Raw genomic sequence first — 144,179 nt, 5'->3', positions numbered from 1 at the left:
GCTGGAGCGAGAGACACACATGTTAAAGGAGTCGTTCCATTTTTTACTATCTCAATTTTTTATTTAAATGGCATCATATAGATGTATCCAGACACAATTTCACTTGGTTTTGAAAAACTTACCGCACTAGCAAGACTTCGTCATTGCTCATTATGCAGTATACGGGCCACGGATAATAATTAACAAAGGCTCCAAAACCCCCTAAATATGTCCTTTTAGAAACTGCAAAGCTCTCAGTATAGTGACGCAGGTCTTTAGATGTTTTACATATTAAATTGTATAATTCCTAACTTTATCCACAACATTATATAACATTTTGTTGTACTCGAGCGATACATTTTTGTGTGCGAGCATGCACATTCTTTCTCTTATCACAACAATGGGAACAAGAATGCAAAATGGTCCAACAAAATGTAATTGTTCATTTCTCTACCATAAGCTGCCTCCAACGTAATTTTAGAGAATTTGGCAGTACGTCTAACCGGCCTCACAACCGCAGACCACGTGTAACCACGCCAGCCCAGGACTTCCACATCCGGCTTCTTCACCTGTGGGATCGTCTGAGACAGCCACCCAGACAGCTGATGAAACTGAGGAGTATTTCTGTCTTCAATAAAGCCCTTTTGTGGGGGAAAACTAATTCTGATTGGCTGGGCCTGGGCCTGGGCCTGGCTCCCATGGCCCACCCATGGCTGCACCCCTGCCCAGTCATGTGAAATCCATAGATTAGGGCCTAATACATTTATTTAAACTGACTGATTTGCTTATATGAATTCATAAATTGTTGCATGTTGCATTTATATTTTTGTTCGGTACATTTGAGCTACAAAATTACATTTAAGGTAAAATATATCTTTTGGGAATTTTCATAATATTTATTTCCATGCTAAGAAAATTCCGTTATCCGGAGCAAAGGATCCCAATTTCATTTTTTTTTTTACAGAAATGGATACCCAGCTAGCACATTTGGTTCCTTGGAAGTTGTTGGAATGTACCATTTTTGGTTTCCCATTGGTTCTGGGAAAAAAGCCATACGTTTTCTGACAGGTAAAACATATATTTTTTAAACCATCTGAAAACGGAAGTGACATTTTTACCTGTTCTGGAAATGTAGATTTTTAGGTTGCATGGAGGTTCTGAGAACATTTTACTATTGTTCCCTGAAAGTTTTCCTGTGAGGTTTTATTAACAGAATTATCGGTTATTTGGAGGCTTTTGAATAACTTCCAGGTTAACAATGAGCAATCAGGAGGCCGGTGTCCCTCCAGAGCGGTCGCCCATCGCCTCATTCATTTATTCATTGGATGCAATGTCCATTTGAAAAACAGTTTGTGATTTCTAATAAGTATGGGATGAGTTGGACTGCAGGGTGAAGGAAAAGCAGCCAACATGTGCTCAGCATATATGGGAACTCCTTCAGACTGTTGGAAAAGCATTCCAGGTGAATCTGGTTGAGAGAATGCCAAGGGTAAAATATATTGTGATTTGTTTAGCACTTCTTTTGATTACTACATGATTCCATATGTGTTATTTCATAGTGTTGATGTCTTCACTATTATTCTACAATGTAGAAAATAGTCAAATAAAGAAAAACTCTGGAATGAGTATGTGTGTCCAAACTTTTGACTGGTACTGCACCTCTAAGGTGCAGGGTTGAGTAGCCAGGTGGTAGCCGGCTAGTGATGGTTGTTTAACAGTCTGATAGCCTTGAGATAGAAGCTGTTTTTCAGTCTCTCTGTCCCAGCTTTGATGTACCTGTACTGACCTCGCCTTCTGGATGATTATGGGGTGAACAGGCTGTGGCTCGGGGGGTTGATGACCTTGATGATCTTTTTGGCCTTCCTGTGACATCGGATGCTGTAGGTGTCCTAGAGGGCAGGCAGTGTGCTCACGGTGATGCGTTGGCCAGGCCGTACAACCCTCTGGAGAGCCCTGCGGTTTGGGGCGGTGCAGTTGCTGTACTTGCATCCCTACAAGACCATGGTGCTTACCTACGAAACAGCAAGAGGAACTGCCCCTCCATACCTTCAGTCTATTCTCAAATCCTACACCCCAACCGAGAACTCCATTCTGCCACCTCAGGTCTCTTGGCCCTCCCACCCCTACAGAAGGGCAGTTCCCACTCAGCACAGTCCAAGCTCTTCTCTGTCCTGGCACCCAAATGGTGGAACCAGCTTCCCCCTGAAGCTAGGACAGCAGAGTTTCTGCCATCTTCTGAAAACATCTGAAACCCTACCTCTTCAAACAGTATCTTAAATAATCCAGTGTGATGTGATGAAAAAAATTAAAGCTGAAATAAATTATTCTCTCTACTATTATTCTGACATTTCACATTCTTAAAAAAAATTGTTGATCCTAACTGACCTAAGACAGGGAATTTTTTGAGGATTAAATCTCAGGAATTATTAAAAACTGAGTTGAAATGTATTTGGCTAAGGTGTATGTAAACTTCCGACTTCAACTGTATATGGAAACTGTTTAGTGCCAAAAATAAGGGGTTAAATACATGTAAAAAAAAATTAAAAAAAGCAAATGTTTCCTGATCTTTCTTATATCTCTCAGATATAGGACAAACATTCTAACCTCTCAACCTCTCTCAACAGTAACAGGGAAGGTTAGCATTTATGGGTGGGTATGATATTTTTGCCTCTGTAACTTTCTCACTCATAATTATTCATGATTCATTCAGGAGTATCTGTAATCATGGTAGGATCCACATTTAATGTAGAAGTATTCAGAAACACATTTTATTCTTATTTACAATTAAAGTGACTCAAATGACACTACATTATTTACCCTTCATTTCTTTTGGGCACAAAATAATCTGAAACACCACCAAAAACAAACAGCAATGCATCCAACAAATTTGTAGAGTCACAAGCTTGATATGAATGAGACCAAATGCTTAACTTTTTACTACTTTAATACACATAAGTTAATACTTTTGGTCCCCTAAAATGGGGGGACTATGTACAAAAAGTGCTGTAAAATTCAAAGTGCTGGAGTACAGATCCAAAACAACAACAAATGTGTCACTGTCACAATACATTTGGAGCTCACTGTATATGTCAAAGAAGGAAACACAAAGACAACATGTGGAGAACATTGTATAGCTAGCTGGCTGCTGAACTCTCTGGCATTCTTCCTCTCTCTCCTTAGGGATGGATCGACATTTATAGAATGGTTACCTGGAGGAAAATGGGGGAGGGTAATGCTTTTTCAATTTCAGTCAAGGGGAGGGTTTAGTATTTAAAATCTAGTCCAGGGGAGGATCATGTCATTTGTAATTGATGAAATGTCAATGTTTCTCAGTGTTTTAGAATTAGTTGCTTATTAGGCTATATATCAATGTGTGATTGATATATAAATATATGATACTCAATGTGTGATTGATATATGATACTCCTCTGGGCAGACAATATCAAGTGTGCCTATAGGCTATTTTGCGTGGTCTCAATCAAATAATCCATAGCCTATAGGCTATGAAGTGCATGCTGGGAGAAGAGAAGTAAAGTTACATTTCTAAGATTTTTTTTTAGCTAAGCAAGTCAACAAATTCTTATTTACAACACTAGGCCAATTGTGCGCTGCCCTATGGGATTCCCAATCATGGCTGGTTGTGATACAGCCTGGATTTGAACCAGGGTGTCTGTAGTGACACCTCAAGCACTGAGATGTAGTGCCTTAGACCACCGCGCCTCTCGGGAACCAGAAGGTTGCTGCTGGGATGGTATGAATAAAACTAGGCTGCACTACACACCGCATTGAATATTCCAACCCTGAGCCCCGGAATGCTCTGCTATTGCTGATCAAAAAGTGTTTAGTGTATTGCTTAACCAATGGCTGTGCTGGTTAGGGCTCTGCTCTTGCGGATCAAAAACCTGTGTAGGGCTATGGTGGTAGTTCAGGAGTATAGTTAAAGGTTTCTTTGCACACAGACTAGCCTATAGCCTATGATCTATTCAGTTTGAGAAGGAGAGTCGAAGATGAGAAGGAGGACCGGCAGTCAACTTTGATAGCTTAATACTACTATAATTTATTTTATTAAAAAAATTAGTTCTTGCCCATGATGTATTTATCAGAGTTATTAACCTCACAATAAGCCAGTTTCAAGTAACTTACTGTCACGATTCCCACCGTCGGTGGCGCCCCCTCCTGCTCGGGTGGCGCTCGGCGGTCGTCGTCACCGGCCTATTAGCTGCCACTGATTCCCTTTTTTGTTTTCCCCCATTTTGTGATTGTGTGCACCTGTTCTTAGTGGGGGTGATTAGCGGGGCTATTAGTATTAGCTGGTCCGCCTTCTCATTGTGCGGGATTGTCATTCCTGTTTGTGCTTGTGTTTACGCTTGTGCGTTTGATTTTGCGCCACATGTGATTTCCCCTGTGTTTTTGCACCTTATTTTGTGTGCGCGTTATTCGCTGTTTGGGGTGGCTTGTGTGTGCTCGCCTATTTGACCCATTAAAAAGCCACTACCCTGTGCTCGCTGCTTCCTGCATTTGATTCCTCACTCACGACGCCCGAGCCTTACAGAATCCCGCACCACAATACTATGGAGTCAGCAGGAGCAGCGGCCAACCCCCTTCCCTCGATGGAGGAACGCGTGCTCCACCACACTACTGTCCTCCACCGAATCGGATCCGCGATGGATCAGATGATGGAGAGGATGGACCGATGGGAGAGGAGTGGTCTCCTCTCTCCACCTCTGGCTCCTCCGAAGCAGCCACCTCCGCCTCCCACTGCGTCTGGCTCTGGCGCGCTTCGTCTGGCGCTCCCGAGGGAGTATGATGGAGCGGCGGCTGGGTGCCAGGGATTTCTGCTCCAGCTCGAGCTGTACCTGGCCACCGTCAGACCTGCTCCCTCGGGAGAGGAGAGTGTGAGTGCCCTCGTTTCCTGCCTGACGGGCCGAGCTCTGGAGTGGGCAAATGCTGTCTGGAATGGTCCAGACTCGGCGAGGGATCACTACCCAGAGTTCGCTTTTGGGCCGTGTTCGACCACCCTCCGGAAGTAAGAGCGGCGGGTGAGCGGCTGTTCCACCTCAGGCAGGAGACGAAGAGCGCGCAGGACTTCGCGCTGGAGTTCAGGACCTTGGCTGCTGGGGCGGGGTGGAACGACAGGGCCCTTAGACCATTACCGGTGTAGTCTCCGGGCGGACGTCCGCAGGGAGCTAGCCTGTCGAGACACCGCTCTGTCCCTTGATGAGCTCATCGATATGTCCATCCGTCTGGACAATCTGCTGGCTGCCCGCGGGCGTTCGGAAAGGGTCCTGTCCGTTCCACCTCTGTGCACCCCCGCCCCTACTCCTATGGAGGTGGGGGGCGCTGTGCCAAGGGGCACCGGAGGAGGTGGCTCCTCCTGCACCAGCTGTGGTCGGAGAGGACACACGGCCGACCGGTGCTGGAGGAGCCAGTCTGGGAGTCGAGAGGGCAGGCAGAACACTTCTCGGTCACCCCAGGTGAGTCAGCACAAAATTCACCCAGAACCCCCTGTTGGTCACGTGTTCTTACCTATTTTGTTTTCAGATTTTTTTCCCTCTTCCCAGCATAGGGCGCTAGTCGATTCAGGCACAGCTGGGAACTTTATGGATCGCGGACTTGCCATTAAGCTGGGCATTCCGCGAGTGCCGATAGATTCCCACTTCCCCGTGCACTCCCTAGATAGCCGACCATTAGGGTCAGGGCTAGTCAGGGAGTCTACGGTTCCTCTGGACATGGTAACGCAGGGGAATCATAAGGAACGGATTCGTTTTTTCCTTATTGATTCGCCTGCATTTCCGGTGGTGCTGGGGGTCCCCTGGCTGGCTGATCACAATCCCCGGATTTCGTGGAAACAGGGGATTCTCCAGGGGTGGTCAGAGGAGTGTTCAGGGAAGTGTCTAGGAGTTTCCATAGGTGCCACGTCAGTGGAGAGTCCAGACCAGGTGTCCACCGTGCGCATTCTCCCTGAATACGCCGATTTGGCGATCGCTTTCTGTAAAAAGAGGGCGAACAAATTACCACCTCATTGACAGGGGGATTGTGCGATAGATCTTCAGGTTAACGCTGCGCTTCCCAAGAGTCACGTGTACCCCTTGTCACAGGAGGAGACGGTGGCTATGGAGACATATGTCACGGAATCTCTGGGACAGAGGTACATTCAGCCCTCCATCTCACCCGCCTCCTCGAGTTTCTTTTTTGTGAAGAAAAAGGAGGGAGGTCTGCGTCCGTGCATTGATTACAGAGGTCTAAATGCTATCACGGTGAAGGAAGTGCAGCGGTTCTTAGGTTTGCCAATTACTACCGGAGGTTTGTCCGGGGTTTTGGCCAGGTAGCGGCTCCCATTACCTCACTGCTGAAGGGGGGGCCGGTGCGTTTGCGGTGGTCGACGGAGGTGGACGGAGCCTTCAAGAAGTTGAAGGCGCTGTTCACCGAAGCACCCGTGTTGGTGCACCCGGACCCCTCTCTAGCATTCATAGTGGAGGTGGACGCATCCGAGGCTGGGGTGGGTGCCGTGCTATCACAGCGCTCGGGTACACCATTGAAACTCCGCCGATGCACTTTCTTTTCGAAGAAGCTCAGTTCGGCGGAGCGTAACTATGATGTGGGGGACAGGGAGTTGCTAGCGGTGGTAAAAGCCTTGAGGGTGTGGTGACACTTGCTTGAGGGGGCTAAGCACCCCTTTCTCATCTGGACCGACCATCGAAATCTGGAGTACATCCGGGCAGCTAGGAGACTGAATCCGCGTCAGGCAAGGTGGGTCATGTTCTTCGCCCCCGGTTTAGGTTTACGATCTCCTATAGACCAGGCTCCCTGAACACGAGGGCCGACGCGCTGTCCGGTCTTTATGACACGGAGGACCGGCCCATCGATCCAACTCCCATCATTCCAGCATCTAGGCTGGTGGCACCGGTGGTATGGGAGGTGGACGCGGACATCGAGCGGGCATTAGTATTGGAACCTGCGCCTGCACAGTGTCCCGTGGGTCGCATGTACGTGCCGCTCGGTGTTCGTGATCTATTGATTCGGTGGGCGCACATTCTACCCACTTCGGGTCATCCTGGTGTGGCGAGGACAGTGCGGAGTCTCAGGGGGAAGTACTGGTGGCCCACCTTGGCTAAGGACGTGAGGTTCTATGGTTCTAGGTTCTAATCTTGCGTCAAGCGCGGAGCTCGACCCAAGATTACGAAGAGAGGTACTGGCAGAAAGAGCACTACGGAGCGGGCGTGCTGAGGAGCAAGTGGATGAACGAGCAATGGGTTATGGTGTGATGCGCAATATATAGCGCATACGCATTCATAGCCCGGTGCGCTCGGTGCCAGCTCCTCACCGGTGTAGGGCGAGGATGGTCATTCAGCCAGAAAGGAGTAGGCCTGCTCAGCATGCCCGGTCTCCAGTTCGCCTCCATAGCCCGGTACGTCCTGTTCCTGCTCCCTGCACTCGTCCTGAAGTGCGTGTTACCAGTCTGGCGCCACCTAATCCAGTTCCACGCATCAGACCTCCAGTGTGCATGCCCAGTCCGGAGGGTCCTGTGCCTGCTCCCTGCACAAGTCCTGAGGTGTGTGTTACCAGTCTGGCGCCACCTAAGCCAGTTCCACGCATCAGACCTCCAGTGCGCATGCCCAGTTCAGAGTGTCCTGTTCCTGCTCCCTGCATTCGTCCTGAGGTGCGTGTTACCAGTCTGGCGCCACCTAAGCCAGTTCCACACATCCGACCTCCAGTGCGCATGCCCAGTCCGGAGTGTCCTGTTCCTGCTCCCTGCATTTGTCCTGAGGTGGGGGTTACCAGTCTGGCACCACCCATGCCAGTACCACGCATCAGGATTCCAGTTCACATTCCCAGTCCAGAGCTTCCAGAGACAGTTCCCCGTCCAGAGCTTCCAGCGACAATTCCCCGTCCAGAGCTTCCGGCGACAGGTCCCCGTTCAGAGCCTCCGGCGACAGTTCCCTGTCCAGAGCCTCCGGCGACAGTTCCCCGTCCAGAGCCTCAGGCGACAGTTCCCCGTCCAGAGCTTCCGGCGACAGTTCACCGTCCAGAGCTTCTGGCGACAGTTCCCCGTCCAGAGTTTCCGGCGACAGTTCCCTGTCCAGAGCTTCCGGCGATGTTTTTCAGTCCGGAACCTACTGAGACGGCCTACAGTCTGGAACCTACTGAGACGGCCTACAGTCCGGAACCTACTGAGACGGCCTACAGTCCGGAACCTACTGAGACGGCCTACAGTCCGGAACCTACTGAGACGGCCTACAGTCCGGAACCTACTGAGACGGCCTACAGTCCGGAACCTACAGAGACGGATCTCAGCCCGGAGCCTCCAGCGACGCTCCTCAGTCCGGAGCCTCCAGCGATGCTCCTCAGTCTGGAGCATCCAGCAACGCCTCCCAGTCCGGAGCCTCCAGCGACGCTCCTCAGACCGGAGCCTCCAGCGACGCCCCCTAGTCCGGAGCCTCCAGCGACTCTCCTCAGTCCGGAGCCTCCAGCGACGCTCCTCAGTCCGGAGCCTCCAGCGACGCTCCTCAGTCCGGAGCCTCCAGCGACGCTCCTCAGTCCGGAGCCTCCAGCGACGCTCCTCAGTCCGGAGCCTCCAGCGACGCTCCTCAGTCTGGAGCCTCCAGCGACGCTCCTCAGTCCGGAGCCTCCAGCGACGCTCCTCTGTCCAGAGCCTCCAGCGACGCCCCCTAGTCCGGAGCCTCCAGTGACGCCCCCTAGTCCGGAGCCTCCGGCGATACCTCCCAGTCCGGAGCCTCCGGCGACGCCCCCTAGTCCGGAGCCTCCGGCGACGCTCCTCAGTCCGGGGCCTCCGGCGGAGCCTCCCAGTCCGGAGCCTCCGGCGGCGGCCTGCAGCCCGGAGCCTCCGGCGGCGGCCCTGCAGCCCGGAGCCTCCGGCGGCGGCCTGCAGCCCGGAGCCTGCGGCGGCGGCCTGCAGCCCGGAGCCTTCGGCGGCGGCCAGCAGCACATATCCTGCGGCGGTCTGCAGCACAGAGCTTCCGGTAATGATCTACAGTCCGATTCTTCTAATAATGATCCACAGGTCGGTGTTACAGAAGCGGAGGGATCTGCTGGCGGAACGGGGGTTACGCCCGGAGCCGGAGCCACTTCCGTTGCTGTAGGATCGGAGAGATAGGAAGGTTCTGGGTTTAGCACCAGAGCCGCCATAGACTTTTGTCACCCTCCCTACCCTCCCCTTGTGTTTTTGTGGTTGTTTTGCTGGGGTTTTTTGTGCAGTCGGGGTCTGCACCTTGGGGGGGGGTACTGTCACATCCTGACGCTTGTAAGAGGTCATTTTCTGTATTTGTTATTGTAGTTTGGTGAGGACGTGGCAGAGTGTATTTGTTTTATGTGGTTCGGGGTGGTGGTTTGTTTAGTAGGGTATTTGATTTATGTATTCCGGGGGTTTTTGGGCACTGTTCTATGTTAGTGTATTGCTATGTTCTGTCTAGTCTTTTGTATTTCTATGTTTTGTTAATTGGGGTTGGACTCTCAATTGGAGGCAGGTGTTTTCTAGTTGCCTCTGATTGAGAGTCCTATATATAGGTGTGTGTTTGTTGAGTACTTGGTGGGAGATTATGCTGTGTATAGCTTTGTGCCTTACAAGCCTGTGATTAGTCATTGTGTTTTCTTTGTGTACGTGTTTGTTTTGGTTCTCCTTCTTGTCCGTTTATAATAAAGAAGATGAGTGCACATTTCCCCGCTGCATTTTGGTCTAAATCCGACGACAACCGTTACAGAATCTCCCACCAACCAAGGACCAAGCAGCGGGGTAAGGAGCAACGGGATAATAATGTGGACTATCGGGAAAAGTGGACGTGGGAGGAGATAATGGCCAGAGAGGGTCCATAGAGAGAGAAGAGCGAACACCGGGAACGCTACAGGGGAAATACGACTGGCGTTTAAGCCGGAGAGGACCCCCAATAAAACATTTTGGGGGTGCACACGGGTAGTTTGGCTGGGCCAGGCAGTAGACCTAAGCCAGCTCCCCGTGCTTTTTATGGGAAGCATTTGGTTTGGAGAGCGTCGACGTATGCGGAAGTGTGCACGATCTCGCCCATACGCATGCACAGTCCGGTGCGAGTGATCCCAGCCCCTCGCAAGTGCCGTGCTAGAGTGGGCATCCAGCCTGGTAGGAGGATGCCTGCGCAGCGCATCTGGTCACCGGTGCGCCTCCTAGGTCCAGGCTACCCTACGCCCGCTCTACGCACGGCAACCATCAGGCCCCTGCACAGCCCAGTTCGCCCTGTACCAGCACTCCCCTCGTACAGGGCTACTAGTTCCAGCCAGGACGGGTTGTGCAGGAGGTGCGATCGAGACTGCCAGTGCACCTCCACGGCCCGATACCTCCAGTACCAGCACCACGCATCAGGCTTCCAGTGCGTCAGCCCAGTCCAACTCAGCCCGTTCCTGCTCCCCGCACTAGCCCTGAGGTGCGTGTCCCCAAACTGGCACTTCCAGTACCAGCACCATGCATCAGGCTTCCAGTGCGTAATCCCAGTCCAACTCAGCCCGTTCCTGCTCCCCGCCCTAGCCCTGAAGTGCGTGTCCCCAAACTGGCACATCCAGTACCAGTACCACGCATCAGGCTTCCAGTGCGTCAGTCCAGTCTCGAGCTTCCGGCAACAGTGTCCAGTCCAGAGTATCCGGCAACAGTGTCCAGTCCAGAGTATCCGGCGACAGTGCTTCGTCCAGAGTGTCCGGAAACAGTGCCCCGTCCAGAGTGTCCGACGACAGTGCCCCGTCCAGAATATTCAGCAACAGTGCCCCGTCCAGAGTATCCGACAACAGTACCCCGTCCAGAGTATCCGGTACGAGTGTCTAGCCCGGAACCGAGTGAGATGCCCTACAGTTCGGAACCAAGGGAGACGGCCCACTGTTCAGAGCCGAGTGAGACGGCCCACAGTTCGGAGAGGAGTGAATGGGTCTACAGTCCGGAACCGAACAAGACGGCCTACAGTCCGGAACCGAGTGAGTCTGCCTGCAGTCCGGAACCGAGTGAGTCTGCCTGCAGTCCGGAACCGAGTGAGTCTGCCTACTGTCCGGAACCGAGTGAGTCTGCCTGCGGTCCGGAACCGAGTGAGTCTGCCTGCGGTCCGGAATCGAGTGAGTCTGCCTGCAGTCCGGAACCGAGTGAGTCTGCCTGCAGTCCGGAGCCGAGTGAGTCTGCCTATAATCCGAACTGTGTGAGTCTGCCTACAGCTCGGAACCGAATGGGTCTGCCTACAGTCCGGAACCGAGTGAGTCTGACTACGGTCCGGAACCAAGCCAGTCTGCCTACAGTCATGATCTTCCAGAGTTGGTCCACAGTCCGGAGCCCCCAGAGACGCTCTACAGCCCTGAACATTGTGCAGGGGTGGACTGGTCAGGGGGTGGCTGTAGACCAGAACCTGAGCCACCTCCAGTATAGGTTGGTTGGGGAGGGGGGGTGTAGCACAGGTGCCGTCGTTGACGGCAGCCACCCTCCCTTCCCTCCCTTTAGTTTAGGGGATTTATGTTTGTTTTGGCGTAATTTTTTTTTGTGTGAGGTGCATCCGGGGTCTGCACCTTTGGGGGGGGGTGGTACTGTCACGTCCTGACCAATAATAGGGGTTATTTGTTATTGTAGTTTGGTCAGGACGTGGCAGAGGGTATTTGTTTTATGTGGTTCGGGGTGGTGGTTTGTTTAGTAGGGTATTTGATTTATGTATTCCGGTGGTTTTTGGGCACTGTTCTATGTTAGTGTATTGCTATGTTCTGTCTAGTCTTTTGTATTTCTATGTTTTGTTAATTGGGGTTGGACTCTCAATTGGAGGCAGGTGTTTTCTAGTTGCCTCTGATTGAGAGTCCTATATATAGGTGTGTGTTTGTTGAGTACTTGGTGGGAGATTATGCTGTGTATAGCTTTGTGCCTTACCAGCCTGTGATTAGTCGTTGTGTTTTCTTTGTGTACGTGTTTGTTTTGGTTCTCCTTCTTGTACGTTTATAATAAAGAAGATGAGTGCACATTTCCCCGCTGCATTTTGGTCTAAATCCGACAACAACCGTTACAGTGGCACTACAACCATGCTGCGCGTTGGTCCGATCATTTCTACAATCGTGACACAGGCTATGCGTGGAAACCAGGAGATGCTAAATATGTTTGTGTTAATTAACGGTCAATGACCGTGAGACCGGCAGTTATTTGCTTGACAATCACTGGCTGACAAAATGTCATGACCGCCACAGCCCTAGGTAAACCATTCCATTCCTCTGCACCAGTGTTAAGGAAAGAGCTTTTTCCAGCCAGGCTCCTATTGCGCAGCGGTCTGATATTGGCAACACTGGCTCTGGTGTGATGGCTATGAGTCTCTAATGAAATTAAAATAACCAGACAGGTAACTGGAGGCAAGGTCATGTATAACTTTAAAAACCATCAACAGTTTGATCTGCACTACCCGTGATCAACTGGAAGCCAGTTCAGTGATTTGGACAAATGTGCATCCTGGGGCTGAGCTTGAGTATAATTCTCATTAGTTTGTTTTGGGCCGTTTGAAGTTTGTACTTCAAATTTTTGGTTTTACCCCTGAACCATGAGATGCAAGCATAGTCATTGCAGCACTGCATCAAAATGTTTCCAGGGTCCTCATAGTCTCTGTATCCATGAACTTGGTTACCATTGCCAGGAACTTTGTCCTGGAGTGAACCTTCCCAATGACATTCAGAGCCATGAGCTGACCTGCCATGTGTTGGTCCAGTTCACATCCCAAGTATGTAACAGAGTGTTTTTCCTTCACTGCCACACTACTACACTTGACTGAAGTTGTAAGAGTTTCTCACTTTGTGTTTGGAACCAAACAGGATAGATTCTGTCTTGCCTAAATGCAGAGACAGTTTGTTATCGGTTAACCACTTACTGACTTTAGTCAGTTCACTGCTTAGGGTCTTTTTCATTTATATGTTTTTATTTAACTAGGAAAGTCAGTTAAGAACAAATTCTTATTTGCAATGACGGCATACCCCGGCCAAACCCTCCCCTAGCTGAGCCAATTGTGGGCCGCCCTATGGGACTCCCGATCACGGCTGGTTGTGATACAGCCCTGGATCGAACCCAGGTCTGTAATGACGCCTCTAGCACTGCAATGCAGTGCCTTAGACCACTGCATCACTCAGGATCCCTTTTCAATGGTCTCCTTATTCTTATATGATACCAAGAGGGCAGAATTATTCACATACTGGAACAGAGGGCATGAATAGGCAGAATCCATGTAATTTATGTAGAGAAAAAAAAGCAAAGACACCAAAATGCTCCCCTGGGGAGTTTCCCACCCAAATCCACCCTTTGGACCCTATCAGTTAGGTATGACGTCACCCATAATAAGGAGTTGGTGCAAAAACCAATTGCTTTCAGTTAGTAGGCCTACAATAAAATATATATTGTTCACAGTATCAAATTATTTTTGTAGGTCAAGCATGACCATACCACAGAAGTTGCCCTTGTCAATTTCTTGCTTGATAAATCTGTCAAGTATAGTTAGCAAGTTTCAGTAGAATAGGATTGTCTAAAACCAGACTGAATGTACTTTAAGATCATGATATATGATAATATCAATATATCAATTATCATAAATAAAAACTTATTTTAATAAAACAAATTACATCATCAAGACTACATTTTTTGCACATATTTAGACCCATTTACAAACTGGTCTATTTAAATCCTCTCAGGCTATCCCAACCAAAACCTAGGCTGCACAGAGGGAAACTAACATAACAGAAAAAGTAGAATTGGTGCTGGATGCAACAGTGTAATGTGTGTAACTATATCGATCATAATTTAAATATTATACACCTGAATGACACTTACCGGTTTTGATTGAATATGGTCCGTCATTTTTGTTCAAAGTGAAGTTTGTCATAACAAGCACTTGTTTACATAGATTTCACTATTTAAATGCATGCAATTGTCACTGATACACGTAAATAAACTCAAACTAAAAGAAAACTATCTCGAAGAGGAAAACGGAACTTCTAAACTGTACCCTCCGGTACCCCGTAGGAATATGGTAAAGTCTAAAAGGGATCCTTGGGACGTCCCAAACATTCCAGTTAGCACTATCGGAAAATAGCAGGCTACGATTCGCCAAGTCAGAAGAAGCCTTTGTGCTTTGCAAATCAGTCTGGATTAGCGTCACGACGGCAACATTAGCGTCCCTGCAGCAACATTAAAACTTCTGTTTTTCCGATTTTTGCCTTCAAAATAAAAGTCTGCGACAAAACGATATTATACGAAAATGCTGTTACAAAATTATAACTACATCGGGGGAAATCTAAACTAAAGATAATTACTACTTTATGTAAGATAAATAATATTTGAAGTGGAGTACATTGAGAAATGGTTGGATCTGAAGTAAATGAAAGTAAAGAGGAATAATATTCGACAGACTCTACTGATCTAGCACTAGAGTCTAACCCAGCAACACATTCTACTCCACCCATTCCATTCACTGCGATGCAACACACTATAGGCCTATAAATTACATATTGGCTTACATATTGGCTTTGAGAGAAAAAAATATAAAAGTAACAAGTAAAAGTGGGGCAGGAATTACTCAGTAGGATCTGTAGAAGTAAGTGGTAAGTAAGCCTGGTTTAGTGGTAAGCCTGAACCCTCCAATATTTGCCTCATCTGTCAAAACACACTTCAGTATATCCTCACTTATTTCGATGTCATGCTCTCCAGTTACATGCTGCTCATCTGATTCAGTTTTTATCTGATAAACCTCTACCACAACTTTCTTTCTCTAAGTGGTTGTTGGGTCATTCCACGAAATGAGTTCCTTTTGATATTTTAAGTAGAAATTGTGCACCAATATTGAATTCTAAAGTCTTGTTAAATTAAATGAAGTGCCGTTTAATATAGTCCAGATGGAGAATTCAATAAATCTGATTTTGAATACGAAAAAAGGCATGCTAAAGTGCCAATATTCAGCATTTTGACATGTCCTTCCGCCAACCCTGTGTCACTTCTAGGAAGATTTTAACCCACTTAATCCCCAAAATGTCTAAGTTTCACCATCATTGTAAAACCCTAGTTATTTTGTTGCTTGACAAAGTAATTCCTGAAGATAATTATTTATTTCATGTGATTAATGATTCATTTACGTCTGACCCTCATTTTAAGGTCAAGCCTGTTGTGAACTGAACTCTCGTATTAATATGGTGAAACTATTCCTTTTTTAAATATTTATTTCAATACAAACATTGAAGATCTACTAGTCAAATCACAGAGTAAAATCAGGTGATCTGGTTATACTCTTTTTGCCCATTTTCTGGTGTTTTGTGGTGGAAAACTGAGCGGGTCGAGCATAACATGTCAACTCTGTTACCCGTAGATAGACAGGATAGACATTTTTCAACAATAAAGATGTTTTAGTGAAGCTTGCTTTCAATAACCACTTCCTGTTGCACACAACAAGCTTCCATTCCCCCTGTCTCAATGGGATTTATGGGTGATTTAAGAACAAATCGTCAACCCTGTTACTTTATTTGGCACTTGGAACAAATTATTATTTACAATGACGACCTATCCAATACATCAATAAGTACCATAAACAACAACTACACAATACATATCTATATATACATCAATTACACAATACTTGAAAAGCAAACACAAAACACAAAGAGCAAAACACAATCTTAAGAAACAAATACATACTTCAGTAAAAAGGCCCTCTAACATGCAATTAAAGTAAAGTGTTTGGAGTAAATCTGCTATTAATTTTTTTGCGCAAGCCCTGGAGGCACCAAATCCACCAGCTTTAAAGACTTTTGGAGCTCATTCCACATGAAAAGCACAAAAAAATGTAAAGCTGATTTACTGGTAACACTTTACATTAAGTTGCTCCTATTACTGTGTAACTAGCACAGTAATAACTGTGTTAACATAATAGTTACGTAGGTTTTACTATGTAATTCAGTGGACCATCCCCCTCAGTGAAATGTCATGAAAAAAATTTTGGTGAAACACTTCAAACGTTATCCTTTTTAGATAAAACTATACTAAATATATTCATATGTCACCAAATAATTGATTAAAACACACTGTTTGTAATGAAGGTCTATAGTAACTTCACTCTCTGGGGTAGCACCATTGTGTACCCGGAGGACAGCTAGCTTCTGTCCTCCTCTGGGTACATTGACTTCAATACAAAACCTAGGAGGCTCGTAGGCCTCACCCCCTTCCATAGACCTACACGGTAATTATGACCACTTCCGGAGGACGACCTCCAACCAATCAAAGCTTTTTCAGTATGAACTGACATGTTGTCCACCCAATCATAGCATTAGGATCGGAGAATATACCTAGTGTGTTGTATTGGGGTTGTCCGCAGAGCATTGTGGGGGGGTTCTATGTTGAAGAACCCCTTTTATTCTCTGGGGTACACGGAAAAGGTGCGAATTAAAACCGAGGGTCGACCTCTACCTAAGATCAGTTTCATGAAGAAGGATGAAAAGGTGAGGGTGTTAAATACCAATTTGTTTCAAAAGTTTAGCTGGTTAAGAGGGAGCCTTTAATATTGCTGTCCTTGCCTGCTTTTTGGAAGTGACCTGAAGAACATTGATCGTTCAGCTAAACGGCAAAACAAAAGCAGGGAGCATATAAATGCCCACATCAGATTCAAGCTTCTGAGAAAAAGCCACATCAATCATGTCGAAGGTCTGCGAATTCAAACTGCGCAACACAACGAGAAAGTAAGAAGAAACAGAGATGTTCTCAAGCGACTAATCAACACCACTGCGTTTTGGGGCATGCAATAATTGGCTTTTAGAAGACACAACAAGAGGGAAAGTTCCTCTAACAAGTGGAACTACAAGGAGCTTGCGGAGGTAATTGCACGTTACGATGCTTTACTAGCTCAACATATGGAACTTTTTTCTCTCTTTTCTGGGATGTCAAAATCAATTCAGAATGATTTGATAGCTTCCATCGCATCATCCATTAAAAGTTAGATTAAAGTGAGAGGTAGATGCAGTGCATTTTTTCACACGCGCTCAAGTAGGATTTCCACTTTCCTCCGTTATTTATTTAGCAAAGATGATAACGAGTAATCAGTCCAGACAGACACAAGCAAAAACTCATTACAAACAGTACCAGTCAAAAGTTTGGACACACCTACTCATTCAAAGGTTTTTCTTTATTTTGACAATTTTCTACATTGTAGAATAATAGTGAAGACATAAAAACTATGAAATAACACATATGGGATCATGTAGTAACCAAAAAAGTGTTAAACAAATCAAAACATATGTTAGATTTTAGATTCTTCAAAGTAGCCAACCAGTTTCATGTGGAAGTCCCCTGGAATGCATTTCAATCAACAGATGTGCCTTGATAAAAGTTCATTTGTGGAATTTCTTTCCTTCTTAATGCGTTTGAGTCAATCAGCAGTGTTGACAAGGTAAGGATGGTATACAGAAGTTAGCCCTATTTGGTAAAAGAACAAGTCCATATTATGGTAAGAACAGCTCAAATAAGCAAAGAGAAACGACAGTCAATCATTACTTTCAAGACATGAAGGTCAGTCAATCCGGAAAATATCAATAACTTTTGAATGTTTCAATCGCAAAAAACATCAAGCGCTATGATGAAATAAATGCTTCACAGAATTCAAGTAAGAGACATATCTCAACCACTATTCAGAGGGGACTATGTGAATCAAACCTATGTGAATCAAGTTGAATTTCTGCAAAGAAACCACTACTAAAGGACACCAATAATAAGAAGAGGCTTTCTTGGGCCAAGAAACACGAGCAATGGACATTAGACCAGTGGAAATCTGTCCTTTTCAACCGCCGTGTCTTTGTGAGACGCAGAGTAGATGAAAGGATGATCTCCGCATGTGTGGATCCCACTGTGAAGCATGGAGGTGTAATGGTGTGGGGGCACTTTGCTGGTGACACTTGTCAGTGATTTATTTAGAAGTCAAGGCACACTCAACAAGCATGCTACCACAGCATTCTGCAGTGATACCCATCCCATCTGGTTTGCGCTTAGTGGGACTATCATTTGTTTTTCAACAGGACAATGACCAAACACACCTCCAGGCTGTGTAAGGGCTATTTGATCAATAAGGCAAGTGATGGAGTGCTGCATCAAATGACATGGTCTCCACAATCAACCAACCTCAACCCAATTGAGATGGTTTGGGATGAGTTGGACCGCAGAGTGAAGGAAAAGCAGCCAACAAGTGCTCAGCATATGTGGGAACTCCTTCAAGTTTTCCTGGTTAGGTTAACAGATAAGGAAAAATTGCCCCACCGCTCTGGGACCTATGATGGCACCAGTCTGCTTGCAGTTCTCAGTTATCGTCAGGTATGTGGATGATCAGGGCTTTATTCAGGAACGTTTCTTGGGCTACTTTGATGTGTCAAGTCGGTGAGATGCGTAGTCTGTGTTTAACTTCATGGACAAACTTGTTGTTCAAACCTATGATGGCGCAGCTGTAATGGAAGGTATCTGCTATTTGTATTTCCAGCTAAGTCCCATCCTGTTCCCTGATTTAAGAAGTGATGACCACTCCACTCCACTACCATTGTCAACTCTCTCCTGACATGAACTGAAGCCTTGTCTCATGTGCCCGCTCATCCACTGGCACATTGAAAGTATCCTCTCCAAGCACTGTGAGTTCCCCTAACAATTATCTCTCATTACTGTATGTAGAGTCAATCACATAAACAAACACAATCACATTATTACATATCAATGATTTTACTCCTTGCTTGGACTCACTAATTCTTAGCTCTTTTGTCTAACTGTGTAGTGTGTTGTGTTATTGTTTTTTGTCTTCCCAGTCAAATCCTGTCCTGCACTGAAGTCGAACAAGTTGAAGTTCAAATCCTACTCCTCGGCCCGAGCATCCAGTGTGCGCTCCGAGAGCAAAACGCTCTGAATTTACAAACGGACAATGACAACGCTCTGAATTTACGAGCGGACTCTGGCACTCCAGGTTGAATTTAAGATCACACCCGAAGTCGTAAAATGTCTAACTAGTAATTTGCTATGCTAACTAGCTAGCAAGAGGTTGCATAGCAACAGCATCAACTTCCGGTAGACCAGCGAAGATCTAGTACGCTCAACTGAAAGGATACTGTTCCGTTTACAGTATACCAAAATTAGCTAATAGTATGTAGTATATACTCATTAGGTATGTAGTATACAGTATGTTAGTATGGGTATTCGAACACAGCTCCAGTGATCAACTCCTGCAGCATGTTTTGTAGTTGTCATGGTAACAGTTTACTAGTTCCGTCAACAAAATCGCCGGAGAGACTCCTTTTCAAGGTCCGTGTGAAACAGTTGGGAAACTTGATGGGATGCAGGACAAATAGAACTATCTGGCTGGGAAGAAGCTTGTTTTGTATCCAAGTATGTTGGCCAGTCAGACTAGAAATAAACCACAATGTCGCGAGTTTACGGGACCAACACCTCATTCAGTGGCTGTGTTAAGTTCAATACAAACTCTGTGGCTAGTTAACGTTAGTATCCTACCTAGTAAGAAACCTACCGCAAGCTAACGTTAGCTAGTTAATACGCATAGCTACATGTTGTACATAGCTAAACAAACGTATTGTTTTGTAAAATTAGAGAGTAAGCATATCTAGCAATTATTTTTGAAATGGTTTTTCCTGACCCCAGTTGACCTAGGTAGGAAAACTGACCCCTAGTTGTACTGTAGCCAGATAGATTCCCGTGTGACGGTTCTGTACAATGTTTTAGTTAAAGCAAATAACTACAGTGGGTCCTGGAGTTTTCCTTGGCCAGGTCACTTGGTCAGGAGAAACTGCTGCCTCCCATAAACTCTGATCAGCTCTGATCAGGCCCTACACCCAAACAAGGGCACTGCGTTCATCCACCTCTGGCCTGCTGGCCCCCTACCTCTGAGGAAGCACAGTTCCCGCTCAGCCCAGTCAAAACTGTTCGCTGCTCTGGCACCCCAATGGTGGAACAAGCTCCCTCACGACGCCAGGACAGCGGAGTCAATCACCACCTTCCGGAGACACCTGAAACCCCACCTCTTTAAGGAATACCTAGGATAGGATAAAGTAATCCTTCTAACCCCCCCCCTTAAAAGATTTAGATGCACTATTGTAAAGTGGTTGTTCCACTGGATATCATAAGGTGAATGCACGAATTTGTAAGTCGCTCTGGATAAGAGCGTCTGCTAAATGACTTAAATGTAAATGTAAATGTAAGTCAAGCCTCTGAATACCTCAACTCACGCCTCATGCCCTCATTTAATCACTGCTGTGATCCCTTCCCAAAACGGAGTAAGTATCCCTCTCATTCCCATTCCCCGTAATGTTGTACTATAAATGTCGATTAAATGCTTTAGGTTAAAATAATTACTCTTCGACGATTTTCTGAAACACACTTTGATGTCTTTGTGCGTTCCGCGCCAATACCGTGGGTCTCCCATCCTCCTGAATTTTTTAAGTCACTGATGTAATTACATGGTAAGAGTTGTTGCGGAATCAGTTATTACACAATTGGAACAAGGAATGTGTAATTACACATTCACTTTCTGAAGGTTATTCCACACATGTAACTACTGATGTTATTACACATTCTCTTGTTCCACTATGTAACTAATGTTTTGTACTTACACTGTCATGGAAATTCTACACATTGGACACTCAAAGTCAATGTAGTAATTTTAGATAAAAAAAAATATTTTATCCCCTTTTCCACCCCAATTTCGTGATATCCATTTGCGATCTTGTGTCATCGTTGCAACTCCCCAACGGGCTCGGGAGAGTCCAAGGTCGAGTCATGCGTCTTCCAAAACATGACCCGCCTAACCTCGCTCCTTAACACTCGCTTGCTTAACCCGGAAGCACGAATGTGTCGGAGGAAACACCGCTCAACTGACGACCGAAGTCAGCCTGCAGGCGCCCGGCCCGCCACAAGGAGTTGCTAGAGCGCGATGAGCCAAGCAAAGCCTACCCTGCTAAAACCTCCCCTAACCCCGACGACGGTGGACCAATTGTGCGCCGCCCTATGAGACTCCCGGTCATGGCGGTTTATGACACAGCCTGGGATCAAACCCTGGTCTGTAGTGACACCTCAAGCAACTGTGATGCAGTGCTGCTGTGCCACTCGGGAAGCAACTCAAAGTCAATCTTAAATTAATTATTGTTTATTAACAGTTAACTGGAGAGGTTCCAACCAACTTGATGCACCATAGTACACGTCTGTCAGGAGCTCTTCCGGGGCCGTCCCATTAGATCCCTTATATACTGCTTACAGACATGTTACATAGGCATAGATCATAGGGTTGTTTCCAGCATGTGTCTGGCACCGTCTCTTATCATAACTTATAGAACATATGCAGGTGGTAGCCCTTCAGGTGGTAGCTCTAAACGTATTTTCCCAGTCGGAGCTCATTTATTCCGACTTCCCAGTTGTCTTGAACTCACTGAAGTCAAGCTTTCGCAGTTCCGAGTTAACAGTTGTTTTGCGCACGGCACATATCAGGCTTCATTGACAGCATGGCCAATGTTGAATGTTTATCATTTTAAACTTGGAAAAGAGCCACTTAATCCCAGATTTGGGACCACACAGCCACTCCACTGAATAGCAGGCTAGTGATTAGCCACTGTCACTGATTCCTTCCAAACCGCTCATTGTTGAATTTGCGATTTCCAACTTGTTGTGTAATTTTTATGTCCGATGAGCACCGATATGTTTTATCAATAATTTCTCTTCATTATTTCTATTCATATGACAAGGATTAGAAAGGATTTGTCAGTAGATTGTCGACTTGATTCATGATGATGACTGCTAGCTAAGATTTTGAAAGTATGTCCAATCAAAGCTACTGTACATATAACGTGATTTGACGTCATTTTATCTGTGGCAATGACCTTGAGCATTCTTGGATGGGCACTTCTAATGTAACTCTATGGCAGCACCCAAGGGGCATCAATTTTCTAGCTCTATCCTTAGACTTGGCGGTGACATAGTGCCACCATGAGTGATGGAACACTGAGCCAATCACGGTGCTATGGTCTGTATTTTCTGCTGGCTTGCCCCACCACCACAGAAAGCACTGAGCTAGGCTGAAACACATGCATTTTGGAGCTGCCTTACTCAAGAAAAAAAAAGAGACCATGTTTGTATGCAGCTTTATTAACTCAATTATATATTTTTTTTTACATTGTTTGCAAACTGATATGTGACATGCATTAATGCCAAAATAACATGCAAAACAGGCAAGCCTGTTTTTCTTTGCTAAAAATGTGGGTCTCTAAACCCCATCTACTCTGAATAACGGGTCACCACTGATCAAGTGTAATTTAAGAACAATGTAGTTACATATGATATACTTGTAATTATCATGAACCTACCCAGGAGCAAGCAACTTAATGTAAAGTTAAACCCAGTATGGTATAACCTTTAAAATTACTATGTAGTTACAATGTAAATCCTTTGCAGACTATAGGCTTTCCCAGAGACATAGGGAGACAGGAGAACATTAGGTTTAACTCTTTTAGTTACATTGTACATACTTTTCAGTTTAAGTTTTCTTTAATGGATTTGACAAAGATATATATTCACACCTTTCAAATTAAATTCTCAATTTCAGACTCAAAGCAATAACTATTTGAATTAGTCAAACATACTAACACATGGTGGTGGTAAACATAGCTAACTAGCATTTCCCCATCATTCACTAATGTCGTTAGCTAGCTAGCTAGCCAGCTAAGCACTGGCACAATGCCAACATGTTTCCAACTCGGTCAATAAACGTTACAAAATCATCATAAAACAAATTAAACTTTTAGTTAACAATGTTATTTCATAATTTTGAGACTTACTTTGCACTTTTGCATATTACAAACCTTTATAAACATGAACAATTAACAGACAGAAATAGGAAGAGGCAAAGTGAGGACAGAGAAGAAGAGGCAAAGTGAGAGGGATAATTGGGCCCAAAACCTGTCTCCTCCAGCCGGTGGAGTTTAAATTATTTTTTTTATTTTTTATTACTTTTTTTTTGTCCAAGCGAGGAGTTCTTGTATGGAGGTCAATAAGTGAGTGTTGAATTTGGTTAAACATTTAAACATTTAATAGCTTATTTGCTACGTGTGGCTTACTTATCAGATATACGTTTGGTAATGCTTAGGTTTTTACGAGTGTACTGATAGTAGGACATGTGACATTTGTATTTATTATGGATCCCCATTGCTACTCTTTCTGGGGTCCAGCAAAATTAGGGCAGTTTAAACAATTAAAAAAAACATTACAATACATTCACAGATTTCAAAACACACCGTGTGCCCTCAGACCCCTACTCCACCACTACCACATATCTACAGTACAAAATCCATGTGTACCGTGGTAGCAGAATTACAAGATTGTTATAATGTTTATGCACCAAATTGTTGTTTTATGAAATAGAGTAAGGTTCTTAGAACTCTCTCTCTTCCTTTCCGAGTTAACTGAGAGGAGTCTTTTGAAGCTTGGGCTGGCAACTGTTTGAGAGATGGCTTGGTGAGGAAAACCAAACAGCTACATTCCATTCTATGATTAGTGGTGCATGTGAGACATATGTCTCCGGTCTGATTGGACTGGCATTGTGTGTGTGACTCAAGATAGCCTGAAGGAATTATTTGTTCTCATCCTTGCATCTGGGAAATAACACCAGAGGCATATGACCACAGGATATGAACCCAAAGTGGCTTATGGTGCCCCCCAATCTATATGGATGGGGTGGAACCAGCCATGATTAAGCATTCTTGGTATCAGCATGATCTGTAAAATGTAAGCCACTGTTGGGAAGACCAGTCTCATTATTGCATTATTACAATAATTAATCGATTTTGAATAAAGAAATGACAAAGTCTCTCTCACTTGATTACAATATTCCACCACAGTACGTGTGTTTTTAGTGCATATGTTATTGTGTGTGTGTGTATGTATGTGTCTGTTTATTTTGCTTCACAGTCCCTGCTGGTCCATAAGGTGTATTTATATCTGTTTTTTAAATCTAATTTTACTGCTTGCATCAGTTACTTGATGTAGAATAGAGTTCCATGTAGTCATGGCTATATGTAGTACTGTGCGCTTCTCATAGTCTGTTCTGTTCTGGACTTGGGGACTGTGAAGAGACATCTTGTGGCATCTTTGAGAAAAAATACTTCATATCGGAGTTGTGCCTGTTGTTTACACGTGTATAGTCCTCTCATTCGCTAGAATGGTCCCATCTGATCTTGCCTCCACCTGAATGCCTACTAGTTTTTAAGACATTTATTTACATTGTTAGATTGGACAATAGAGTATCTGGTCAATATAATTGAAAGTCTGTGTTGCAGAGGAGAGTGTGAGAGGTGAGAGGTCAGTGTGATATCACTTCCTGGTGAACTCTCACTTATACAAATTTGTTTAAGAAAAACTCAGCAAACATTTAGTCAACCTTTTTGTTCACTATTTAGTGATGGACATTGTATGTTTGCACATTCAAAAGAAGAAGTAAAAAGAATCAGGAAGTGACATCACACTGATCTCTCACCTCTCACACTCTGCTGCCAAAATGGAAGCCACATGTGGCAACAATCCACACCTGGGAAGAAGAAGTTGGTGTCACGTGTGCCTATACAGTTTAGAAAGTTTGACAGCAGCTTTACAAGGCGATAATGTGTGACACTTGGCTGGAGCTTGCCGAAGAGGAGTAGACTTGTGACACTGCAAACAGTTTGTTAAATGTTCTTTGTCTCATCAAAAACATCCCATGTTTGAATGTGAGAGAGGGCTAGACAACACGTTCGTGTTGGAAATGGCAGCAAGTAGTGTGGACGAAAAAGAGGAAATGGAGATTTTGGCGAAGCAACAGCTGTGCTGTAATGTGAACAATATGGGTGTCAATTCTGATGATATGGAGCGGGAGGATGTGGGTCAAAGACCTGAATGGTCTGTAGTGGAAAAATATAGGAAGAAGAGAGATCATGATACTGAAAGCAGTGGAGCATCTAGTAAAGGAAGCATAAAGAGGGCCAAGGTAGGACGCAAGAGTAATAATGTGTTGGATTGGAATGTCGTGATGGTGTTTGATTAGACCACAGGGCATCATTTACACCTTATCTGACTCTACCAATGCCATAGAGAAAGAGATAGGTGAAGTCAAACTAGCCCGGTTCATTGGAAAAGGTAGATTGCACATTTTTTTGTGGTAGTCAGGCTCAGCAAGGGAAGATTCTGTAAATGGAAAAGCTTAATGGGATTAAAAATATTAGAAGCCATGTCCCTGGTGCTTACGCTAGGTTGAGGCCAGACATCACTGGGGTCCCAATATCTATGTCCATAGATAATATTAAATAACATGTGAAGGGAGGCAGAGGGATTCAGGTCAAAAGGTTGATCAGTAGGAAAGAGGGTCAAAGAAGTGAAAGCTTATCAGTGCTGCTGAGGTTTGTGAAGGTTTTTGCCCGGAAAAGTACAGATAGGATTCCTTAGTTTCAATGTCAGAGAATTTGTCCCATCCCCAATGCGGTGTTAGTGTTTTAAATGCCAAAGAATGGGACGCGTAATTACTCAAAGGAAATAAAATATGTGCCAAGTGTGGAGGGTAACATGATTTTGGTGAATGTGGGAGCAATGTGAAGGTTAAAAGTATTATAATTGTGGGGGAGAACATAGTGCAGCATTTGGTGGATCTCAGGTGCAGATAGAGTCTAGAGAGTCTCAGCGATATAGAATCAGTCATAATGTATCATATGTAAAGGCTGTAAGACAGATTGGTGGAACTACAGTGCGGACTGATGGAGCTTCCATGGCTGCTCCTGTGGACATACAGACCACAGGGCATCATTTACACCTTATCTGACTCTACCAATGCCATGGAAGCTCTGACATTGAAACTAAGGAATCCTATCTGTACTTTTCCAGGCAAAAACCTTCACAAACCTCAGCAGCACTGATAAGCTTTCACTTCTTTGACCCTCTTGGACATACTGTCGGGGCTGGTGCTTCTGCTGGTCCTGGCATGATTTCGAGACCTGTTCAGAAATCTTGCGATCATGTATGTGTTGTGTCAAAAGACACTTTGATAGTGAATAAAGTTAACTTCTTGGCTTTCATTGGTAAGGTTATGAACACGACTTGGGTTGTGGAAAGCAGAAATGCCACGTCTAAACTTATAGTGGATATGGCAAAATAGTTATTGGTGGTAACAGGGCCTAGCTAGCCATCTAGCTAGCTAGCTACATTAGTGAATGATGGGAAAATGCTAGCTAGCTTTGTCATGAGGCTAAGAGAATGGTACAGTTGTAAAGCTAATTTCCTGCAATTATACACATTTTGCTATCATATGTTGTCCGGGGGCCCCCCTACCTCCAGCCTACTTTCTGACACAAAATGCGATGATGTGAACTGAACCTATCACCCAAAATAAACACATTGTGCTTCAATACAGTGGCAGTTTCAATACAGTGGCAGCTGCATTCATATAGACGATATCGCCATAGTCAGTAACCGTAATGAATGTTGACTGAATGATTTGTTTTCTGCTATTTAACAAAAGACTGGACCTGTTCCTATAGAAGAAGCATATTTTAATTCTTAATTTCTTAACTAATCAACATGCTTTTTGAAAGATAGCTTTTCGTCCATTCAGATGCCCAGATATATATATAAGTGGGGACACGATCCAAAGTATATAAGCATAAATACATAGATACATTTTTATGTGATTTGGAAAATGATAAATGTTGTTTTACCTGCATTAAATACCAATTTCAGTTTAACAAATGCTTGCTGTCTGGCAATAAAGGCAGATTAAAGCTCTGACAGAGCATGGTCAGCTGTGGGGGAAATAGCATAGACCACAGTGTCATCTGCATACAGGTGAAAGTATTTCTTATATTTTTTACTGTCACGATTCCACACCGACGGTGGCGCCCCCTCCTGCTCGGGTGGCGCTCGGCGGTCGTCGTCACCGGCCTATTAGCTGCCACCGATTCCCTTTTGCTTTTCCCTTTTTTTGGTTTTGGACACCTGTGGTCAATTAGCCATTAGAGGGGCTATTTAGTTTAGCTGGCCCGCTCCTTGTTGTGCGGGATTGATTATTGTATGTCGACTTCTTGTTCGTGTCGGCTTTCCATTGTCGCTCATTGTGTTTATTCCCCTGTGCTTGGGAACTTTGTTTTTGCTTCAGTGTTATTAAAAACACCACTCCCTGTGTTCGTTGCTTCCTGCGCCTCATTCCTGCAACGCGACTACCAAAGCCCTTACATTTACAGATAAACCAATATTGTTCATGTAAAATACAAAAAACGAACCAAGAATCGATCCCTGTGGGACATCATTTATTATGTCCAGAAAATGTATCTCCATCAGTAAATGCACCCTGCGTTCTGTCCTTTAACTAATTTTTGAACAACTTACACGCAGCCTGGTCCAGGCCAATAGATGAAAGCCTCTGAATAAGTAATGGGTGATCCACAGTGTCAAAGGCTTTAGACAGGTCAATAAAAAGGGCGGCACAGTGTTTTGTCTTATCCAAACTATTAATAAGAACATCATTTAAAACCAAAGAACATATTACATTTTAGTCATTTAGCAGACGCTCTTATCCAGAGCGACTTACAGTAGTGAATGCATACATTTCTTTTCCTGTGCTGGCCCCCCGTGGGAATCGAACCCACAACCCTGGCGTTGCAAACACCATGCTCTACCAACTGAGCTACAGGGAAGGCTGTAGCAAAGATGGTGGAAGAAGTAGCAGAGATGGTGCTGTGACCTGGTCTGAAACCTGACTAGTGTATAAGATTACAAAGCTAATGGTAGTTTACCAAAGTTACTGGAATCTTCAGTAATTCTGGTAATTAACAGAAAATCTAAGACACTTTATCATCATTTTCGTAATTTATACTTGAATAACCTTTAAAAAATGTATCCATATATAGTATTCATTTTTTAGATCTATCTCCATATTGTCCATTAGTTAATAGTAGATAGAACTTATGGTTCAAGAAAAAAATTGCCTAATTAATGAAAAAAGCATCTAATCAACAATGGCATTATTTTCAATTAACTCTGCAACTCTACCAACTATTGACTTTTTTTCACCCCTGCCACCAGTTTGATGGCAAAACATTGACAACAAATACAGTGCCTTCAGAAAGTATTCAAACCCCTTGACTTACTCCACATTTTGTTGTGTTACAGCCTGGTTTCATAATGGATTAAGTAAAAATAAACATCTCACCTGTCAAGGGTGTGTACGGGAGGCAAAGTCAGGTGCAGGAGAGCAGAGTGTAGTGAACAGGCGCACTTTAATTCGTTCTAAAAAGGACAGCACATAAAAACAATAATGTGCCAAAAACACGGAACATAGCAAAAGTAAAACGCCTGTCAATAATCCACATAACAAACAAACAATTATACACAAAGACAATGGAGGGGAACAGAGGACTAAATACATGCAGTAATTATGGAATGAAAATCAGGTGTGTAATGGAACAAGACAAAACCAATGGAATATGATCGCCAAACGATCGAACGCCGCCCGAACAAGGAGAGGAGCCGACTTCGGTGGAAGTCGTGACATCACCCATCTACACACAATACCCCATAATGACAAAGTGAAAACATGTTTTTAGATTTTCTTTCAAAATTATTGAAAATTAAATACAGAAATATCTCATTTACATAAGTATTCACACCCCTGAGTCAATACATGTTAGAATCACCTTTGGCAGCAAATACAGCTGTAAGTCTCTAAGAGCTATGCACACCTTGATTGTCCAATATTTGCACATTATAATTTTTTTTATTCGTCAAGCTCTGTCAAGTTGGTTGTTGATCATTACTGGAAAGCCATTTTCAAGTCTTGCCATAGATTTTCAAGCCGTTTTAAGTCAAAACTGTAACAAGGTCACTCAGGAGCATTCAATGTCGTCTTGGTAAGCAACTCCAGTGTAGATTTGGCCTTGTGTTTTAGGTTATTGTCCTGCTGAAAGGTGAATTTATCTCCCAATGTCTGTTGGAAAGCAAGACTGAACCAGGTTATCTTCTAGAATTTTTTATCCCCAAAATTCACTAGTCCTTGCAGATAACAAGCATACCCATAACATGATGCAGCCACCACCATGCTTAAAAATATGAAGAGCGGTTTTGCTCCAAATATAACACTTTGTAATCAGGACATACATTTGTTTCTTCACCACATTTTTCGCAGTTTTACTTCAGTGCCTTATTGCAAACAGGATGCATGTTTCGGAATATTTTTTATTCTGTACATGCTTCCTTCTTTCACTCTGGCATTTAGGTTAGTATTTTGGAGTAACTACAATGTTGTTGATCCATCCTCAGTTTTGTCCTATCACAGCCATTAAACTGTTTTAAAGTCACCATTGGCCTCATGGTGAAATCCCTTATCATGTTCCTACCTCTCTGGCAACTGAGTTAGGAAAGACACCTTTATCTTTGTAGTGACTGTGTGTATTGATACACCATCCAAAGTGTAATTTTAATTTAATTTTTCCTTTATTTAACTAGGCAAGTCAGTTAAGAACAAATTATTATTTTTAATGACGGCCTAGGAACAGTGGGTTAACTGCCTTGTTCAGGGGCAGAACGACAGATTTGTACCTTGTCAGCTTGGGGATTGAAACTTGCTACCTTTCAGTTACTAGTCCAATGCTCTAACCACTAGGCTACTCTGCCGCTACTGCACCATGCTCAAAAGGATATTCAATGTCTGCTTTTTAAAAATGTTATCTACCAATAGGTGCCCTTATTTGCGAAGCATTGGAAACCTCCTTGGTCTTTGTGCTTGAATCTGTGCTTGAAAGTCACTGCTCAACTGAGGGAACTTACAGATAATTGTATGTGTAGGGTAAAGAGATGAGGTAGTCTTTCAAAAAAATTATGTGAAACACATCTTTTGCACACAGAGTGAGTCCATGCAACTTATTATGTGACATGTTAAACACATTTTTACTCCTGAACCTTCTGAAGGCACTGTACATATTGACAAAATAAAATAAATAAAAGTTGGTCAAAAAAATATAAAGGATAATTCATGCTGAAACCTTCATAAGAAACACCAATGGTATTCACTAACTTCATGGTTTATATTTAGGATAATGTTTTACAGCTTTGTTGTTCTATTTTTTATGTAATTATGTCATATATTTTACATGTGATAAGTCCTCACTGAGGGACAGAGATAATTACATATACCTGTGAAATGGCCACTCTATGTTTTATCATAGATTTCATAAAATCCTTGAGATACCAACATTCTGGTAGTTTACTGGTCAACTTCAAAAGTTTGCAGAATACCCTCCCTTTCCAACCCTACTGGTGTACATTTACAATACATTTTGTAGTTCAATGATCTAAATTAAGTGTTAACCAAGGATTCTATAATTTTTACTTGGCAAGAGAGTTTGGAAATGGGGTGATAATTATTTAGGTCACACTTGTCACCACCTTTGTGAAGGGGGAGTATATGGACCACGTTCCAGACCCTGGGGATGGTACCAGAAATACTTGTGAGGTTAAAAATATGTAGTAAAGATTCTGCAATCAGAGGAGCAGAAAGCCGCAGAAAGAAAAAAATCTAGCAGCTTGTGGTAAATTCAATTGATTAGACATGATTTGGAAAGGCACATACCTGTCTATATAAGGTCCAACAGTTGACTTTGCATGTCAGAGCAAAAACCAAGACATGAGGTCGAAGAAATTGTCTATAGAGCTCTGAGACAGGATTGTGTTGAGGCACAGATCTGGGGAAGGGTACCAAAAATGTCTACAGCATTGAGGTCCCCCCAGAACACAGTGGCCTCCATCACTCTTAAATGGAAGAAGTTTGGAACCACTGTCATGACTTTGCCCTGTTGGGTGAGGGTCATAACCCCCCCCCCCCACCGGTTTATGACCTACCATAAATACCGAAACTCTCTCTCCACTCTAAAGAATGGACTTTTGGAAAGCCCTTTTGTTACCACAGAGAAAGACTCTACAGTATGGTAACATCAATGTTGAACAATGAGACAATATTTCTGTAATGGAAGGGTCCGTTGGTACTTTTTTATTTATTTATTTATTTTTTATTTCACCTTTATTTAACCAGGTAGGCAAGTTGAGAACAAGTTCTCATTTACAACTGCGACCTGGCCAAGATAAAGCAAAGCAGTGTGACACAGACAACACAGAGTTACACATGGAGTAAACAAACAAGCCAATAACACAATAAACAAGTCAATGATACAGTAGAAAAAAGAAAGTCTATATACAGTGTGTGCAAAATGCATGAGGAGGTAGGCAATAAATAGGCCATAGGAGCAAATAATTACAATTTAGCAGATTAACACTGGAGTGATAAATGAGCATATGAAGATATGCATGTAGAGATACTGGTGTGCAAAAAGAGCAGAAAAGTAAATAAAATAAAAACAGTAAGGGGATGAGGTAGGTAGATAGGGTGGGCAATGTACAGATGGGCTATGTACAGCTGCAGCGATCGGTTAGCTGCTCAGATAGCTAATGTTTAAAGTTGGTGAGGGAAATAAAAGTCTCCAACTTCAGCGATTTTTGCAATTCGTTCCAGTCACTGGCAGCAGAGAACTGGAATGAAAGGCGGCCAAATGAGGTGTTGGCTTTGGGGATGACCAGTGAGATATACCTGCTGGAACATGTGCTACGGGTGAGTGTTGTTATCGTGACCAGTGAACTGAGATAAGGTGGAGCTTTACCAAGCAAAGTCTTATAGATGACCTGGAGCCAGTGGGTCTGGCGACGAATATGTAGCGAGGGCCAGCCGACTAGAGCATACAGGTCGCAGTGGTGGGTGATATAAGGTGATTTGGTAACAAAACGGATGGCACTGTGATAGACTTAAAGTATATGATGTCAGATCAGTCATTGTTTTGGTGGATTGTTACTGATAATAGAACGACAGAATTGTATCTTTGAAAGTCTACACATTCTAGTTATCAGATTTACATCAAAATGTTGCAAAACTTATGTGATTAAACATGAAACTACTTGTGAGAAGCTAAAATGTGATTTTAGCTTCTAAATGAGAGAAGTGTTTTATAGTCTTCCCTGTGGCTCAGTTGGTAGAACATGGTGTTTGCAATGCCAGCAGGGTGTATGCAACGCCAGGGTTGTGGGTTTGATTCCCACGGGGGGCCAGTACAAAAGAAAATTTAAGAAATGCATGAAATGAAATGTATGCATTTACTACTGTATGTTGCTCTGGATAAGAGCATCTGCTAAATGACTAAAATGTAATAAGTGAACTTATGCTCAATCAGTAACCCCAACAACAGGAGCACAGACATTGATTAGAAGGATGAAACACGCCCCTTCTCCTTCCCAGTACAAAAGCCCCCATAACGATCATCAACATTTAGTTCCAGAAATGTGAGGACTGCTGTCCTAACGTTTAGAAGGGTGAATTTCAACGTGGAGGTGATGATCACCACGCTGGAATGGTGAATTTCGACTAGACCAGCCAGAATACAGCACAAGCTGATTATGGCAACTTGGTATGAACTTTGAACTATTATTCACTAAAGAAGAAGTGATACATCCTAGACGTCGAGTTATCAGCTGCAGCTGTAAATGTACGTGGCCTAGGAAAGGACAGACAATCTCCTAAGAATGACAGGGTACTTCAACGTATCCGCTCTACAACACTATGACCAGAAAGATTCTTCAAAAGACAATGGCGATCTCTACTGGGCAAAGCAGTCTTCCATCTTCGACCCATCTATCGAAGCGCAGCTCAGAGTAAGCATAGTTTAGAGTAAGCAAGCATGGTAGCTTAGCTTCTCAAGGTCCGATACAGACCCAATTGATTTGTCCCTCAGTCTTCCCGCTCTTTCATTCAAACCCAACCTCCTTCCTTTGTGTAACCAACCATCATATCAGGTTAGTCCACTAGGGGCTTTCCATGTCATGATTAGTAATCGATGTATGATCTGTCCTGTGTATATAAACAATATAGATATCTATGTAATTCTGTGTGATTATTTGGGTATTTAGTAAATAAATAATTAAGCCAATTTGTGTATTGCTGATTCAAATTTTTAGCCAGGTTTCATGCAGATAACCAAGTGCTTTACGACAATCAGAATGAGACTGAATAAAGTGACGATTAATAATTGACTGCTATTGCTATAAAAGATATTCAGATCTTTAAGAGACTTTACTCGGAAGACAGCAGCTCCATAAACTCTCTTCCGTGGTACCCCAGGTTATAAATGAGTTAATTGTTGCATGGTTAAATTCAATCATGTAATCAATTAAACATTAGGTAATCGATTTGATGAAATAGCCTGTCATCTCATTTAATCAGTCAGATTACATAATACACCCAGTTTATTATATACATCATTGTAGTTGTAGACAGGAATTGGTGAGCCGTGTGTGTGTTCTGGAGGTTGCCTCTGTGTTGTTCTCTGACGTAGCCAGTGGGTAACGTCAGCTATAACATTTCTAGTACTAGGGCTGAACCAGCTAATTAGAGAAATTAGAGGAATAGAGCATTCGGCCAAACGTAGTGCTATTTCTGCCTCCCGCGTTTCAGAAGCGGGTGGGCTCGGTCATTCTTTATTTCTCGAGCAAGGACATAGGGCCAGCCGATTTGAAATTTGAGTAGATATTAGCTTGACTAGTGATAATTATCTCTCTGTCTCTCGCGTTTCCACGCGAGTAAACCAGCGGTGTATTTCTTTGTTTACCGCGCGTTCCGGTAAAACATTGTGAAAATAACACAGAGAAATGGTTTGAAAGTAATACACTATAAGTAAAACCGTTCCCTTGCTAAAGGGGATCCTATTTTGTGCTTGAAAATGAGATTTCTGTACAAATAGGATTAGCTTAGCACTAGATGCTACAGCTAACAAAGGAACAGCAGCCATTTTGTTACCTTGTGTCGCTCTGAATATCCGCCGGCTTGGGCGACGGAAGTTCCTCTGTACTTCCTTTCGAGTTCTGCTTTGTGCGATCAGTGACCTCTAGTGGTGCTGAACTGCAAGTAATATAAACATTTTTTTTAAACTATTTTTAATTTTTATTATTCTATTTGAAAACAAAACATGTTCTCATTTGGTGTAACTATGGGTACATTTATGATAATCCTGCCAATCTCAATTGACTGGATAATTGTCTCATTTAATTTAGTAAGTGAAATTGTTGAACATACCTTTTGAGGTTCTTCCAATTAAAGGAGACATTTTAAACTTTTCCATATTAACCTAGATGAAGCAACGCTCTCAGGTTAATTAAAGTTTAATTCTCAAATAGCCTATACATGTTTGATTTATCATTAACATTGATTAATCCATCAAATTTGCTTTTGTAAAGCTCATTCAGTAATACCCAGTACTGACAGAAGTCCCGCCTCCAGCGGGAATCCCATGTGGCTTTGGCCTTAGGGATAAGTGACCCTAGTGGTGAATGTACCCTAACATTTGAACTACGGTTTACACTTATGATAATCCAGCCAATCTGAATTGATTGGAAATCATTGTCTCTTTCAATTTAATAAGTTAAATTGTCAGACATAGCTTTTCAGGTTCTTCCAAATAAATGAGACATTTTAAACTTTCCCATATTAACCTAGATGAATCAACTTCTCAGGTTAATTAAAGTTTAAGTCCAAGAAAACCTATCCAGGTATGATTAACCATTGTCATTGATTAATCAATTTGCTTTTGCAAATTTCATTCACATCCAACTCCCACATTATTGATACAGTACTGATGGTTCATTATCGTCTATAAATAGATTAAAATTGCCATTGCAGCTTCCAACAAATTCCAAACCCTGCAAAAAAAATAAAATGTTCCTCAATGTTTCAAATAATGTGCAAGCTATCAGAGAGGGGTGGTCCCCATTCCTCCGCTAATTAGTGAACCTCCACCCATAAAAGGATTGATCTCTGACCTCAGCTGCGATACCAACCCTAACCAAGCCATTAGTGGAAAAACAGCAGAAATTGCAAACAACGCTCTCCAAAATCAACCATTGAACTCAGACTTTGTAACGGTTCTCTCCACTTTAGCCTTATGTATCGCCATCAAAGATTGGCATCGGTCCAATACCACAGTGCACAGCTGAAGCACGTGCAAGACATGGCTGATATGAAGAGACAGGTGGAGAGAACCGAGGAACTATTGACAAAAGCAGGAAATGAAAACATTCTGCTAGCTGAGGAACTGCGTTTGAAATCTGAAGAATTAAAAGTAATGGCAAATATTTATGACGATGAACGAGCACAAACTCTTCAACAAAATCGTTGTTTCCAGGAACAACATGATTTAGCCAAACTAAATACGGCACTTTTGTTGAGCGTTACTCAAGTAACAATGTTCTACTCCAAATACTACAGTCCAAAGACGATCAGTTAATGAACACAATGACTAAGTTGGATGACAGAACAGCAGAACTCATTGAAGTCGCTGACCAAATGAATGATGAGAGAACTCAGGTGATGAAGATGGAAATATTGATTTCTAAGCAAGCGGAGGAAATCTCATCACTGAATCTGTCACTCAGTACTCAAGACCTCTATCTGCAAACAATGACAGATAAGTTTGAGACCGAAAGGGCCAAGTGCGACACTCACGTGTCCAAAATCAGTATTTTAAGTGCTCAAGTGGACTCTGCAATGCAGCAGAATACCACCCTTAGGTACAATCTGGTGTAATTCCAGAACGGTCACGTGCTACAGCGTGACTACCCAACCAAGCAACCGGAGCCCGGTACTCAAAGGAGTGAAGACGATAGAAGGTTTCAGACTTTGCCTCCCTTATGTGTCCCTCAGTCTCCTCCTCTTGGCTATTCGGCACTGAGTAATATGGCGCCTCTTTGCCAACAAAGCCAAAGCTTGGCTTCTCCTATTAGAATTCAGTGGTTCTGCGACTCGCAAACACAATAGCTCACTGGCTAACACTGTCAAACAAGCTCAGAATGAACACCCAAAAGCTTTCTATAATAGGCTTCGGTCAGCTTACTTTGGCCTACTCACTAAAACAGGAATGGAAGAGATGTTACCATTCAAACAAATGTTTTTGTCGAGCATGTATCCCACCTTCATTACCTACTTGGGCCCTACAAAATTACAGCCCAAGTAGGGCTTTTGAGACCTCAAAAGCTCGCAATGCCAAGAGCCCTGACCACTCGGTTTTGAAGTTTGACCAGGAGCACTCAATCCAGTTAGAGGGTGCATTATCAGGTATTGGAGTTTTGAGCGATGATGCACAACAACGGTTTCTACCACAAAACCACAAATCCAATAACCAAACTGTAAATTACCCTTAGCAAGGATGTTAAAAATCGAATTTCTCCCACTCTCATTCAAGACCCTATCCAGGGCCCGCTTGATCAAGAAACAAGCCCACAGGCTTTGTTTATAGACTCTGATACAAAGGTGCCGAAGAAAAAGGTCAAAAGCTTTGTTAACGCCAAGTCCACTCAAAATCTGAAAAGTCGATCTTATGGGGAATATGTCCACTAAACGCGACTCTAAACGGTCATACCTGGAAACAATCCTGGAGGACTGCTTAACTTGTCATGCGCTAATTGATTCGGGCGCGACAATATCGATCATCTCTCAAATATTGTTCAATGATCTCAAAAGGGCTTTGAAGCCAACTAAATTTTCAAAGTGGAACGATGCGATACTTAAATTCGAGGTTTCACTCAGACTACCTCGCCTCTCACATTGAGAGTCATGCTGAAATTACAACTTCCAGGATGTATTGCTCGTTCACCCTGTGTATGTTACCAGCCTCGAATCTGAATCTGGAAAACCAACCATCTATGGTCACAGGTCACAGTGCCTTCTCCACTGACCACACTGTCTTCCCCTAACGCTAGCTGCAACACAGTCATCCACGAGGGATATCTGCCGAAAGCACCCCTTGTGAAAAAAACGATTTGAAACCTCTTGGTGCAGAATCCAAGGAGATATTACGATATCTTGACACATTCCATCAGCAAACCTGATTGACCATTCTTTTCATGATTTTGAGCCAGCAGTCTCTGTGAAAGAGCAACTTCCCTCCTCCTTGAAGTTGTGCAATACTGTAGTTGAGATGAACTTCTCTTGCCCTTTGGACACTTCCGCAAACACTGCGGCTTTCTCAGCAACGATACATATTTCCCTTTGTGGGGGACTATCACTCCTTTCAATGACACTAATGGCGTAAGTCCAGCAACTGACACGATGACTCCCACTGGTGAAACACTTTGCGATATCACAGACAGATAACCTCGTCTCAGTTCGCAGGTACTGAAGAGGTTGCCACACGCAGACGCTGTGGTGACTGAAGGGCCTCAACAGCCACTGAGCGTTTTGAAGCACAAACACCAGGAGATTTATTTGAAAGGTTACAGCCATTCTCACAACGCGGTCGCTGACAACTCATACATAGGGTCCGACCTTTTCGTTTGTGCCTCGGATACCAACACCACCCACTGGCCCAGACCCAGACCCATGATGAGCCTCATCGAGCCCGGTGGGAGGGTAGAACAACACAGTATTCATTCACCAATATCTTGGGTCTCTGAGATTTGATTGGGCTGCGCAACTGACACTCCATCATATGAACTCTTGGCTACTTCAGGAAGAATATCTGAGGCAGGTTCCTCATCCTCGAAAGTGTGTACATTTTGCATCTCAAGATGCCAGTCTGATGGTCTTCTCTGAGCAGTTACAATCCCCTAATTTAAACTCTCCACAGGTAATAGGGTTTGTACCTGAGCCTCATTTACATTCTGTTTGTACCATTTTGTTTAATTTCACCTAGTTGTCACTAGCAATAGAATGTGTCACAGTCCTCTTTAAGACTGAATCCCCTTTAAGACTAAATCCATGTTCTACATCCTTTTGACTATCTGAGATTGGCCAACACAATCAAAGTGATAGCAATTGGTGCAGTTATCACATGCTAGCATTGCTAATTTACTGTTACTTGGTGATTAACAGAAACAAAACAATACTTTGTGACCCATTTCTCACCATATTTACGTTTCACTGCATTTCTCCTCCCCGCTCTATGGTTGATTGGTGTTTTTGTATCAATTAGTTTGGTTTTGACTGTGTTTCATTGACTTCAGTTTGTGCTGTCATCGTCATCTCCTATGTCATTACATATGGGTGACGGGCTCAAAGGGTTGGTCACTCAACCTGTTCCTTAATCTGATTAAAACGTCTTACAGCTCTTTAAGGATAGGGGGCAGTATTGACAATTTGGGAAAAAATATGTGCCCATATTAAACTGCCTCCTACTCAAACTCAGAAGCTAGGATATGCATATTATTAGTAGATTTGGATAGAAAACACTCTGAAGTTTCTAAAACTGTTTGAATGATGTCTGTGAGTATAACAGAACTCATATGGCAAGCAAAAACCTGAGAGAAATCCTACCAGGAAGTGGAAATCTGGATGCATGGGCTCTCTTCAAGTCGTTTCCTATTGAACACACAGTGACGTAGTAATAATTGTGCACTTCCTACGGCTTCCACTGGATGTCAACAGTCTTTACAAAGTTGTTTGAGGCGTCTATGACGAACAGAGACCGAATGAGAAGGTGGGGAAGTTGGTCACCCAGGGAATGACATCACTTCATTGGTGCGCGTTCACGAGGGTGGATCCTCTGTTACAAAACGTTTTTCAAGACACAGGAACCGTCCGGTTGAAATATTACTGAATCTTCACGTTCTAAAGGCCCTAAAGATTGATGTTTTACAACGTTTGACATGTTTGAACGAACGTAAATACAACTTTTTTTTACTTTTCGTCGTGACATTGTCCGCGCGCTTCCTACATTTGGAGTAGCTGAACTGAACGTGCGAACAACAAGGAGTTATTTGGACATAAATTATGAACTTTATCGAACAAAACAACATTTATTGTGGACCTGGTATTCCTGGAAGTGCCTTCTGATGAAGATCATCAAAGGTAAGGGAATATTTCTAATGCAATTTATGATTTTAGATGACTCTAAGATGGTGGCTATCTGTATAGCCTAGTGTATTTTTCTGAGCTCAGTACTCAGATTATTGCAAAGAGTGCTTTCCTCGTGAAGCTTTTTTGAAATCTTTCACAGCGTTAGCATAAAGGAGATGTTCATCTATAATTCTTTGAATGACATTTTAATATTTTATCAATGTTAATGACAAGTATTTTTGTAAATTGTGGCGCTGATTCACCGGCAGTATTTGAGGGAAAATATTTTCTGAACGTCACGCGCCAATGTAAAATGCTGTTTTTATATATAAATATGAACTTTATCGAACAAAAAAATGCATGTATTGTGTAACATGATGTCCTAGGAGTGTCATCTGATGAAGATCGTCAAAGGTTAGTGCTGCATTTAGCTGTGTTTTGGGTATTTGTGATGCATGCTAGTTGCTTGGAAAATGGCTGTGTGGTTATTTGTGTCGATGTACTCTCCTAACATAATCTAATGTTTTGCTTTCGCTGTAAAGCCTTTTTGAAATCGGACAACGTGGTTCGATTCAGGAGAGTGTATCTATAAAATGGTGTAAAATAGACCTATGTTTGAGAAATAGAAATTATTAGATTTGTGGTTTTGAATATGGTGCTCTGATTTTTCACTGGCTATTGTCAAACTCAATCCCGCTAACGGGATTGGTGTCGTAAGAGGTTTTAACAAGAATGTTACCTCGATTCTTGAAACCACATATACCAAAGATTTTTTTACACTATGTTTAGTGATAACCCACTGGGCACAAGCGTCAATTCAATGTCTATTCCACGTTTGTTCAACATAATTTCATTAAAATGACATGGAAACAATGTTGATTCAACCAATGTGTGCCCAGGGGGAATGAATTTTCCAATTGGAAAAGTTTTGGCAACTTCCTCCCAAAATTTGAAATATGTATTGCCATTGAAATAGCATGATATTCCCAAAATGTATTTACTTTTCCCCCCATTTTTTGTGAGTCTTAACCAGTGATGGGGAATAGTGAAGTAGATGTAGTTCAACTAGCAATTTAATTGTATTTTCATGTAGCTTGGTGGTAGTTGAACTAAATTCAAGTCTTGGTAGTGTTTTCAGTAGTTAATTACTTTGTGCCATGTAGTGGTGTAGCTAACTACAGGAACTACACACTACTTATTTTGCAAATAGAAGAGAAAATACAGTGGCAAGTAAAGGTATGTGAACCCTTTGGAATGACCTGGATTTCTGCATAAATTGTTCACAAAATTTTATCTGATCTTCATCTAAATCATAACAATAGACAAACACAGTGGGCTTAAACTGATAACACACAAATTATTGTATTTTTCTTGTCTATATTGAATACATAATTTAAACATTCACAGTGTAGGTTGGGAAAAGTATGTGAACCCCTAGGCTAATGACTTCTCCAAAAGCTAATTGGAGTCAGGAGTCAGCTAACCTGGAGTCCAATCAATGAGACGAGATTGGAGTTGTTGGCTAGAGCTGCCCAGCCCTATAAAAAAAAACACTCACAAAGTTTGAGTTTGCTATTCACAAGAAGCATTGTCTGATGTGAACCATGCCTCGAACAAAAGAGATCTCAGAAGACCTAAGATTGACTTGCATAAAGCTGGAAAGGGTTACAAAAGTATCTCTAAAAGCCTTGATGTTCATCAGTTCACGGTAAGACAAATTGTCTATAAATGGAGAAAGTTCAGCACTGTTGCTACTCTCCCTAGGAGTGGCCGTAAGGGAAAGATGACTGCAAGAGCACAGCGCAGAATGCTCAATGAGGTTAAGAAGAATCCTAGTGTCAGCTAAAGACTTACCGAAATATTTGGAACATGTTAACATCTCTGTTGACGAGTCTACGATACGTAAAACACTAAACAAGAACGGTGTTCATGAGAGGACACCACGGAAGAAGCCACTGCTGTCCAAAAAAAGCATTGCTGCACGTATGAAGTTTGCAAAAGTGCACCTGGATATTCCATAGCGCTACTGGCAAAATATTCTGTGGGCGGCTTAAACTACAGTTGAGTTGCTTGCAAGGAACAAACAACACAATGTGTGGAGAAAAAAAGGCACAGCAGACCAACATCAAAACCTTATCCCATCTGTAAAGTATGGTGGAGGGAGCATCATGGTTTGGAGCTGCTTTGCTGCCTCAGGACATGGACAGCTTTCTATCATTGACGGAAAAACGAATTCCCAAGTTTATCAAGACATTTTGCAGGAGAATGTAAGGCTATCTGTCTGCCAATTGAAGCTCAACAGAAGTTGGGTGACACAACAGGACAACGACCCAAAACACAGAAGTAAATCAACAACAGAATGGCTTCAATAGAAGAAAATACGCCTTCTGGAGTGGTCCAGTCAGAGTCCTGACCTCAACCCGATTGAGATGCTGTGGCATTACCTCAAGACAGCAGGTCTTGGGCTTCCCTGTGGCTCAGTTGGTAGAACATGGTGTTTGCAACGCCAGTATGGTGTGTGCAACGCCAGGGTTGTGGGTTCGATTCCCACGGGGGGGCCAATACAATTTTTTTTTTTATATAAATAAATGCATGAAATGAAATGTATGCATTCACTGCTGTAAGTCGCTCTGGATTAGAGCGTCTGCTAAATGACTAAAATGTAAATGTAAATGTATTGCTGAACTGAAACAGTTTTGTAAAGAGGAATGGTCCAAAATTCTTCCTGACCATTGTGCTTGTCTGATCCGCAACTACAGAAAACGTTTGGTTGAGGTTATTGCTGTCAAAAGAGGGTCAACCAGTTACTAAATCCAAGGGTTCAGAGTATCTTCCCCAACACTGATCTTAACTTTCTGATCCTCCCCAACATCCCTGCCACCCCCATACAATTAATGTTTCAAATTTGGCGGTTCAACGGCATTATTTTTTATTTATTATCTGTGTCAAATTATTCTTATCTAGGCATGTATCAGTACTGTCAACTCCACAGTTAACTATTAACACAGACAACAGTGTCCCTATCAGTACAGTCAACTCCTACTATAGCACTAGGTCCACCCTTTACCAGTTCCAACACCAGACCTCAGTGACCAACTTCCTTCCCTAATTTATTATATTGTTGTTAAATAATTATTATATATGCAAAATCTATGGATAGCATAGCCAATAATAGGATCTATCAAACAGGTAAGACTACCTCTATTTTTTTAAAGAGCAACTGCCCCTAAAGAGCAACAAAATCCCTTTGAGTACGCCCCCAAACGCATTTCATCTCCCCAAACGCGTTCAAAGATCACGGGCCCTATACATATTGCCCATGCATCCACAGCTAAAGTTCTATGGTTTGCATGCCCTGCCGAAGCAGCCTAGTATGTGGTTGGAATAGGTGCTTTAGAATCTCCTTTGGCAGAGGCGCATTCGTATACCGATAGGACGCATAGGGAGTGAGTAGTTCCGTTTCGTACCGACAAAACTGTGATTTATATGTAGAAGTCAAAGAACATAGTGTAAATTAAGCCTCTAAAATCCATAGATCAGTATATCTCCACGCAACCGGGAGAGAGTGAGCATTCAGTTATATACAGCAGTGAAACCAATCTGTGGGTAAAGCTTTGCTGCGACTTGAACCCTACAAGCCATGGCTTCCCTTTAGAGGACAAAGAACAACTTGGAGATGCAAATAAGAGCAACGAACCGCTAAAGGATATCCAGGAATGCTCTCAATGCTCACCAAAACAAACAAACTGTTACAATATGTTGTTAAAAAAAGTAGATTTGCTCGAAACGAAAGTAGATTATCATGTCAGATATGCATATGGTCTTTCTATATAAATAATGGGACCAATATCTTACATTGGGCTTAACATTTCAAAATGTTATGAAATAAAAAAGGATTTTCATGCTGTTCCACATGTGTACTTAGAGGAATATAAGTTAATATATGCAAATTATCCCCATTACTACACCTATACAACAATATAGGCCTAGGACTATGCATCCTTTAAGCAGGGTTCATACAGACATTGAGAAGTCACATTCAACTTTCAGGGACTTTTTCAAGCCCTTCATGGTCATTTTCAAGGACTTAAATGTTATACAATTATATTATTTATATATTGTACATATAGCATGCAAAAAGTGTTAAACAATGAAATAAAGTAGGCTATTACCCAATAATGCATTTTTTAGGCCTTGCCAGTGTATTGATATTCAAATTAGTATTACATTCTAAAATCTGTGAGAATAATGTTGACTTGCCTGACTAAATAAATTGGTTGCATGCATTGTGATTGTTCTGTAGCCTATGTGGCAGACGTCGGCACATATAAAACCATGAATAGCAGTAGCATTCATCTCACCATCTCTGTTTTTATAATGAGAAAGTGACAAAAAAAAGTTCCTTTTGTAATGGAAGGATTTTTATGGAAAGCCAAGTTGAAGCCAACATTAGATGTCGTCCTCATAATAACCGCACGTGGTTTTACCGCAACAGAGGAGCGCAACACACCTTCAATAGTTACCTAATGAGACCGAGGTAAAGCCAGTTTCAGTTTGGATAATCGAAGGATATTCGCCAGTAGTTTTCCTTACGTCCACCAACAGCAGTTAGGGACCGTCAACAAAGTGACAAATCACATTTTTGAAATTTCAATAGCTATTTAACCATTACTCCTAAAACTTTCAAAACTGGTTCTAGCTAACCCGATGGCATAGACACACATTGCACACATTTTATTTTTTGCCAATTTACATCTCGCACTATTTTAAATTATTTATTTACATTTTTGAATTTCAATAGCTCATTGGTCGTATGGCCTACTGGACTCAAACAAGGTTCAGAATGTCCACTGACTACCCTTCTATATTGCACACCCTTTAGTTTCTCCATTTTCATCTCACACGTTTTTACATGAATTTTTCTCAATTTAAAAATTCAATAGCTCCTTGGTCATGTGACCTAGTGACTTCAAACAAGGTTCAGAATGTCCACTGACTACCCTTCTATATTGCACACCCTTTTGTTGGTCCATTTTCATCTCACAAAATGTACCATGAATTTTTCAAAATTTAAAATTTCAACAGCTCCTTGGTCATGTGACCTAGTGACTTCAAACATGGTGCAGAATGTACCCTTCTATATTGCACACTCGTGTGTGTACTGTAAAATCACGCGGTGTAACGTACATTTTTCATAGTTTTACATTTCAATTGCTCCTTGGTCATGTCAATTACACACTTAAGAAGCATGCAGTGGATATACACCCATATTGCATAACCTCTAGTTATGTCTCTTCTATATTGTTGTACATTATTATTAGTTTGACAATTAGAGGGTTCAGTCCAGTGTTGTTTACTCTTTTGTTTAATAATGTTTGAATTCATTAGGTCACATGATCAAGGAGCTATTGAAATTTTACATTTTGAAAAATTCATGTAAAATCATGTGAGATGAAAATGGACAAGATAAAGGGTGCGCAATATGTAGGCCCACTGAGTGTACATTCTGAACCTTGTTTGAAGTCACTATGTCACACAACCAAGGAGCTATTGAAATGTTACATTTTGAAAAATTCATGTAAAATCATGTGAGATGAAAATGGACTAACTAAAGGGTGTGCAATATAGAAGGGCAGTCAGTGGACATTCTTAACCTTGTTTGAAGTCATTAGGTCACATGATCAAGGAGCTAATTAAATTCAAATGGAAAAAAGTTTGTACATTGTTTACACTCCCTAACTAATTCAACTAGGAATACAGAATGCTGCTCACATTTCCACATGTTTATTAGCTTTGGAAAGCAAATTAATGTCCAAATCGTGAAAATAAGACCTGTGCAATGTTGTGCGCAATTTTTCCAACATAATGACACTTATTTGGAGTCTGTGGCTCAAGTGGTTTGAAAGCTATTGAGGTTTGAAAGCACGAATATCCGTCGAATATCCAACTTCAAACTGTCTTTACCTCGGTACTAATGAGACACCCAAATATTCTGGGCATTCCTCACGAACACCTTTTTTTCCAGCACTTGGTCAGTTTTTACATCGCATGTGCTATCACAACAGCTGTTCATCACTTGACTGTCATTCTGAAAATTCCTTCCTGGATCAGATGATGAAGTGTAAAACTATCATCAAATCAAATTTATTTATATAGCCCTTCTTACATCAGCTGATATCTCAAAGTGCTGTACAGAAACCCAGCCTATAACCCCAAACATCAAGCAATGCAGGTGTAGAAGCACGGTGGCTAGGAAAAACTCCCTAGAAAGGCCAAAACCTAGGAAGAAACCTAGAGAGGAACCAGGCTATGAGGGGTGGCCAGTCCTCTTCTGGCTGTGCCGGGTGGAGAATATAACAGCACATGGCCTAGATGTTCAAATGTTCATAAATGACCAGCATGGTCAAATAATAATAATCATAGTAGTTGTCGAGGGTGCAACAAGTCAGTAACACAAGAGTAAGTGTCAGTTGGCTTTTCATAGCTGATCTTTGAGAGTATCTCTACCGCTCCTACTGTCTCTAGAGAGTTGAAAACAGCAGGTCTGGGACAGGTAGCACGTCCGGTGAATAGGTCAGGGCTTAACTAATCAGCTGGACACCAAATGCGCATCCAACAAGTATTATGCATAATTATGGAAGAACCATGTTAATGACAGTATCGATTTAGGTATTAAGGTAAGGTGACTCTTTCAGTTAGAAGCATTTAATTTTGGATTTGTGTGCCCAATGAAAATGGTTTTCACCCCGTAACATAAAAGAGGACACAAAATGTTACGTAGTTACACAGCATTTCTGACATCTCCATACAAAAAAACAGCTGGACAGCTACATCCAGGATTCTTACATGGGTCAAGTTTAATGTCTAATTGAACGGATTCATGCTTAATCAAGGTTTTCCTGCTAACCTACAAAACATTATATGGGCTTGCTCCTACCTATCTTTCCGATTTGGTCCTGCCGTATATACCTACACTTACATGCCTCCTTATTGTCCCAAGAATTTCTAAGCAAACAGCTGGAGGCAGGGCTTTCTCCTTTCTTATGGAATGGTCTGCCTATCCATGTGAGAGACGCAGACTCTGTCTCAACCTTTAAGTCTTTATTGAAGACTAATTTCTTCAGTAGGTCCTATGATTAAGTGTAGTCTGGCCCAGGAGTGTGAAGGTGAACGGAAAGGCACTGGAGCAACGAACCACCCTTGCTGTCTCTGCCTGGCCGGTTCCCCTCTCTCCACTGGGATTCTCTGCCTCAAACCCTATTACAGGGGCTGAGTCATTGGCTTACTGGTGCTCTTCCATGCCATCCCTAGGAGGGGTGCGTCACTTGAGTGGGTTGAGTCACTGACGTGATCTTCCTGTCCGGGATGGCGCCCCCCCTTGTGTTGTGCCGTGGGGGAGATCTTTGTGGGCTATACTCGGCCCTGTCTCAGGATGGTAAGTTGGTGGTTGGACATATCCCTCTAGTGGTGTGGGGGCTGTGCTTTGGCAAAGTGGGTGGGGATATATCCTGCCTGTTTGGCGGTATCGTCAGACGGGGCCACAGTGTCTCCCGACCCCTCCTGTCTCAGCCTCCACCATTTATGCTGCAATAGTTTATGTGTCGGGGGGCTAGGGTCAGTCTGTTATATCTGGAGTATTTCTCCTGTCTTATCCGGTGTGAATTTAAGTATGCTCTCTCTCTCTTTTTCTCCCTTTCTTTCTCTCTCTGAGGACCTGAGCCCTAGGACCATGCCTCAGGACTACCTAGCCTGATGACTCCTTGCTGTCCCCAGTCCACCTGGTCGTGCTGCGCTCCAGTTTCAACTGTTCTGCCTGCGGCTATGGAACCCTGACCTGTTCACCGGACGTGCTACCTGTCCCAGACCTACTGTTTTCAACTCTTTAGAGACAGCAGGAGCGGTAGAGATACTCTGAATGATTGGCTATGAAAAGCCAACTGACATTTACTCCTGAGGTGCTGACCTGTTGCACCCTCTACAACCACTGTGATTATTATTATTTGACCCTGCTGGTCATCAATGAATGTTTGAACATCTTGGCCATGTTATGTTATAATCTCCACCTGGCTCAGCCAGAAGAGGACTGGCCACCCCTTATAGCCTGGTTCCTCCCTAGGATTCTTCCTAGGTTCTGGCCTTTCTTGTCAGGAGCGTCGTAAAAAGTGGACCAAGGTGCAGCGGGTATCGTGCTCATCTTCCTTTTTTATTTGGATAAACGTGAACACTTAACAAAAATAACAAACGACGAAAAACAGTCCTGTAAGGCTACACAGCTATACATGGAACAACTACCCACAAACACAGTGACAAAAACCCCCTACTTAAATATGGCCTCCAATTAGAAGCAACGAAGAACAGCTGCTTCCAATTGAAGGCCAAACCAAACCTGAACATAGAAATAGACTAAATAGACATTCAAACATAGAAATAGACAACATGCGTCTGGGCAATACAGTGCGCATTTCCGCATAGCTCGGTGCTTTCTCGATCTGTCGCTCCCCGTAATAAGCACGGGGAGTTGGCTCAGGTCTACGACCTGACTTAGCCATACTACCCGTGTGCCCCCCCCCCCAAAAAAACATTTTTGGGGCTGCCTCTCGCACTTGCCAATCTCTTCGTATAACGCCTCGTAATGGCGCCGCTCCGCCTTGGCTGCCTCCAGCTCCTCCTTAGGGCGCCGGTACTCCCCAGCCTGGTGCCAAGGTCCTTCCCCATCCAGGATCTCCTCCCAGGTCCATGACTCCATATAGTTCCTCTGCTGCTCCTTCCCCCGCTGCTTGGTCCTTTCTTGGTGAGTAGTTCTGTCAGGAGCGTCGTAAAAAGTGGACCAAGGCGCAGCGGGTATCGTGCTCATCTTCCTTTTTTATTTGGATAAATGTGAACACTTAACAAAAATAACAGACGACGACGACGAAAAACAGTCCTGTAAGGCTACACAGCTATACATGGAACAACTACCCACAAACACAGTGACAAAAACCCCCTACTTAAATATGGCCTCCAATTAGAAGCAACGAAGAACAACTGCTTCCAACTGAAGGCCAAACCAAACCTAAACATAGAAATAGACTAAATAGACATTCAAACATAGAAATAGACAACATAGAACATTACCCAAAAACCCAAGACACATAAATCAAACACACCCCTGCCACGTCCTGACCATACGATAATAACAAAATGACCCTTTACTGGTCAGGACGTGACATTTCTAGGGAGTTTTTCCTAGCCACCGTGCTTCTTCACCCGCATTGCTTGCTGTTTGGGGTTTTAGGCTGGGTTTCTGTACAGCACTTTGTGACATCAGCTGATGTAAGAAGGGCTTTATAAATACATTTGATTGATTGATTGATTGATTGATTGATTGATTGATTGATTGATTGACTGATTGACTGATTGACTGATTGACTGATTGATTGATTGATTGATTGATTGATATAATGACAACTTACACTGTCATAAATGCAAGGACAGAAAAGTAATGTTTTATGTGACACGATTTTGGACAAATCCATGAAGACACCAATAGGGCTGTGGCAGTCACAGAATTTCCACACATAGCCTACAACACACTGACGCAGGAACATCTACATTTTAAAAAGTCTAATAAATCCATGTAATATAGCCCACACCTTCACAATGAATCCATTATTTATTTTAGACAGGTCTAAAGAAACATCTTTTATCCAAACGATTTGAGGGAGAGCACACATGCATCTATTCTGTGTTGAGCGGTTAACAAAGAAATAGGTACTCTGTAAGGGCAATTTCTGTTAAACCTTACTGATGCTTGTATACTAGAAGATCTTTCCTTAAGCTTAGTTGCTTAGGCAGTAATTTTGATATTGTTAAAGAAGCTAGATCATATAAGATAAATGTGTGTGCATTAGTATAGGCCTGTTTTAACTTGTCTTGTGTGTGTAGTTTAGGAACCTACCTAGGGAAGTAGGTCCCCATTGTCTGATCTGGGCCCACAGCCAAGAGCTGACCAGAGCGACCAATGGTTTCCTGTTAGTCAGAAGAGAATGAACTGATTACTCTTAATCTACTGAAAACAGAGCAAAGTGTTGTATCCTGGGCACCAGTGATAAAGATGTTGTCCTGGTATTAGCTTGTTGCTGGGTGAAAGATTCATGATTGTGTGTGTGGGTGTGTGGGTGTGAAACCATCTATCATCTGGGCAGACAGCAAAAGGCACTTGCTGGCTAATTTATGAGGACCTGTTGCTCTGACACCTATTGTCCTTTGTCCTCACTAGAAGATTAGAATAACCAGCAGTTGCTACAGGACGAGACAACCAAATTCTGTACCTTTTCTCCCAGTTTAGTCCTGTTTCTCCACACACATACACATACCAAGATCATGTGTTTTGTATATGTTTGCATAAGACAGCCTGACTATATAAGGTTCCTGCATTTCTAGTGTCATTTGAGCTCTCGGCCTTCCACCTCAGAGTGGAGGGCTGACCAGCTACATTATTGCAATTCTTATTAAATAAAGGTTGATTGTTTGAAGAAATGACAAAGTCTCTCCTCATTAATTAGAATTTCCATGACAACTCCCAATGGTGACCCTTCATGTAGGGCAGAGGGTCTTTTTTCCAAGCTTAAAAGGATAAACATTCAACATAGGCCATGCTGTCAATCCAGCATGACTTCTGCCACTCTCAAAACAACTGGAAACTCAGAACTAGGAAATCTCAGACTTCAGTGAGTTCAAGACAACTGGGAACTCAGAAAGTACGTGCTCCAACTGGGAAAATATAATTTGAACAGTCATCCAACACGGAATTTCAAGTCAGGAACTCGGCCTCTTTCTAGCGCTCCGACCTGAAGATCACTAACGTCATGATTCAACCTTGTTTTTTTTCCAAATTTCCAGTTGTCTTGAAAGCACCATAAATCCAGAGAATGCCAGACATTGATGACAAAGGTTGATGACAAAATCTGTCCACAAAGGACCGCTGCACCACCTTCCTGTTCAAGTGAGGACAGCACAAGGTGAGTCCGTAAATGTATTGTATGCTGCTGCATAAATTATGTAATATGCCAGGGAGATATGTATACTGTAGCTAAGAAAGTAATGCTAAGTGTATGTTGGGTAGTAAGCTGTTAGTAGCCCATGTGCCTCAGCATTTCCCCCTCATAATTTTGCCTACTGTTCTGACTTGTTTGTGCACATGTAGCCTATAGCCTGTTTTAGAGAAATTTCATAATCAGAGGCGTCACAAAAACCAGAAATACAGCTAAAATTAATCACTAACCTTTGATGATCTTCATCAGATGACACTCCCAGGACTCAATGTTACAAAATACATGTATGTTTTGCTTGATAAACTTCAGAGTGTTTTCTATCCAAATCTACTAATAATATGCATATCCTACCTTCTGGGCACGAGAAGCAGGCAGTTAAATTTGGGCATGCCTTTCATCCGGACGTCAAAATACTGCCCCCTATCCCAGAGAAGTTATATGCCTCTTTTATTTATCCTACGGTTCTGACTTGGTGTACAGGGAGAATACTGTAAGAAAGGCCCATGTTCTGAATTCTGTCACTGTACATTTGAAAAGTGTTGAAGAAATAGTTATATTGACTACGTACGTCCTAGCTCGCTCATTAATGTCTTAATAGAAATTATGGATTGCCTCATATCCGCTCGGCGTCCTCTTATACCATAGTTTGTACATCTCAATTGCCAGTAGAATCCACATTCATATCAGCTATGTTTTTTAAAAAGGCAGTAAATTAAGCTGAATGAACTGTTTTGCTGCCAGACAAGGCTCCGCTGATAGCCAGGTGTAACAGTGGTAAGGTGTTAGGACTGCTGTTGAGACTCTGCTGTTGGGACAGCTCTATGTAGGACCTAACCGTTTGTGGGAACCGTTTGTCACCGTTATAGTCCAATTAATGTACTGTTTTGTGTTGTGTTGTGTAGTGGCTTTGCTGGCCTGCATAACCATTTTGGGGGGGGAGTTTGCCCCACCAAGATTGAATTACTAAAATTGCCACTGGGTACTCCTATATGCTTAGTTTAGAGTTATTACTGTAACTTTAGTTGTTCTACAAACGTTAAGCTATATACACTGCTCAAAAAAATAAAGGGAACACTTAAACAACTCAATGTAACTCCAAGTCAATCACACTTCTGTGAAATTAAACTGTCCACTTAGGAAGCAACACTGATTGACAATAAATTTCACATGCTGTTGTGCAAATGGAATAGACAACAGGTGGAAATTATAGGCAATTAGCAAGACACCCCCTATAAAGGAGTGGTTCTGCAGGTAGACCACAGACCACTTCTCAGTTCCTATGCTTCCTGGCTGATGTTTTGGTCACTTTTGAATGCTGGCGGTGCTTTCACTCTAGTGGTAGCATGAGACGGAGTCTACAACCCACACAAGTGGCTCAGGTAGTGCAGCTCATCCAGGATGGCAAATCAATGCGAGCTGTTGCAAGAAGGTTTGCTGTGTCTGTCAGCGTAGTGTCCAGAGCATGGAGGCGCTACCAGGAGACAGGCCAGTACATCAGGAGACGTGGAGGAGGCCGTAGGAGGGCAACAACCCAGCAGCAGGACAGCTACCTCCGCCTTTGTGCAAGGAGGAGCAGGAGGAGCACTGCCAGAGCCCTGCAAAATGACCTCCAGCAGGCCACAAATGTGCATGTGTCTGCTCAAACGGTCAGAAACAGACTCCATGAGGGTGGTATGAGGGCCCGACGTCCACAGGTGGGAGTTGTGCTTTCAGCCCAACACCGTGCAGGACGTTTGGCATTTGCCAGAGAACAACAAGATTGGCAAATTCGCCACTGGCGCCCTGTGCTCTTCACAGATGAAAGCAGGTTCACACTGAGCACGTGACAGACGTGACAGAGTCTGGAGACGCCGTGGAGAACGTTCTGCCTGCAACATCCTCCAGCATGACCGGTTTGGCGGTGGGTCAGTCATGGTGTGGGGTGGCATTTCTTTGGGGGGCCGCACAGCCCTCCATGTGCTCGCCAGAGATAGCCTGACTGCCATTAGGTACCGAGATGAGATCCTCAGACCCCTTGTGAAACCATATGCTGGTACGGTTGGCCCTGGGTTCCTCCTAATGCAAGACAATGCTAGACCTCATGTGGCTGGAGTGTGTCAGCAGTTCCTGCAAGAGGAAGGCATTGATGCTATGGACTGGCCCGCCCGTTCCCCAGACCTGAATCCAATTGAGCACATCTGGGACATCATGTCTCGCTCCATCCACCAACGCCACGTTGCACCACAGACTGTCCAGGAGTTGGCGGATGCTTTAGTCCAGGTCTGGGAGGAGATCCCTCAGGAGACCATCCGCCACCTCATCAGGAGCTTGCCCAGGCATTGTAGGGAGGTCATACAGGCACATGGAGGCCACTACTGAGCCTCATTTTGACTTGTTTTAAGGACATTACATCAAAGTTGGATCAGCCTGTAGTGTGGTTTTTCACTTTAATTTTGAGTGTGACTCCAAATCCAGACCTCCATGGGTTGATAAATTGGATTTCCATTGTCTATTTTTGTGTGATTTTGTTGTCAGCACATTCAACTATGTAAAGAAAAAAGTATTTAATAAGATTATTTCTTTCATTCAGATCTAGGATGTGTTGTTTAACCTCTTACATCTAGACATTCCGCTAGCGGAACACCTGCTCCAATATCCAATGATAGGCGTGGCGCGAATTACAAACTCCTCAAAAATACAAAAACTTCAATTTTTCAAACATATGACTATTTCACAGCATTTTAAAGACAAGACTCTCCTTTATCTAACCACACTGTCCTATTTCAAAAAGGCTTTACAGCGAAAGAAAAACATTAGATTATGTCAGCAGAGTACCATGCCAGAAATAATCAGACACCCATTTTTCAAGCTAGCATATAATGTCACAAAAAACAAAACCACAGCTAAATGCAGCACTAACCTTTGATGATCTTCATCAGATGACAACCCTAGGACATTATGTTATACAATGCATGCATGTTTTGTTCAATCAAGTTCATATTTATATCAAAAACCAGCTTTTTACATTAGCATGTGACGTTCAGAACTAGCATACCCCCCGCAAACATCCGGTGAATTTACTAAATTACTCACGATAAACGTTCACAAAAAACATAACAATTATTTTAAGAATTATAGATACAGAACTCCTCTATGCACTCGATATGTCCGATTTTAAATTAGCTTTTCGGTGAAAGCACATTTTGCAATATTCTCAGTAGATAGCCCAGCCATCACGGCTAGCCATTTAGACACCGACCATGTTTAGCCCTGATCAAACTCCGATTTACTATTACAAAAGTTTCATTACCTTTGTTGTCTTCGTCAGAATGCACTCCCAGGACTGCTACTTCAATAACAAATGTTGGTTTGGTCCAAAATAATCCATCGTTATATCCGAATAGCGGTGTTTTGTTCGTGCGTCCCAGACACTATCCGAAATGGTAAAGAAGGGTCGCGCGCATGGCGCAATTTGTGACAAAAAAATTCTAAATATTCCATTACCGTACTTCGAAGCATGTCAACCGCTGTTTAAAATCAATTTTTATGCCATTTTTCTCGTAGAAAAGCGATAATATTCTGACCGGGAATCTCCTTTTCGGCAAACAGAGGAAAAAATCACAAAGACGGGGGCGGTCAGGTCACGCGCCTAAGCCCAGAGTCCCTTGATCGGCCACTTGAGAAAGGCGATAATGTGTTTCAGCCTGGGGCTGGGATGACGACATTCAGGTTTTTCCCGGGCTCTGAGCGCCTATGGACGACGTAGGAAGTGTCACGTTAGAGCAGAGATCCTTAGTAAAAGATAGAGATGGCAAAGAAGTTCCAGAAATGGTCAGACAGGCCACTTCCTGTAAAGGAATCTCTCAGGTTTTGACCTGCCATTTGAGTTCTGTTATACTCACAGACACCATTCAAACAGTTTTAGAAACTTTAGGGTGTTTTCTATCCATATATAATAAGTATATGCATATTCTAGTTACTGGGTAGGATTAGTAACCAGATTAAATCGGTACATTTTTTATCCAGCCGTGAAAATACTGCCCCCTAGCCATAAGAGGTTAAGTGTTCCCTTTATTTTTTTTAGCAGTATATTTAGATTTTTAATACATTGTAAGGGTGCATGATGTGACTCTAATGAGGATTTGAAGAAAATTGCTTGAAAGGCATGAGCTTGGCTTTGTTTTTTTGCGCAGGCTGCACACTTCATCAGTCTCTCATTCCCAATTTGACAAGCACTTTACGAACACTGTGTGTGGGGGCAAGAGGGTGTGAGTGGGTGTATGTGTCGTGCATATAAATGAAAGTGTGACAGAGGATGACTATGAATATGTGTAGGAGGGCGGGAGAGAATGGGTGTGCTGAAGCATGGGGTTTATGTTGTGTGTGAATGAAGGAGAATGGATGAGTAAGTAGATGTATAGAGGGGTGTCTGAGAAGAAGGAAGGGGGAAAGAAGGGAGTTTGGGTTAAACTTGACTTGGGTGGGTAAAAAAAGGGCAAGGATGGGAGGTGGTGATCAGCTTGGCTTGGGTGTGGTAAAGGGGGGAGAAAGATTTGGTTTGGGAAAGAGAGAGAGTGAAGGAAGTACTTAATTATACTATGTAACTTTATTTATTATTTGGGGACTTGCAAATCCGCTGTAAAATGAATAAGAGTTCTGGACAAATTATGAAAGGCTGTTGAATCTTCATTTTTCCTTGTTTGTCTGTGGCTCAGTTGGTAGAGCATGGTGTGTGCAACACCAGGGTTGTGGGTTTGATTCCCATGGGGGGCCAGTACAAAAAATGCATGAAATGAAAATGAAATGTATGTATTCACTACTGTAAGTCGCTCTGGATAAGAGCGTCTGCTAAATGACTAAAATGTAAATGTAAAATAACTAAGATTCAGTGGTGGCTATTGGTGAGAATGGAGGGGAGCTTGATCCGATGGATTGGGATGGGGTGAATGGGAGGGCATGAGAGTTGTCCCTCGGGCCTCCAAACATCCCATTTTAGTCTCTTGGTGGACACACTCTCCCCAAGTAGACACCCACCAGCCACTATATTTTTTATTTATTCATAAGGTAATACAAAATGACAACAGTACAGCCTTTTTCCAGTGTACAATGACATAATCCACAGACTTGTTGTACATTAGGAGAATAGTTTAAGCTTAAAAGTCCTAAAAAAGCACGTCAAGCACAATACATACATGTGTGTTTCTTGTTAAATGTGTATTGTATACAATAACTATGTATTTATACTATGATCCTCCCATTCTATGGAATGCCCACTGCAGTCATATCTGCTAAAATGTTTTACTTGGTTCTTCAACGATACACGGAACAGATAAGGTTAACTTTTATTCTATACGTAAAGACCAACAATGGAATGCGCAGGTGCTCACAAACACTTGGTTCTCAAACAATTACAGATTGTCAGCAGATTTTCTTGCAAGAGTTACATTTAAAAAAAGGAGAAATTGAATATTTAAAGAGGAGCTGGGTTGGCGAGGCCTATGCTACCACCTACTGTACTGTATTAACTTCAGAGGTGTAGGCATCCTGATAAATAACAATACACCATTTTCCCTTATATCCCAGCACATGGACCAAGAAGGCCGCTTTCTAATGTTGAATTGTGGTGAAAAATACACATTGATTCCATTGTATATCCAACCAGGGGCAAATTTTGTGTATTTAGATAGAATTGAATCTATAATAGATCAGACAGGAACCATTATTTTAGCAGGTGACCTAAATCATACATTTGATTGACAGACGTAGTAATAAAAAAGGCACATTTAGCAAGGCTCCAAAAAAGGCTGAAAAATGTCATCTCTACAAATAATTTACAGGACACTTGGAGATGACTATTCACAACTACAAAATACATATTTTTTTTCTCAAAGTAAGAAAAACTATTCAAGAATAGACTACATCTTTATTTCCATAAATACACAAAAAAATGTACTGGTAAAAAAAATGCATGATATAGTGATCAGATCATTTTCTGGTATCATGCTTAATTGCACCAATAGAATATACACTTAGGAACAGAATATGGAGAATGAACAGAGTGCCTCTTCTGGACCCAAAACTGATTAAATACGTAAATGAAAAAGTAATACCTTTACCATTACAAAATCATAGAGGACAGAGAAAAGCTGACCCTCAATATAATTTGGTATGTCTTTAAGGCGTACATTAGTGGAATGATAATCAGATTTAGAAATGTTATTTCTTGAAAAATAAATCGCTATCTTAGAAAAAGACCATAAGCAGGAATACAATCTTTTACTTTTTGAAGAGCGCCAAGAACTACAGGTTAAACTCAAATAAAGCATACTACTTAATGACAAATAAACCTGGTAAATATCTCGCAGATTTTACAAAACGAATGCACGCTAAACCAGTTATAATTTTAAAAGACAAATATACAGATGTGGTAATTAGAAACAAACAAATCATTCAAATGTATGTATAAAGCCCTTTTTACATCAGCCAATGTCACAAAGTGCTGTACAAAAACCCAGCCTACGTAAAACCCCAAACAGCAAGCAATGCAGATGTTGAAGCACAGAAAAACTGGATAGGAAAAACTCCCTAGAAAGGCCAGAACCTAGGAAGAAATCTAGAGAGGAACCAGGCTATGAGGGATGGCCAGTCCTCTTCTGGCTGTGCCAGGTAGAGATTATAACAGAACATGGCCAAGATGTTCAAACGTTCATAGATGACCAGCAGGGTCAAGTAATAATAATCACAGTGGTTATAGAGGGTGCAACAGGTCAGCACCTCAAGAGTAAATGTCAGTTGGCTTTTCATTGCCGATCATTCAGAGTATCTTTACCACTCCTGCTGTCTCTAGAGAGTTGAAAACAGCCGGTCTGGGACAGGTAGCACGTCCGGTGAACAGGTCAGGGTTCCATAGCCGCAGGCAGAACAGTTGAAACTGGAGCAGCAGCACAACCAGGTGGACTGGGGACAGCAAGGAGTCATCAGGCTAGGTAGTCCTGAGGCATGGTCCTAGGGCTCAGGTCCTCTGAGAGAGAGAAAGAAAGAAAGGGAGAAAAAGAGAGCATACTTAAAATCACACAGGACACCGGATAAGACAGGAGAAATACTCCAGATACAACAGACTGTCCATAGCCCCCCGACACATAAACTATTGCAGCATAAATACTGGAGGCTGAGACAGGAGGGGTTGGGAGACACTGTGGCCTCGTCAGATGATACCCCCGGACAGGGCCAAACAGGCAGGATATAACCCCACCCACTTTGCCAACGCACAGCCCCCACACTACTAGAGAGATATCTCCATCCACCAACTTACCATCAAGAGACAAGGCCGAGTATAGCCCACAAAGATCTCCCCACGGCAAAACCCAAGGGGGGGCGCCAACCCCAACCCGATCATTCAGAGTTAGAGACAGCAGGTGAGAGAGAGTCCAAAACAGCAGGTCTGAGACAAGGTAGCACGTCCAGTGAACAGGTCAGGGTTCCATAGCCGCAGGCAGAATAGTTGAATCTGGAGCAGCAGCATGACCAGGTGGACTAATCAGAATTAAATAGCCTTTTTAGACTCAACAACCCTGAAGCAATTATCAGCAGACAAAAAAAGAATCACTGAAAACAAAGATCACCCAAAAATAAATATCAGATACTGTTAATACATTTGCGTGTTGAGAAGTACCATGAATGAATAGCTTTCCCATATTCAACATTTTGGGACTACTTACACCTACTTACACATGACAACATACACGTCACTCAGTTCAGTACTTCCCAGTTCCATATATCAATCAGTTATTCCAGTTATATTAAAACCAGAAAAATCTGGAGAGTCCCCTGCTGATAAATTCAAGAACATGTTTCAGTTTAATAAAATATGCAAAACAATGCCGAATTTTTTTTGAATGGCCTTTTCTATTCAAAACTTTGGAAGCTTACATCTTTCCAGCTGAAATAATACATGTTAAATGATATAAAAGTCCTAAAGCAAAAATGTGCACAAATATTACATTATCTGATGAAATTGCTTTAGAAAGGGGTACAAGACAGGGATGTCACTTCTCCCCACTCCAATTTGCACTAGCAATTGATAGGACCCAAACGTAACAGGTATGAGTATTGGTAAACATGAATATAAACTAAACTTATTTGCAGATGTTCTCCTGATATACCTCACCAATATTGAAAACTATTGCTAAAAATATTATCAGAATACTCAACAATCTCAGGATATAAAATTAACGTGGGAAAAAAACAAAATAATGGCAACAGGAAAAATAAAAACAATAACTCACAATCTACAGCAAAACTTTAAGTGGACCACAAAAAAGATTGAATACATAGAATGCATAATAAGTGACAACAAATATATGAAGATAACTTTTTTCCATTATTCAACAATATGAAAGCAGATCTAATTAATTGGAAAATTATTCCCATAAATCTTACAAGTAGAATAAAACTCTTCAGAATGGCATGGCTTCACGGATTCCCCCTGTACTGCTGCTCAATCAGTGCACCAATTCCGGAGTTCTACATCACCGGCCTTCTAGGCGACACTGAACTGTCTAATTACGCACTCCTGGTTCCCATTTACCCATATTAGTAATTGTATATACATTTGAAGTTGGAGGTTTACATACAGCTTAGCCAAAGACATTTCAACTCAGTTTTTCACAATTCCTGACATTTAATCCTAGTAAAAATTCCCTGTCTTGGGTCAGTTAGGATCACCACTTTATTTTAAGAATGTGAAATGTCAGAATAATAGTAGAGAGAATAATTTATTTCAGCTTTTATTTCTTTCATCACATTCCCAGTGGGTCAGAAGTTTACATACACTCAATTAGTATTTGGTAGCATTGCCTATAAATTGTTTAACTTGGGTCAAACATTTCGGGTAGCCTTCCACAAGCTTCCCACAATAAGTTGGGTGATTTTTGGCCCATTCCTACTGACAGAGCTGGTGTAACTGAGTCAGGTTTGTCGGCCTCGTTGCTCGCTCCTTGCTCACACACGCTTTTCCAGTTCTGCCCACATATATTCTATAGGATTGAGTTCAGGGCTTTGTGATGGCCACTCCAATACCTTGACGTTGTTGTCCTTAAGCCATTTTCCACAACTTTGGAAGAATGCTTGGGGTCGTTGTCCATTTGGAAGACCCATTTGTGACCAAGCTTTAACTTCCTGACTGATGTCTTGAGATGTTGCTTCAATATATCCTCATACTTTTCCTTCCACATGATCCTATCTATTTTGTGAAGTGCACCAGTCCCTCCTGCAGCAAAGCACCCCCACAACATGATGCTGCCACCCCCGTGCTTCATGGTTGGGAGGGTGTTCTTCGGCTTGCAAGCCTCCCCCTTTTTCCTCCAAACATAACGATGGTCATTATGGCCAAACAGTTCTATCTTTGTTCATCAGACCAGAGGACATTTCTCCAAAAAGTACGATCATTGTCCCCATGTGCAGTTGCAAACCGTAGTGTGGCTTTTTTATGGCGGTTTTGGAGCAGTGGCTTCTTCCTTGCTGAGTGGCCTTTCAGGTTATGTCGATATAGGACTCATTTTACTGTGGATATAGATAATTTTATACATGTTTCCTCCAACATCTTCACAAGGTCCTTTGATGTTGTTATGGGATTGATTTGCACTTTTCGCACCAAAGTACATTCATCTCTAGGAGACTGAATGCGTCTCCTTCCTGAGCGGTATGACGAATGCGTGGTCTCATGGTGTTTATACTTGCATACTATTGTTTGTACAGATGAACGTGGTACCTTCAGGCGTTTGGAAATTGCTCCCAAGGATGAACCAGACTTGTGGAGATCTACAATTGTTTTTCTGAGGTCTTGGCTGATTTCTTTTGATTTTCCCATGATGTCAAGCATAGAGGCACTGAGTTTGAAGGTAGGCCTTGAAATACATCCACAGGTACACCTCCAATTGACTGAAATGATAGCCTATCAGAAGCTTCTAAAGTCATGACATCATTTTCTGGAATTTTCCAAGCTGTTTAAAGACACAGTCAACTTAGTGCATGTAAACTTCTGACCCGCTGGAATTTTGATACAGTGAATTATAAGTGGAATAATCTGTCTGTAAACAATTTTTGGAGAAATTACTTGTGTCATGCACAAAGTAGATGTCCTAACCGACTTGCCAAAATGATAGTTTGTTAACAAGAAATTTGTGGAGTGGTTGAAAAACGAGTTTTAATGACTCCAACCTAAGTGTATGTAAACTTCCGACTTCAACTGTATGTGCCCTCTGTTCCACATTGTCCTGGTCGGTTATTATTACCATGTACATTGGTCCTGTGAGTACCTGTGTTGTTGTTTTGGCTTTCGTGCTGTGTGTTTTGTACAATTGTTATTACGGGTCTCGTCCCGCACATTATTATTACGGGTCTCATCCCATGCATTGTGATTATGGGTTTCGTCCCGTGCATTGTTATTACCGGTCTCGTCCCATGTATTTATTTGAGGTTTAACCTCGCTTTTTGTTTGGGTTACATCCCTGTGTGTTTTGTATGCGGGTTTGTTTTGGGCTTCGTCCCCGTGCCTTTCATGGCATGTTGTGCAATTTGGGTGGAGTATTAAAACCCCCTATTACGTATTCCTGCACCTGTCTCCAATCATTTATACAACGTGACACATGGCTCCCAACATTTTTGTATTTATTTTCGGTAATGCTAATTAACCCACCAAAGACAAAGTATACTCTGTCATAACAGACTTTATATGGCCATATAAAATGAATTGAATAAAAAGGAATGTTTTACATCTTCCTATGTCTGAGGGTGGTTTTAACCTTCCAGACTTGGAATTGTATCAACTCTCTACCCAAGGCTTTTACTTGCAACATATGCTGTACATATGCTGTAGTTAAACACACTATGGAGGAAAAATGGGTACATATTGTTCCTCTATATACATATCATCAAGGTAAATGGGTGGGTACTTTGAAGTATCTCAAATATAAAATATATTTTAATTTGTATAACACTTTTTTGGTTCCTACATGATTCCATATGTGTTATTTCATAGGTTTAATGTCTATTCACTCTTATGGGGACACTTTGTCACCGCCAAGTCTAAGGGGAGAGCTAGAAAATTATACCTCTTTGGCTGCTGCCATAGAGTTACATTAGAAGTGCCCATCCATGAAGGCTCAAGGTCATTTGCCACAGATAAAATTACAGCAAATCACATTATATGTACAGTAGCTTTGATTGGACTGATCATGTCAACATCACACTTTCAAAATCTTAGTTAGCAGTCATCATGAATCAAGTTGACAATCTACTGGCAAATCCTTTTTAATCCTTGTCATATGAAGAGAAATAATGAAGAGAAATTATAGATAAAACGTATCGGTGCTCATCGGCCATTGGACATAAAGATTACACAACAAGTTGGAAATCGCAAATTCAACAATGAGTGGTTTGGAAGGAATCAGTGACAGTGGCTAACGTTAACTGCAAGCATTGCAAAGCAATCACCAGCCTGCTAATCAGTGGAGTGTCTGTGTGGTCCCAAATCTGGGATTAAGGGGTTTAGGGCTAGGCGTCCCGTCAGCCAGACACCTGTCGATAACTTCCAGTGAAATTGGAGGGCGCGCAATTGAAATGAATAATCATAAAAATTATGGATATTAAACATCTAGGTACATACAAGTTTAAATTCTTGTTAATCTAACTGCATTGTCCGATTTACAAAAGGGTTTACAGCAAAAGCATGCCATACGATTGTTTGAGGACGCTGCCCCACATCAAAATATTTTTCAACCAGCACAGGCTTTGTAAAATCACAAATAGCTATTAAATATTAACTTACTTTTTGAAAATCTTCCTCTGATTTGCAATCCCAGGTGTCCCAGCTACAACATGCATGGTCGTTTTGTTAGATAAAATCCTTCTGTATATCCCAAAAAGTCTGTTTAGCTGGCGCCATCGATTTGAGTAATCCACTCGTTCAACATGCAGAGAAAGGAATCCAAAAAGCTACCGCTAAACTTTGTTAAAACAAGTCAAAATATGTTTCTATGTAATCGTCAGGTAAAATAAAATGTAATTAAACTATAATATTTCATACAGAAAGAAGTATGTTCAATAGAAATGTAAAATTAGCAAGTGTGCTTCCTCTTTGTCTCTGGCGCACAGACTGATTTCCAACTCTGACTCCCAGTACCAAAACTCAAAACTCTTCCTCGTTTGGGAAGAAACAAACCTGAAACCTTGAACAAAGACTGTTGACATCTAGTGGAAGCCATAGGAATTGCAATCTGGGAGCTGGAATTGCGTAGGACCCATAGCTTTACATTTGAAAGAGCATGGGCTCTCAAAAAAATATATTTTCCAGTTGGTTTTTCTTTGGATTTTCAGCTACCATATCAATTGTGTTATAGTCTCATACATTATTGTAACATTTCTACAAACTTCAAAGTGTGTTTTCTATCCAATGGTACCAATTATATGCATATTCTGGCTTCTGGGCCTGAGTAACAGGCAGTTTCCTTTGGGCACGTCAGTCAGACAGGAAGTGGAGAAAAATAGACCCTAGCCTGAAGAAGTTGGGGCTCTTTTCCAAGTTAAAAAACATTAAACATTGGCCATGCTGTCAATGAAGCATGATTAGTGTTGCGCTCAACAACAACTGTTAATTCGGAACTGCGAAAACTTCAAGACAACTGGGAAGTCGGGAATAAACGAGTTCTGACTGGGAAAATATGTTTTGAACGGTCATCCAACTCAGAATTGTAAATCCGGCCTCTTTATAGGGCTACGACCTGAAGATCAATGACGCCATCATGATTCGGCCTTGTTTTTTTCGTGGTCTCAGTTGTTTTGAAAGCACCATAATTCCAGAGAATTCCAGACTTTGATGACAAAATGTACCCAGAAAGGTCCGCCACGCCACCTTCCTGTTCAAGTGAGCACAGCACAACAAGATGAGTCCAAAAATGGATTGTATGCTGCTGCATAAAATAATGTAATATGATATGTATACTGTAGCTAAGAAAGTAATACTAAGTGTATGTTGTGTAGTAAGATGTTAGTAGCCAATGTGCCTCACCCTAATAATTTTGTCTATTTGCCCCACTTATTTTCACCTACTGTTCTGACTTGGTGGTGCACATATATAACCTGTTTTAGAGAAGTGTAATCATCCAATATTGTAAGAGCTTTCATTGTCTGCTTATATGCCCCCTTTATTTAAATCAAATCAAATTTGATTAGTCACATACACATGGTTAGCAGATGTTAACGCGAGTGTAGCGAAATGCTTGTGCTTCTAGTTCTGACCGTGCAGTAATATCTAACAAGTAATCAAACAATTTCACAACTACTATCTTATACACACAAGTGTAAAGGAATTAATAAGAATATGTACATATAAATATATGGATGAGCAATGGCCGAACGGCATAGGCAAGATGCAGTAGATGGTATAGAGTACAGTACATACATATGAGATGAGTAATGTAGGGTATGTAAACATTATATAAAGTGGCATTGTTTAAAGTGACTAGTGATACATTTATTACATCCAATTTTTTATTATTAAAGTGGCTAGAGATTTGAGTCAGTATGTTGGCAGCAGCCACTCAATGTTAGTGATGGCTGTTTAACAGTCTGATGGCATTAAGATAGAAGCTGTTTTTCAGTCTCTCGGTCCAAGCTTTAATTTATCCTACGGTTCTGACTTGGTGTACAGGGAGAATCCTGTAAGAACGGCCCATGTTCTGAATTCTGTCGCTGTACATTTCAAAGTGCTAAACAAATAGTTATATTGACTACGTCCGTCCTAGCTCGCTCATTAATATTGTCTTAATCGAAGTTACGATTGCCTCTTATCCGCTTGTCGTCCCCTTATGCCATAGTTTGTACATCTCAATTGTCATTTGAAACCACATTTGTTTAAGCAAGTCAGCCATTTCAGCTATTTTTTTTTAAATGCTGTAAATTAGGCTGAATGAACTGTTTTGCGGCCAGACAAGGCTCTGCTGATAGCTAGGTGTAGCAGTGGTAAGATGTTGGGACTGCTGTTGGGACAGCTTTATGTAGGCCGTTTGTGGGCACCGTTTGTCACCGTTATATTGAAATTAATGTATTGTTTAGTGTTGTGTTGTGTAGTGGCTTTGCTGGCATGCATCCCACCAAGATTTACATGCTAAAATCGCCACTGGTAGTGAGATACCCAATAGGCTGGACGATTCTCTTCTCATCACTCATCTTCAAAAAACATATACTAAAAACTTGGAAATCCATCAATCTGCCATCATTAACACAATGTAAAAATCGAATGATTTATTAAATAGCATAGGCACCGTAAAAAAAATTGGTACAATTTAAGGCCATGTGGAAAACATGAATGCAGGCGCTAGGGATGGGGGTATGAGCATGTCGGTCTGGGCAGAGGAGATGTAGTCGTTGTTTGTGTGCATCTGTAAGTTGTTGTTCGTGTGTGTATGTTTACATCTAGTGTAATTTTTCTTTAAAGGAATTGGTGCTTGGAGTTCGTCAGTCCTCAAGTGTGGACCAATAACGCTAGCTTGGTGTGCAACAACCGGTGGTGGTGAGTATAACCAGAGATACTAGAATATAATGACTTCTCTGGTATAATTTAGTTAACGACCTTAAATAACATTATTGCTGGTTATGTTGGTAGCTATCTTTTGATAAAGCGAGGCAGCAGTCTAGATAATGTTTTAGCTAATGTTAGCATAACTAGCTTGCTAGCTACCTCATTACAACATTACAGTTATGGTGGTAGCTAACTGAGTCTGACTAACACAGTGAACTAGGAGCAACAAACCGTAATGATGTCACTAGCCCGAATCTAATCCAATCTGGTCAGTCTGTAAAGCATAGAATTAGGGTTTCCACTAGTTACCACAACCACAAATTTTAAATTGGCTATATTGTAAAAATGTATGAAAATTAAAATATGCTTTTTGGTCTTAATTTAACGTTAAGTTTAGGCATAAGGTTAGCAGTGTGGTTAGGGTTATGTTTAAAATCACATAAATTGTAGAAATAGGCAGCCTTTATGAGCTTTACCCGAGTTACTGGCCAACACACTGGCCTTGGGGCGGCAGGTAGCCTAGTGGTTAGAGCATTGGGCCAGTAACTGAAAGGTTGCTAGATCGAATCCCCGAACTGACAGGATAAAGACATCTGTTGTTCTGCCCCTGAACAAGGCAGTTAACCCACTTCCAAGGCTGTCATTGTAAATAAGAATTTGTTCTTAATTGACTTGCCTAGTTAAATAAAGGTTAAAAAACAAATTTAATAGCCGATAATGGTAAAGTGGAATTATGTTTGTAGATATGTTTACAAATTCATTCAAAATGAAAAGCTGAAATGTCTTGAGTCAATAAGTATTCAACCCCTTTGTTATGGCAAGCCTAAATAAGTCCAGGAGTAAAACTGTGCTTAAAAGTCACATAGTAAGTTGCATGGACTCATTCTTTATGTAATAATAGTGTTTTAACATTCTTTTTTAATGACTACCTCATCTCTAGACCCCACATATAAAATGATCTATAAGGTCCCTCAGTCGAGCAGTGAATTTCAAACACAGATTTAACCACAAAGACCATGGAGGTTTTTCCCATGCCTCGCAAAGAAGGGCACCTATTGGTAGATGGGTAAAAATGAAAAAAGCAGACATTGAATATCCCTTTGAGCATGGTGAAGTTATTAATTACACCGCTCAGGGATTTCACCATGATGCCAATGGTGACTTTAAAACAGTTACAGAGTTTAATGGCTGTGATAGGAGAAAACTGAGGATGGATCAACAACATTGCAGTTACTCCACAATACTAACCTAAATGACAGAGTGAAAAAAAGGAAGCCTGACCAAAATACAAATACTCCAAAACATGCATCCTGTTTGCAATAAGGCACTAAAGTAAAACTGCAACAAATGTGGTAAAGAATCTTTATGTCCTGAATACAAAGCATTATTTTTGGGGCAAATCCAACACAATGCATCACTGAGTACCACTCTTCATATTTTCAAGTATGGTGGTGGCTGCATCATGTTATTGGTATGCTTGTCATCGGCAAGGACTAGGGGAGTTTTTTGGGATAAAAAGAAACGGAATACAGTTAAAACCTTGTTCAGTCTGCTTTCAAACCGATACTGGGAGACAAATGCACCTTTTCAGCAGGACAATAACCTAAAACACAAGATCAAATATACACAGGGGTTGCTTACCAAGACATCAGAGAATGTTCCTGAGGGGCCTAGTTACAGTTTTGACCATCTATGGCAAGACTTGAAAATGTCTGTCTAGCAATGATCAACAACCAACTTGACAGAGCTCGAAGAATTAAAACAGGTTTTTTTTGCAAATATTGTACAATCCAGGTGTGCAAAGCTCTTAGAGACTTACACTACCGTTCAAAAGTTTCGGGTCACTTAGAAATGTCCTTGTTTTTGAAAGAAAAGCAAATTTTTTGTCGATTAAAATAACATCAAATTGATCAGAAATACAGTGTAGACATTGTGTCACGTCCTGACCGGTAAAAGGGGTTATTTGTTATTGTAGTTTGGTCAGGGCGTGGCAGGGGGTGTTTGTTTTGTGTGTTTCGGGGGTTTTGGTTTATGTTCTATGTTATCTATTTCTATGTGTTTATCTAGTTTTCTATTTCTATGTTGGGTTTTGGCAATGACCTCCAATTAGAGGCAGCTGGTTGTCGTTGTCTCTAATTGGAGGCCATATTTAGTTGGGTTTGTTTTATCTTGTGTTTGTGGGTGGTTGTTTCTAGTATAGTCTGTGCAACTTACTAGACAGTTTTCGTCATTTGTTTTGTTAAGTGTTTTTTCTTTAATAAAATAAGAAGATGAGCACTTTACCCGCTGCATTTTGGTCCCTCTTCAACGACGCTTATGACAGAACCACCCACAAAGAAAGACCAAGCAGCGGAGGAAGGAGCAGCAGGAGAGCTATTTGGAGTCATGGACATGGGAGGAGATCCTCGATGGTAAGGGTCCATGGAGCCAGGCTGGGGAGTACCAGCGCCCGAAGGAGGAGCTGGAGGAAGCAAAGAGGGAATGACGGAGGTATGAGGCATTATATCCTCCATTGCAGGAGGTGAGGAGGCAGCCCCCCCAAAAAAATTTTGGGGGGGGGCATACGGGGAGGTGGGCTAGGTCAGGGGGGAGCCCTGACCTAACTTCCCGGGCGTACAGGAGAGAGCCGTGGAACAAAAAGGAGCCAGTCAAGGAATCAAGCAAGGAGCTTGATTCGAGATTCCGGAGAGAGGTACTGGCAGAAAGGGCACGAAGGATCACCTGTGCTTACTATGGGGAGCGACGGATCAAGCAAGCACCATGTTATGCGGAGATACGCACGGTATCGCCAGTGCGCAGCTACAGCCTGGTGCGCTTGGTGAAAGCACCTCACAGGTGTCATGCTAGAGCCAGCATCGAGCCAGGACCGGTGATGCAAGTTGCAAGCATCAGACCGCTGGTGAGGGTTAACGGCCCAGTGTATTCTGTTCCTGCTCCTCGTACTCTTCCTCCAGTGCATCAGCCCAGTCCAGTAAGTCCTGTTCCTGCTCTCCGCACTAGCCTTGAGGTGCGTGTTACTAGTCTGGCGCCTCCAAAGCCAGCCCCACGCATCAGGCCTCCAGTGCATCTGCCCAGTCCGGTACGTCCTGTTCCTGCTCCTCGCACTAGCCCTGTGGTGCATATTACTAGTCTGGTGCCTCCAAAGCCAGCCCCACGCATCAGGCCTCCAGTGCGCCTGCCCAGTACCTCCTGTTCCTGCTCCTCGCACTAGCCCTGTGGTGCGGGTTACTAGTCTGGCACCTCCTAAGCCAGCCCCACGCATCAGGCCTCCAGTGCGCAGTCCCAGTCCAGAGCTTCCAGCGACAGTTCCCCATCCAGAGCTTCCGGCGACAGTTCCCCGTCCAGAGCTTCCGGCGACAGTTCCCCGTCCAGAGCTTCCGGCGACAGTTCCCCGTCCAGAGCTTCCGGCGACAGTTCCCCGTCCAGAGCTTCCGGCGACAGTTCCCCGTCCAGTGCTTCTGGCGACAGTTCCCCGTCCAGTGCTTCCGGCGACGTCCTACAGTCTGGAACCGACAGAGACGCCCTACAGTCCGGAACCGACAGAGACGTCCTACAGTCCGGAACCGACAGAGACATCCTACAGTCCGGAACCGACAGAGACGGCCTACAGTCCGGAACCGACAGAGACGGCCTACAGTCCGGAACCGACAGAGACGGCCTACAGTCCGGAACCGACAGAGACGCTCCTCAGCCCGGAACCGACAGCGACGCTCCTCAGCCCGGAACCGACAGCGACGCTCCTCAGCCTAGAGTCTACGAAATGGGAGCTACGCCCAGAGCCAGAGCCACCTCCGTAGTGGGAGGATTGGGAGGTGTTTGAGTTTGAGGTTATTTTTGTGGGTTTTTTGTTGTGAGGTGCATTCGGGGTCTGCACCTTTGGGGGGGGGGGGTACTGTCACGTCCTGACCGGTAAAAGGGGTTATTTGTTATTGTAGTTTGGTCAGGGCGTGGCAGGAGGTGTTTGTTATGTGTGTTTCGGGGTTTTTGGTTTATGTTCTATGTTATCTATTTATATGTATTTATCTAGTTTTCTATTTCCATGTTGGGTTTTGGCAATGACCTCCAATTAGAGGCAGCTGGTTGTCGTTGTCTCTAATTGGAGGCCATATTTAGTTGGGTTTGTTTTCTCTTGTGTTTGTGGGTGGTTGTTTCTAGTATAGTCTGTGCACCTTTCTGGACTGTTTTCATCATTTGTTTTGTTTAAGTGTTTTTTCTTTAATAAAATAAGAAGATGAGCACTTTACCCGCTGCATTTTGGTCCCCCTTCAACGACGCTTATGACACATTGTTAATGTTGTAAATAACTATTGTAGCTGGAAATGGCAGATTTTTAATGGAATATCTACATATGCGTACAGAGGCCCATTATCAGCAACCATCACTCCAATGGCACGTTGTGTTAGCTAATCCAAGTTTATCATTTTAAAAGGCTAATTGATCATTAGAAAACCCTTTTGCAATTATGTTAGCACAGCTGAAAACTGTTGTCCTGATTAAAGAAGCAGTTGAGTATCTGGAGCATCAGCATGTGTGGGTTCAATTACAGGCTCAAAATGGCCAGAAACCCTTTCTTCTGAAACTCGTCAGTCTATTCTTGTTCTGAGAAATGAAGGCTATTCCAGGCGAGATATTGCCAAGAAACTGAAGATCTCGTACAATGCTGTGTACAACTCCCTTTGCAGAACAGCGCAAATTGTCTCTAACCAGAATAGAAAGAGGAGTGGGAGGCCCCGGTGCACAACTGAGCAAGAGGACAAGTATATTAGAGTGTCTAGTTTGAGAAACAGATGCCTCACAAGTGCTCAACTGGCAGCTTCATTAAGTAGAACCCGCAAAACACCAGTCTTAACATTAACAGTGAAGAGGCGACTCCGGGATGCTGGCCTTCTAGGCGGAGTTGCAAAGAAAAATCTCAGACTGGCTAATGAAAAGAAAAGATTAAGATGGGCAGAAGAACACAGATACTGGACAGAGATATGGCTTCTGGCAACTGTGCCAAATGTGATTTTTGATTTTACGGACTTGGGAGAGGTGAAGGTCGAGAGCTATTGCATCCTCTGAAACACGACCCAGCCAAACCGCACTGCTTCTGGACACAATGCCCGCTTAACCCGGAAGACAGCCGCACCAAAGTGTCAGAGGAAACACCGTACACCTGGCAACCGTGTCAACGTGCATGCACCCGGCCCGCCACAGGCGTCGCTAGAGTGCAATGGGACAAGGACATTCCGAACATTTCGACACTGGGACAATTGTGCGCTGCCCCATGGGTCTCTAGGTCGCGGCCGGATGCAACAGAGCCTCGACTCAAACCAGGATCTCTAGTGACACAGCTAACACTGCGATGCAGTGTGATTGAGTTGTGATTAAGTGGTGGGAAACAGCTGCGGGAAAGGTTCTGACAGATGGGTGTGTCTTGGTAGTGGTAAGGACACACCCAAGAAACACCCACGTCAAACCACACCCCCAAGCCAACTCACCTTTGGCTTCTGTCATGGCCCCCAGCATTTCTTGAGGAGCAAGCCCAAAAATGTGGCAAAATCAGCAGGTCCCCTTTAAATCAAATCAAAATCAATCGTGGTCTTCCTATCTGGGTTGGTGCCCCCCCTTGGACTGTGCCGTGGCGGAGATCTTTGTGGGCTATACTCGGCCTTGTCCCGGGATGGTATGTTGGTGGTTGGAGATATCCCTCCAGTGGTGTAGAGGCTGTGCTTTGGCAAAGTGGGTGGGGTTATATCCTACCTGTTTGGCCCTGTCCGGGGGTTTCATCGGATGGGGCCACAGTGTCTCCTGACCCCTCCTGTCTCTGCCTCCAGTATGTATGTTGCAATAGTTTATGTGTCGGGGGGCTAGGGTCAGTCTGTCACATCTGGAGTATTTCTCTTGTCTTTTCTGGTGTCCTGTGTGAATTTAAATATGCTCTCTCTAATTCTCTCTTTCTCTTTCTTTCTTTCTCTCTCTCGGAGGACCTGAGCCCTAGGACCATGCCTCAGGACTACCTGGCTTGATGACTCCTTGCTGTCCCCAGTTCACCTGGCCGTGCTGCTGCTCCAGTTCCAACTGTTCTGCCTGCAGCTATGGAACCCTGACCTGTTCACCGGACGTGCTACCTGTCCCAGACCTGTTGTCCCAGACCTGCTGGAACCCTGACCTATTCACTGGACGTGCTACCTGTCCCAGACCTGCTGTTTTTAACTCTCTAGAGACAGCAGGAGCGGTAGAGATACTCTCAAAGATCGGCTATGAAAAAGCCAACTGACACTTACTCCTGTGTTACTGACTTGTTGCACCCTCGACAACTACTATGATTATTATTATTTGACAATGCTGGTCATTTATGAACATTTGAACATTTGAACATCTAGGCCATGTGCTGTTATAATCTCCACCCGGCACAGCCAGAAGAGGACTGGCCACCCCTCATAGCCTGGTTCCTCTCTAGGTTTCTTCCTAGGTTTTGGCCTTTCTAGGGAGTTTTTCCTAGCCACCGTGCTTCTACACCTGCATTGCTTGCTGTTTGGGGTTTTAGGCTGGGTTTCTGTACAGCACTTTGAGATATCAACTGTTGTAAGAAGGGCTATATAAATAAATTTGATTTGATTTGAGGTACCCTTTAAATAAGAAGAATTAGGCTCCAACACAGAGCCCTCTCCTTATAAAGTCGAATTAAAACAAAGAAAGTTTAAATGAATCAGGTGTTCTACAATTAGTCTACTTTTAGCAATCATGCACTGTCCATCTCCGATGGATTGTGCCGGGGCTGCTGCTTCAATGTAGCCAAATGTAAATTATCTGGCTTATTGTGAGATCAATAACTATGATAAATAGCTTCACCATGGGAAACGAAACATATTGTTTTAATTTTTAAAAACTATAGCAGTAGCTAACTATCAGTTTACCTTCTCATCTTCACGCGTGCCGTCTCAAACTGAACAGGACATCAGATTACCGCTTGCACAGATATATTGCATTTTTTTTACAAATCAAAATGCTTCTCTGAGCATGCACTTCGTATAGCCTAGGCCTATAGCCTAGTATAGGCTATGGATCATTTGATTAAGACCACACTAAATATAGGCGCACTTGATATTGTGCGCCCAGCAGAGAATCAGGGATGAGTGGCAGCATCGGGCACATATTGAGCTATAACTAGTGTTGGGGTATGTTCCTTGTTCCTTGTCAATCATTGGCTTGTTGGTGAAATCAGCAATCAGACAATATCTTCTTTAAGTAAATCAATCAAACCTTTATTCATGCAATTGCAGACAGAAGTTGACAATGGAAACATAGCACGCGTGTTTCAGAGTAAGTTCTGCAAAATAAAAAAGGTCAAAGTTACTTTAATATGCTGCCAGTCAACCCCTAGTGATGTAACTGCCTATGTCAACATCTTCTACTCATGAGAACAAGCCCATGCATATACAGTTATACAAACTGCAGGAGAAAACAGTAGTCCAGTGTGTTCTAAGTGCTCAGCAGTAATTTTCCATTCCCGTGTAGCTTACAGTGGTATGTCTGACTTGTCTCTTATCTCTTTACTCCCCTGCAGGGTTCTGTGTTTATGTATCTCTTTTAGCCTTGAGACGCTTTCTCACAGACAACCTGTTTTGACTGCAATAGCTCACACATCTCTCAGACCGTTTCTTATAAGAGGCAGAGACTAGAAAAGAACTGTGGAACAGTATTAAAGTTTATAATGCATATATTGCTAATCTGTGGTCCAGGACCCTATAAATGTAGTGGGGGAGGGTCTTATAGCCCTTCCCCTTCTATTAATACAACATAAGCATAATCAATTATTATAATACATCAATCATTTGGTGCAGCCCCTATCATGACCCCAAGGTGACCCCCATCACTAGCAACTAATTCTAAAACACTGAGCAATACTGAAATTGAAAAAGCATGGCTCTCCTGTTTTTTTCTGGGTCACAGTTCCAAAAATGGCTTAACATTTTTTTATAGACCTACAGTGTATTGCATTGGGTGCTATGGAACAGGGCTGGGAATTGCCAGGAAACTCACGATACAATATTATAACGATACTTAGGTGCCGATACGATATGTATTGTGATTCTCACGGTTCTATATGTATTGCGATTCAATACTGTGATTTTATTGTGATTAGATGTTCTAAAATCCTTCTATGTAAGAGATACATAGATGATGTCTGTGTCAGTCGTTGCTAGGAGTGGTGGTAGGAGTCAGGCGCAGAGAGCAGAGGTAAGGAACTGTGTGTTTATTCAATAAAAACACAACACGATCGACGCCAACACAACGGGCGTGAAAAATGCAAAGTGCCCAAACAACAGGTGCACAGCATGCATGAAAATAGAACAGTAGTAGATCGCCAGCACATCCAAATACAAAACACAACCTGACGCTAAATAATCCCGCACAACACTGGGCGGGCTAACCAGGCTTAAATAACCAAAATCAAAAGACAAATGAGGAACAGGTGCAACCAATAAGACAAACCAAACGAAAAGGAAAAAAGGATCAGCGGCGGCTAGTAGGTCGGTGACGACGACCGCCGAATGCCGCCCGAGCAGGCAGGGGAGCCACCTTCGGTGGGATTCGTGACAGTCTGTGCTCTGGGAAGGAAGTCAGCAGGAACTAAATGAATTCCAAACTCTACTAAACGAGAGCTCTGAATCCCTCAAATTCATCATGCAGACTGATGAGAGAAAAATAAACTACCTGGACTTATGGATCATCAAAGAGAATGATGCATTATACTCATACTTATACACAAAGCCCACAGACTGCAATACCTTGCTATGTGCGGATAGTATACATCCTCTTCCCCTCAAGAATGTTCTACCATATAGCCAGTTATGCAGGGTTAAATGAATCTGTGACCACCAGACAGATTGTATCAGCAATGCTAAAAAAAATGACAGATAAATTCAAAATGAGGGGCTACAAGGACAGAACTCTTGATGTTGCAATGATGAAAACATCTCAAAAACCAAGAGAGGAAATACTAAAAACTCAACCAAAGAAGAAAAACAACGCAACCGTCTTTTGCATTAAGTACACCAAGGGTTTGGACAAAATGAAGGCAATCCTGAAAAAGTTCTGGCATATTCTGCAATCAGACAAAAAAAATTGCACACCTCTTCAAAGAACCCCCACTGGTGGTCTATAAGCATATATAGCGTATATTGGAGATAGTTTGGTGAGATCTGACATGCCCCCTGAGCCCACTCAGACACTTTTGACACCCATTCCAAATGGGAACTACAAATGTGGCTCATGCGCATTGCAATAGCACTATAAAAACATCCTTCTTCAGACACCAACATACAGGTTGAAAAATCCCTGTTAGGGGTATCTTCTCATGCAAGACCAAGGGAGTAATCTATCTCATCACCTGTTCATGTGGAATAGCCTACGTAGGACAAACAATTAAGACAATTAAAACAACGCATAGCTGAACACCGCAGCTCAATCAGGTGTAAGAACATTGCCTATCCAGTAGCAGCTCACTTTTTTGAAGCTAACCATCCAATCTCCACCCTCAAATACACAGGCATTGAGCATGTTGCTCTACCAAGGAGAGGAGGTAACATCGAGATCCTACGATTACAAAGGGAGGCTTACTGGGTATCCTATCTAAAAATATTGACCCCTAGTGGTCTGAATATTGACTTTGATCTCAGGCCATTCTTATGAACAATTCTTTCTTTTATGAACAAGTCTTAGAAATGGATATATTCTTTCTACAGCTTATTAGCATACACCTAATATGTTCCCCCTGTTGATGATGCTTATTATGCATTAAGGTTGAACCAAAAGATTACATGTAACAAATATGAAATGAAATACGAAACAAGTAAATATGTGAAATTGAATTAAACAATAATGTATGTTGATGCTAATATTATGTACAATATTCAGTTATGTTTCTATATGATAACAACAGCCTAATATATTTTACATGCCATAAACTATTGTTTTTTAACAGTTTCACAAATGAATTCTAATTAACTTAATCGTTATGACACACCCCTCACTATTGTCATTGGTTGCACTAATTGCACTGTTTGTCTACATAACCTGGTTCAAGTATTCATGACATTACCCTGAAGAAGGCACAGTGATGCCGAAACGTTGGTGAATACCCAATAAAGTACTGGGAGTTTATATATGGAGTGTGTGACTCTCTTTATTTTGATAGTTTATAGTTTATTCGCCGTTAGTCAGCACCTTCACACAAACTAATTTTTCTGGGTGTGTGCCAGCTCATGTTTTTAATTCCAAACTTATTGCTCACCATATGTCTGCTGCAGAGGGACAAGTGAAAGCCATGAGAAAATGAGTTTTGATCAGACTCCCTACTTAAAAAGGTGGAGAACAAGATACAAAGGAAAAATACTCGAGTTTTGGTGCAAAAATAAGATTGCGTTATTGTCAAAATGTTACGATATATCGTCAAAAATAATATCCCGATATGTACTGTAACTGTATAGATTTTTCCCCTCATCATTATGGAGTGGGTGGAGTAGAACGTGTTACTGGGTATTTAGACCAGAGTCTCCTATGAGATAACACCATGTATAGATTCTACAGACCCTACTGGGTATTCTCAATCCCACTTTTACATCGGCACATAGAATACTTTTTTCTCCTATAAACTATGTGCCGATGTAAAAGTGGGATTGAGAATACCCAGTAGGGTCTGTAGAATCTATATATGGTGTTATATTATGAGGGACTCTGGTCTAAATACCCAGCAACACTTTGTACTCCACCCAATCCATAGCCCCCAATGCAATATACTGTAGGCCTATAAATGACATAGAATACTTTTTTCTCCTATAAACTATGTCATTTATAGGCCTACAGTATATTGCATTGGGGGCTATGGATTGGGTGGAGTACAAAGTGTTGCTGGGTATTTAGACCAGAGTCCCTCATAATATAACACCATATATAGATTCTACAGACCCCACTGAGTATTCCCAACACAAATTTTACATCGGCACATAGAATACTTTTTTCTCTGTAAACCTATATGTATTTCACACACAGTTTAGTGCATTGGGGGCATTTATTGAACTTTGGAAATATGTTTGAAACCCCCATTTAATGCAAATGTCACTTAAATATGAACAAGTATGAACCATTGTTGATGTTTAGACAATGCTTTTTCATAAACAATATCATGAATAAATACAGGTTAATGACACTTTTCTACTATTACGTAGGGGACTTTTATTTTTAACGTTTTCTGAAATTCCATGAACGGAAGTACTTTTATAATGTTCCTGATGAGACGCTGGTCCAGTCTGGGACCTCAAAAACAGCTGGAATCTGGAACTGAGCCTAGAAAATAGTCGAAGACAAAACCTGGGCATTAGCTAACTGAGCTAAAAGGTATTGTAAACGAAAACAATTATTTTTTATAATATTATATATTAAGCTATATGAGATTGTGTTTGTTGAATACTTGTGTAGCTATCTGCATCCCTCTTTTTGATGACCTGATTCGTTTCCAACTGCTCGCTAGCTAACGTTAGCTAAAAGGCTAACCTGCTTGCCTTGAGATGCTGGGGTCGATGGTCATACCACAGAATGGTGATACTTGCTCAATTAGCTAGCAGTCAGACCCTTTTTTCCCCATGTCCAATTTTCACTGCCTATACTGCATGTTAATTAGCTTGCTAGTTAGACATTTAACGTTTGATGTAACTAACGTTAGCTAGCTATTTGTTTTCCAAATACCAGCAAGCCATCAAGCTAGCTAGCTAACCAGGGACTCCCTAAAAACACACCACTCCGCACGAAGATATTTTCTTAGCAGGTTCGGGAAAATATTTTCGCTTACTACAAGCTTCACTCCGTTGATCTAAGTGGGTGGAGTGGGATTTTTGTAGTAGGAGACACCTTTTGGTAGTGTGCAACTGCAGCCTGCAATTCGGGGCGTTGCTGCATGTTCAGGAATGCCCCCCGTCGAGCATCCCATTGGTTCCTTCATGAACACTGCCTATCGAGCGCCCCCATTTGTTCCTCAATGACTGCCAGGAGGCTAGGGCGACACCATGTCCTAGCTAGCTAATCCAAAAAAAATGTAATTTATTTTAGACCGGTCTAAAGAAGCATGATATGAAGGAAATGTAGTCTATTTCAGAAGAACAGAATAGCTTACTCTGAGCTGTCCTTATGTTAGGTCCTGATCTGGCTTTGCCAAATAGCTGTGGGCTACTCTAGTTCATTTAGCAGACAAGATTTGCTTAGAATTCCGTGGCATTATTTTATAGTATGAAGAATGAGAAAAAAGAAGAAACCCGAATACTGCTCTTGATAGTATCACTGCTCTTTAATAAGCTTTATTTATCGTCAGAGCTTTCTAGAATACAATTAAAGGATACAATTGAACAAAGCTGAGTAAAATAGGAAGGATATTTTCTCCAAACGATTTGATGGAGTGCGCACATGCGGCTATTCTGTGTTGAGCGGTTAACAAAGAAATGGGTGTTGCTGTGTGCTTAATTTAGAGTTATTAATGTAACTTTAGTTGTTCTACAAATGTTGGGCTATATGTTTTGATGTTTAATACATTGTAAGGCTGCATGATGCGACTCTAATGATGATTTGAAAAAACTTGCTTGAAAGGCATGAGCTCTGCTTTGTTTTTTGCGCAGGCTGTACACACTTCATCAGTCACTCATTCACAATTTGACAAACACTTGATGATGCCTAGAATTTCATGGCGGCATCCCCTTTGTGTGGCTGTAATGCACCCTGAAAGAATCCATGCCTTTTGCAGCCAGTGGCCGTTGTGCCCTTCTCCCTGAGTGCTGCGTGTTCGGCAGCACCTCACTAACATGGCTCTCCATCACGTGATCGGATCTTTCTCACAGGCTACAAGTGAAGACAGACACATCGGGGATGCAACTACGGGCGTCCTTATCCAATTCCGAGGTGCATATTGAAGATATTGGAAGAACTGTCCACATTTACTTTTCGTCAGCCAACAAGATGAATAGGCCTAACGAACAACAAAAGCCCTAGCCCATGTCAATCTATATCCCCCATAGTACAAAAGTCGACCTATTCTGTGTGAGAGAAATATTCCAAACATAGTCTGGGATAGTTGCGGGATGCGATAGATCCTAAATGAATACAACCACTAGCATCAAAAAACATTAATTACGCAATGTGGCTGACACAACAGATCAGAATGTTTAGCTTAAAATGTTGACAAACTATTAGGCTATTTCTTCACATAAGCTCAGCAATGCGTACATGGCAGTAGGCTATAAGTGCTAATGTTCCATTTGTGGGAAAACACCATTCTCAAAAGTGACCGCAAATGCAATTATGCATGTAATGTTTTTATTTAGGGATGCAGCGGTATGACATTTTTGGCCGATACCGATATCCGATATTTTCCTTGCCAAAAATACCCGATACCGATAACCAATATTAACATTTTTATTAACACACACTGACCAAAAAGTTATTTTGTTGGCATTTACGTATGTCCCCATCACCAGTAAAACATAATCAAAATGTATTTATTTCACTTACTTGCTGTACTGTTTCATTGTTCAGTCGTTTCATTCTCAACCAGGATTTCATCATACATGTCAAGCAGTGAAGTTTCAGCTCTGTCTGTCCGTGGCCTCTCTTCCTCGGTGCGCACTGTCACTGTGTCCGTTTCCATCTTGTCCAGCTGTGTATGTAACATTTCACGTAAACCCCGTTTCTTGTCTGCATCAAAGTAGCGGTCCTTGTACCTAGCATCGAGCATGGTGGCGACACAGTAAAGAGGCTCAGAGAGAATACCACCGACTCGCTTGTTCACAGCCTCGGGTACTTTTGTAAGTTTTAACCCCACGTCTGTGTAGGCAGTATTGTTGAGCAGGTGTTCCAATGCCATGAGAGGGTGTCACGTCTGCTGCAGACGCTGTTGATTAGCTTATTTCTCGAGTCAGTTGTTCGAATGGCGCTAGGAGTGTGTTCATGTTTCAAACATGTTCTCAAATGCCATTGAAATGGCAGCAGTGATATGAGAACCAGCATATTCTTGAGCATGCAATACGGCTTTCCTCAGTACGAAATCCTCGTCGACCCACTGTGCTGTCAGACTCAGCATGCTCATGGGGCTGACAACGCTGGTCCAAATTTCAGTCGTGACACCTTAGCAAGTAGCATAACGAATTCCATTATTTTGGTGTTAATGGATTTCGCCTTTTGAGTTGTCTCTCAGAATTTTTCTTACTCTTTCAAATGACTGCTCAACTTGAACTTGTTTAGTTGTTGGAAGTGTGCGTATGTTTTTCTGCGTTTTGTTTTGTGTAGCGCTGTATTTTTCGTGGCGTCATTACGTCATCTACTTACGTATGTACGTCAGCTTTGACATCGGTTTTGCAAATCAGCGTTAAACTAGACATCGGGCCGATGTTGGCATTTTTAGCTAATATCGTCCGATTTCGATATGCTAGTGGCTAATGCTTAGAAATGATAATCCCAGATATTGTGTATCGCTTTGAGCCAATCAGGTTTCAGTCTGTTGTCTACCCAAGGCTGAACGTAAGGCACAACATCAGAAGGTAGCATTCTTAGACATTAGCCACTCTAGCATGGTGGTGAAAATGGTGTTTCATAAAGAAAGTATGCATATTTTCCCAGTTTCTCTCTGCCTTCTCCCCGTTTAAAGCTAGTTAAGGAGGAATATGATGCCCCACTGGGGACACAAGTGTATTACTGGGAAGGCACATCAAGCCTAGGCTTCCCAGGCTAACCTAAAATATTATTCCAGTTTGATTTGCTGCTTGTGTATTCATTCATATATATCAGCTAAAAATAGAACGTTATCATGTTTTGGTCACAGAGTAAAAAAGCACATGGCTAGGTAGTTGTCTACAGTAGGTTCTACCATTTCACAATAGCCTATAATCACCTTTTTGGGTGGATTCTTGTTGTTTGGTTTACTGTTTGAACAGTCGCTGAGATTATATTTGGTTAGTAATGCAAAATAGGCTACTTTGATGACTAGCCTATAGATCAGATCAAGGAACCAAGCGACAACACTGCCCCCTCAGCTGCGGAAGGAATGATATGGCGTGTCTCAATTTTCAGGTAGTAAGAGTATGTTGAATGCCGGAGCATATATTTTGTAACAAAAAACGACATTGCAACACTGCATCTTCCGTCTGCATAGAGCCTGTAGTAAGCGTGACCCTTGACTTGAACTCAGCCTAATTCTCCTAACCTGCTACGTAAATTCTCCTAACCTGTTATGAAAAAGTCACTTTCGGTCATAGCTGTATTGAAGTGGCATGTTTTAGGCTATTCCAGCTAGGGAACGGGACTTGGCGGTTTTACTAATTATCACAGCCACAAAATCAAAATTGTCTATATTGTAAAAATTCATAAAAACAAACATATGATTTTTGGTGTTCATTTAAAGTTAGGGTTAGGCATACAGTTAACCTCTTGGGGCTAGGTGGGACGCTAGCGTGCCACCCGTGGTGCACTCCATCAACAGCAGGTGCATTTCAAGAGCGGCAAATTTGAATCCAAATAAATGTCAAAATTCAAATTTTTCAAAAATACAACTATGTTACACCATTTGAAAGATAAACATCTCCTTAATCTAACCACGTTTTACGATTTCAAAAAGGTTTTACGGCGAAAGCATAAATTTAGAGTATGTTAGGACAGTACATTTACAAGAGTTGTGTGTAATGTTTTGTCAAGTCAAAGACAGGGTCACCAAAACCATAAAACCAGCTAAAATGATGCACTAACCTTTTACAATCTCCATCAGATGACACTCCTAGGACATTATGTTAGACAATGCATGCATTTTTAGTTCTATCAAGTTCATATTTATATCCAAAAACAGCGTTTTACTATGGCATTGATGTTGAGGAAATCGTTTCCCTCCAATAACCGGCAGTCAAGTCAGCGTCAGAAATTAAATAATTAAAATTAGAAAACATTGGTAAAATATTATATTGTCATTTAAAGAATTATAGATTTACATCTCTTGAACGCAATCAACTTGCCAGATTTAAAAATAACCTTACTGGGAAATCACACTTTGCAATAATCTGAGCACTGCGCCCAGAAAAATACGGCGTTGCGATACAGACTAGACGTCATGTTGGGGAGATCTAAAATCGAAAATACTATGTAAATAATCCATTACCTTTGATTCTCTTCATCAGATGTCACTTCCAGGTATCACAGGTCCATAACGAATGTAGTTTTGTTCAAAAAAGCTCATCATTTATGTCCAAAAATCTCCGTCTCGTTAGCACATGATGTAAGCCAGCCGGACTTCTCGTCATGAACGAGGGGAAAAAATATATTTCCGTTCGTTCAAACATGTCAAACGTTGTATAGCATAAATCATTAGGGCCTTTTTAACCAGAACATGAATAATATTCAAGGTGGACGAATGCATACTCTTTTATAACGTATTGGAACGAGGGTACCCAAGATGAACTTCGCGCAAGGTGTCTAATGGGCCATCATCGTTCCATGGCTCTTGTTCGGTCAGATCTCCCTCCAGAAGACTCAAAACACTTTGTAAAGGCTGGTGACATCTAGTGGAAGCAATAGGAAGTGCCAAAATATTCCTAAACCCCTGTGTTTTTCAATGGGATAGGTTTAAAGTCAATACAACACATCAGGTATCCACTTCCTGTCAGAAAATGTCTCAGGGTTTTGCCTGCCAAATGAGTTCTGTTATACTCACAGACACCATTCAAACAGTTTTGGAAACTTTAGAGTGTTTTCTATCCATATATAATAAGTATATGCATATTCTAGTTACTGGGTAGGATTAGTAACCAGATTAAATCGGGTACATTTTTTTTATCCAGACGTGCAAATGCTGCCCCCTAGACCCAACAGGTTAACAGTGTGGTTAAGGTCAGGTTTAAGATCAGATTTTATGAAGCAACATTTTTGAAATAGACAGGGTTTATGGCTGTGGTAACTAGTGACGACCAGACTTAGCCTAGCTAGCGTAGTAGCCTGGACAGCCGCTAGTGTGCGCTATAGATAGTGGAGATCCATAGCGCCCATTAGCGGCTTCCAAGGCTATTAGCGGCTGGCCAGGCTATTATCTTGTTTTAAGATGGCGCCGAAGAACATGGCTGACGTTTTGCATTCTCCCAACCAGTTGTGCTATTTTGTTCGTTTTTTCGCGTTTTGTGTAACTTATTTTTTTACTTATTGTGTACATAATGTTGCTGCTACCGTCTCTTATGACCGAAAAAAATAACTTCTCGACGTCAGAACAGCAATTACTCACCGCGGACTGGAAGAAACTTTTTCCTTTAACGAGTCCGATGAGAAGGATATCCTGCTTTCACTCGAACAGGCCCAGATCCCCGCCTTTTGAGTGAAGAAAAGACACAGGAAAGGGGTCGCGGATCGGGCATCCTTCTGAAGATCCGTAGTCGAGCAAGTAAACTTCCACTGCCATCCGTTCTTCTTGCTAACGTGCAGTCATTGGATAATAAAATTGATGACCGACGATTAAGATTATCCTACCAACGGGACATTAAAAACTGTAACATCTTATGTTTCACCGAGGCGTGGCTGAAAGAAGATACGGACAATATAGAGCTATCAGGATTTTCCATGCACCGGCAGAACAGAGAAGAAGCTACTTCTGGTAAGACGAGGGGTGGGGAGGGGGGTCTACTTGTCAATAACAGCTGGTGCGTGATGTCTAATATTAAATAAGTCTTAAGGTATTGCTCGCCTGAGGTAGAGTACCTTATGATAAGCTTTAGACCACACTATCTACCAAGAGAGTTCTCATCTATATTATTCGTAGCTGTCTATTTACCACCACAAAACGAAGCTGGCGCTAAGACCGCTCTCAACCAACTCTATAAGGCCATGTCATATCAAATGTATTTATATAGCCCTTCTTACATCAGCTGATATCTCAAAGTGCTGTACAGAAACCCAGCCTAAAACCCCAAACAGCAAGCAATGCAGGTGTTGAAGCACAGTGACTAGGGAAAACTTCCTAGAAAGGCCAAAACCTAGGAAGAAACCTAGAGAGGAACCAGGCTATGAGGGGTGGCCAGTCCTCTTCTGGCTGTGCCGGGTGGAGATTATAACAGACCATGGCCAAGATGTTCAAATGTTCATAAATGACCAGCATTGTCAAATAATAATAATCACAGTAGTTGTCGAGGGTGCAACAAGTCAGCACCTCAAGAGTAAATGTCAGTTGGCTTTTTCATAGCCGATCATTCAGAGTATCTCTACCGCTCCTGCTGTCTCTAGAGAGTTGAAAACAGCAGGTCTGGGACAGGTAGCACGTCCGGTGAACAGGTCAGGGTTCCATAGGCAGAACAGTTGAAACTGGAGCAGCAGCATGGCCGGGTGGACTGGGGACAGCAAGGAGTCATCATGCCAGGTAGTCCTGAGGCATGGTCCTAGGGCTCAGGTCCTCCGAGAGAGAGAAAGAGAGAATTAGAGAGAGCATACTTAAATTCACACAGGACACCGGATAAGACAGGAGAAATACTCCAAATATAACAGACTGACCCTAGCCCCCCGACACATAAACTACTGCAGCATAAATACTGGAGGCTGAGACAGGAGGGGTCAGGAGACACTGTGGCCCTATCCGATGATACCCCCGGACAGGGCCAAACAGGCAGGATATAACGATAACCCCACCCACCTTAAGAAAAGAAGAAAATGCTGACCCAGAAGTGGCGCTCTTAGTGGCCAGGGACTTTAATGCAGGCAAACATAAATCGGTTTTACCAAATTTTTACCGGCATGTCAAATGTGCAACCAGAGACAAAAATCCTGGACCACCTTTACTCCACACACAGAGATGCATACAAAGCTTTCCCCCGCCCTCCATTTGGCAAATCTGACCATAATTCTATCCTCCTGATTCCTGCTTACAAGCACTAACTAAAGCAGGAAGTACCAGTGACTCAGATGACGCGGATGCTACACTACAGGACTGTTTTGCTATCACAGACTGGAATATGTTCCGGGATTCATCCGATGGCATTGAGGAGTACACCACGTCTATTATCGGCTTCATCAATAAGTGCATCGACAACGTCGGCCCCACAGTGACTGTACGTACATATCCCAACCAAAAGCCATAGATTACAGGCAACATCCGCATCGAACTAAAGGCTAGAGCTGCCTCTTTCAAGGAGCGGGAGACTAATCTGTGCGCTAAGAAATCCCGCTATGCCCTCAGACGAACCATCAATCAAGCAAAGTGTCAATACAGGATTAAGATTGAATCCTACTACACCGGCTCTGACGCTCGTCGGATGTGGCAGGGCTTGAAAACTATTACGGACTACAAAGGGAAACCCAGACACGAGCTGCCCAGTGACGTAAGCCTACCAGTTGAGCTAAATGCTTTTTATGCTCGCTTCAAGGCAAGCAACATTGAAGCATGCACGAGAGCACCAGCTGTTCTGGATGACTGTGTGATAATGCTCTCCGTAGCCGATGTGAACAAAACCTTTTAAACAGGTCAACATTCACAAAGCCGCTGGGCCAGACGGATTACCGGGACGTGTACTCAAAGCATGCGAGGACCAACTGGCAAGTGTCTTCACTGACATTTTCAACCTCTCCCTGAACGAGTCTGTAATACCAACATGTTTCAAGCAGACCACCATACTCCCCCTGCCCAAGGAAGTGAAGGTAACCCGCCTAAATGATTACCGGCCCTTGGAACTCATGTCGGTAGCCATGAAGTGCTTTGAAAGGCTGGTCATGGCTCACATCAACAGCATCCTCCCGAACACCCAAGAGCCACTCCGATCCACAGATGATGCAGTCTCAATCGCACTCCACAATGCCCTTTCTCACATGGACAAAAAGAACACCTATGTGAGAATGCTGTTCATTGACTACAGCTCAGCGTTCAACACCATAGTGTAGTGCCCACTTAAGCTCATCACTAAGCTAAGGACTCTGGGACTAAACACCTCCCTCTGCAACTGGATCCTGGACTTCCTGACGGGCCGCCCCAGGTAGTAAAAGTAGACAACAACACATCTGCCATGCTGATCCTTAACACTGGGGCCCCTCAGGGGTGTGTACTTAGTTCCCTCCTGTATTCCCTGTTCACCCACGACTGCGTGGCCAAACACAACTCCAACACCATCATTAAGTTTGCTGACGACACAACAGTAGTAGGCCTGATCACCGACAACGATGAGATGGCCTATAGGGAGGAGGTCGCCAGGACAACAACCTCTCCCTCAATGTGAGCAAGACTAAGGAGCTGGTCGTGGACTACAGGAAAAGGCAGGCCAAACAGGCCCCAATTAACATCAACGGGGCTGTAGTGGAGTAGGTCGAGCGTTTTAAGTTCCTCGGTGTCCACATCACCAACAAACTATCATGGTTCCAAACATACCTAGACAGTCGTGAAGAGGGCACGACAAAACCTTTTCCCTCTCAGGAGACTTAAAAAGATTTGGCATGGGTCCCTAGATCCTCAAAAGGTTCTACAGCTGCACCATCGAGAGCATCCTGACCGGTTGCATCACCGCCTGTTATGGAAACTGCTCGGCATCTGAACGTAAGGTGCTACAGAGGGTAGTGCAAACTAGAGGTCGACAGATTAATCGGAATGGCCGATTTTAATTATGGCCGATTTTCAAGTTTTCATAACAATCAGTATTTTTGGCCACCGATTTGCCATTTTTTTATTTATTTTATGTGGGGGGGGGGGGGTGTGGGCTCGATTCCCATGGGGGGCCAGCACAGAAGAAAAAAAATATGAAATTGCTTGCGTCCCACCTAGTCAACAGCCAGTGGAATCGTGTGGCGCGAAATACAAATACCTCATAAATGCTATAACTTCAATTTCTCAAACATATTACTATTTTACACCATTTTAAAGACAAGACTCTCGTTAATCTAACCACACTGTACGATTTCAAAAAGGGTTTACAGCGAAAGCAAAACATTAGATTATGTCAGGAGAGTACCCTGCCAAAAATAATCACATAGCCATTTTCAAAGCATGCATATATGTCACAAAAAACAAAACCACAGCTAAATGCAGCACTAACCTTTGATGATCTTCATCAGATGACACTCCTAGGACATTATGTTATACAATACATGCATGTTTTGTTCAATCAAGTTCATATTTATATCAAAAAACAGCTTTTTACATTAGCATGTGATGTTCAGAACTAGCATACCCACCGCAAACTTCCGGTGAATTTACTAAATTACTCACGATAAACGTTTACAAAATACATAACAATTATTTAAAGAATTATAGATACAGAACTCCTTTATGCAATCACGGTGTCAAATTTAAAAATAGCTTTTCGGCGATAGCACATTTTGCAATATTCTGAGTAGATAGCCCGGCCATCACGGCTAGCTAATTTGACACCCACCAAGTTTGGCCCTCACCAAACTCAGATTTACTATAAGAAAAATTGGATTACCTTTGCTGTTCTTCGTCAGAATGCACTCCCAGGACTTCTACTTCAACAACAAATGTTGTTTTGGTTCGAAATAATCCATCGTTATATTGAAATAGCTCCGTTTTGTTCATGCGTTCAGGTAACTATCCGAAGGGTGACATGCGGGCGCATTTCGTGACAAGAAATGTCAAAATATTCCATTACCGTACTTCGAAGCATGTCAAACGCTGTTTAAAATCAATTTTTATGCGATTTTTCTCGTAAAATAGCGATAATATTCCAACCGGGCGACGTTGTATTCGTTCAAAGACTGAAAGAACAAAATGGAGAATTCACATGAACGCACATCACCAGTGTCACTGTCCCTAGGCAGGGCTGCTGTACTTAGCCTAGAGACTGCAGAGCTCTCATTCCACTTTCTGGCGCCTTCTGAGAGCCAATGGAAGCCTTAGAAAATGTCACATTACAGCAGAGATGCTGTATTTTTGATAGAGATAACCTAGGGACAACAAATAAGGACAACAAATTGTCAGACAGGGCACTTCCTGCATGGAATCTTCTCAGGTTTTGGCCTGCCATATGAGTTCTGTTATACTCACAGACACCATTCAAACAGTTTTAGAAACTTTGGAGTGTTTTCTATCCAAATCTACTAATTATATGCATATTCTAGTTTCTGGGCAGGAGTAGTAAACGGATTAAATCAGGTACGTTTTTATCCGGCTGTGCAAATACTGCCCCCTACCCCCAACAGGTTAAGAACACATTCTTATTTTCAATGACGGCCTAGGAACGGGGGTTAACTGCCTTGTTCAGGGGCAGAACAACAGATTTTTACCTTGTCACCTCGGGGATTCGTTTTTGCAACATTCCGGTTACTAATCCAACGCTCTAGCCACCTGCCTTACATTGCACTCCACGAGGAGCCTGCATGGCAGGCTGACTACCTATTACGCGAGGGCAGCAAGAAGCCAAGGTAAGTTGCGATTTTAGCATTAAACTTATCTTATAAAAAAACGATCAATCATAACATAATCACTAGTTAACTACACATGGTTGATGATATTACTAGTTTATCTAATGTGTCCTGCGTTGCATATAATCGACGCGGTGCCTGTTAATTTGTCATCGAATCACAGCCTACTTCGACAAACAGGTGATGATTTAACAAGCGCATTTGCGAAAAAAGCACTATCGTTGCACCAATGTACCTAACCATAAACATCAATGCCTTTCTTTAAAATCAATACACAAGTATATTTTTTTAAACCTGCATATTTAGTTAATATTGCCTGCTAACATGAATTTGTGTCACTTCTCTTGCATTCCGTGCAAGCAGTCAGGGTATATACAGCAGTTTGGGCCGCCTGGCTCATTGCGAACTGTGTGAAGTCCATTTATTCCTAACAAAGGCCGTAATTAATTTGCCAGAATTGTACATAATTATGACATAACATTGAAGGTTGTGCAATGTAACAGGAATATTTAGACTTAGGGATGCCACCCGTTAGATAGAATACGGAACGGTTCCGTATTTCACTGAAATAATAAACGTTTCATTTTCGGAATTATAGTTTTCGGATTCGACCATATTAATGACCAAAGTCTCGTATTTATGTGTGTTATTATGTTATAATTAAGTCTATGATTTGATAGAGCAGTCTGACTGAGCGATGGGTGGCAGCAGCAGGCTCGTAAGCATTCATGCATTTGCCAGCAGCTCTTCGCAATTCTTCAAGCATTGCACTGTTTATGACTTCAAGCATATCAACCCCCGAGATTAGGCTGGTGTAACCGATGTGAAATGGCTAGCTAGTTAGCGAGTGCGCGCTAATACCGTTTCAAACGTCACTCGCTCTCAGATTTGGGAGTGGTTTTTCCCGTTGCTCTTCATGGGTAACGCTGCTTCGAGGGTGGCTGTTGTCGATGTGTTCCTGGTTCGAGCCCAGGTAGGAGCGAGGAGAGGGACGGAAGCTATACTGTTACACTGGCAATACTAAAGTGCCTATAAGAACATCCAATAGTCAAAGGTATATAAAAAAATCGTATAAAGAGAAATAGTCCTATAATTCCTATAATAACTACAACCTAAAACTTCTTACCTGGGAATATTGAAGACTCATGTTAAAAGGAACCACCAGCTTTCATATGTTCTCATGTTCTGAGCAAGGAACTTAAACGTTAGGTTTTTCACATGGCACATTGCACTTTTACTTTCTTCTCCAACAATTTGTTTTTGCATTATTTAAACCAAATGGTTAACCTTCTGGAAGTTTCTCCATAGTAGGAACTCTGGAGCTCTGTCAGAGTCACCATGGGGTTCTTGGTTACCTCCCTGACCAAGGCCCTTCTCCCTCGATTGTTCAGTTTGACCGGGCGGCCAGCTCTAGAAAGAGTCTTTGGGGTTCCAAACTTCTTCCATTTAAGAATGATGGAGGCTACGGTGTTCTTGGGAACCTTCAATGTTGCAGACATTTTTTTTGGTACCCTTCCCTAGATCTGTGCCTCGACATAATCCTGTCTTGGAGCTCTACTGACAATTCCTTCAACCTCATGGTTTGGTTTTTGCTCTGACATGCACTGTCAACTGTGGAACCTTATATAGACAGGTGTGTCACTTTCCAAATCATGTCCAATTAATTGAATTGTAGCTTTTAACTAGCTACTGACTTTAGAAAGCTTTTCAGTTTGCACATGATCTAGCCTATATATTAATTTAGCTAATAGGCTAATCTTGTAGTGAATGAAAAGGCAGCCTATTATTTATAGATTTCCCGACAGCCAATGAACTGTAATCCTAGACCTACATTCTCAGATTATGCAGTTCCTGACACAATATTGGCAGCCATACAGTTTCCACAGGAAATGCTGGTTTTCATTCTTCTCTCAATATCTGCATCCCAAGTGGCACCCTATTCCTGACCCTATGTAGTGCACTTCCTTTGACCAGGGCCCACATGGTATCGCACTAAATAGGGAATGGGATGCCATTTTGTGACAAGTGTAGCCTAAGTCATTGAGGCTGCCTGAATCCAGTGTGTGGATTCAGGCACCATTGTTTTCAAGATTCAAGGCAATCATTTTCTGTAACACTGCTAGGACTGGCCTCAACTAAAAAAAATCTTCGTTGACCGAGAGTCGTCCTCTTCTTTCGACCAATCGATTGGTCTAAATGTTTAAACGTATTTTTCCATATCTAGACAGATGCACCTTATTTGTTTCTATAAAATCAACAACATATGCACTGAGCTTGTCTAATGCTTTACGCATTCATTTGATTAATTAAGACACACAAATGACACAAAGAGCTCGGTGGTTACGCTGTTAAAAAAAAAAAAAAGACAGCGAGTGCCTGTGTGACTGGCTCACATTGTCTTGCTCTCCTCCCTACTGCAGCGAAAAGGCACCACAGCACAGCAAGTGTTTATTTCCGCTGTCCGTGCTGAAGCTGCAACATCATTTCAGCCATTTAGTTTCTTACTTGTTTGTGACTGAAAAGTTCTGTTACCGTAATCCCTAATTTGTTTTGGGATTATTCTACAATGTAGATTATTCCCTCAACCCTTGCTCTCTTTGCGTGAAACATGTAAGCATCGCATGTATGTCACCAATAGGACCTGACCTATAGCCTTTCATGATCACATCAATAAATTGGTTATAACCTCAACACGTGACAGCAACATGGATGATGACGAAGTGAAAAATAAACTTGAAACAGGTGAATGTTTACTGGTTGCTCAGGAGGGAAAGGGGAAGTCAGATCTGTGGAAGACATTTGACTTAGTTGTGGAAACTACTGGAGATCAAGAAAAAGGAGGGTATAGGAGCACCCGTTGCGTGAGTATTATGTGTGCCAAACAGCTGCTGTTAGATTACAATATTATTACTTTTTCTGACCATTAAGAAAAAGTGTAAACAACACTAAATAAATAAGTGTACCAGAGTCTGTTCTAATGAGGAAAAAATAAATATATAAAGCCTTTATTTCAGTAGACTAAAAACAGTTGCATGCATTCGTGAATTGCGGTTTATTTATTTGTTTAGGCTAATTATTCAAGGCACACTTTTATTTAATTTTAAAACTAAAATGCTTCATTGCATTTCAAAGCATGTTTGTATCCTATACCGTTTGATGGCATGAACAAATAAATGATTGATTGATATCGTAGCCTATATATTGAACTATAGGCCTAAGTAAGACTAAACAGGATGCGCTCTTAATCTTACAGCTCGATGGTGGTTACACATGGCTATTATACATGCCTACTAATGATAACGACATTGCTTATTATTATAATGATCATAATAACAATAAGAAGTAGATCAAGAAAAAGGAGGGTATATGAGCAAGAGCTGTGTTCATTACAATATTTTTTTCTGCCTGTTTGCAACAGTGTAAACAACACTAAATCAATTTGTAAGTAATACCAGTCTGTTCTAACAAAAATTGTAAAGCCTTTATTACAGCATAGCACAGATTAAAACAGCTGAATCTGGGGAATTGCTTTATCCAACATTTTTCCATTTGCATGAGGCTTGGTGCTCACGGAATCAGTAGGCTATTAAACAAACACTCAAACAGGCAACAGAAGCAAGATCTGTCTTATTTCTGTAGATATACAGTACCAGTCAAAAGTTTGGACACCTACTCATTCAAGTGTTTTTCTTTATTTTTACTATTTTCTACATTGTAGAATAATAGTGAAGATATAAACTATGAAATAACACATATGGAATCATGTAGTAACTGAAAGTGTTAAACAAATCAAAATATATTTGAGATTCTTCAAAGTAGCCTTTGACAGCTTTGCACACTCTTGGTATTCTCTCAACCAGCTTCATGAGGAATGCATTTCAATTAACAGGTGTGCCTTGTTAAAAGATAATTTGTGGAATTTCTTTCCTTCTTAACGCGTTTGAGCCAATCAGTTGTGTTGTGTCAAGGTAGGGGTGGTATACAGAAGATTTGTCCATATTATTGCAAGAACAGCTCAAATAATAAAGAGAACAGCTCAAAGTTTGGATGTCTTCACTATTATTCTACAATGTAGAAAATAGTCTAAATAAACAGTGGGTATGACCAATTTTGACTGATACTGTATATGGATGATTTATAAAGCCAGGCACATATAACAGTTAGGCTATTGATTATAGGCCTAATTAATTCAGGGTTTATTCTCTCAATTTTCTTAGACAATTAGGCTAAGGAAGGGCTGTTTCCTCGTTTCTGCTGCTTCTGCCTCCGCTGCATTGTTCTCAATCCCAATATGCTGGTTAACTTTGCTATTATGCATATAGCAACAAAGAGAAAGGCGCCAATTCTACGGGACACTGAAGATTATGTTTCAGAACTGCGGACAGCGACCGTATCCAAAATAATATTTGATTTATTCGTGTAGCACCATTATTTTTACATAATACAACCATATACAATTTCAGTATCACATGTCTTATAGTGATGGGCTCTGCCATCCCCGTGGCCTCCGCAATGGATTAGTCCATTGAGACAGGTGCGAATCAGACGGGTGTCTTGTGCACCATGAAAAAGTAATCAAAGTTGCGACTGCTTGACTAAAGAAATCTGTCGCCCAACAGCCTATCGACCAATCAATCGACCAGTCAACTAAATGGGGTCAACCCTAAACACTGCACAGCTAATCACATTACGTTGAACATTCTAAGTGAGTCACCTAAAGGATTTAGCCTGAAGACGTTGATCAGCTTTGTTGGGTGACTTTTGGATCGAGACAGTTCAGCCACTCCAGGTCATAGAAACTTGGTCATCACAGATTTGCAGGAAGTGGCCTATAGTCAATTGTGTGTCCCAAATGGCATCCTATTGCCTATATAGTACCTTATGGGCCCTGGTCAAAAGTAGTGCACTCAATATGGAATAGGGTGCTATTTAAGACACAGTCCAGATCTATAAATCACAAAGTTGTCTTTACTTAGGCTGTAAATTAATGTGGAATGCTAATATCAGGCTTTATCAAACAGGTTGCTTCTCACTAGGGTGTCAAGAATAATGCTGACTGAAGATGGATGCTCCTGAGTACTTGGATTTGGATGAGATTGACTTCACTGATGATTCAGTGGTGAGTAAAAGTCCAAAACTCACGTTGTTCTACAATAAATAGTTACACACCATCTGGCTATGCCAGGGGATGTAATATAGTCTATGGGGCAGTTTCCTGGACACAGATTAAACCTAATCTCCATTGAGTTTGCTTTTTAGTCCAGGACCAGTCTTAATCTGTGTCGTCTGGGGAAACCTCTGTATGAAGTACTTTCTAGGCTACAGTTGGCTAAATTAATATTTCAATGTAATAAGCGCTTATAAACATACATGTTGATGGTCTCTTCCCTGTAAAAGTATTCTGTGACATCCTTGAAGAACATTCCAGAGCTGTCCAGAAGAAACGATGGTCAGGGAGAAGAAAGACAAGGTGTGGCCCGTAGGCTATTATTGTAAATGTATTCAAAAAAACGAATGCCTTATTATTTTGTAGCACTACAGGTAGCCTAAATGGCAGATAGAAACGTTTTTGTTTTATTTTACCATCTTTAGCCCCAGCCATCAACTGGAGCCGTGGTGTGTCGTCACATAGTGGCGGTGGAATCAAGCCGACCGGCATCGCCGACGTCCACAGCAAATTCCGACCTGTGAAGAGGGTCTCGCCACTCAAACATCAACCGGAGACCTCTGACAACGAGAGTGACAACGAGGCTCAGGCTCACAATGGGGAAGGCAGCAGCAAAGAAGAAGCCTCAGACAAAACACCTGCAGCCTGCGAAGGCCAGGGATTTAAAGCCAAGAGCATGGGTACCGGAGGAGCTCTTTTTGGGGAGCTGGAGCACTACGACCTGGACATGGATGAGATACTGGACGTGCCTTACATTAAATCCAGCCAACATGTCTCTACTCTTCCCAGAGTTCCCCATGACAAAAGGACGGTGGGCGGCGGTGGCAACGCCAGTGAGAGGTGCCACGGCATTAAGACCTCAACACTTACCCACCCTGAGAGCCTTGCAAGTGTCACCCAGTACTGTATGCTTTCGCCCGTCAAGTGGTCTGATATGAGGAAGTTGAAATCTCTGGACCCGGACAATCACCGACCATCCACTGGGGGCTATGACCACTCCACACCAGGATCACTTAGCTGTTCCTCTGCCTCAGACATGGATAAACTTTTAGCCAACAGGGCCTACCCAGAGACACAGGCACACAAGACAGGGGCTGACACCCCTGGGAGCAGCCAGGCAATGATGTTCCCCCTCCAGGGCTGTGCTGGGTCTAGGCAGGACAGCAGTAAGACCTGGAACGGTACAAGACTGCACGGAGAGTGTGATGACGAGACCAAGAAATCCCAGAACATCATCAATATCATCCGAGAGGGGCAGATTTCTCTGTTGGTAAGTCAACAGAATGGGGAAAAGCCATAATATAGTTGTAGACTATATGAACAATACCATTTTGTATCAGCAACTCACTGAGTGTTTTTCCTGGTGTTCTCTGTCCACAGCCTCACCTGGCGGCTGATAACCTGGAGCTGATCCAGGACGAGGAGGGGAACAACCTGCTCCACATCTCTGCGTCCCAGGGCCACGCTGACTGCCTGCAGCACCTCACCTCCCTCATGGGAGAGGACTGCCTCAACGAGCGCAACAACCACCAGCTTACACCTGCTGGGCTCGGGGTGAAGGTGAGTGAGGGGTTAGAGATTGGGTCAGGGCCTCTAGAAAACCTAACTTGTGGACATGGCGAATCAACCATGTCCAATCATGTCCACCTAACATGTCAACCAAGGCAGACGTCTAGGTTTCATTCTAAATGGCACCCTATGGGCCCTGGTCTAAAGTACTGCGCTATATAGTGAAAAGGGTGCCATTTGGAACGAAGACCTACTAAAGTTGGTTGTTAGTTAAGACCTTGATATTCCTGTGGGGAAAGATGACACCATGTCTCCGGCTGTGCAAGTCTGGGTTTCGGATACATATCTGTATTTTTCGCATTTACCCTCTTTCATTCCTTGTCTTCAATAAAAGAGCATCAGGACAGTGTCTATATCAAACTGATCTACAGAATAACTTGTGCGTATTTGCATGTGTTTGTGTGCGTGCAGAACGGCCATTTGGAGTGTGTGCGCTGGATGGTGAGTGAGACGGAGGCCATCGCCGAGCTGAGCTGTAGCCGAGAGCACCCCAGTCTCATCCACTACGCAGCCCGCTACGGACAGGTGAGGGAGACGCACACCGTTTTATAACCCTATCATAAACAGTCACCTTTATTCGACATTTACATGTACCAGGAACCGAAAATACAGACCGAATTGAGACAAAAGAACCTACCGTAAATTCCGGACTATAAGCCGCAACTTTTTTCCCAGGCTTTGAACCTCGCGGCTTAAACAATGACGCAGCTAATATATGGATTTTTCCCGCTTTCAATTTTCTTTTCTCCAAAAAAACACATTCTGTGACGTGCTCAGTTTTTTGGCGGCATGAAGCTTTCATTAGACCAATGAAATTGCCGAACGGATTAAGGTCAAACAACCTTTTAGTTTACTGTTTAGATTAAATAGAGCGCTCTCAAACTTCCCATCATTCTGATTACAGTAGTAATTTTGTCACCCTCATCATGGCAAAGACACGGAGAAATGCATATGATGCAGCTTTCAAGTTGAAGGCGATTGATCTAGCTGTTGGAAAAGGAAATAGAGCTGCTGCACGGGAGCTTGGTCTTAATGAGTCGATGATAAGACGTTGGAAACAGCAGCGTGAGGAATTGACTCAGTGCAAAAAGACAACTAAAGCTTACTGCTGCTTTTTTAATTCAGTGGGTGCGGCTTATATTCAGGTGCACTTAATAGTCTGGAAATTACGGTACACATAATCTACATACAGTATATACAACATAGATACAGTAAAAACAAAACAATTACACATAAGAGATAGATATATATATATAATATACACAACATTAATACTGTAATATCTAACTTTTTGGGCAACCTGACCAATTCACATAGAAATGTGGGTTATAGATCTGCCATTCTTATTGAAAGCAAGTCTAAGAAGTGGTAGATCTGTTCTATGTGCACTATTTCAATGCTTTGTGTGCTTAAGTTTAGTTTTTGAGTCTTTTACTTTCAGGTTTTGTACACCAGCTGAAAATACAATATTTTTGGTTATGGAAAAGTTATTTCACAGCTGTTTAGATGAGACAATGATTCTCTACACTATACTTGCTTGTTTTGTAAAGTATACACTGACATTAGGCTATTAAGTTTAGCAACCAGGAAATGGCAGAGCGATTTCTGCGTAGTGCATTTTAAGTGTGGAAATATATACAGTATATTGCAGTGTGGTCACCACTGCAGCATTTCTGTCACCGCAATATCTATCCACACTAAATATTGTATTGTATGACTTTTGAATCCCATTTTCTTTCATCTTTTTTTCTGTATATTTTGTCCTTTTGGATGTTCATGATCTCTCTTTTAGGAAAAGGTTCTGCTATGGCTGCTCCAATTCATGCAAGAGCAAGCCATTTCTCTGGACGAAGTGGACCAGTACGGAAACAGTGCAGTGCATGTAGCTGCTCAGTACGGCCATCTCACTTGCATTCAGGTATGTGGTCCTCTGTGGCTGTTGGTAAAGCATGGCGCCTTCGAACAAGGTATGGTAGTAGGTGCTAGGCGCACCGGTTTATGTCAAGAACTGAAATGCTGCTGGGTTTTTGACACTCAACTGTTTGCCGTGTGCTTCAAGAATGTTATTTTTGAAGATATCGATTCTTTAGCTCCCCCCCAAAAAAAAAATATATATACAGTGGGGAGAACAAGTATTTGATACACTACCGATTTTGCAGGTTTTCCTACTTACAAAGCATGTAGAGGTCTGTAGTTTTTATCATAGGTACACTTCAACTGTGAGAGACGGAATCTAAAACAAAAATCCTGAAAATCACATTGTATGATTTTTAAGTACTTGATTTGCATTTTATTGCAAGACGGTGCATGCTTATTAGTAACTGGAATAAGCAATTTTGTAAATGTGTCAAGTGCAGTGTCTGGTTGCTCCTGGCTTGCTGAATCAACAGTAGGAAACAAATCAGGAGTAATATATCCGGCCCGCCTCCTCATTCTATTGTGCCCTTGTCTGTAAAAGAGAGGATCTGGACTTTAGACTGTGCTTTTACAAAGTAGAATGAGGATGCGGGCTGGATATACTACTCATGATTAGTGTCCTGCTGTTGATTCAGCAAGCCAGACGTATCAAAAGTATGGTCGGTGACCACATTAACTATGTTTCAGAGAGACAAGCTGGGCCTAGGAAATATTGAAAACACTGTTTTACTTTGTTTCTGCACTTCTATGTACGTTAGAGAATACAGATTTCATTTGCATGTTTTGTTGTTAAACTAAGTTGTTTTAGAGAAAGAATACTGGACGATAAGGACATTTGTAAATTTACTTTTTGGATGTTTGCCCATCCGTTTGCACAAAATGCTTTCTGTACCATTTTCTTGAACATCTATTCATTATTTTTGTAAGGCTTCAATGCCATTTCAGACACTACTAACAGCCGATAGGTCTTTGTTTGGAGCTCCTACTACATGAACTGACAAAGCAGCATGTCTTTCTTTCCTCAGACCCTGGTGGAGTACGGCTCCAACGTCACCGTGCAGAACCAGGGCGGCGAGAGGCCTTCCCAGAGCGCTGAGCGGCAGGGCCACACCACCTGCGCCCGCTACCTGGTGGTGGTGGAGACGTGCATGTCGCTGGCCTCCCAGGTGGTCAAGCTCACCAAGCAGCTCAACGAGTGAGTGGGAGGTTCCTGTCTGACTCTTTTGATCTGTCCCAAAAAGCATCCTATTGCATACATGGTGCACTACTTTTGACCAGAGGCCTATGGGTCCTGGTCAGAAGTAGTTCCCTATATAGGGAGCAGGGTGTTATTCGGGATGCGGTCTTTAACTCACCTCAGATTACTTGTGTTGTCTGAAATTACTCCCTGTTCCCTATATAGTACTATTAGCAGAGTTCTGGATTTGAGTCACATGACTTGGACTCGAGTCTCAAATTTGATGACTTGAGACTCAACTTAATAGAAAAGAAAAGAACGTAATACTTGATTTGGACTCTCAAGACTTGAGACTGATGACTTGAAATTATCCGGCCAGGTTTTGTAACATTTTGTCACTCATTGTGGCACAGAGTCTCCGTGGATCACTCTCCGTGCAGCCAGAGACAGTAGCCACAGCATCGCCTTAGCAAAAAAATGCAACAGATTGGCTAGTGAAATGCACACTCGACCCTCACACCCTCAACACAGGTCGGGTGAGCTAGCGAACAGATTGATGGTTTGCTGTACAGGTGCAGTGCAAACATGAAATGGTAGTGAGAGAGGATTGACATAATAAATAAATAAATATGCAGCTCCCCAAAAAATTGGTGATCAAGAATATTAACTGCAGGCAGGCTAGTGGTTATGAACGTTGGGCCAGTAACAGAAAGGTTGTTGGTTCGAGTCCTCGAGCTGACTAGATGAAAAATCTGTCTGCCCTTGAGCAAGGCACTTAACCCAAATTGCTCCTGTAAGTCGCTCTGGATAAGTGCATCTGTTCAGTAATTAAAATGTAAATGAAAGTTCACCAGCAATGGGGCATCAAGGAACAATTAATAGCATAGGCTTACTGGTCTTTTGGCATGTCGAAAGTGCTTGAAATGTATAGTTTACTTATGAATCTTGCATTTGGAATTTGATGTTAAAATTTGTTATTACTGTGGCGCAATTCTCGCCAGTGTAGAGCTTTGTTTTCTTGTCAAAATGGTTGCTGTTGCTTTCACATGTTTTAAATGCATACATGGTAAATCTATGTTTCATCTAATCTGACAATAATTGGTAGCATTTCATCATTCCATGCCCGTACTGTTTATTGCAACACTTGGACTTTGCTGTTTGATACGATACATTTTAATTTACCATTTCTTACACTCTGAGGCGGCGCGAGGTTTATTGTTCACATGAGCATTTGTGAGACTCATGTGGTGGAAGTTCTGTTTATTTAATTCAATGTATCGTTTCCTTTGTTCATATTTCCTTGTTTATGTCGGAGTTCCGTGTATCTGTGTCCTATGTCTCTGTCATTCTGGTTGCGTCCACCTCAGTGTGCATTCTAGGCTACGTGGACTGTGCGCCACATTTTGGAGTCAGTACGTTGCACGAGAGAAAATTATTGTTCCATGTAGTGATGTGTATTATTAATAGTGATGAAATATTATTAATAATCAATAAGTCTGATGAAGATGTATGTACCATTGTTACAACACTTGTGACTCGAATAACAGTGTCTTGGTCTCACCTCTGGCTATCAGTGCACTTCATCTCTGGTCAGAAGTAGTGCACTACATGGGGAATAGGGTGCCATTTGGGATGCACATAAACCTAGTCTTTACACCAATGTGGATAAAAATAAATAATAATTTCTTTAAAAAGGTGTAATAACCGCAGCATTTCAGAAAATGTACATTTTTAGCATGCAAACTTCTATACGTTTTGGAAATGGAGATGCACTGAGGATTTTCAGGAGGTTCATTTTACTGAATCGATGTTTTATAAATTAAGATTTCCATAGCTGGTTAACTTACCTTGCCTGCATGTCAGTGTTATCATTATATATTGTTCCAAAAAATTTCAGACAAGCAACAAAGACGAATGCTCTACAGAATCAAGTTCAGCTACACCTGGATCCCTCAAAAGCAGAGGGAACTTTGCCACGATCACCCAGGTCTGATCTTCCACCACATACTGTACTATACTGTACACCATTCACCGTCTACACATTGATTACAAGCACGTACATGTAAATTAAATATACCCAAATCAGTCATTTCTGTCTTTTTGATGATCAGCTCCCATGTTCCGTCTGTGGAGGCGTGGCCTGAGATGACCCTGACCGCAGAGGGGACCCCCGGGGATGGCCACTGGATCCTGAGGCAGAGGAGCGTCGACTCAGACACCGTCCTGCGCCAACTGCTGGGTAAAGACATCTCAGACAAGGTGTGCACCAAGGAGAAGCTGTCCCTGGAGTTCCAGGAGGGCTCCAGAGCGGGGCCTCCTAGTCTGAACGGGGCCAACCCTGGGCCCCTGCGCAGGATGGGGGTGGTGGAAAGACGGGAGCTGAAGCTGGCCAGACTCAAGCAGATCATGCAGCGCTCTCTCAGCGAGTCCGACTCGGACACCTACCCCCCTGAAGAGGCCAAACATGGCCCCCCCCCAGGGATGCGCCTAGAGAGACCCAGCCACCTGCCCATCGCAGAGAGCGAGGAGCCTGTCGGCAGCCTGCATCTGGGCATGAAGAAGCACACCTCGACCACCGAGCACAAGTCAGCTTTCGCCCTCAGCACCTCCAAGTCCATGGATGGATACCCCTCGCCCACATCGGACAAAAGCGAGCTTGACGCTGACGGGAAACAGGAGGCCGGTGGAGATTTCCCCGACTACAACAATGGACAAAAGATCACGACGAGCCCCAAAAGTGCACTCAAATCGCCTACCTCTCGAAGGAAGACCTCCCAGAACCTGAAACTGAGGGTGACCTTTGATGAGCAGGTGGTTCACAAGACGGGACCACCAGAGAGTGAGCCGCCCAAGGGTGCCCACAGTAAAGAAGGAGCCGGAGGTAGGACTCCTACAGGGTCCGAGACGGTGAAGCGCCCGTTCGGGACATTCCGCTCCCTAATGGAATCGCTGAGTGGAAATCAGAACAGCAACAATAATAATGTCCAAACGTCTCCCTCTGTCAAACAGTCAAGCTGTGGTGTGTCCCAGGGCTCGCCTGGCAGGAAAACTGAGGTTAAAACCAGTCCATGTGGGCACTCCAAGGGCAAGAGCAAAGCTAGTGCTGTTTAGGGGCCTTTTTTTAAGAAAAAATTTAAGGACAAAATAAAAAAGCATTGTACTTTCTCTCACAGTATTTGATCAACTTGACAATTTTTTTGTAACTGAAGTCTCCTCTGAAGTATCCAATACAATTGTATTAGAGTATGTATACTTATGCACACACAGTTATACCATTGGTAATACAATCTGTGGTTTTTCACATGCACTTAATGTGCACTAGCACAAAGCGTATACACTGGATAAAAATATAAACGCAACATGCAACAATTTCAAAGATTTTGCTAAGTTACTGTTCTTATCAGGAAATCACTCAATTGAAATGAATTCATTAGCCACTAATCTATGAATGTCACATGACTGGGAATAGAGATATACATCTGTTGGTCACAGATACCTTAAAAAAAAGGGTAGGGGGCATGGATCACAAAACCAGTCAGTATCTGGTTTAACCACAATTTGCCTCATGCAGTGTGACATCTCCTTCACATAGAGTTGATCAGACAGTTGATTGTAGCCTGTGGAATGTTGTCCCACTCCTCTTCAATGGCTGTGCAAAGTTGCTGGAAATTGGCGGGACATGGAACATGCTGTCGATCCAGAGCATCCGAAACATGCTCAATGGGTGACATGTCTGGTGAGTATGCAGGCCATGGAAGAACTGGGACAGCTTCCAGGAATTGTGTACAGATCCTTGCGACATGGGGCTGTTCATTATCATGCTGAAACATGAGGTGATGGCAGTGGATGAATGGCACGACAATGGGCCTCAGAATCTCGTTACGGTATCTGCATTCAAATTGCCATCGATAAAATGCAGTTGTGTTCATTGTCCGTATCTTATGCCTGCCCATATAATAACCATGGTGCACTGTTCACAACGTTGACATCAGCAAACCGCTCGCCCACACAACACCATGCACGCTGTCTGCCATCTGCCCGGTACAGCTGAAACCGGGATTCATCTGTGAAGAGCACACATCTCCAGCATGCCAGTGGCCATCGAAGTTGAGCATTTGCCCACTGTAGTCCGGTCAAGTCCCTGGTGAGGATGAGCATGCAGATGAGCTTCCCTGAGACGGTTTCTGACAGTTAGTGCAGAAACTCTTTAGTTGTGGGCTCCTGAGTGGTGCAGTGGTCTAAGGCACTGCATCTCAGTGCTAGAGGCGTCACTACAGACCCTGTTTCAATTCCAGGCTGTATCAAAACTGGCCGTGATTGGGAGTCCCATGGGGCGGCGCACAACTGGCCCAGCGCCGTTCTGGTTAGGGTTTGGCCAGGGTAGGTCATCATTGTAAATAAGAATTTGTTCTTAACTGACTTGCCTAGTTAAGTAATGGTTAAATAAAAAACACTGTTTCATCTGCTGCCAGGGTGGCTGGTCTCAAATTATCCCACAGGTGAAGAAGCCGAATGTGAAGGTCCTTGGCTGGCATGGTTACATATGGTCTGTGTTTGTGAGGCCGGTTGGGCGTACTGACAAATTCTCTAAAAGGATGTCGGAGGCGCCTTATGGTAAAGAAATGAACAGTAAATTGTCTGGGAACAGCTCTAGAGGACATTCCTGCAGCCGGCATGCCAATTGTACGCTCCCTCAGAACTTGAAACATCTGTGGCATTGTGTTGTGTGGCAACTGCACATTTTAGAGTGGCCGTTTGTTCCCAGCACAAGGTGCACCTGTGCAATGATCATGCTGTTTAATCAGCTTCTTGATATGCCTCCCCTGTAAGGTAGATGGATTATCTGGGCAAAGGAGAAATGCTCACTAACAAGGATGTAAACAAATTTGTGCTATATATGGGACCAACACTACATGTTGCGTTTATATTTTAGTTCAGTGTATTTGAAACCACTGTATATATTTAAAGCTTCCTTCACATCACTTCTAGTCATTCGTAGTTTCATTATCTATGCAGTGGTTGGTTATTGCCAATATTTGAGTTCCTGTCTGTATCAGTGACATGTATTGATGAGAGGTTTGAATGCAGTGATTTAATATAACCACACTTTGAGAATGAGGATACGTGTCCTTTTCTAATTATGATAGCATTGTTAGGGCTCTGGTGAAATATAAATGGTTGATCATGTTTTGTGATTTTATCTTTGGTGTAACACACATTTGACAAAATGTCAAACAATGAATTTGATACTTCCCTCAGTACAAATGCAATAGTTGCTCTAGTCTATGTGTGGTGTTAAACCTAAAGTGTATTTTACATTTTGTAAAAGAGTTGTTTGGTTAATTCCGTCTTTCTGCATACAAAACCTAATATTGATGATGCTTTGCGTCCTCCCACTAGTTACGACAAACTCAGAGCTGAAATAAACCATTACTTGTCTTCTGTCTCCTGGTTGTCTGTATGATTCTGTGGATTCAAAACAAGTCTGAAATTGTTAAGGTTTGAAACATTACCTGGGTTGTTCTCAGATGTAAGTCCAAATGCAGTCATGAGTCAGTATTGACTCACCACAATCCATAATCAAGATAAAATCTCATCATGATGAGGTAATACAGAGTTATTACACATGTAATGTAAGTTGTGTCCCTTGAAGTGATGTGGCCATTGGCCAAGTATTCAATTCAAGTAACTTTATTTTCCTGTGCATGGAATGTCTTGCGTGGAGTGGTTCATAAAATAAAAATACAGTACATACAAATAATCAGAACAGGAAATAAAGGAGTCCATTAAATTGAGCCCATTCAATCATTTCTTAGCAAGCATAGTTAAAGATGACTACTCTATACATTAAGGAGCCTGACAGAGGTTGGCAAAAAAAATTGATGCAACACATTGGGTTTATGCTGTTTTTTAAACCCAATTCAACCAATAGATCGGGTGTATCAAAGTGTAATATATCATTGGTTCGTTCTATTGAGATAGATCATTGAGACTGATGGGTTTAAATAAGATCATATATTTTTCATGGGGTGACACTTAAAACAATATTTCAATATGGTTTGTTCAGACATCAAAATGTATGTTAAAAACAAGAATAATGTCAGCTTGTTGTTATAGCCACTATACATGTTGTGGCTTCATGCTATCAGAAACACATTACTGTAACGTTATACATAACAATATTTTGGTATTTTGCAGGAAATCAACCTATATTTATTACATGTAAGGATCCCAAAGGAATCGAATGGATCTTCACTATGTCACGACTTCCGCCAAAGTCGGTCCCTCTCCTTGCTCGGGCGGCGTTCGGCGGTCGACGTCACCGGCCTTCTAGTCATGTAACGCCCTGGCCATAGAGAGGGGTTTTTGTTCTCTATTTTGGTTAGGCCAGGGTGTTACATTGGGTGGGCGTTCTATGTTCGTTTTCTATGTTTTTGTATTTCTTTGTTTTGGGCCGTGTGTGGCTCCCAATCAGGCACAGCTGAAGTTCGTTGTTGTTGATTGGGAGTCACACATAAGTGCATGTTTTTCCGTTGGGGTTTTGTGGGTAATTGTTTCTGTTAGTGTGTTTCACCTGACAGGACTGTTTGGCTGTCAGTTTCTTGTTTTTTGTAATTGTATAGTGTTCCGTTCAAGTATTAAATATGACAAACACTAACTCCGCTGCGTTTTGGTCCACTCTCTCTCATGGCAGTCATTATAGAATTACCCACCACAAAAGGACCAAGCAGCGGAGGAAGGAGCAGCACCAGGAGAGCAGCATAATGGACTCATGGACGTGGGAACAAATCCTGGACGGAGAGGGACCATGGACTCAGGCTGCGGATTATCGCCTTCCGCAGTGGGAGATCGAAGCGGTGAGAGCGGAGAGGCGATGGTATGAGGAGAGAGAGCGCAACAGGCACGAGAGGCAGCCCCAAGATTTTTTTGGGGGGGGCACACGGGACAGTCGGCGGTGCCGAGGTCGGAACCAGAGCCAGTCGGGTTGACGTTGGAGGTGAGCGAAGGGTGCAAAGCAGAGACAGTGAAGGAGTTGATGGGGAGATTGGAGGAGAGAGAGATGAGAGACCTGCTGGTTTGGTGCATAACGCACGGCATTCGCCCTACGGCATTCGTGTCAGTGAATTGATGTCACCTGAGTCAGTTCTCCATACTCGTCCTGAGGTGCGTGCTGGCCGTCTGTTGAAGACTGTGCCTGCGCCCAGAAACAGGCCTCCTGCATGTCTTCCCAGCCCTGCACGTCCTGTGCCTACGCCCAGAAATAGGCCTCCTGCATGTCTTCCCAGCCCTGCACGTCCTGTGCCTACGCCCAGAACCAGGCCTCCTGCATGTCTTCCCATCCTGGTCAAGCTCATGCCTCCTCCTCGGACCAGTCCGCCAGTGGGTCTCCCCATCTTGGTTAAGCCTGTGCCCCGTCCTCGGACCAGGCCTCCAGTAGGTCTCCCCATCCTGGTCAGTCCTGTGCCTCCTCCTCGGACCAGGCCTCCAGTGGGTCTCCCCATCCTGGTTTGTCCTGTGCCTGCTCCACGGACCAGGCCTCCAGTGGGTCTCCCCATCCTGGTTAAGCCTGTGCCTCCTCCTCGGACCAGGCTTCCAGTGGGTCTCCCCATCCTGGTCCGTCCGGTGCCACCTCCCAGGACTAGGCCTCCAGAGTGGCCCGCCTGTTCGGAGCTGCCAGAGTGGCCCGCCTGTTCGGAGCTGCCAGAGTGGCCCGCCTGTTCGGAGCTGCCAGAGTGGCCCGCCGTGCCGGATCTGCCAGAGTGGCCCGCCGTGCCGGATCTGCCAGAGTGGCCCGCCGTGCCGGATCTGCCAGAGTGGCCCGCCGTGCCGGATCTGCCAGAGTGGCCCGCCGTGCCGGATCTGCCAGAGTGGCCCGCCGTGCCGGATCTGCCAGAGTGGCCCGCCGTGCCGGATCTGCCAGAGTGGCCCGCCGTGCCGGATCTGCCAGAGTGGCCCGCCGTGCCGGATCTGCCAGAGTGGCCCGCCGTGCCGGATCTGCCAGAGTGGCCCGCCGTGCAGGATTGTCCGGATCTGCCAGAGTGGCCCGCCTGTCCGGATCTGCCAGAGTGGCCCGCCTGTCCGGATCTGCCATCGCCGCCAGCCGGGCGCAGCCATCGCCGCCCGCCAGCCGGGCGCAGCCAGGGTCATCCGCCAGCCGGGCGCAGCGATCGCCGCCCGCCAGCCGGGCGCAGCCAGGGTCGTCCGCCAGCCGGGCGCAGCCAGGGTCGTCCGCCAGCCGGGCGCAACAAGGGTTGCCCGCCAGCCGGGCGAAGTCAAGGTCGCCCACCAGACCTTCGGCGGGGCCAGGTGCACCACCTAAGAGGGCGACGCCAAGGGTGGGGCAGAGGCCACGTCCCGCACCTGAGCCGCCGCCGTAAGAAGGCCCACCCGGACCCTCCCCTTCAGTGTCAGGTTTTGCGGCCGGAGTCCGCACCTTTGGGGGGGGGGGGGTACTGTAACGCCCTGGCCATAGAGAGGGGTTTTTGTTCTCTATTTTGGTTAGGCCAGGGTGTTACATTGGGTGGGCGTTCTATGTTCGTTTTCTATGTTTTTGTATTTCTTTGTTTTGGGCCGTGTGTGGTTCCCAATCAGGCACAGCTGAAGTTCGTTGTTGTTGATTGGGAGTCACACATAAGTGCATGTTTTTCCGTTGGGGTTTTGTGGGTAATTGTTTCTGTTAGTGTGTTTCACCTGACAGGACTGTTTGGCTGTCAGTTTCTTGTTTTTTGCAATTGTATAGTGTTCCGTTCAAGTATTAAATATGATGAACACTAACTCGGCTGCGTTTTGGTCCACTCTTTCTCATGGCAGTCATTAAAAGTCATTGCCGGTCCACTTTTCATTTTCCTTTTGTTTTGTCTTTGATTTACACACATGGTTTCAATTCCCCGTTTACATGTTCATTATTTAACCCTCTGTTTTCCCCATGTTTTTGTGCGTGTTTGTTCGTTGTTAGTGGTTGGTATTTCTGTGAGCTGGTGGGTTTCCCAGCGTGGAATATATTGTTGGTTTATTTTCGAGTAAAGTTACGTTTTTACTCAGTTCTGTGTCCTGCGCCTGACTTCATCCGACCCACCACACACTGACATTTGACACACTAATTGTAGTTTTTAATCTTAGTCGACAATATGAAACATTTTCCATAGGTACACAATTAGCCAAACAAGAATTCACAGATGTGAGTAGTGTCAATTGAATACATTCATAAAATGCATCGGTTTGGGAATCAGTTGAGAGACATTTTCATTTTATACCACAGGAGCAGATCGCAGTTCATGTTCCAAAAAACGAACATTTTTTTTGTGAAGTTAAACTGACAAATTAGACCTCATTTATTGGACAACAGTTTGAGTCAATATCCTAGGGAGCCATTCCACACCTTTGAAGACCCAGGGAGTTTAATTGGGTGATGGTGTGAGAGGAAACGTTTAAGCATGGGGCGCCAGGCCTGGTGTGCAACATGAAAATGGAGGAGACAAGCACTTGATTTGACAAGGGGAGTCATATATAGATTTTTGTGTCCATTGTTTTGGCTTATTTGTGTGTGCTTTACTCAGTCAATCAAATATAATTGACACCACTGGGCTCTGTTGTTTCTGGGATGACAGCAGTAAATGCCAGTGGAAAAAAACGCTAGGAGGAAACTTCTCCCTGTGAAGGATGGGAAAAGGTTTCTGCCTGGCCTGTGACAATCTTTCACCCGTCAACAGTATTAATTGATGTAATGGCAGAGATGATGGATACTAATAAATGCAACCTTTGAAAAAAGGTAATTGTATTGCTCACATGCAAGCTGGTTGAAGCTGGGAGCCAGTAAACAATGATACATCACGAAAGCCCCACGCATTCTTTTGTTCATGGCATAGGAACAACTTGAAAAACACATTTTTATAAGACAGTTTTGTACATACACAAGCAAACACATTTGCATGTAAAAAGATTGTAAAAAATAATGAAAGTATCCAGTATTCACTCGTTGTTGTATTGCATGGAGTTTGTTATCTTTATAGATTTGCTCACGATAAGACATTTGCAACTTAATATCGTATATGGTTAGACATTGTTGCATTATTAATAGCAAATGGCCATTTATTCATTCAGAGAAATGCTTGGTATCCAGTAGGGTAGACTGTTCCTTCCACAGTGTACCAGAAGAGGGAAGCATTGCTGTTCAAGTTGCACCACATGCAAAAAGACAAAATTACAGCAGCATTCATTCTCTTAGTACTATTTTACATCTTGTAACTCACAAACCAAAACCATTTTGTTTATCTCAACATTTAATTGCTGATATTATTTACCTGTGCTGTCAAAAGCTGTCATCTTTATCCAGCAATGAAAAGGTAGTCTTTAAAAGCAATTTTATTTTTAATTAAAGAAGTTTCGAGAATGAAAAATTAGATGGAAACTGAAAGTCCATTTTCAGTCAGGCTCCAAAAGTCTTAGGTCACATGGACTAATTGTCTGTTGGTATATTGAAGTCATTAAGGAAAGGTTATCCACAAAGAAAGGGAGTTAGGTCTTGTCTCTGTGCCGTATTAAACATATGCCCCATATATTGCTATAGTATGTTTAAAGTAATACTACACTCAAAACATATTTTTTTGTATTTTGTTCACTGTTAATGCAATCCTCCCAAAAATGTGCATGCCAGCAGTCAAGTTTTCAATATAGAGCATGTTCAACTCTTATGATGATGCAAACTCATTAAAACTTCCTAATTTATCATTTCTGTATGCTAAAAACATTAAGTGATTGGTAATAATGTAATAATTAGAACTATTTTCATATACGGTACATAACCAGAGAGGAGAAAACATAATTTGTAAATAAATAAATATTTTTTTCATATTCATGAGAGAAAGAATAATGGCTATTTGTTTTTTAAGTGAGTGCTATTTTGGAATTAGAAAGCAGCACCATTCACACTCCGTATTTGGACTGGAATGCTTGGGTTTTTAAGTTATTCCTGATGGACCCCTTATAAACATACCACACATTACATAGTGTATATTTGACTTATGTGGGCATGAGACTGGTATGCATCAAATGTGTTTTAGAAATATACTGCAAAACAGGGGTCATCTGGCAGATGTATATTACAACTACTATTTAACTGTCTGAAAATACCTCATGAACACATCATGAAATTGTAAGGTCAACTTTTTGATTTGCATTAGTGAGGAGGAAATAGATAATAGAGAATGATATCTTTCCTTGTTTTACAGCATAAATAATGATGCTTGTTTGTAGAGCACCTTGTAAATCATAACAACATGAAGTCTGTCAACACAGCCACTAGAGACAGGCAGCTCATTGTTAATCCCTAGTCCCCGGAGATGGCTCCAGACCAAACATGGGCCTGTCCCAAATGGCACCCTAGGCTATTCCCTATATAGAGCACAACTTTAGACTAGAGCTCTATGGGTCTTGGTCAAAATTAGTGCACTACACAGGGAATAGGGTGCCATTTGGGACACATGCCATAATAGTAAAACACTCCATTTAACATCTCAAAGGGGCAATCCAGAATTTGAAAAACAACAAAGCGGTGACCTCACCCCTTGATTTGGTAAACAGCTGTGGGATGAGGCTGAAGAAATGTAACCACTCTCCAATTTTTAAACAGAGCTATTGAAGCAAGGACTAACCATCCATGAGATCAAAATGATAGTTTTAGCCATGTTTTAAGTTTGTTTACAATCACATTGCTTACAAATGATGCAGTAAAACAATCTTATATTTTAGGTTCTGATGACGTACGACAGTTGAACTGAGCTCATGAAGCGTTTATAAATTATATTATTCAAGAATCAATGGCTATATATCATTAATTTATGCGTCCAAAAATGTATCTACCAATCCCAGATTGCTCCTTTAATAACAGTCACGCATAATTGGAGAAGAGGGCAAATAATGGTCACCCAACAAATTAAAGATTGAAATGTGAAAATAGCATCAGTAGAAGATCATGATAAACAAATGGGTTTTTATTGCAGTTTACATATTTTGGAAGTTGCAACATATGCTACCCATTTTCCCTTTGGAAAAGAGAGGGAGAGGAAAACATTTTATGTACGTACAGTACACAGTGTTGCAGCACAGTATGAAGTCAAGTATGTGTTGAAATATGTGTGTAGTGGGCATCTCTTGAATTATGTAATGATAATCTCTCATGGACATATCTACATAAACATAACTGGTACCGGTAGAATATGTCGGGAAGGAATGGGATGCGTGGGATAACGTGCAGCAGTAGGTCCGGTGTTTGGATTCTTCAGCGTAGGTTATTGAGACAAATTAGGGTTTTGCAGTTGTTAGCATCTTTCGAATTTCGGAAGCAGATGGGACATTCGGCCCGTAACAAAGAGATAGGGTGGAGCTTAAATTAATCGAGCAGCTGAGCAATTACGGAGACTTTAGTTAAGTGTTAACCGAGATTACTGTAATGATAACAATAGATTGGATTTATTTTGTGTATTTCCGTGTTTAGCACTTTACTTTGTAATGGGGAATTTACCTCATCCACCACCAATGGTGCGCATACCTGGTTGATACCACTGTGCACATCTGCCATTGGAGAGAATAGAGAAAACAATAGCTGCTGTCATATTCTGAGAGATTGTCAAATTATTCCTTATAGATGGTACCTATGTCTGTCAGTCCACTGAGTGTCCATACAGAGTGGTGTTCTTGTACTGCTAGAAATTACCCTTGACCTGCTGTCAGGCTGCTTGCCTGCCTGAGAACTCCTTCTCAAACAAGTAGCTGACAGGTATTCTGGAAACAATACAACTCAATCTTAAAAAATATATTTCCCAAAAACTTCTGTAGCCGTTTTTATGTTAATGTCCTTTCTTACTCTAATACTTTCCCATTCCAATTGTAAAAAATAAAAAGTTTTTCAGCAAAAGTCTATTTCTCAAGCAAGAATTTTGCTAGGACTGTCTGGGAGTGGTCTGAGTGAGGGGTCTAATTGGAGGGGCCAAATGGGAGGGATATGTAACCTGAAAACGAGCTGTTATTGGCAGAGGTTTCAAATTCTCTTTGTTATTGGTCTATGAAATTATACTGCCTGGGGATGTCACCCAGCAAGCCAAAACTCCACCCATGCCAAACCTACAGGATTAGAAGGTCCAGTGTAAATTATATTTTCAACCAGCAACTATCAGGAAATAACACTGATCACATTTTTCACACATTTTGTGTTAGTTATATGATACAAATCACAGGAAAAACAATTTTGATTGCACTGGGCCTTCTGTCATCTATCCTGTCCTGTCTGTCTCACTTTGTGTTGCAAGCCACTTTATTCACCCAAATGCTTTTCTATGTTGTCATTTCATGAAAGCAGTTCCAGTTAGAAGGACAACTCTTCCCCCTGACTCAATCTGCAGTGTGTGCAGATTCCTCACATTACCACTTCCTGAAAGACACACATTTTTGAAATTTCTAAAGTAAAAGTTATGAAAGAACAAACCATGACTAATTGTATACTTTCTGGGCTGGTTTCCCAGACACCGATTAAGACTAGTCCTGGAATGCACTTTCAATGAAGATTCTCCATCGAAAATGATTTTTATTCCAGGACTATAGGCTTAATCTGGGTCCGGGATATCAGCTCCAGTAGTTTTACAAATGCTGTCCTTTGTAGTGGACTTCAAGTACAGTGCAGCCTTGAGGTCCTGCAATACTGAGTTTTATAAAACATGATCATGCTTACGAATAGAAAGAAAAAGCTTTCTCCATGAGCATCCTTTACCATAACCAGAAGTTATATTGATAGAGGAAAGGTGATATTGACGGTTCCACCACTTTATATTTTAGAAAACTATTATGAAAGAGAGTTATTTGCTGCCTAAAGCCTACCAGTGTTTCCCAAATGGATCAGTCAGGAGCCAGCCAGCCAATTCCTCTTGGGTCCTCCCGGTTTGGGTGTGGCAAGAAATATGGTTAGAGAACCACTGACCTAGTCCCACTTTGACCTTCAATATACCGTTACCAAAGTTGATTGTGAAAATTGTGCCTTGGTTTATGAAAATAAATTATTCAATTTCTAGGACATAGGGTAATCTATATAGCCTGGTCCCAGGTATGTTTGTGCTCCATGACAAGGAGTTGACATTATTGCACAAACAGATTTGGGACCAGACTAGGTAATCTAGTGTTAAAAAAATAGTGCTGAGTTCTTATTAAACAGAAGGAAAAATGTCTGCAAGTACACCCAATGATCCAAGGAGAACCCTCTTTATTCTAACATCCAGTCATTATTCAACTTCTTTATCATGCCCTGGATTTATTATTTTCCTATTAAATTGTAGCCTAATATTTCCGGAGCTGCACTTTTCATTGCTTATGTCACACTGTGCTTCACTCCACTCCAACGCCATAGTCGGGTGGGCCCAGCATACATTTATTGGAATGCAATGGCTCCTTTAACCTATTCCATTGATTGGTGAGTGTCTCCCATTAAAGCTCAGAAGTGTGTCCACGGAGAAAGGAATAAGAAGTCCCTCAATGCCGGCCTGCCTCCCTGCCAGGCCCTGCCCTCAGGGGAGTGACGGCTTCACCAGGGCTTCATTTAGGCCTGTGTTCTCTTAGCCACCTTATTTGCTGTAAATAGCAGCTCATTATAGCGGGGCAGACAAGTGCACTGTCGTTACAGCTCAATGCCTGCGTTCAGCCCGCCTGTGATTCTGGACTGGGGGGTCTAGGGGGTTGAGGGTGCAGGGAATGGGGGATGGTGTCCCGTGGGGCCCTATCTTGGGCTCTCAAACTGTCAGAGTTCAATGCCAGAGTTTAGTTTGAGGATTTAAAACATTTCATCACCATATCCTGTTGCATCCCGGCAAATGACTTTTACAGCTGTCATTTAGTTAGAGGAGACAGATGTGGTCGCAGTTTTCTTAAGTCACCCATAGTCCTGTGCGATGCAATTCATCCAACTCAATTTTATACATCTTTATCTAATAGCATAGTCACCCTATTTTGTGTGACATCAATAAAAAAATCTCTCCATCTCCCTTTCTCTCTTTGTATCCTGTTGGAACATGTCTCCCATGCTGCTGATGTGATATGTGACACAATGGATTAGACAAGGTAATGGAAACCTCCCATATTTCTAAGCATCCTCTGTAAAGTCATGTCAAGATGTCTTCACCAATACATTGTCTGAAGAGATATTCCAACTTTTTACACAGTGTAGCCTAGCTAGTATCTTCTACAAGTAATCCTATGCCTATCTATATCATGAGTGGCAAAACCTTTAAAATATATAGCACAAACTAGCATAGAGGTAGGTGTACAGTAATGTGTATAAACTGTGATCAAACATCTACAGCAAGTCTTTGTATCTGGGTATAACATCCCTTATTCATCGATGAGCCATTTCTGCGTAAAAAGTAGTCAATGTAAAATGTATTTACATTGCAATTATATTACAGTACAGGTACACATAATAATTACAGTGCAGGTATACTGTAGGCCTATTTACATTGTTACTGTACACATAGTAGATCTGCAGGCCTTTCAGAAGCCCTTTTTCCATAGGTTCTGAAGAGTCCTCTTGGATGAAAAGTGTGCAAAGCTACTTTTGTTAAAATTATTGCGGAAATGAAATAGTTCCATTTTTTCAATTGCTCTCTAGCTAGTGATACTGGAAATACATAAATATCCTGTGAGCAGTGTTGGGGAAGCTACTCTGAAAAGATACACTAAACAAAAATATAAACGCAACATGTAAAGTGTTGGTCCCATGTTTCAAAAGCTCCTCGAGATGTTCCATACGCACAAAAAGCATATTTGTGAGGCCCATTTTTTTTTTAAAGGTATATGTGACCAACAGATGCATTCATTTTTCTTCACCTTTATTTAACTACGTAAGCAAGTCAGACATGACTTGCACTCACTGTATATAGGCTTTTTGTTTTCTTTTGTTCTACTGTATTATTGACTGTATGTTTTGTTTATTCCATGGGTAACTCTGTGTTGTTGTATGTGTCGAATTGCTATGCTTTATCTTGGCCAGGTCACAGTTGCAAATGAGAACTTGTTCTCAACTAGCCTACCTGGTTAAATAAAAGGTGAAATAAAATAAATGAACAAATTCTTATTTACAATGACGGCCTACACCAGCCAAACCCACTCCTAGCCCGGACGATGCCGCGCCTCCCTATGGGACTCCCAATCAAGGCCGGTGATACAGCCCAGGATCAAACCAGGGTCTGTAGTGACACCTCTAGCACTGAGATGCAGTGCCTTAGACCGCTGCGCCACTCGGGAGACCCTAGAATGTATTACCAGTCATGTGAAATCCAGAGATTAGGGCCTAATTTATTTCAATTGACTGATTTCCTCATATGAACTACAACTCAGTAAAACCAATTAAATTGTTGCATGATGCGTTTATATTTTTGTTCAGTATAGTTTACCAAGTGATCTATCAAATGTATTCATAAAGCCCTTTTTACATCAGCCGATGTCACAAAGTGCTATACAGAAACCCAGCCTAAAACCCCAAACAGCAATGAATGCAGATGTAGAAGCAGTGACTAGGAACAACTCCCTATAAAGGCAGGAACCTAGGAAGAAACCTAGAGAGGAACCAGGCTATGATGGGTGGCCAGTCCTCTTCTGGCTGTGCCGGGTGGAGATTATAACAGTACATGGCCAAGATGTTCAAACATTCATAGATGACCAGCAGGGTCAAATAATAATAATCACAGTGGTTGTAGAAGGTGCAGCAGGTCAGCACCTCAGGAGTAAATGTCAGTTGGCTTTTCATAGCCGATCATTCAGAGTTAGAGACAGCAGGTGCAGTAGAGAGAGCGTCGAAAACTGCATGTTCGGGACAAGGTAGCACGTCTGGTGAACAGGTCAGTGTTCCATAGTTGCAGGCAGAACAGTTGAAACTGGAGCAGCAGCACGACCAGGTGGACTGGAGTCATCAGGCCAGGTAGTCCTGAGGCATGGTCCTAGGGTTCAGGTCCTCTGAGAGAAGAGAAAGAGAATTACCAGCTACAATTACTTTACACTGGAAGAAGTTTAGCTACACCAAAGCTACCCTTAAAGTGACAGTTCAGGATTTATCTACTTCCCCAGAGTTAGATGAACTCACAGATACCATGTTTATGTCTCTACATCCAGTAATAAGGAAGTTAGAAGTAGTTTTGTGAACCAATGCTAACTAGCGTGCGCACAATGACTGGAATTCTGTTATCTACTAGCATGCTAGCAATTACTATAGAATTTCAGTAATTGTGCTAAAGCTAGTTAACAACTTCCTTCAAACTGCAGGCAATGACATAAACATGGTATCCAAGCATTCATCTGACTGAAGTACATACATAAAAGGCTTCATTGCAAAAATCCAAACGTATCATTTTAAGAAAAATATTGTTTACTTAACCAAAGTTACTTTGAAAAAAGTTCACTAGATCCAAACTACTTCGTTTAAAAATCATATGTAAATCTTAAATGCCATAGACTACAAATTGCAAAAACATATCACTTTGGGGTCATATGTTAACATAATGTATTAAACACTGAAACAATGTGTCAAGTGGGAATTAGGCAGCTCTGATGACGAAAAAGAAAGGAAATGACTGCCTACTTAATCCATATTCTCTTGCCTTTTAGCAAAATAACTAGTGTGTACTACCAGTAATTAACTATACTGCTACATGGCAAAACAATGTATTAACTACTGAAACCAGATTTGAATTTAGTTCAACTAGTGCAAAATGTAGTTCAATTACATGTAATCTTACTTCACTTGACCCAAACACTGCCCTTGGTCATCGTCCTTTTCGTCATCTGCATAAACTAAATGAGTTACTGCGACCAGAGCGAAATATGATCTCCATGAAAGCGCCAGCTGTCACAAGACTAAATCAAAGATGATCTATTATATTGACAAGATAACCAAGTGACCGCTCAAACAATGAACATACATGTCCTCAATAATTGAAGACAGACGAGATCGGGGGGACTATTCTAGCCAATGAGAGGGCAGATACGCGTGTGAACAACAGGTACAACTGTCGTGGTCGTTTTTCTCTGCCACGTACATTTCCTTATATCAGTACATTTGTAACAGTCTTCTGTTACAAACTTCTATTCGATCAAATAAGCCGCACGTAATTCGACACTCACTCGTGTACCTCCATAAAAAAAGGGCATAGTTTACGCGGACAGATTTTGGGCGGAGTAAATGCTCTCGCTTCGCCTCTTCCTCTCTGACTAAACTGTTCCTGTGAGTCACATGACAGCTCGCGAACCTCCTGACTCCTTTCTGTCGATTGTTTTCTTACTCGGATATTATTGCTAAAGGAAGATGGCTGCGGAGATGGAACCTCCACCACTGGGAGATGCAGGACAGACTGACTTCAGGGAAATAGAAGATGGAGAAGGCTTTTTTGTCAGTACTGTCACTACACTAGAGGTAAGACTGATCCGAGGCCGACGATTGAAAGCAACTAGGGGCTTGATGCTCATTGATACAGTACTAGACGACAAGTAAGTCAGGCGACCTTCCGTTGTTGTGAGCTAGATGCTGCTAGGCTTATGACACGGTTGTACTTCGGGGGTTAGTTTCTTTAAATGAAAATCATGCAACAAAGTAGCCACTACAGTTTATTATCATGAATGATAATTTGTAGCCAGTCACTATCCTGATGATGGCCAATAACGCATACTGGGAGGGGGTTTGTTCTTGAGATTCAGCCCTGCGTCAGATAAACGCAGAACGTCTGCGCTGTTTACTGGTTTCCGGGTTTTCAATAGATCAGGGGATAATCACAGGTGTGGCACAATTTTAATTTCATATTATTTGTTTAAAATGGGATAAACCAACAACGGGACACTAATTGGAGTTCTATAAACATTAGCTTGGTCTTTAACTGAATTTGTTGCTGTGCAATTTACATTTGACATTTTAGTTATTTAACAGACGGTCTTATGCTCTTAGTTGTAACATTCTAAAAGCCTAATATTCTACAAACGATTAGAAATCTCTCTTTGGAATATCACCAATTATGGGAGAGTGCACTAGCCCAATCCTAGAAGTTGACTCCCTCACTGAAATGTAGACTATAATCTCTCCATTCCTGTTGTGTCAGTCATACGTTTCCCTTGTGAGCTGTGAATTTACAGGTGTAAGTCAGGTGTATGTTTATTGCATAGATGGTCCTTGAAAATGTCCAATAAACAAATGAACAATGATGAGCATACACGTTAACTAAGGGGACCTCTTTCTGCACTTTTAAGTGGAGTGGACTAAGGTTAAGAGTAGTCTCCATTGACCGCTGCCCCCCCCCCCCCCCCCTCCCCTCCACTATTATTATTATTATTATTATTATTATTATTATTTTTATTTTTTTTTAATTATTAATGTTCTGTCATCATATCTTTTCTACTATCAAGGAAGTGGTAGGTTTTTGCCCCAACTTAGTTTGGTAACTTTTACTTTTCAAAAGCTAAAAATGTTGATTGAATGTGAAGTCTGAAGGCCCAACAGATAAGACACTTACAGCGTCATTGTGCAACATGATCTGGATGTGTGCGCAGCAAAAGTTCAACATTCACCTTCTGCTACCTTTTCCGTCAAGCCATCTATGCATACTATTTGATGCATACGTACGATAAATCCAACCTATGCACTACACAGAATGCACCGCAACTGCCTCTGCAACGCAAGGCAAATGCAGCGTTCCTTTGGAAATTAATGTACTTCTGGTGTACAAAAACACAATGACACTGTAGGTGTGATCGAGGCCTCATTAACATGTTACACCTACAGTGTCATTCTGTGAATGTCGAACTTTTGCTGCACACATCCAGATCAGATCATGCTGCATACCATTTTGCACAATGACGCTGTGTGATCGAGGCATACGGCTTTGCGGCTGCTGTTTTTTTTGCCTGTGGTGGACTTTGAACTCAGCAGCAAACAAACATTGATGCCAAGGAGAGTTTCCTGGTTTCTCTTATCCTGTGCTGAGTAGTAGGTGGAGGAAACCTCCCATTATCAGTCCCACTTCCTCTCCTTTCTCCTTAGCTCAGCTTTTATTTACGTACACTCTAAAGTGTTCTTGAATTGTGACGGTGTCTTGTGTGTGCTTCTTTTACTTTCGGTTTTGTACACCAACTGAAAATAACATTTTTGGTTATTGAAAATATATTTCACAGCAGTTTAGATGGCACAATGATTCTCTACATTATACTTTTTTTTTTTTTTATCACAAACTGGAATTAGGCAAACTATTAGAATTTTAGCAACCAGGAAATTTAGTGTTTTCTGCATATTGCACCTTTAAATTAATTTAAAACAATATTTTACTGCCCATTATGATTCCTCCTTTTTATAGTATGGCTGCACATATCCCATTTCATTGGAAGCTGGCATGTGTTTTTTGTGTTACTTTCCAATAAAATAATGTTGTCATCTGAGGACATGTGACGATGCAATAGTTTCAGTTTTTTCTACTTAGTTCCTGTAGGCCCATATGCTAGTTTGTTTCCAACATGTCACATAATAGGCCTATACTGAAATTCATTGGTTTTTAAGTTAACATTGGTTTAACCTTTTATCTAGGCCTATGTTCCCCTAATAAAATTAGTCTTAACTGATCAGATTTCTTTTGGTCTTTGGGCTTCTGTTATTTTTATTACGTTTGTCCTTTTCTGCAGTCTCCAGAACCCTCATCTCCAGATCCACCCAGCATGCCTGCAGAAGGCATCAGCACAAATGGACCTAAGCAAGAAGACATTTCATTGGATGATGACCCAGAGGATCTGTTTGCAGGTATTCCCATCACCTCTGATTAAATGCCTCTCCTCACTTAACTCTATTATTTAAGGGATAGTTAACCTAAATTACAAAATGTCCTATTGGTTTCCTTATCCTTTAAGCCGGGGGTAGGCAACCCTGTTCCTGGAGTGCCGCAGGATTTTGTTCCAGCTAGGCACCACACGTGACCAACTGAGCTAATTGAGCAGTTCAGTGATTGCCTAAATTCAACACACCTGGTCTTCAAAAACATGAAGTGCCTGCGGCACTCCAGGACCAGGGTTGCCTACCCCTGCTGTAAGCAGTCTATGGAAGATAGGACACCAATCTATTCTTTTTGGTTTTCTTTACCTGGCCACTTAAAATGTTAACTTTTTTGCATTTATGGCACAAAACCAATCCAAGTGGATATCCCCTAGGGGTCATTCCATTTGATTTTAATCACTTTTGACCACAGCCCTTTTGATTTGAATGAAACTTGTTATACATATTTGTCCATGGTATAAATGCAAATGCAAAATAGCTATGCACAAGGACTACTTTTAACAATTTACACAGAACATTTACAAAAACAGATTTACTTGAACAGTGCAGCTGCAAAGCTTGGTAACAGAATGATGGCACCAACAGCACAAACCGTCATTCTGTTACCAAGCTTTGCATCTGCACTGTTCCTCAAGTGTTTTTGTTAAATTTTCTGTGTAAGTTGTTAAAAGTAGTCTTTGTGCATAGTTGTATGATTTTAACATTTTCATATCAATGGATTTTGGTTGGCATACATTTTAAAGTAAAAAAAAAATTAAAAAAATAAGAGTCATCAAAATTACGGTTCCATGGAATTGCCTTTAATCTACCAACCAATCATCTCCCAACCAATCATCTCCCACAACACCTTCCCCCTAACCCTCCTCATGCCTCAGTCGTGTGATTCGCTAAAATTAAATGGTGATAAATACTTTACTCACTCCCACTAAGGCCAACTTTGAATCGTTGATTTCCCAGGCTTATATGCCCTATGCGCAATAGCCTGGGAACAAGGTTATGTTTTGTTGGATAAATGTACTAAAATTAGAATAAAATCAAACTTTCAAATAGTAGAACAAAGATGGTTGGAGGTCCACACATCAGAGAATGTTGAGTTGAATGGGAATATCAGTTATTTTAAATTATACTGTCAGTCTTCCATAGGGACCTATTGAAATATAGATAATAGAATAAACATTCCTATTTAAGTTACATTTCAATGATGTACCACCTAAATTGCAGTGGTCTGAAGTAGGGCTGTGGCGTTCGTGACATTTTCTCAGCCGGTGATTGTCATGCAAATAACTGCCAGTCTCATAGTAATTGGCTGTTAATGAACATAAACACATTTAGCGTCTCCTGGCTTCCACGCATAGCCTACAAGCCTCTGATGCAGGCCTTTGGAGCATATACATTTGAAAAAGTCCAATTAATCCTTGTAATATAGCCTACACCATCTCAATAAATACATTATTTATTTTAGACAGGTCTAAAGAATTATGATATGAAGAAAATGTATTCTATTTCAGAAGAACAGAATAGCGTAAGTTGTCCTTATGTTAGGCCCTGATCTGGCTATGCCATATGGCTGTGGGCTATGCTAGTTCATTTAGCAGACAAGATTTGCTTAGAATTCCATGGCGTTATTTTATAGTATGAAGAATACAATTAAACAAAGCTGAATAAAACATGAGTAGTGTCTCTATTAGCAAAAGCACTAGGCTATGTCAATCTAATGTCCCACATAGTACAAAAGTTGACCTATTCTGTGCGATAAATAAATATTTCCAACATAGTCTGGAACAGTTGTGGGATGCGATAGATCCCAAATTAATACAACCAGTAGCATCAAAAAACATGTTTTAAGCAATGAGGCTGATGCAACAGATGATGTTAGGCTATTTGTTTACATAAGCGCAGCAATGCGCACACAGCAGTAAGCACGTATGTTCCATTAGCAGGAAAACACCATTGTCAAAAGTGACCACAAATGAGATTATGCACGTAATGCTTGTATTATAAAGGTGCATTTCTATGTTGAAAATTATCTTTCCCAAACTTGAAACTCACGCGCTGTGTATGAGTGCCAGTTAGGCTCTACACCCATTGTAAAGCTAATTAATGTGCTTCGTTTTAAGAAGTAATTTGGCCACTTTAGTTATGATACAAACCTTAGCAAGTTTGGTAGGTTACTAATGACAATCGGCAGCATCAGAGCTTGGAGAAGCATAATTACCGTGACAAAACGGTAATGTTGAATTTGACTGCCATCATGACTCGTGACCACCGGTGTGGCGGTAATACGGTCACCGTAACAGCCCTAATCTGAAGTAGGGCTGGGCGACTATATCAAATTCATTTTATTAATTCAAATTGGTTTTTGCGCAATACTCCAAATGTTTGTATTACAGAATGTTTTTTATGAGCGTTTATGTCCGCTTGTTCTCATGTTGTCTTTTTGGTCTCGTTCGCTCCTTCTGTGCTGTGCACCTTCCCATTTACACCAGAGATCTCTATATAATGACGAGATGCTCATGTCTCCGCCCTAACAATGGGAGTTGTTGTGAGAGAGAGCTTTCCATTTTGTGCAGATATGGGGTATACATTTTAAAATAAATTGTAAATATAGTTTATTTATTTATTCTCCTATCATGATGGAACGGTCTCCAACCCTATACCCTAGACACCCACCTGAGCAACCCATACACTAAGGAGAAGTCCTTATCTGTTTCATGTGCCTGAAATGTTATTTTTTAAATTTTATTTAACCTTTATTTTTGGTCCCATTTGAGACCAAGGCCTCTTTTTCAAGGCATCCCTGAATGAACACAATTTATAAAATGTACATCATTCAAACACACAGTGTAATAAAAGCATACAATATTACAAGCAATTTAAGGTCTTTTTCACACAGTTTTGAGCTATAGTTCAAATCAGAGTTTGACTATTTGTTGTTACATTTGTATTTTTCTTCATTTGGTCTGGTTGGATTCACATTGCCAAATGTCAAACGAACAAAATTCCTAAACAAAAACATGTGTCCATGCAAGTCATTTGTTTAATAGACAAAAATACTCAAGTTAAATCCATTTATGATTATCATGAAACATCACTTGTCTTCCAACAACATGCAGGAGTAAATAGTTCAATAGCTGCTCTAACTGCGACGTGAATAGGATAATAGCCTATATCAGTAGCCTGTATAGCCCCGTCTCCTCTAATCTGCATCGGATGCGTTCATAAATGTGCTGGTACTTACAGAATATTTCAGAGATCTAAGGTTATAAAGAAGTTATAATGCTGCACAACCAATAATAATGCGCAACTCTGGTTCTTTTTCTGTGTTTGGTCCGGTCTGCGTTCGGGCCGAGACCACCCTTTTTGAGCAAACCACAGCGCGTTGTTTAGTGCGCTCCCAAGTGCAGATGGGTGTTCACAGCAGTCCAAACGAAACAAACTAAGGGTGTGTGAAAGCCCCCTAAGAAATAAACACATTCCTCAACATCGAGGTCCTCCATTAACAACCTTAACTTTACTAGAGGCACCAGAGCATCAAGGTGCAGAGAGCTCTGCAGATCATTCCATACACGGGTTGCAAAAATATTGAATGCAGATTGACCTAATTCTGTAATAATCAACGGGACCTCAAGAGTTAGCCATCCCTGTGATCAGGTCTGGTGACTTGTACAGAATGTCTGTAATTGTCCCCCACGATGACTAGATCTGTCTCCTTTCGTTCGTACGTACATTAATCACACGAGATATCTCAGACACCGCTGGCCTGATTTTGACTTAACTTGGGTGAATAATGCGTTTTGCCATAGAGGACCGGTATTTACACTGATTGGCCCAAGGGGGGTGCTATAGTAATCAACTGAATTTTGAACAAGCATATCTCCTGTTCTGTTTGAGCTACAGTCATGAAATGTTGTACGAATATGCAGCCCCTCATGAGCAACATGACCTATAAGCTCCGCCCATTAGAATTTCAGCAAATTAGACTTTGTCTCCCACCAAACTTTGAACAAACATTTCTCCTGCCCATGTTTGAGCTACAGTCATGTAATTTTGTACATACTTTTGTATATATTGTGTATGTGGACACCCCTTCAAATGAGTGGATTTGGCTATTTCAGCACACCCATTGCTGTTAGGTGTATAAAATCACACAGAAGTCTGTCCATAATAAAGCGCTACTCTGCATTCTTAACACTATCAAAAAGGCAGGTCCTACAGGCCCTAGTTTTGTCGCAGCTGGACTACTGTTCAGTCGTGTGGTCAGGTGCCACAAAGAGGGACTTAGGAAAATTACAATTGGCTCAGAACAGGGCGGCACGGCTGGCCTTTAAATGTTTTTTCTTTTATTTCACTTTTATTAAACTAGGGAAGTCAGTTAATAACAAATTCTTATTTACAATGACGGCCAAACCCTAACCCGGACGACACTGGTCAATTGTGCGCCCCGCTATGGGACTCCCAAACATGGCCGGTTGTGATACAGCCTGGAATCGAACCATGGCCTGTAGTGATGCTTCTAGCAATGAGATGCAGTGCCTTAGACCGCTGCGCCACTCGCTGTACACAGAGAGTTAACATTAATGATATGCTTGTCAATCTCTCATGGCTAAAAGTGGAGGAGAGATTGACTTCATCACTACTTGTTTCTTTAAGAAGTGTTGACAAGCTGAATGCACCGAGCTGTCTGTTTAAACTACTAGCATACAGCTCGGACACCCATGCATACCCCACAAGACATGCCACCAGAGGTCTCTTCACAATCCCCAAGTCCAGAATGGACAATGTGAGGTGCATAATACTACATAGAGCCATGACTACATGGACCTCTATTCCACATCCGGTAACTGATGCGAGCAGTAACATCAGATTTTAAAAAAACAGATAGAAATACACCTTATGGAACAGCGGGGACTGTGAAGAGAGACACACAGGTACAGACACTCATAAGCACATGGGTGCTAGCACATGCACTCTCCACACACGTACATTGTAATATTGTTGTGTGGTTGTATTATACATTTTGCTTTGTAGATATGTGGTGGTGTAACAATGTTATTTGATGTACTGTTTTATCTTTTGTTTTATGTGTAATGTCAGTGCCTTAATGTGTTTTGACCAAGAAGAGTAGCTGCTGCCTTGGCCACAGCTAATGGGGATCCCTAATAAATACAGTTTCCTGTTTCAGCATGACAATGCCCCCATGCACAAAGCGAGGTCCATACAAAATTGGTTGTCGAGATCGGTGTGGAAGAACTTGACTGGCCTGCACAGAGCCCTGACCTCAACCCCTTCAAACACCTTTGGGATGAATTGCAACGCTGACTGCGAGCCAGGCCTAATCACCCAACATCAGTGCCCGATCTCACTAATGGTCTTGTGGTTGAAGCAAGTGCCCGCAGCAATGTTCCAACATCTAGTGGAAAGCCTTGCCAGAAAGTTGGAGCATGTTATAGCAGCGAAGGGGGGACCAACTCCATATTAATTCCCATGATTTTGGAATGAGATGTTCTACAGGTGTCCACATTTTTTTGGGTCATATAGTCTATATGCAGCCCCTCATGAGCAACACGTTTCCCATAAGGACCTACAAGCTCTGCCCATTAGAGTTTCCGCACATTATACTTTTTGTGGGGGGGTAGATTTATTTTATGAAATGTTGTTTCTCTTCCTTCTGATATGATTTGATGACACTACATAATCGCCTGGTGTTTTGTCATGAAACTTAGCACAATGATGGAAAGTCACTCCAAGCGTCTGCATACAGGTGTATGTTATATTTTTTTGCAGAGACCAATATTGTTTACATAAACAGTAAAAGTACAGGACCTAAAATCTACCCCTGTGGGATACCTTTCATAATATCAAATGACACCCATCCTGTATTCAATTGTATGCTGTGTCACAAACACCTCGGATTATGTAAAATAGGGTTGAAGTTACAACAGATGCGAAAAGTCGTATTTTTTTGTTTATGCGTTTTTAGATAATTGACGTTAAAGGATAAAATAATTATATTTATATATAAAAAAATCTCTATATATATATTTTTTTTTACATCTCAAGCGTCATGAATGGTCATGGTAACTTATGCAAAATGGGTAAAACTTGAGCTCCGCTATCTCCTAAATGTTTTGGCATTCAGGTCCAAAAAGTCTCTTTCTACCATGGGCAAATAAGTACAGTTGAACTCGGAAGTTTACATACCCTTAGGTTGAAGTCATTAAAACTCGTTTTTCAACCACTCCACAAATTTAATGTTAAACTATAGTTTTGGCAAGTTGGTTAGGACATCTACTTTGTGCATGACACAAGTAATTTTTCCAACAATTGTTTATTGACAGATTATTTCACTTATAATTCACTGCATCACAATTCCAGTGGGTAAGAAGTTTACATACACTAAGTTGACTGTACCTTTTTAAACAGCGTGGAAAATTCCAGAAAATGATGTCATGGCTTTAGAAGCTTCTGATGGGCTAATTGACATCAATTGAGTCAATTGGAGGTGTACCTGTGAATGTATTTCAAGGCCTACCTTCAAACTCAGTGCCTCTTTGCTTGACATCATGGGGAAATCAACAGAAATCAGCCAAGACCTCAGCAAAAAAAATGGTAGACCTCCACAAGTCTGGTTCATCCTTGGGAGCAATTTCCAAATGCCTGAAGGTACCACGTTCATCTGTACAAACAATAGTACGCTATTATAAACACGCAGCCATTATACCGCTCAGGAAGGAGACGTGTTCTGTTTCCTAGAGATGAACGTACTTTGGTGCGAAAAGTGCAAATCAATCCCAGAACAACAGCAAAGGACCTTGTGAAGATGCTGGAGGAAACGGGTACAAAAGTATCTATAGCCACAGTAAAACGAGTCTTATATCGACAACCTGAAAGGCCACTCAGCAAGGAAGAAGCCACTGCTCCAAAACCGCCATAAAAAAAAGCCAGACTACGGTTTGCAACTGCACATGGGGACAAAGATCGTACTTTTTGGAGAAATGTTCTCTGGTCTAATGAAACAAAAATATAACTGTTTGGCCATAATGACCATTGTTATGTTTGGAGGAAAAAGGGGGAGGCTTGCAAGCCGAAGAACACCATCTCAACCATGAAGCACAGAGGTGGCAGCATCATGTTGTGTCTGTGTTTTGCTGCAGGAGGGACTGGTGCACTTCACAAAATAGATGTCATCATGAGGGAGGAACATCTCAAGACATCAGTCAGGATGTTAAAGCTTGGTCGCAAATGGGTCTTCGAATTGGACAATGACCCCAAGCATACTTCCAAAGTTGTGGCAAAATGGCTTAAGGACAACAAAGTCAAGGTATTGGAGTGGCCATCACAAATCCCTGACCTCAATCCCATAGAAAATGTGTGGGCAGAACTGAAAAGCGTGTGCGAGCAAGGAGGCCTACAAAACTGACTCAGTTACACCAGCTCTGTCAGGAGGAATGGGCCAAAATTCACCCAACTTATTGTGGGAAGCTTGTGGAAGGCTACCCGAAACGTTTGACCCAAGTTAAACAATTTAAAGGCAATGCTATCAAATACTAATTGAGTGCATGTAAACTTCTGACCCACTGGGAATGTGATGAAAGAAATAAAAGCTGAAATAAATCATTTTCTCTACTATGAAACCCCACCTCTTTAAGGAATACCTAGGATAGGATAAAGTAATCCTTCTAACCTCTTCCCCCCCGAAAAAAAATGATTTAGATGCACTATTGTAAAGTGGCTGTTCCACTGGATATCATAAGGTGAATCCACCAATTTGTAAGTCACTCTGGATAAGAGCGTCTGCTAAATGACTTAAATGTAATGTAAATGTATTATTCTGACATTTCACATTCTTAAAATAAAGTGGTGATCCTAACTGACCTAAGACAGGGAATTTTTACTAGGATTAAATGTCAGGAATTGTGGAAAAACTGAGTAAATGTATTTGGCTAAGGTGTATGTAAACTTCCAACTTCAACTGTCCGTTAAGTTTTGTTCAAATAAAAAGGTATGTGGTCAAAAAGTGATTGGTGTCAAATGGAATATAACAATTTTTCACATTTCATGTCCAAATCATCCCAAAGTGTAAAATGTATTGTTTAGCTCAATAAAGTTATTGTAAGAAGTTTTGGACTTGAAACAAGAGAATTGCAAATTATAATTTGGGTGAACTATCCCTTTTAAAAAGTTACCATTTAACTCTGAATCGTTTGTATTACGCTCTTCAAAGGTAAAACCGTAGCAGTACATGAATACCATAATTCTCCAAGTGTTTCCCTTTCCTTTTGGAGTCATCACTTGTATTGTGTTTCTCAGTGTAATGTTTTGTTTGTATCATTCTCTATTCTTTGTCTGTATTTCAGAAGCAACAGAGGAGGTTTCTCTGGATAGTCCAGAGAGGGAGCCCATCCTGTCAGACGGTCCATCTCCGGCCATCACCCCCGTCACCCCCACAGCTATGCTCACCCCCAGGATGGGCCTGGGCACTGCCGAGATGTTTGAGAGATCCCTGGATGAGGTACGTAGTTGGGTTAAGTTGGCCCTAGACGCTGATCTTGGGCCAGTTTTGGATTTTCCCAAATAATGGTTAAGGTTAGTATTGGGGGAGGAGATGCTGATCCTACATCTTTACCTTGGGGAAACTTCACCATGGCGCATTCTCATAACACAAAGGTCAAGGTGGACTTTTAATACCACCAATGTTAGCCTCCAAAGCATTGGTAGTATAAAAGGTTCACTGCAAGGAGAGGTTGAGAGTGTGACTTTCATTTTATTTTTCTGACTTTGTTTCCTTGTAGATTGAAGAGGATGATAGTGGTGACATCTTTGACATGCATATAGCAGTGTCCGATCCAGAAAAAGTTGGTAAGTTTAACACCGTGTTAATGTATTCATATATTAAAGGGATACTTTGGGACTTTGGCAATGAAGCCCTTTATCTATTTCCCCAGAGTAAGATGAACTCATGAATACCATTGTTATGTCTCTGTGTTCAGTATGAAGGAAGTAAGACGTGGTTTTGTGAGCCAATCCTAACTAGCGTTAGCGCAATGACTGGAAGAATATTTATTATTATTACTTTTTTTTTTATTAATGAAAAATAAAACACTAACTTCATTAGATAAGTATTCACTCCCCTGAGTCAATACATGTTATTAACTTAACACTTTTGGCAGCGATTACAGCTGTTCATCTTTTTTGTTAAGTCTCTGAGAGCGTTGCATACCTGGATTGTGCAATATTTGCCAATTTTTATTATTTTCTTAACTCTTCAAGCTCTGTCAAGTTGGAAATATAGAGAGTGGTACTCAATGTTGTGATGGATTTTCCCAGAATACAACATTTAGGACATTTAATGCCTTGTTGCAAACAAGAGTGCATGTTTTGGAGTATTTTTTTTTTCTCTACAGGCTTCCTTTTCACTCTGTCATTTCGGTTAGTTTTGTGAAGTAACTACGATGTTGTTGATCCATCCTCAGTTTTCTCCCATCACAGCCATTAAACACCGTAACTGTTTTAAAATCACCATTGGCCTCCCTGAGCGGTTTCCTTCTTCTGTGGCAACTCTGTTAGGAGGGACGCCTGTGTCTTTATAGTGACTGGGTGTATTGATACACCATGTAAAGCTAAATTAATACATTTACCATGTTCAAAGGGATATTCCTTGTCTGCCTTTTCTATTTTTACCCTTCTGCCAATCGGTGCCCTTCTTTGCAGGGCATTGGAAAAGCTCCCTCGTCTTTGTGATTGAATCTGTTCTTGAAATACACTACTCAATTGAGGGACCTTACAATTATCTGTAAGTGTGGGGTACAGAGAGGGGATAGTCATAAATAAATCATGTTAACCCCTATTATTGCACACCAAGTGAGTCCATGCAACATTATGTGACTTGTTAAGCAAATTCTGACTCCTTTGTTTATTTAGGCTTGCCATAACAAAGGGGGTGAAGACATTTAAGTTATTATTAATATTATTAATTTGTAAACCTTTATATAATTTTATTTTCATGCTGACATTAATGCAGCATTTTGTGTAGGTCAGTGAGGGGGGAAAAAAAACAATCCCACTTTGTAACGCAACAAAATTAGAAAAAATCCAAGGGGGTGAATACTTATGATATACATTGTATTATCCTCTCAAATAGAAAATGAGCGACAATGCTGATGTATCGAGGAGGGAATAGTTAAACCAATGTCGTGACTTTGGTTTGCGCTAATATTTGTTTCTTCTTTAAGGGGATGGAATGAATGCTTACATGGGATACAAAGTAACTACAAAGGTAAGGAAAATATCTTCATATTCTACTTTCTTTTTTTTTTTTAAGCACTTGGGACCAGTTCAGAGTAGGGTTGCAAAAATCTGATAACTTTCCCCAAAAAGTTACCAGGGAAAGTTACCGTTGAAGTTGATATTAAGATTATACACATGTAGTGCACATTCGTATCCACACTTTGAGTGCGGTATACTGTATGTTAGGTCAGAAGGCAACAAATAGATTGACAGTGTTAATAGGCATGGTTTTAGTGCCCATATTTGATATCGCTGTAGTTATTATTTGTAAACTGTATCATGAGGTGACTCAAGACAACAAAGTGATTCCCTTTTTTTAGTACCAGTACAATAAGTATATTTGTGTTAAGTTTTTATTATTAGATGAATGGGTGGATTCTTTTTAAATATGTTTTTGGACAGATTTGGCTCATTAATCTATATGGTCTTAATAATGATGATCCACGCTTCTTTGAAAATACATATCATAATTTATCAAGCCTACAAGCAATACAAGACTCTATTGTTAGGGTGGGAGATTATAATAGGGTTTTAAATACCTCAATGGACCGTAAAGGAAATCACACTACAAACTATCACCCTTATGCTCTTAAGGAAATCATGGATATATTGGAAATAGTGGATATATGGAGGCTGAAATATCCTGACCTAGTGAGATATACATGGAGGAGGATTAATCAAGCTTTCTTATGTCATTCTCGCTGGCACCAAAAATAAAACATGTTTTGATAGGAGACAGAATGTGATCGGACCATCAAACATATATTACTCTTACAGAATTTCCATATGGGCACGGATATTACAAGTGTAATCAAAAGCTATTGAATGAAAAACGTTATTTTTTAACCAGCATAGAAGAATTGATAACTGACTTTTCCGACATAATATACAGTGCCTTCAGAAAGTATTCAGACCCCTTGACTTTTTCCATATTTTGTTAAGTTACAGCCTTACTCTAAAACGGATTTAAAAAATACGCAATCTACACACAATACCCCATATTGATGAAGTGAAAACAGGTTTTTAGAAATTTTTGCAAGTCTTTCTTCTTTTTTTTACAGAAATACCTTATTTACATAAATATTCAGACAATTTGCTATGAGACTCGAAATTGAGCTCCGATGCATCCTGTTTCCATTGATCATCCTTGAAATGTTTCTGCAACTTGATTGGAGTCCACCTGTGGTAAATTCAATTGATTGCACATGATTTGGAAAGGCACACACCTGTCTATATAAGGTCCCACAGTTGACAGTGCATGTCAGAGCAAAAACAAAGCCATGAGGTCGAAGGAATTGTCCGTAGAGTTCTGAGACAGGATTGTGTCACAGATCTGGGGAAGGGTACCAAAACAGTTCTGCAGCATTGAAGGTCCCCAAGAACACAGTGGCCTCCATAATTCTTAAATGGAAGAAGTTTGGAACCACTAAGACTCTTGATTGAGCTGGCCGCCCGGTAAACTGAGCAATCTGGGAAGAAGGGCCTTGGTCAGGGAGGTGACCATGGTCACTCTGTCAGAGCTCTGGTGTTCCTCTGTGGAGATGAGAGAATCTTCCAGAAGGACAACCATCTCTGCAGCACGCCACCAATCAGGCCTTTATGGTAGTGGCCAGACGGAAGCCACTCCTCAGTAAAAGACACATGACAGCACGCTAGGAGTTTGCCAAAAGGCAAACCAGAGAATCATGAGAAACAAGATTCTCTGGTTTAATGAAACCAAGATTGAACTCTTTGGCCTGAATGCCAAGCGTCACGTCTGGAGGAAACCTGGCACCATCCCTACGATGAAGCATGGTGGTGGCAGCGTCATGCTGTGGGGATGTTTTTCAGCAGCAGGGACTGGGAAACTAGTCAGGATCGAGGCAAAGATGAACAGAGAAAAGTACAGGGAGATCTTTGATGAAAACCTGCTCCAGAGTGCTCATGACCTCAGACTGAGGCAAAGGTTCACCTTCCAACAGGACAACGACCCTAAGCACACAGCCAAGACAACTCTGTAGTGGCTTCAGGACAAGTCTCTGAATGTCCTTGAGTGTGTCAGCCCGAGCCCGGACTTGAACCCAATCAAACATCACTGGAGAGACCTGAAAATAGTTGTGCAGCAATGCTCCCCATCCAACCTGGCAGCTCGAGAGGATCTGCAGAGAACAATGGGACAAACTCCCCAAATACAAGTGTGCCAAGCTTGTAGCGTCATGCCAAAAAAGACTTGATGCTGTAATCGCTGCCAAAGGTGCTTCAACGAAGTACTGAGTAAAGGGTCTGAATACCTATGTAAATGTAATATTTCCGTTTCTTTTTTTTAATAAATGTGCAAAAATGTCTAAACCTGTTAATGACGTTTTCCACTCTTGCCTTGTTGTCGTCTTCTTCCTCCTTCTTCTAGACCTCTATGACCATTTTCAGCAAGAATGAAACCACTGTAAGGAGGAGGTTTAGTGACTTTCTAGGCTTGCACAGCAAACTAGCCTCCAAGTACCTGCATATAGGATACATAGTCCCTCCTGCTCCAGAGAAAAGCATTGTGGGTGAGTGAAATCTGCATGGATGTGAATTGAATTGAAGACGGTATTATTGTTGTTGCATCAGCTAGTTTAGTCATGCATGTCATGTCTTGTGGTAGCAAAACAGCAGAGCTGATATTTCCTACGGTAGTGTGGAAAGAGGGCAGTCATTTTGCCTGGGCAACATTGTTCATCTACATGAATGACTGTGTGTAAACATTTGTATGTCTTCATCTACAGGAATGACTAAGGTCAAAGTTGGGAAAGAGGATTTGTCTTCTGCAGAATTTGTCGAGAAGAGAAGATCAGCCTTAGAAAGGTATCTATGAACATACAAGAAACCCTTCTCAAAATCAGTAGTTTTTCAGTACTTCAGACCTACTGCAAACATGTAACCATTACATCAAATCATTATTCTTCTGTTTCATTTGTTTTGGCGATCGTTATGACATACATCCACTCCTGTCCTCCAACAGAGAATGATCCTCGCCACGCAGCTCATTTAATGCCCTACTTGTCAGACGAGACAGCTCTCATGTCTTACACAAAACGTTTACGTGAAAAACCCCTTCAGTCTAAAGAGCATTCTTGTTCTGGTCTTTTGTGGCTTGAAAGGTTAACCTAGAAATATTAGGTAAATAATTATCACAGCGCTCCAGGGATTCGAGGCTGTCAACACACGAATGGGGGGGGGGGGGGGGGGGGGTAGATGGTGCTTTCCTCCCGAGCTTCACACCGTATTCTCTGGACAGAGCTGTCCAACATTTTCAGTGTTGAGCCCGAGGATGACTACTGCTGCCCCATCCCTGGTTTTAGCCCATTCTGATGAATCGAATAAAAATTTACCTTAAGTGAGGCCCTGACATTTCTCTGCCCTTTTTATCATCTGCCCATTGACTAAAATGAAGGTCAGCGTTTACAAGTGGACAGGGTGTCAGATTTATACACCTCACTGTTAAAGAACTGAATCCTGATGGCCAAAACAATTAATTTAAATTGTAAAATAAGTTATGTTAATATATATGCATTAAAATAACTTACTTCAAATTAATTGTTTTGGCCTTCAGGATTAGGTTCTTTAACAGTGAGGTGTATAAAGCTGACACCCTGCCCACTTGTAAACACTGACCTTCACGTCAGTCAATGGGCGGATGATATATACAGTTGAAGTCGGAAGTTTACATACACTCAGGTTGGAGTCATTAAAACTCGTTTTTCAACCACTCCACAAATTTCTTGTTAACAAACTATAGTTTTGGCAAGTCGGTTAGGACATCTACTTTGTGCATGACATAAGTAATTTTTCCAACAATTGTTTACAGACAGATTATTTAACTTATAATTCACTGCATTACAATTCCAGTGGGTCAGAAGTTTACATATACTAAGTTGACTGTGCCTTTAAACAGCTTGGAAAATTCCAGAAAAAATTATGTCATGGCTTTAGAAGATTCTGATAGGCTAATTGACATCATTTGACTCAATTGGAGGTGTACCTGTGGATGTAGTTCAAGGCCTACCTTCAAACTCAGTCCCTCTTTGCTTGACATCATGGGAAAATCTAAATATATCAGCCAAGACCTCAGAAAATAAATGGTAGACCTCCACAAGTCTGGTTCATCCTTGGGAGCAATTTCCAAATGCCTGAAGGTACCACGTTCATCTGTACAAACAATAGTATGCAAGTATTAACATCATGGGACCACGCAGCCGTCATCCTGCTCAGGAAGGAGACGCGTTCTGTCTCCTAGAGATGAACGTACTTTGGTGCGAAAAGTGCAAATCAATCCCAGAACAACAGCAAAGGACCTTGTGAAGATGCTGGAGGAAACAGGTACAAAGTATCTATATCCACAGTAAAACGAGTCCTATATCGACATAACCTAAAAAGGCCGCTCAGCAAGGAAGAAGTCACTGCTCCAAAACCTCCATAAAAAAGCCAGACTACGGTTTGCAACTGCACTTGGGGACAAAGATCGTACTTTTTGGAGAAGTGTCCTCTGGTCTGATGAAACAAAAATGGAACTGTTTGGTCATAATGACCATCGTTATGTTAGGAGGAAAAAGGGGGAGAACACCATCCCAACCGTGAAGCACGGGGGTGGCAGCATCATGTTGTGGGGGTGCTTTGCTGCAGGAGAGACTACTGCACTTCACAAAATAGATGGCATCATGAGGGAGGAAAATGATGTGGATATATTGAAGCAACATCTCAAGACATCAGACAGGAAGTTAAAGCTTGGTTGCAAATGAGTCTTCCAAATGGACAATGACCCCAAGCATACTTCCAAAGTTGTGGCAAAATGGACAACAAAGTCAAAGTATTGAAGTGGCCATCACAAAGCCCTGACGTCAATCCCATAGAAAATGTGTGGGCAGAACTGAAAAGGCGTGTGTGAGCAAGGAGGCCTACAAACCTGACTCGGTTACACCAGCTCTGTCAGGAGGAATGGGACAAAATTCACCCAACTTATAGTGGGAAGCTTGTGGAAGGCTCCCCGAAATGTTTGACCCAATTTTAAACAATTTTAAAGGCAACGCTACCAAATACTAATTGAGTGTATGTACATTTCTGACCCACTGGGAATGTGATGAAATAAATAAAAGCTGAAATAAATAATTCCCTCTAGTATTATTCTGACATTTCACATTCTTAAAGTAAAGTGGTGATCCTAACTGATCTAAGACAGGGAATTCTTACTTGGATTACATGTCAGGAATTGTTAAAAACTGAGTTTAAATGTATTTGGCTAAGGTGTATGTAAACTTCCGACTTCAACTGTGTGTGTGTGTGTGTGTGTGTGTGTGTGTGTGTGTGTGTGTGTGTGTGTGTGTGTGTGTGTGTGTGTGTGTGTGTGTGTGTGTGTGTGTGTGTGTGTGTGTGTGTGTGTGTGTGTGTGTGCCAAAGCCCAACATTTTTTATATTTTATCTGAGTGATAGTTCCATATCGCAATATTAATTTGGATGCTATTATATTGATATTTTGTCTCCACGTACCGATTTTGTAAAAAAATAAAAACTATGTATTTATTTTTGCTAGGTAACGTTAGCTAACACCATTCTGCTGTACCTGCGCCAAAACTCTGGTGTTTTTTATCCTATAGATAGCTTGTTCTCCATCTTCCTTTTTAAATGGTGAGCCATGTTTTAAGCACTTTTTTTTTATTGCCATGAAGGATCAAAACGAATTTTCTCATGTGCTTTCGTCTCTCTGCAGCAGACATAGAGAGCAATCTGTTTGGAACATCAAATTGCAATACATATAGAATTGTGAGAATCAAAATACATATCGTGTTGGCACCTAAGTACATTTACATTCATGTAGTTTAGCAGTCGCTCTTATCCAGAGCGACGTACTGTAGTGAGGTGCATACATTTTTGTATTTTTTCATACTGGTCTCCCGTGGGAAATGAACCCACAACCCTAGTGTTGCAAGCACAATGCTCTACCAACTGAGCCACACAGGACCAAGTATGGTGATATGGTATTGTGAGGTCCCTGGCAATTCCTAGCCCTACCGTATTTAATATTTTTTCATGAATTGTTACCTCTGCACTGAGCATGGTAATGATTTATATACACAATGTAACCTTTTCTTTTGTGCTCAATAGGTATCTGATGAGAACAGTGAAACATCCCATCCTGCTGAAGGATCCAGATGTCATGATGTTCCTGGAGAGTTCAGAGGTAGCGTTTAATCTCAATCTGTGTACGACACCCAATTGAACAACACCCAATTTGAGAATGAATTAAATAAAGCAAATTTTTTGTTGTTATTTTGTGGTCATTTTTTTCTCCTATTTCACTATCTTTTAAATAAAGCCAACTTCTGAAAATAGTTTGTGATAAGCTCAAGAACATATGTGACCTTTGTTTTGAAAATGGCCAGTGTCACAGCAATATGTTCCCATGAAATTACTGTATTAATCCAGTTGTAATGAAATGCCACTGTAGAAAAGAAGGATAAATGGCTGAAAGCAATTGAAACCTATTTTTGCCCATTGTTCCTCTGAGAGTTTTCCCAGTAAATGGATTAAATTAGATTCTAACAACATTGAAATGTATGGGAGTGGAGAAAACCCCACACAGCTCCTGGCGCGGGGCTCCCTCTGGGATTGGGTCGGAGCCCTAGCCTGTTAACCGGTTTGTTTGCACTTATTTGTCATTTTATCCCAGCTGCCGAGAGCGGTTAGCACCCAGGCGCTGAGTGGGGCCGGAATATTGAGGATGGTAAACAAAGCTGCCGACGCTGTCAACAAAATGACAATCAAGATGAATGAATCGGATGCGGTAAGGGCTGATTTTTGGACTTGAATAATGAGACGAATTAATGAGGCTTTCCACTTGAATTCTAAGATTGTGTGAGTGAAAAGAAGTAGAGGCACAAGCCTGGTGCTGCTCGGAGGTGGTCCTTTTCTTCCTTACTGGGAATATTATATTTATTTTCCACTCCATTGCAATTTATTTACTGCCTTTATTTTGATACACTTGTCATTCAAATGTAAACTGTAAAAGCATTTTTGGCAATGGAAAGCTTGTGTATATGGGGCCTGTCTTACACCGTCAATGTGTTGAATGTAAACCTAGCATCTCGCACAGGGTAACTCAGTATGTAAAAAATAATTTAATAATTATTTAGTTAATTTATTTATTAATCAATGTATTTATTAATCAATAATTGCAAATGTTTTGAAAACATACATACTTGCTAGTTACCATCATTACTTATTCATACTATTATAATTTAATTATGTGGAGAAACTGTATTATTGTTCAGCTTGACTTTATTTCTGTGAATGTCAACAGTGGTTTGAGGAGAAGCACCAGCAGTTTGAGAACCTCGACTTGCAACTCAGAAAACTGCATGCTAGTGTGGAGTGTCTGGTCTGCCACCGGAAAGGTAATCCTCCCATGAGTCCTGACCCTGAGCCCCAGTTTAGAGACATACTCTAGACATATAAGACCACATTCTGCTCTTTAAATTTACAAGCAGTGCGTAAAATATCTGCAACTCTGCAATTACTTCAAAACTTGATTGCACCGCGTGTAGTGCTTTTTCACAAACTGACAGTAAAATTCTTCCTATAATGTATATTTAATATACTACAGTTTGAAGTCGGAAGTTTACATAGACCTTAGCCAAATACATTTAAACTCAGTTTTTCACAATTCCTGACATTTAATTCTAGTAAAAATTCCCTGTCTTAGGTCAGTTAGGATCACCACTTTATTTTAAGAATGTGAAATGTCAGAATAATAGTAGAGAGAATGATTTATTTCAGCTTTTATTTCTTTCATCACATTCTCAGTGGGTCAGAAGTTTACATACACTCAATTAGTATTTGGTAGCACACCCTTCAAATTGTTTAACTTGGGTCAAACATTTCCGGTAGCCTTCCACAAGCTTCCCACAATAAGTTGGGTGAATTTTGGCCCATTCGTCCAGAGCTGGTGTAACTGAGTCAGGTTTGTAGGCCTCCTTGCTCGAATACGCTTTTTCAGTTCTGCCCACAAATGTTCTATAGGATTGAGGTCAGGGCTTTGTGATGACCAGTCCAATACTTTGTTGTCCTTAAGCCATTTTGCCACAACTTTGGAAGTATGCTTGGGGTCATTGTCCATTTGGAAGACCCATTTGTGACCAAGCTTTAACTTCCTGACTGATGTCTTGGGATGTTGCATCAATATATCCACATAATTTTCCTTCCTCATGCACCCATCTATTTTGTGAAGTGCACCAGTCCCTCCTGCAGCAAAGCACTCCCACAACATGATGCTGCCACCCCTGTGCTTCATGGTTGGGATGGTGTTCTTCGGCTTGCAAGCCTCCCCCTTTTTCCTCCAAACGTAACGATGGTCATTATGGCCAAACAGTTCTATTTTTGTTTCATCAGACCAGAGAACATTTCTCCAAAAACTATGCTCTTTGTCCCCATGTGCAGTTGCAAACCGTAGTTTGGCTTTTTTATGGCGGTTTTGGAGCAGTGGCTTCTTCCTTGCTGAGTGGCCTTTCAGGTTATGTCAATATAGGACTTGTTTTACTGTGGATATAGATACTATTGTTTGTACAGATTAATGTGGTACCTTCAGGCGTTTGTAAATTGCTCCCAATGATGAGCCAGACTTGTGGAGGTCTACAATTTTTTTCTGAGGTCTAGATTTTCCCATGATGTCAAGCAAAGAGGCACTGAGTTTGAAGGTAGGCCTTGAAATACAGCCACAGGTACACCTCCAATTGACTCAAATTATGTCAATTAGCCTATAAGAAGCTTCTAAAGCCATGACATCATTTTCTGGAATTCTCCAAGCTGTTTAAAAGCGCAGTCAACTTAGTGTATGTAAACTTCTGACCCACTGGAATTGTGATGCAGTGAAATAATCTGTCTGTAAACAATTGTTGGAAAAATTACTTGTGTCATGCACAAAGTAGATGTCCTAACCGACTTGCCAAAACTATAGTTTGTTAACAAGAAATTTGTGGAGTGGTTGAAAAACAAGTTTTAATGACTTCAACCTAAGTTTATGTAAACTTCCGACTTCAACTGTATATACATTTACATTTTACATTTTAGTCATTTAGCAGACGCTCTTATCCAGAGCGACTTACAAATTGGTGCATTCACCTATAATATCCAGTGGAACAACCACTTTACAATAGTACATCTAAATCTTTTAAGGGGGGGGTTAGAAGGGGGGGGGGTATATCGTGTGCTGTCTAATTCTGGACAATGTCTGGTGTTACAATTATCAAACAATTTCCATGTGTAATACAATTCTCGATTGAACAATGTTTTTATTTTGTTAAAGGCCCAGTGCAGTCAAAAACGTGATATTGGGTGTTTTATATACTGTATATTTCCACACTGAGGTTAGAATGATACTGTACATTTTTTGAAGTTTGATAATACCCGTTTTAGTGTAAGAACTGTTTGAAAAGACTGCCTGAAATTTCAGTCTGTTTTGGCGGGGTGGAGTTTTGGCCTGCCTGGTGGAGTTACCAGTTAATAGACCAACAAGAAAGCGAGTTCCAAACCTCTCTGCCAATAACAGCTAGTTTTCCGTTTTCCCTTCCCCACTCAGACCACTCCCAGACAGTCCTACCGAAATTCTTGCTTGAGAAATTGCTCTTTGCTAAGAAGCTGTTTTTCTTTATATTTGATTGTTTTAAATTAAATCAATCACCGTAAGGTACTTCATAGTTAGCCAGAAATTATTTGATATTGAGATAAAAACAGCTGCATTGGACCTTTTTTAATTGTCTTGCACATTTTTTGTGAACCATTTAAATTGGATCACTTTGCAATTCTTATGAACCTGTTCTCTTTCTAAACAATGTCATGATCACTTTCTCTTCCTTTCTATTCTCTCCTCATCTTCAGAGCTTTCGGTAAACACGGCATCCTTCGCCAAGTCGGCAGCCATGCTGGGGAATTCCGAGGACCACACAGCTCTGTCGCGGGCCCTGTCGCAGTTGGCCGAGGTGGAGGAGAAGATTGACCAGCTGCACCAGGACCAGGCTTACGCTGATTTCTACCTGTTCTCCGAGCTGCTTGGGGACTATGTACGTCTCATCACTGCAGTCAAGGTATTCACTGGAGACCTGTACCACTGTGCTGGAATAAAGCACTGGGGAACAGATATATTCCGTGTGGGCCTCACATTTATTTTATCTGTATTATTTTTTTTGCCCATACTGATATTCTCAAGTTTAGGAAGTGCGTAACACCTTCCTTTTTTGATCGTTGGACACCTAGCACAGTCCTATGAATGTATACCCTTACCAAGGCTTCATTATCTGCGATACATTTCCAATGTTTTTTGTTGTTGAATTTCACCTAGAGTAAAATAACTTACACACCAGCCTTCTACTACTATAAACCTTGTTGCAGGCCCTAATTCTGCTTTTCAACATTTTGTCTTGGCTGTTGTAATAAAGGCACATTCCCATTTCGATTCCATTTAATGTGAGGTTAGCAGTGAACCTAAACGTATGCTTCGTAGGGTGTATTTGACCACCGGATGAAGACTTGGTCCAAGTGGCAGGACACCCAGCTCTTGCTGCAGAAGAAGCGTGAGGCTGAGGCCAAACTCCAGTTCGCAAACAAGCCTGACAAGCTACAGCAGGCTCAGGACGAAATTAAAGAGGTAAGAGAAAAGGGCACCTCACTAACAAGCAAACAGACGTTTTAATGATACGTGTGCTCAAATAGGCTGGATAGAATTGCAAGGGAGGGCAGCTATATAGTGGCAGGACACCCAGAACAAAAACATAAACGCAACATGTAAAGTGTTGCCCCCATGTTTCATGAGCTGAAATAAAAGATCCCAGAAATGTTCCATACGCACAAAAAGCTTATTTCTCTCAAATTGTTTGCACAAATTTGTTTACATCCCTGTTAGTGAGCATTCCTCTTTTGCCAATAATCATCCACCTGACAGGTGTGGCATATCAAGAAGCTGATTAAACATCATGATCATTGTACAGGTGCACCTTGTGCAGGGGACAATAAAGGGCCACTCTAAAATGTGCCGTTTTGTCACACAACACAATGCCACAGATTTGTTTTGAAGGATCGTGCAATTGGCATGCTGACTACAGGAATGTCCACTAGAGCTGTTGCCAGAGAATTGAATTTCTCTACCATGTTAATTTCTCTACCATAAGCTGCCTCCAACATCGTTTTCGAGAATATGGCAGTACATCCAACTGGCCTCACATCCGCAGACCATGTGTAACCACGCCAGCCCAGGACCTCCACATCTGGCTTCTTCACCTGCGGGATCATCTGAGACCAGTCACCCAGACAGCTGGTGACACTTTCGGATTGCAAAACCAAAGAATTTCTGCACAAACTGTCAGAAACCATCTCGGGGAAACTCATCTGCGTGCTCATTGTCCTCACCAGGGTCTTGACCTGACTACAGTTCGGCATCATTGCTGACTTCATTGGGCAAATGCTCACCTTTTGATGGCCTCAGGCAAGCTGGACAAGTGTGTTCTTCACGGATGAATCCCAGTTTCAACTGTACCGGCGTCCTGTGGGCGAGCGGTTTGCTAATGTCAACTTTGTGAACAGAGTGCTACATGGTGGGGTTATGGTATGGGCAGGCATAAGCTACAGACAACGAACACAATTGCGTTTTATCGATGGCAGTTTGAAGAGATACCGTGAATGAGATTCTGAGGTCCATTGCCGTGCCATTCATCCGCCGTCATCACTTCATGTTTCAGCATGATAATGCTTCGCCCCATGTCACAAGGATCTGTACACTATTCCTGGAAGCTGAAAATGTCCCAGTTCTTCCATGGCCTGCATACTCACCAGCCATGTCACCCATTGAGCATGTTTGGGATGCTCTGGATCGACGTGTACGACAGCATGTTCCAGTTCCCGCCATTATCCATCAACTTCGCACAGCCATTGAAGAGGAGTGGGACACCATTCCACAGGCCACAATCAACAGCCTGATCAAGTCTATGCAAAGGAGATGTATCGCCCTCATGAGGCAAATGGTGGTCACACAAGATACTGACTGGTTTTCTGAGCCATGCCCCTACTTTTATTTTTATTTTATTTTTTAAAGGTATCTGTGACCAACAGATGCATATCTGTATTCCAGTCATGTGAAATCCATAGATTAGGACCTAATGAATTTATTTGAACTGTAACTCTGTTGATGCTTTTACGTTGTTGTAGTTAGTTACAAAATGTATTCAAGAAGTTAGTTTTCACATTGACAACATTAAAATGGTATTGAGAATAGTATCTGGATGCTACTCAATCAAGCGGAGTCTAACCCAAAACATAAGCTTAATTAAATTCACCTCTAAAGCTTTATTTCACATTCCATTACTGACTGGAAGTTCAGGTACTCCTGAAGGGGTGTTAAACTTGAATGGAGCATGTTAACTCCAGTTGCTCTCCTTGATTTGGAATAGCAAGCCAACCTTAGGGTGTCGGTTGTTTTGGTAAAACAATTACTTGAGTTTATTTTGGCATTCATCTCTACATCTGTTATTTGGGCATCAGCTTGGGAAAACTGGTTAAAGGGTCACAAATGATTAGCGTTACCTAATTTGAATATGATCATATTTGACATTGCTTACAATTAGGCCATCATTACATGTTCCGCTACTCAACTTAAATGTCATTAGCTTTATGAGAACACCATTTTTTCTCTACTTTTCCTCTCCTGCTACTTCTCCCTATGTGTATTGCCATCGATTCAATTGTTAAAACGCTTCTGAATTGTAGGCACATACTTTACACTTTATTTTAAACATAAGTAAATGTTTGCATTAAGTATGAGAAACCTAAGAAATACTTTGCTTAGGATGTTTATAACAGACAAGGTGAAAAATCTGTCTGTGCCCTTGAGCAAGGCACTTAACCATAATTTGCTCCAGGGGTGCCCTGCTACTTTGGCTGATCCTGTAAAACAACACATTTCACTGCACCTATCCTGTGTATGTGACAATAAAACACAGATTTTTGTATTATCCATGTACTTACTAATTTACCAAATCTTGAACCACACTGCCCCCTCTGGTCAATAAGTATTACACTAAGGACAGTAAGATTCGGGGGTGGTGATTAATCCAGGCGTTTTTGTCATGACGCATGCTACTGGAGATATTCACAGAGGGGTTGTTTTTTAAGTTGAATATCTCCCCTTTCTGTCTTGGGCATTGCATGCTAACCAGGGTGACTCTTGTAACAGCTACTGCCCTACTAACCGTTTGCTTTGATCAGTGGAATGCCGTTCCTCTATAGTTCACCTGTGTTTGGCAACAGTGGGTTCATGTTTGAATTATTTTAAGAACAAAACATTTTCAGCCTCTTTAATTTCTGCATTTTCCCTGCCATGCCTCTACCAAGGAGATTGAGGAGGTAGGACCCTGGGCTTGGCTTTTTTATTTACTTTTCTTCATCACTTACAGTTCCCTTCATTTCACCACTAAACTGCACCCATTGAAGTGCCTATCTAGTGTCACATGGATCATCTTTGTCAAAAGACTAAGTTTAGCTGGTTCATTTGAAACTTATAATGATATCAATAGACCAGTGATCACTTTGGGTTTCTCAAACTCTGTCCTCAGGACCCCAAGGGGTGCACGTTTAGTTTTTTCCCCCAGCACTACACAGCAGATTCAAATAATCAACTAATCATCAAGTTTTTTTTTTTTTAATCGTCTGTAGTATTAGGGCAAAAAACAACGTGCACCCCTTGTGGTCCCAAGGACCGAGTTTGGGAAATGCTGGACTAGGGGATGAGGATTTGACAAAGTGAGGGTTGAAAACCTAATAAACTGAATATATAAATGGACTGTGCAAATTGGCACAGCATTGTGCAAACTGCTTCATGTGACTGTCTCACACTATCTTTACGAACAGGACTGTTTCGTATTTGCAAGCGTAAAAATGGGCTTGTCTTAAATTATTATTTTTTTTTACTCCAACTTAATATTCATTGCGTCACCATTAACTTGGTATTGTCAATCATCTCCAGTAAATAGTGAGTTTACTTTACCCCATAATTCCTGAGAATTTGTCTATCCTCATTACTAGTAATTGCTTAATACCTTTAAAAAAAAATCTAATGCAATTGACTAATGGATAATGTATACAGTAGTAACTGACCAGTAACAGTTAATTATGCAACAGGTTAGTGTATAAATCCAGTACACCAGTGTAGAATACATCTGTACACTTGTGTACTTGTTTTGGACTGTGGAATTTCTTAGTGGAGAGAACATGTCATTTTGTCTTTGCAGTTGGAGGGGAAGGTCCAGCAAGGTGAAAAAGACTTTGAGCTGATTTCCAAAACCATTCGAAAAGAAGTGAGCCGATTCGAGGTATGATGAACACGATAAAACACCTTTTATGTATTTGGTTTCGCCCCAGAATATGGGCATCATGTGGATGGGAGGGGCCTGTTAAACTAAAGTTTAGAAATAAGACAAGTACAAATGTTTACCCTTATTGCTAGTTTGATGTTTCCATAAACACTGAATTGTTGATTAGTGATATCAGGACAGCCCTAACTAAAATATATATATATATATATTTTTTTACTGCAGTATTATGATGATACTTTTGATAGTGATTTATTACACTGACCGTATGTGTTCTCATCATAATGTTATTTTGTCTGACCTGTGACCATGTCTCTCTTGTTACAGAAAGAAAGGGTGAAGGACTTCAAAGTTGTCATTATTAAATACCTGGAGTCGCTTGTGCAAACACAACAGCAGGTACAGCAAATCTGGGTTTGGATTCCTATTGGTAGTGTAGAGGGAGAGTAAAATGACATAACCACACGCACACCAATTGCACCAACTTGTAACAAATGTCATAATTGATATTTGATTATGAAATGTATTAAAATATGTTGACAATTTAGTGATTATCTTGCATGTTTTCCCTGAATTCTACATACGATCTAATTAGCATAATACTCAACTTAAAATAAAATCTGCGCCAAGTATTAGCGTCAGAAAAGTGCATTGTGTGGCAGTATGTCTGAAAACATACTTTGAAATAATATACTTCGTAAATATACTATTTGAAAGGGAAATAAACATGTGGGCCTAATACTACAAAATGTTTTGCTGTTAGATTTTTTTTTTACTGACAATAGACATTCTTGAACTTCATTTTCCTAAGGATTACCTTAAAAGTTTGACGCATGGTCATGTAGCTAATTGGATTCTCGCTGTATTTTCCCTTCTGCTCCACAGCTGATAAAGTATTGGGAGGCGTTCTTACCCGAAGCCAAAGCTATCGCATAATAACTGGATGGCCCGCCTTGCCTGCGTTTTTGCCAACCATAGCACCCCTGTCTGATGATCACACATTTTCTTATGTTTACGTCCAGATCACGCCTTCAAGAGAATGCATGGAGAAACAAAATACACATTTTGACATGCATAATAAAACCACTTAATTTTGGTGGAGAATTGCTCTGTTACCCTATGATTTCACCTGAAAGAAGCACCTGTCCCATTTCTGTTGAGAGATTAACCGCACGAGGACTGTGATAAACCAGGGACTTCGCACTCCCTGATTGATCAAACACTACTACTCGGTCTTATTTACTACCAGTATGATTTGTGCATTTAATAATTGCCACTTAATGTGCAATGGTTGACGATTTCTTTAATAGATTTTTTTGTTGTGTTGTTTAATTTGAAAGCCTTTTCTTTTGACTTTACATTCCCGTGCCGCAAATGTTTGAGTACTTTAATTCTAATAAAGGAATGTATCTCAGTGTTGGTTGTGATGTTTCGAAATGGTGTAGTCGTTGTGCATATCACTTGGCTGACAGGTCTTGTCTTTGTACTGTACACAAAACAGTTTTCAGTTACTATGGTGCTTCATACGCATTCCATGCGGACCACATGATAGTTTCTGAGGAGAGCTTGTTTATTTTCTTTAACAGTTCCATTCATTCTCATTAAATTATACTAACACTGTACATGTTATTGAGACATACACAGAGTGTACAAACATTAGGAACACATCTAATGTCTTTCCATGACCGACTATCCAGGTGAAAGCTGTGATCCCTTACTGACGTCACCTGTTAAATCCACTTCAACCCGTGTCGATAAATTGGAGGAGATTTAAGGATTTTTAAGCCTGGAGACAATTGAGACGTGATTGTGTGTGTGCCATTCAGAGGGGGTATGGTAATAGGTGCCAGGCACACTGGAGTGTGCTCATGCTGAACAGTTTCCCGTGTGTATCAAGAATGGTCCTCCACCCAAAGGACATCCAGGCAACTTGACACAACTGTGTGAAGGATTGGAAGTCAACCATGGTCCTGTGGAA

The 144,179-nt window shown here is 42.0% G+C and overlaps 2 protein-coding genes and 1 long non-coding RNA gene across 6 annotated transcripts; 2 read left to right on the top strand and 1 right to left on the bottom strand.

The window, feature by feature from the left end:
* Nucleotides 1–75,741: 75,741 nt before the first annotated feature.
* sncaip (synuclein, alpha interacting protein) lies at nucleotides 75,742–100,088 on the top strand. 3 transcript variants are annotated; one of them, XM_014174910.2, is made up of 10 exons: nucleotides 75,742–75,866; nucleotides 91,910–92,007; nucleotides 92,307–92,358; nucleotides 92,481–93,325; nucleotides 93,436–93,615; nucleotides 94,036–94,149; nucleotides 95,417–95,542; nucleotides 96,567–96,736; nucleotides 98,616–98,705; nucleotides 98,830–100,088. In XM_014174910.2, the coding sequence occupies exons 2-10, from the start codon at nucleotides 91,951–91,953 to the stop codon at nucleotides 99,827–99,829; spliced, it is 2,634 nt and encodes an 877-aa protein (XP_014030385.1). In that variant the 5' UTR covers nucleotides 75,742–75,866; nucleotides 91,910–91,950; the 3' UTR covers nucleotides 99,830–100,088. The 3 variants fall into 3 exon arrangements, with proteins under 3 accessions (XP_014030385.1, XP_014030384.1, XP_045564291.1); XM_014174909.2 differs by having other exon boundaries at nucleotides 92,286–92,358; XM_045708335.1 differs by having other exon boundaries at nucleotides 75,761–75,866; nucleotides 91,925–92,007; nucleotides 92,286–92,358.
* Nucleotides 100,089–110,946: 10,858 nt separating this feature from the next.
* LOC123730738 (uncharacterized) lies at nucleotides 110,947–114,744 on the bottom strand. Its single transcript, XR_006762146.1, has 2 exons — nucleotides 114,487–114,744; nucleotides 110,947–113,707 (listed from the first exon to the last, which is right to left on the bottom strand). It is a non-coding gene; the product is annotated as an uncharacterized lncRNA (long non-coding RNA).
* Nucleotides 114,745–114,891: 147 nt separating this feature from the next.
* On the top strand, nucleotides 114,892–143,618 carry snx2 (sorting nexin 2). Of its 2 annotated transcripts, none has more exons than XM_045707929.1 (15): nucleotides 114,892–115,160; nucleotides 117,407–117,521; nucleotides 125,909–126,063; nucleotides 126,344–126,410; nucleotides 127,784–127,827; nucleotides 130,225–130,366; nucleotides 130,583–130,661; nucleotides 133,956–134,031; nucleotides 134,521–134,634; nucleotides 135,151–135,244; nucleotides 137,724–137,905; nucleotides 138,346–138,489; nucleotides 142,121–142,201; nucleotides 142,529–142,600; nucleotides 143,087–143,618. In XM_045707929.1, the coding sequence occupies exons 1-15, from the start codon at nucleotides 115,053–115,055 to the stop codon at nucleotides 143,135–143,137; spliced, it is 1,524 nt and encodes a 507-aa protein (XP_045563885.1). In that variant the 5' UTR covers nucleotides 114,892–115,052; the 3' UTR covers nucleotides 143,138–143,618. The 2 variants fall into 2 exon arrangements, with proteins under 2 accessions (XP_045563885.1, NP_001133815.1); NM_001140343.1 differs by having other exon boundaries at nucleotides 115,033–115,160; nucleotides 137,724–137,929; nucleotides 143,087–143,617.
* Nucleotides 143,619–144,179: the final 561 nt, after the last annotated feature.

The sequence above is a fragment of the Salmo salar genome, chromosome ssa26 (genome assembly GCF_905237065.1).
Source record: "Salmo salar chromosome ssa26, Ssal_v3.1, whole genome shotgun sequence".
Classification (NCBI taxonomy): Eukaryota; Metazoa; Chordata; class Actinopteri; order Salmoniformes; family Salmonidae; genus Salmo; species Salmo salar.
This window is presented reverse-complemented; position numbering and strand designations above follow the sequence as displayed.

Excerpts from the sequence above, each read along its gene's own strand:
- snx2 (NM_001140343.1), top strand. The coding sequence starts at position 115,053 with ATGGCTGCGGAGATGGAACCTCCACCACTGGGAGATGCAGGACAGACT. Across the intron at positions 127,828-130,224 it reads GATACAAAGTAACTACAAAG|ACCTCTATGACCATTTTCAG; the intron begins GTAAGGAAAATA and ends TCCTTCTTCTAG. Across the intron at positions 134,032-134,520 it reads TGTTCCTGGAGAGTTCAGAG|CTGCCGAGAGCGGTTAGCAC; the intron begins GTAGCGTTTAAT and ends ATTTTATCCCAG.
- sncaip (XM_014174909.2), top strand. The coding sequence starts at position 91,951 with ATGGATGCTCCTGAGTACTTGGATTTGGATGAGATTGACTTCACTGAT. Across the intron at positions 93,326-93,435 it reads AGGGGCAGATTTCTCTGTTG|CCTCACCTGGCGGCTGATAA; the intron begins GTAAGTCAACAG and ends CTCTGTCCACAG. Across the intron at positions 95,543-96,566 it reads GCCATCTCACTTGCATTCAG|ACCCTGGTGGAGTACGGCTC; the intron begins GTATGTGGTCCT and ends TTCTTTCCTCAG.